The 144179-nt window shown below is 37.3% G+C and overlaps 2 protein-coding genes and 1 long non-coding RNA gene across 3 annotated transcripts; 1 reads left to right on the forward strand and 2 right to left on the reverse strand.

Annotated features, from left to right (window-relative positions):
- Nucleotides 1-16751: 16751 nt before the first annotated feature.
- On the reverse strand, nucleotides 16752-66259 carry LOC311590825 (vomeronasal type-2 receptor 116-like; the record flags this gene model as incomplete). The annotated part of the gene is made up of 9 exons (XM_084770091.1): nucleotides 16752-17650; nucleotides 20281-20404; nucleotides 36323-36550; nucleotides 39228-40040; nucleotides 40328-40610; nucleotides 48026-48122; nucleotides 53220-53341; nucleotides 63568-63740; nucleotides 66065-66259. The coding sequence occupies 9 exons, from the start codon at nucleotides 66257-66259 to the stop codon at nucleotides 16752-16754; spliced, it is 2934 nt and encodes a 977-aa protein (XP_084626217.1).
- Nucleotides 66260-101148: 34889 nt separating this feature from the next.
- On the forward strand, nucleotides 101149-118998 carry LOC311590826 (vomeronasal type-2 receptor 116-like; the record flags this gene model as incomplete). The annotated part of the gene is made up of 4 exons (XM_084770092.1): nucleotides 101149-101706; nucleotides 104071-104298; nucleotides 114358-114481; nucleotides 118103-118998. 4 exons carry the CDS (start codon nucleotides 101149-101151, stop codon nucleotides 118996-118998), a joined length of 1806 nt encoding a protein of 601 aa, XP_084626218.1.
- A 904-nt stretch (nucleotides 118999-119902) lies between these two features.
- LOC311591343 lies at nucleotides 119903-128943 on the reverse strand. The gene is made up of 3 exons (XR_014777071.1): nucleotides 128719-128943; nucleotides 121839-121881; nucleotides 119903-121556 (listed from the first exon to the last, which is right to left on the reverse strand). It is a non-coding gene; the product is annotated as an uncharacterized lncRNA (long non-coding RNA).
- Between the last annotated feature and the right edge of the window lie 15236 nt (nucleotides 128944-144179).

Here is a 144179-nt window from a genome sequence, read left to right on the forward strand (position 1 = left end):
TGTTTCTAGGCATTTATTTCTTTACGTTGGCCAATTTTCTTCTATGATTTTGTTGAAAATATCTTCTCCACCGTGGAGCTGGGAGTCTTCTCTTTCTTCTAATACTATCATTCTTATGTTTGGTCTTTTTTTAGTTTCCCAGATTTCTCGGCTGTTTTTTATCCTTAACTTTTTAGATTTAACATTTTCTTTTACTGATGTTTCAATCTCTTCAACTGTACATTCTATATCTGAGTTTTTTTCTTCCATGTCATGTGTTATGTTTGTGGTACATGTATCTGTTGTTCCTGTTCCCTTCCCTAGGTATTCCTTCTCCAGATTACCTTTGATTGTGTTTTCTTTATTGATTTTAGGTCCATTTCTAGGTATTGACCCTTTATATTTATTTCCTTCTCCCTTTTGATTTTATTTTCCTACATTTCTTTATGGGTTCATTCAGCTTCTTCATCTGTTTGAATGTATTTTTCTGTATTTCTTCTCCTCCTTTAAGTTCTTTTCATTTTCATAAGCTCAGATTTGTAGCCATTTTTTGCACTTCAGGTGTAACAGTATCTTCTGGGCTTGTTGTGGTAGGGAAGCTGGTTTCGTGTGGTGTCACGTCACCTTGGGTTTTGTTGGTTTTGTTATTATGCTGACCTCTAACCATCAGGGGATATGTGTACCAGAAACACTACTGATCCCAGCACATGCACTAGGAAACACACACTGATGAAAGGGGCATCAACTGACTCTATAGTCATTTACTGGAGAAAACTTGTTGAACTATACGGGATTGCTTTCAGTCATACATCACTGTGCATAGTACAATGGAAACTAAGATAAGAAGGCTTATATATGATGGATCATTGCAGAGGTAGCTTTTTTTCCTCAGCATCTATCTTTAAAGGAGTAAGCTAAAAGAAATAAAATCAGAACACTCCTGAAAATAATTAAAAGTGAAAAAAGCCACATGTCTCTAAAGAAGTAATGGTTCTCTCTTGGTATGCAGTCTGTGAGTACAGGACAGAAGAGTCAAAGGATTCCTCTGATCCTCATCAGATAACCATAAAGTATGTCAGGACTTTTACATGGAAAATTGAAAAAGCACTTACTCTATATTCAGATATTCATTCCAATACTCTCTGTCTATTGGCACATGAATTATTTGAAAATTGTAGATACAACTCGCCACCAAGACCCTTTCTTTATCTTCATTCAACTTCAGTCTACAAACGCACCTAGGATGAATGAAACTAGACAGGAGAAGAGGGATGTTCAGGATGAAGAGGAGGAAAATCACAGCACACATTTTTCTCCTACCTTAAGCCTGGGCAATGTGGAATCTGAACTGCCATCAGCACATCCAATGAGTACCTTTATTTTTTGACAAGTATTTATTTCTCTGGACGAGGTGACTCTAGCTGTATATTTTTGTCTTTGTTTTTCACATTGATCCTAACTCCTGGAGGAATTTTTAACACCCTCTGCCCTTGGGCTCTGAATCTGATGTCCACAGTCCATATGATAAGCATGTGTAGCTAAATACATATGTGGATAGTTCAGTCTCACATTCCATGAAATCACTCATGTATTAAAGTTGAAAGCTCTTGGGAGAAAACTATTTCATTCAGATTTTCTCTCTGAAATGTCTTAACAACATGATTATGGGGACTCAATTAGAAATGATCTCATTGTATTGTGTCAGATGATCAGCAGTGAGACATGCAGCAATGTTTAAGGAAGGACTCACAATACTCCAATTCATGGGGATACCTTGGAGATTGTCCATTTCAGAAAGATACTGTCCACATTTAAAGAGACTAAAAACCCATGAACAACGTGGATGATGCTATACTTCTCACATGTACAGAATGTCCAAACAAAGCCTTTGCTTCCATTGTCTTGAAAATCAAGAAAACAGCCAAATAAAGAAATATACTTGATCTTGCTGTACCCAAAATTATCTAGGTCATCACAGAACTAGAGTTTCTTTATAAATTCAAGGTTTATATTTAAAAAGTAAGATCTGGAGAGAATATGAGATCTTTGTGCCTTGTTTCACATACTACTAAATACCAATCAGTCCTTCTCCAAACCAGTCATTGTTAACCAGAAGGTAAGCTGCGTATTTGAGTTCTAAATCACTATCTCCCTCCTAAATCCTCCAATTTTCAAAATTGGTACCATGTGCTGACCCAGTTCTTCCACATTCTTTTGTGTATCTCAGAAGAAATAGTAACTATGAAGCAACACTGTGTTTAATGTCTAAACTCTTACACAATTTTCCAAGTCATTTACTTATGTTTGTGAGCTCATGAAGTTTTTGCAAGGGATGCGGAATGAAAGAAAAGCAGGAAAGATGCAGAAAATTTTTTGGTTTGCTTGCTGATATATATTATTAACATGTGAGATGAAAACACAAGGTTTGAATTTTTCTGTGTCTTGATGTACACTTAACACATATCATTTAATATATACATGACCTCCATATCTGTGACAGTCTCTCTTGGGTAGAAAGGAAAGTGACCACAGAGGGAAAAAATCTCCTAGGAAAGCAGAAATTTTTCATTTCTCAAGCTGCAAGTGAAATTTTCACTACTTAACATGGAACATGGTATCCACTTTATTGTGTAATAATTATTTATTTTAACATTTACACAGTTTAGTGGGTATCATTATAGAAGTCACATGCGTCATGTTCTTAGCTGGCATTTACCTCTCTGTCACCCACACCTGGTACAAATCTTACTAGTGATATCATTTCTCAATTCAACCAACCTCCTTTAGACTCTACGTCATTTGTGTGTTTCTGTTTGCTCAATTTCTGAAAGAACTGTGGCATTTTCTTCTGTGTTTTTCTACAAACTGACTTTACATGTCACCCCATCACAATTCCTTCAGACATTTTCAGTTCTCAAATAAAGTCTCATGCTTACTTTCTGCAATACTATATGCATACTTGTATACACACATACACGCACACACACATAACAAATACAGAGACACACTGTTACATTAAGACTCTTAATGAGACTTGATACCCTATGAGCATATTCAGGGGGAGGTAATCCCCCTAAGGAACAGTCATAGGGGAGGGGAATAAGGGGGAAATGAGAGGGAGGGAAAAATGGGAAGATACAAGGGATGGGATAACCATTGAGATGTAACAAGAATAAATTAATAAAGGAAAAAAAGACTCTTTGAAATGTTGGTATTTCCAGGTAAGTCTGTTTAGTTTGACTTTTTAACTTATTTATTTATTTATTTATTCACTCTACATCTCAATAATAGCCTCCTGCCTTCTCTCCTCCTGAACCAACCCTTTTAGCTCTTCTCACAGTGCCCACTCCCCTTCCCTTTCCAGAATGCTGTGACCATGAATTACTTGGACATTCCCTCACTTTCTGCTCTTTATCCCTTCATACCTTGCAGGCAGGTAAACTTTGGTTCATAGCATTTGTGGGTTTTGCCTTTTTTGCAGTTTCCCACTCACTACTAAGTGTCCTGTCTGGTAAGACAGTGGCCTCTTCAGTCTATGTGACCATACCATTCAGATGGGGGTAAAATGGAATCTCAGATTCCATTTGTTTTACAGTTCCCTGATGACTAAGGATACTGAACATTTCTCTAAGATCTTCCTGGCCATTTGAGATTCCTCTGTTGACAATTGTCTTTTCAGATTTGTATGTAATATTTATATGTATTTAGATAAATTAATTGTGCATTTTAAATCCCAGTCATAGCTCCCTACCTCTGCTCTGCCAAGGGCCACCTCCCTTATTGTTTTCCTCTCTCTCTGTCCCATACTTCTCAAAAAAGGATGCCATTGCTAGCCACACTCACAGTTTTGCAAGTTGCATTGTGACTGAGTGAATACTCTTCCCCTGTGGCCAGAAGTGATATAAACGCAGGCAACAGAGTCCATGTCAGAGTCAATCTCCATTCCCCTTAATGGAGGAGCTATATGAGGACAAATCTGTTCATCTCTTACATCTGAGCGCCAGTTCATGCCTGGTCTTTGGTTAGAGCTCCAGTCTTCACAGGCCCCACTGGACCCTGATTAATTGGCTTTGTTGGTCTTTGTGTGGAGCTCTTGTCCACTCTGAGTTTTCCTATCATTTCCCTAATTCTTCCAGAATTCCAACAGTGCTCCATCCAATATTTGGCTGGGGTTCTCTCATCTGTTTCAATCAACTGCAGGATGGACCCAACCAGAGGACTGCAATGCTAGATACCTGTCTGCTAGCATAGCAAAGTTCCACTAATAGTGTCAGGGTTGTCTGTCTCCCATGAAATGGGTCTTAGTTTGTGCCAGGCATTGTTTGGAAATGTCCTCAATCTCTGTTTTATTTTTGTCCCTGCACTTCTCGTAGGCAGGTAAGTTTTGAGTTGTAATTTTTCTGGGTGCATTGATGTTCCCCTCCTTCCACTAGGAGTTGTGCCTAGTTAGAGGACTCTTCAGCCTCCATGAGCCCTGCTACTATGAGTCTCAGCCAGAGCCACCCTCATATCCTCCCATGTCATGTCCCCTCCAATGGGGTCTGTGTGACAAATACTGCAAAACATGAGGCAACAATTCCTACCCAAGGAGACCCTCCTGGAATGGGGCAGATGTTCCTGCCAGGACTAATTGATTGCAGTCTTCTTTTTTGTTCATTGTGTTGGAATATTCTGTCTCTATTCTTTCTCCTAATTGGACTCCCATATCATGACTTTTCACACATGACAATGTTGCTATCAGATACTCTATCTTGGATTTGCAGCCAGGAACCACTCAGGCTTGGAGTTTATCACTATGTTCTGCTCCACTTATTAGAAGAAACATGGCTAAAAATTAATTATTAGTTAATAATTATGGCTTACAAAGAAAGAAAGTGTTTCAAAAACATCAAGATAATGGCGCTCAGATATAAGAAAGGAGAACTAAAAAAAAAGTCTTGGTATAGAGGTGTTATGCATAAGTACCATTTATGGGAGAATATTAACCTTTAACAAAGCGGACACATGCATACTGATACCAAGCTAATAACTTAAAAGTGATGATGACTTTTTTTACCTTGTTAATTTTTTTAAAATTTTTAATAAGTTATTCATATTACATGTCAATTGTTAGTCCTTCCCTTGTATCTTTCTATTCCTCCTCCCTCCCTCCCACTTCTCCCCTTCTCCCTTACCCTGTGTCTGTGATTGAGGGAGACCTCATCCCCCTATATATGCTCTTAGAGTATTGAGTCTCTTCTTGGTAACTTACTATCCTTACTCTGAGTGCTGCCAGGCCTCCCCATCCAGGGGATGTAGCCAGAAAAGGGACACCAGAGTCCATGTGAATGGTGGAGAATATCCTGTTTATCGGCTAGGTCTGGACAAAGGTTCGAATTTTACTCCCTATATTCTCCTTTGCTGGTGCCTTAGTTTGAGGAGGACCCCAGGACCCAGATCTGCCTGTCATAAAGTTTTTCTTGTATGTTTCCAGGACCCTGTGTATCCTTCTATTTCCCCATTCTTCCATGCTACTCTCTCCTAAAGTCTCAATAGGATGTCCTCTCCTCTGACCCACTTTCCTGGTAAGTAAAGTATTTCATGGGACGTATCCCTTGGATTAGTGTCTCGATATAAGTGAGTGTATATCGTTTGTCTCTTTTTGATTCTGGGTGAACTCACTCATTAGTGATGATGACTTTACTGGGTATTCTGTACCCTGCATTGTTTATTTAAGGTTGTAATTTGAAATATGATAACACTATTAATTTACATTCTGTACTTGTACAGTGTATACCTGATTGCTCACTGATTTCTATAAATCTCCTCTATGGAAAATGTAACCACAACCCCCCACCCATATTTTAAAATGTATGTATGAAAATTTAAACTACTTGCCTACAAAATATACTCAGATATAAACTCACCCCTGGGTTAGTCTGTTTGTCACTTTGCCTATCTTTGCCCACTGATGCTTTGAGAACTCTCATTCCCAAGGACCTATACTTGAGACAGTCCATGACACTCCCAGAAGCCTATTCTATTGTAGGTCTGCACCTTGTCACAGAGAAGCTCCTGCCCAAGTTGTCTCTTCTCTCTGCAAGCTTTCATTCCTCTTTGCCCCGACTCTCTCCAGTTCTGATATCAGACCTCATTTTTCTCTCTGATCTATCTCTTACTCTGTTCCCTCTCTTTAACAAATTCTGCTGTCCAGTCTATTGCTATTTCTGAATGAGAAGTAACCATCCTCCCCTGGGCCCTACTTGTTACCTAAATTCCTTGGGTCTGTGAATTATAGTATGATTAACCTGTATTATATGGTCAAAACTCACTTATAAACAGCTAAATAGCATGTCTCTTTTGGGGTCTAGGCTAATCCAGTCAGGATAATCTTTTCTAGTTCTAACCATGTTCCTTCAAATTGCATGCTTTTCTGGTTTTTCATAGTTGAGCAGTTATTTAGTTTTTTTGCTATCTAGTTTCTTGAGTTCTTTATATGCCTTGTCTAACCTGAACAGATGAAGATGGGCCTTGTCCTAATGCAACTTGTTCTGCCAAGCCTTCTTGATGTCCTTGTGGGGCGATTGCTCTTCTGAGGAGAAGGGATGGAAGAGTGGGGGCTGGGTAGGAGAAGGAATGATGTGGATGAGGTGAGAAGGAGGGACTGGGAAATGAAGAGGGAGGGGAAACTTTGATCTGGATATAAAGTAAATAAATAATTCTTAAAAGTAAGTTGGAAATTATGGGGCTAAAAATTTGATGGCATGAAATGAAAATTTCAGTCCTATTTATTTTTAGATATGGTGTGTATATGTGTATAATTAAGAAGGTACCTTGTGCCAAGAGCCGCCCTGTTGAGGGGGCTCACTAGGCATGTGGGCTGTCTAGGAGGTGATCTGGTGTTTGCAAGGTCTTATACCATGATGTACCCCAAAACTGCTTCCAGCCTCTGACATGCTGTCAGGAGCCATTGATTTGGGAAAGTCCAGGAGGCATGAGAGATCTCTGGAGGTGATCCGATATTTGCAAGGTCTGTATCGTGATGTGCCCCAGAATTGCTTCCAACCTCTGACTACCCTGTCAATTGTGCACTGCTACATCTCTCTGAAATCTGGCATTAGAGCCAGGCATGGTGGTGCATGCCTTTAATCCCAGCACCCAGGGAGGCAGAGGCAGGTGAATCACTGTGAGTCTAAAGCCAACTTGGTCTACAAAGTGAGTCCAGGACAGCCAGGACTACATTCATGACCAGCCCGGTCTACAAAGCGAGTCCAGGATAGCCAAGATTACACAGAGAAACCCTGTCTTGAAAAACCAAAAGTAAATACATCTGGCATTGGTGTGAATTGTTATTTTCTGGGTACTGTCCAGCTCTGATTGAGCAAACTTCCTAGAGGATCTTATTGAAGATGTACTTTTTGTTATCCAGATGAATTAATCCCTGATTATGGAATTCCTGATTTGACTCAAATAGTTTTAAAAGTTGAAGTTAGTTTATGGCTGCAATAAATACCTTTGTGGACCTCCAGACACCTCACTAGGATAGCCTACCAGTAGATTTGTGGCTTCAGATAAGCCTCCACTGCAGATGGCACCACGAATTCTGGTATTTCACCATAAATATAGCCAACTTTGTTTAAACTCCATGTGAACCTATGTGGAATGAAGTTACCTAGAGATGTCTGAATTTACTCTGTTTCTTAGAATGAAAGACAGACAAAATTATTGTCCTGAGCTCATAACGAACTAAGAGATAGCTGGACAATGTATAGTCAGGTCCATCCTAACGGATAAGTTGTATACTCTTGTAAGTTTCAGACCCTATTAACCTTAGACCCTGCCAACCTTCGTCATTTTGAACACACCATGAACTTATGTAATGGATACATAGATAAGAAATGTTTAGATTTAAAGCATGTAACCTGTTGTATTTTAGAATTCATCTGCTTTTGTGATTAATTGTACTCTTCTGGCTATGAGGTAATTCCCTTTTCTCAGAAGTATAAATATGGGCTACAATAAACGTGAGGGGGAGAACAGAGGAGAAAAAATGGAGCAGCTCAACTTCAGTTGAAGTTAAGATGCCCGACTTCATCCACCTTTTCTCCTGATCCTCTTCTCTTGAATGTATGTGTGTGAGTGGTTTATTTTCTATCTCTCTCTTACTTCTTATTTCTCTGTAGATTCGCATATAAGTTAGCGGACTCAGGGCCATCAGCCTTCTATAGGTAATAAGCCTACGTTTACACCAACTTATTGGAGATCTCCATAAAGAGGCCTATCTACAGATCAAAGAGCCTCCTTTTATGACCCCCATGCAGTTTCTAGCCAGAAGCCACTTTTACAGCCTCAGCCATAGGAAAAAAGGTGGTCAGTTTAAGTTCTCCTCAGCCACAGTACAGCCAGTCCCTAGGGAAGAAACCTTGGGCTCTTTTTCCCCTTTCCTTCCTTTTTCTTCTCTCAATTCTGATCGGTTGCCTGAGCCATCAGCTCTGGCCACCCAAGAGATAAAGTCAACAAGAAGGGCATCTGCAATCCAACCCCAGAGAGAATCTACCCTGGACCCTCTCCAGAGCACCAGCTGGGCATTAACACCTTGAGTGAGGGACTTGAATTTTTTCTCCCATATGGACTCTAAGAAACAAACTCAGGTTATGAAGTTTGGAAGCAAACACCTTTCTCTGCTGAGCTATCTGATGGGCCCCCTTTGATTTTTGCTTTGTTGACATAGCATCTCTCTACATACCTCCAGCTCTACAAAAACTCAATGTGTAGACCAAGTTGGCCTCTAATTCAGAGTGATCCATCTGTCTCTGCCTGTGGAGTGCTGGGATTAAATGCATGTTTCGCATTATCAGCCCCTTCTTAGCTTTTGAATTGTGAGTTCTTATAGACTAGGCTGGCCTCTCTATGTTGTGAGAGATGACTTTGAAATTCTGATTCTCCTGCTACACCTCTCAAGTTCTGTGATTATACATGTGCAACATTGTGTTTGACCTAAAATTTTGGTTTTCTGTAGTGCTAGGATTTTAACATAGGACCTCACAAATGCTAGTCAAATGCTCTAACATGGAACTATATACCCAACCATGCACTCACTTATTTTTTTGGGATTGAGGATTGAACCTAGGGTCTCATTCCCACTAGGCAGGTCCTCTTTCACTGAGCTTCATTCTGAGCCCTTCTCTTTTTAGATAGGGTCTCACTAAGTGACCCCCACTGACCTTGAACTCACTCTCAAACCCTGACTGGTTTTACACTTGTAGTCCTCGTGGATAATCTTTCCAAGTGCAGGAGTTCATAGTGATGAGTAACAGTTTTTAGCCATCTTCTTGTTTTTCTTACTCTAACCAGACTTGTGCAAACTCTCTGTGATTTATTTTGGCTGAATTAGTATGTGTAAGATTGATATTATTTATATTTGTTTATACAGTGTGTCTGTGGAAGCTGTGCACATATGTGTAAGTGTGTATGGAGGCCAGAAGTGGACATTGGTTTCCCTGGGGATGGAGCAAGAGACAACTGTGATATGAGTGTTGTGGGTGCTGTCAACTGAATTTGAGACTTCTGGAAGAGCAGCACGTGCCCTTAACCACTGAGCCATCATCTCTCCTGTATCCCCGCAACCCCATTGCTTTTGTGAGGGTTCTAGGGACTTAGCTCTAACCCTCATGCCTGCAAGCATATAATCCATTGAGGTACCACTACTGCTACCGGAGTGCATATAATTTAATTTAATATTTAGCATTTTAATAAATACACACACATATATATCCTTATTGAATATTCTATGTGTATGTAAAATTAATTTGTGCTGTTGTGTGTTATTGGGTGAGACAGCACAAAAATGGGCTTTTTTACATTGATGTGTAGATTTTATTTCCTTGTCCTTTGGATAATTAATCACACTGCTTTGTCATACCTAAATTTTTAATTTAATTTATTTATTCCAAAACACAGTACACTAATATTATAAGGAAAAAAACACAAACTATTTAAAGTTTATCTAAAATATCACAATGTTTGAATGGGAACAGAAATTTGAACATCGACTCAAAAGGGAAAAACTTGATAACTTTGTATTAAAAATAAAATTTTCCCTAACAAGCATTCATAATGCCACTCTTATGTTTTTGCAATACTTCTGTACCTTATGGGTACCAAGCTAGAAATTTGCAGTCATGGTTATGAGTACACAGCAATTTCCCATAGAAGCTTTCTTATTTAAAAGTTATTTTCTTTGTGAGGGGTTAGCTGGAAGCCTGAGGATGCTTGGATTTGTCACAGGACAGATACAGAGGACTTCTCCTTGATTATCAGGAAATTAATTTGAAGGGCAGAGAATGGGCAATATGAATTCATGTTTGAAATACTAAAAAATGTGAAGATATGGGAGTCTTAATTAAGGTCCTAAAAGGAAATTTTCTTCATAGATAGGTCAAGGAAAATCCCCATTCTGTGCAACCGATGGTTAATAATGAGTAGTATCAAGGGGTCAGTGCTGGCAACATAGAACTCTTCATTTCTCACAGCCACTGTTCAGAAACCAAGTTCATCTGACAGTTTAACCTGTTCTTGTTGATTAATGGTCTCTTTCCACATGCCTATATCTCATTCTTTGCTGATTCCCACCAGTACCTCACAGTAATGGTGGCCCAAATTGAACTTTGAGAAGCCAAGAAGACAGGGGGATCTATGGAATCTCTCTGCACATTCCTTTCTGTTTTGCTTCGTAGACTCATAGTAGACATTTCTCACATCATCAGAGATGATGAGCTGGTTGTGGGCTGTATCCATATCCTAGGGCATGTTTACTCTGTAGGAAGAAATCCAGTAGCTTAGCAAAGATTAGAAGCAAAAATGGACTCTGTCTTTCACACACCTCCTTTTTATTTAATTCTACTCATTTTTTAAAGAACACAGTTTGTGTAAAATTTCAAGACCTTTGAAACTGGTCATGTAATGCTTAATATTTAGAATGAAAGTGGTTGACATAAAATGTTTCTCTAAATGACAGTAGGAAATTTCTACACTGATGAGTATTTGAATTATGTGTATTTAGTGCAAATAAAATTTGAAGGGTATTTGATAAAATGATAGAGAAGGGAAATACTAATATTTTTGTAGTCATCTAATTAAACACGGTGAGTACATAATTATATTCTGTTTTAAAAATTACTTTATAGTCCAGTGTAATGGCACTTACCTTTGATCCCAGCACATAGGAGACTGGGCCACAGAGACCTCTGCGTTTGAGGTCAACCTGGTTCACAGAGTGAGTTCCAGGACAGCCATAACCACATGAAGGAACCTTGTCTCAAAAAAGCCAAAATTTGTCTTGTATTATTTATGTATGCATATGTGCACTATAATCATGTGTGTAGAAGTCAGAGGACAAATTGAGGGACTGGGATTTCTCTTTCCCCCATGTGGATCTTGAGACTTTAAAACAGGTTGTCAGGCTTGGCACAAGATCTGCTAAGCCACTTCATTAGCCCTAGTAATAGCATTCCACACATTTTTTCTTTTTTATAGTTATAAAACGTAAAGATGCACAAAAAGATAGGTCAAAGGATGAAGTACTGGCCGTGATAAGCTTGAGGACTTGAATTCAAGACCCAGAATCCATATAAAAATGTCAGGCATGGTGTTAGCTAGGGGGCCAAGTTGATCTCTGGGCTCACTTGCCAATTAATCTAGTCTTGACCTCCAAAACTAACAAACAACATAAAGAGAGGTGTATCTCAGGTGAGGTAGGAGACCCAGGGCTGTGCTCTGGCCTCCACATATACATTAATACATGCATATAGTTATTTCTCAGAGTCCAAAGTATAGGTAGCTTAATCTTGGAGAATTCCTGATACAGGAAGGAATTCCCATGGTCATGAATGTCCATGGTGAGGGCTGGTTTGGAACTCATTATTTAGACCTGGATAGCATTGAACACATAGATATCCACCTGACTGTCTCCCAAGTACTGGACTAAAGATAATTGATGTATGCATTTGTTTCATGGCAAGAGTTCAGACCAGAAGCTTCATGACATCATGGTTTAAATCTTGAGTTTATCCCATAAGGGAAACACGTGGAAACTTGGAAAGGAATGGACTTGGTGGCTTTCCAAATAACCCTTAAATACCAGCATCATGGAGAACTGCTGAGCACATTAAGGTGAGAGTGGAGCCAATATATAAGCTTCAGATCCTTTTTCTGAAACATTCATCTCTTTTCCTAGTTTCCATTAACTGCCAAATTGACATAACCTAGAATTACCTGAAAATTGTCTCAATTGAGATATTGTCCAGATCATGTTAGCCTGTGGGCATGGCTGTGGAAAAGCAGGACTCTTTCTTAATTGTTTAATTATGCAGGAATGCCTATATCAGGTGGTTCTGGAATACGCAAGATAGCTGGCTAAGCATGAGAAAGACCACCCAAGTGAGCAAGCGATGTTTCTCCATGATCGCTGCTTAAACTTCTTTAGTTCCTGCCTAGAAGTCCCCAAATGACATGCCCTGACCTGGAATAGTACCCAATTGAACCATTTATTTCCCCATGTTGATTTTAGCAGTGTTTTATCCTATCAATAGACTGTTACTAGAAGACCTTCTTTATTACCTGTCTCAGTGGGAGACATCTATCCTGGTTATTAATTGAAGAAGTAGTTACTGTAGACAAAGAATATTATGAAAAGCATTTCAGCATCTGAAATGTAAGTTTGCATGGAGCGAAAAATAGCAATTGAGGCTGGGTATGGTGGTGCATGCCTTTCATTCCAGCACTCTGAGGCAGAAGCTTGTGGATTTGTGTGAGTTTCATGGCAGCTAGTTTTACAGTGTCTCAACAGCAGTCCAAAACAAAGGAGATAAGTTGGAAGTAAACTCTCTTCTCCTAAACAGCTGATATTTTAGAGGTAGGTATGCACAAAAGCACATCCATTGTCTCTAAACTTCACTCAGCCACCAGGAAGAAATAGAATGAGAAAGGACTGTGCACATTCCAGTAAGTTTGTGGTTGGTGCTCAGTAATCCAGGTAAGTCTAGATAGACCTCTTCAATTCTGATCTTTGTACATATCACTGGGCAATGAGAATTCATTTTAATTACACACGTTTCTATAAGAAATCATAACAGGATGCAGAATAAATATGATAAAGGACATGATATGATAGCTGAGTGGGTAAAGGCCCACTCCTTGAAAGCCTGATGACCTGGGTTCCATTCACAGAACATACATACACAAATAAAGATGAAAGGAAATTTTGCCTGGATGCCACACAAAGTTATTTTCTGGAATTCTTTGATCTCCACGTGAGTGTGTGTGTGTAAGAACCTCATGATGTAGGCATTGGGTCCTGAGTCTGTATGTAGCCAGACCTAAATCTACTTGAACAATCATCAAATGAATTTCATCACTCAACACTGGGGCCTGAGTACCTACATGGTTTACTATATCTCAATGGTTCCTCTGCACTCTGTACATCTAGAACAGTTGTACCTTGAACAGTTGAGCACTAGTTATTCCACTCCTTGGAATATACCCAGAATATGTTTTACAACACAACAAGGACATATGCTCAACCATGTTCACAGCAGCTTTATTAATATTAGGCAAAACCTAGAATAAACCTAGATGTCCCTCAGCCAAAGAGTTGATAATGAAATTGTGGTACATTTAGACTATGGAATACTACACAGCCATTAAAAAGGAAATCCTGAAATTTGCAGACAAATGGATGGAACTAGAAATTATCTTACTGAGTGAGTTAACCCAGACTCAGAAAGACTCACATGGTATATAATCACTTATAATTGGACACTAGCCCAAAAAGGGATGTCCCATGAAAGTCTTCATTTACAAGGAGATTGGGACAGATGTGAGGACCTCCTATTAGGACTCTAGGTGAAAGAAGTATAGGAGAATGTGGAAATAGGACACAGATGGTCCTAGAAACCTACAAAAAGAACATCATTATGGGCAGATCTGGACCCAAGGGCCTTTACTTAAACTACTTCAACAACCAAGGACAATAATGCAGTAAGTGTTGAACTGCTATTTGGATCAGACCAATGGACAGGACATTCTGCACAGTTGTGTGAATGGGAAATGACTCTAACATAAATTCTGGTGGCCCATATTTGACCACTTCCCTTTGTCAGGGAGGCCTGGTGGCATTCAGAGAAAAGATAAGAAGGCTACTAAAACACACCTGATAGGCTGTGACCATAATAGTGGGGGTAGGAAGTTCCCTTTTGTCTCAGACAAAGGGGAGGAAAATAGGGTGAAAGAAGGAAGGATGGAGGGATGCTAGGATACAAGCTAAGGGGAAGCAATTGAGATGTAACATGAATTAATTAATAAAATATAAAAATGGGATATAGACCAAAACAGAGAATTTTCAATAAAGGAATATCTAATGCTTGAGAAACATGTAAAGATATGATGAACATCTCTAGTCATCAAGAAAATGCAAATAAAAATGACTCTGATATTCCATCTTACTCCTATCCTAATGGCTAAGATAAAAAATTCAAGCGACAGCACATCCTAGTGAGGATGTGGGGAAAGAGGAACACTCCTCTGTTATTGGCACATCTGAAAAATTATGCAACCACATTGGAAAACCATCCGGTGTTATCTCAGGAAATTTGGAATAATTCTACATCATGATCCAGCCATACCACTCATGGGAATATACCCAAAACATGATCTACCATACCACAAGCACATTTGCTCAACTATGTTCATAGCAGCCTTATTCATAACAGCCAGAATGTGAAAACAACCTAGATGTTCCTCAACTGAAGAATGAATAAAGAAACTTAATTATTCATCAATAATAAGCTTATACTTAATTAATTGGTACAGAATTTTGTATGTGTTTTTATATATATGCCAAATAAGTTTAAGTTAACTACATTGACATAGAACTCAAATTTAGGATTATTCTTCAATATTATGTATAATTACTACTCTAATATGAGGTATTGTGCACAACAACTCAAGTAGAATACTAGGATTATTCCAATACCTTGAAAGTGCTATTGAAGGTTGTTTAGGATAATTGATACAAACTGTTAGTTGATCAAATCATTGTCATGTCAATTATAAGTCTATTTTTATCACAAGTATACACATGCAAGATTAAACAGATAAATATTATTCTATAGATACATAATGTGAAATTATTAGATAAGGTCTTCAAAAGCCTCAGAGACCCACAGAATATGACATTTAAAGATATTTTTATTAGTTTAAAGATTCTTTGACAACAAGACAGGTTAAACAATGGCAACACCTAACCTACCTCAAAGAAGAGGATGAACACCAAAGAACCTCCTTATGGAGATGGATTCAAATGCAACAAACCAACCACTGGGAAAAGGTCCTCATTTCTACCACAGACAAAATTCCCCCCAAAAGCTGGTAAGTCTGGATGGAGGCATAGTTGATGGCAAAACTCTGCCAACACAGGGCAAGGACATGCTCAACATCCTGACTCACAAATATTTATGTCAGGGATATTGGGCCAGAAGGCTGATGATGATAATCCAATGGTGTAGAGCATTTTGGCTGACATTTCAAAAAGGAAATTGTCTCAGTCACTTTTTCATTTTGGGAGCTGCTAACCTATACTTCCAGTTTATGTAGGTAATTAAGTTTAATTCCTCTTCAAGTCTCTGTATGGGGTTGAGGCCAGATAGTTTGATCTTCCAATTAATCTTAGTTGTTTAGGGGTTAATATGTTTTTCAGTTTACATAGATGCTATAAGTTGGTAGAGAGGAGATATGAATGATATTAATTTGCATTCAGAATTTTAGATGCACCAATATAAGACAGATGATTTCTTCAAGATTGCCAAATACAAGTAGCCAAAAACTATATATGTAACATTTTTATAAGTCCTGATTGTTCTTTGGTACTCATTGCTGTATGTAGTTTATTAATGTATAATAATATAACTGTATATGTAAAAAGAAATGTAATTTTAAAAGTGAAAAACAAATCTTAGTCAAGTTTTTTGTAATGTATTACTACTTTAAAAATGATGGAATTTTAATTACGTGCATGTATGTACATGTGTGTGTTTAATTGTGTATCTTAGTATATTGTTGTGTACACCTATGAGTTCACATAACCATGCTTTCCAAAAGAGGGCATCAGTTTGATTTCATTTTTGGAGGTATTGTTACAGGTGTTTGAAATAATCATTTTCTCAAGACATGACTGGATATTGAATCAGGTCCTCTACAACAGGAAGGCATACTATTAACTAGTAAGTGATCAATCCATCTGTTGTACCTTTTTATTTGTTAATGAAGACATTACTCTCTCTTCCAGGTCATATTCCTTTAACTCATAAATTACTATTAGGGGCTTTTTACCTTCCCCTTTAAGGGGAACATTGTTTCAACTTCATCTGTAAACAACAGTTCACTCCCGAAAACCACCTTGTATTTTATTTTCACTATTGAACTGTAATGAAAGCCATTCATTCATCCGAGTATTAATGAAAACTTTTAGTTTATTGTTAATTTTTTATATTAGAGTAAAAAAGCGTATTTTCACAATGTACACAGGCCAAAAAGCTAAATCTAATGAAAAAAGTTTAGCCCATGATTATATGGAAAGGTAGATAACATTAGTAGATATGATACTGACTAGCATCACCATTAGAAAAAAAAGTGTGACAATCAATCTAAAAACAAGTAGATATTGGATTGATATGCTCTTTGGTGGTTGTGCAGAACCATTATTTGTCAGTTGTAGTTCATATTATATAAGTTTAGGGCTAGTATTTCTTCCTGACCTTTGGGATAAAATTTCTTTCTGGTCTTAACAAAATTATGTGGAACTTAGGAAGAAAGATGCATCCAAGCATCCCTGCAGTGGAAGCCAAAATGGAGAAGATCTCCACAGCAACCATGACCTTGCCCTTGGTGCTATGATATACAGGGATGAAGCTGACCCAGACACTGCAAAACACCAGCATGCTGAATGTCAGGAACTTGGCTTCATTGAAGGTGTCAGGCAGGTTTCTTGCCAGGAAAGCCACAGTGAGACTTCCCATTGCCATGCAGGCCAAGTATCCTAGGACACAGTAGAATGCAGTAACTGAGCCCTTGTTGCACACAATGATGATATGGCCATGCTCAGAGTGTGCATCAATATCAACAAATGGAGGAGAAGATCCTAGCCAAATTGCACACAGAATTACTTGAAATAGGGAACAAGTGGGAATGATGTAGTTAGGTGCCCCTGATATCAGGATATACTTCATCCTTCTTCTGGGTGCTGTGAGTTTGAAAGCCAGAACTACAGTGATTGTTTTGGCCAGAACTGTGGAAACAGCCATGGTGAATACAATTCCAAATGTGATCTGCTGCAGGATGCAGGTGGCTGTGTTTGGACGCCCAAGGAAGAGCAAAGAGCAGAGGAAACAGAACATGAGTGATATAAGTAAGAGGTAGCTGAGGGTTTTGTTATTGGCCTTTACAATAGGAGTGTCATGATGCTTCACAAAGACCCCAAGAACCACAGCAGTGAATGCAGTGAAGCACAAGGCTATTAAGGCAAGAGCCATACCTAATGGATCTTCATAGCTCAGAAAGACCACAGCTTTGTCTATACAGTGGTTCTGCTCTGGGTTGGCATACTGTTCCTCTGGACACATCATACATTGATCCACATCTGATGAAATAAGGAAGGTTTTATTAGTGCAGCTTCAGCATTTTATTGATAGGACATTACAGAAGAATGGCTGTATGCACATTGAAATACTGATTATGTAATTTAATGTCATTGTTGCACAGTAATGATTTTATTTGATCATACTCACTCTCTTTAAAGAAAAAGCAATCATTTCTGTGTTTATTAAATTTTGTTGATGATATCATTTATAATGTTGTCTGTAAGTACAATTTTCTTACATCCTTCATCATTTTATATTCAAATAACTTAGACTCTTGAAATCATAACTGGTAAATTCATTAATGATGGTGTGCCTGACTGTATTTTAAAATCACTAATTCTGTACATTCATTGTCTCCTGAGGTCATTGTCTGTTTTATCACTGCTGCCTCTGTGACAGAGGGAAACTCTGTCTTCTATTAGAACGAGACCTGTTGTAAATTTTTGAGTTGCAATTCACTATCCCAAACACTCTCACATAAATGGAATGAGCAGGCTATATGTGTGGTTTTTATTTGTGTGTGTGTGTGTGTATGTGTGTGTGTGTGTGTGTGTGTGTGTGTGTGTGTGTGAATGTAGAAGTAATAAGAACTCTCATGAGTCTGAAATTTCTTGTAGTGATAAAAAGGATGTAGTATGTGAGAGTGAGAGTTGAATGACATATTAATATAATGTTAATGATTGAAAACTGAAAAAAATATTAAATAACACTTTTCTCATTTGTATGCTTATCTGGCCATAGAGACTAGGACTCCTGATAACTGTAAATGGGAAGCACCAACATTAAAAGTGAAAGTAGAAAACTCTGAACTAACTAAGCACTAAAACCTTTCATCTTGATCCCATTTTGTCTGGATCATTCAGCCCATTCCTCTCTTCTTTTAATCACGGAGACTCACACTCTGTGAGTGGACTTAAGGGTGAAATACATATGAATAAACAACATGAGCAAGATAACACAAGGATTCCAATAGTGGTACCCAAGATTTTTTTATATTGTCCTATAATACTCCTCTCATAAGTTGCAAGGTCCAGAATAGCAACTATAATATATGTATGTGAAATTCCATCCAATCATTGGATAATTGAAAAGAGCCATGATGTGCTTCAAGCCATTTCATTAATTTTATCTATAGGAATGCATTTATGGATAGATATAATTAGTGAATGTTTTTATGTACCTTAGCTAGTTGGCTCAACTGTAAAGAGAATATAAATATTTCTCAGAAAACCAGAGTCCCAATTCCAGTACTTATGTCAGGTATTTCAAAACTGCATGTATCTCTAACTGCATGTGTTTTAGTTGCCTCTCACCTGCATCTGCACTTGTTACCTGCATCCACCATCCCCTAAAAACATAAACCTAATTAAAGTGATAAAAATAACCTTGAGTAAATTTTGTGATATTTGTTAATAAATATGTAAATAGACTCCACTATTACTTCTTTTTACATTTAAAATAATTTCACTACATGTAGGTTAATTTGTGAAAATGTTGTATGTTGGAATGCATGTATGTAAGAAGCCATCTTCTAGGAGTTAGTTACCTACTCCTTCTACATGGATCTTGGGCATGAATTCAGGTCATCAGCCTTAGTGTCAAGAAATTTATATTCTGGGTCATCTCAATTGCCACTTTGCCTCTGGCATTCAGGAGGCAGGTGCAGGTGGATGACTGTGTATTCGAAGTGAGCCTGGTCTACAAAGCAGGTCCAGGATGGCCAAGGTAACATAGAGAAACCCACTCTCAAAAAAAAACCCACAAAACAAAAAAAACTTTCATTTAATTATCTACGATAACAGGCAAAATATTGAAAAATTATCCATTGGCTATTTGCATTTAGTCAGCTCTAAAGAAATAATTATTTGACTAATAATTCTGTGTAGGTGGGAATAACATTTTAATTTTTGGAAATAACTTATTTCTGTATAAATTATTACTAGCTAAAACATTACTACATTATTAAGTGAAAACTGTATATAAAATATTGATTACAAGAATCTTCATATTTCCTACATCATGTCTGAAGACGCATTCCCCCCATACCTAGAATCATATAACATCAGACATTGAAAATCTCATTCTTAGATTCTCATAATTATAAGGGAACTATTTCTCTTTATATTAATATAACAGAGAACTTATACTCTGTACTCAGCAGTGACATGACAGGATCTAGTTTGTATGAGGCCCTGTTCGGTTCTGCATGGAATCCTGTACTTATGCAATGTGCACAAATCATGTAGGGACACACATATATAGGCAAAGAGTATAAATAAATATTTTTAAAGACCCATGATTAGAATCTATTCTACATAGAGTTTTAGAAGAGATGAATCATTAAGAAAATCTATAAAATGCATGCAAACTGAAGTTTGATTATCAAAATCTTTTTTTGAGAAAATGTGATCCTCTGTCAATTGAAAATGAATCACAGTGTCCATAAACACAAAAGGGTTTATTGTTTGCTTTTGTTCAGGAAATTGTTAATATTTGTATTTCTACAAAGACTTACTTAGGAAAGTTATATATATTATTTGTTCTCTTGGTTTTTTGACAAGTTAAGTATCTCAGAGTGGGTAGGAGGTGATGATAAATGTGAAGGTTTCTGCACAGCACCAACACTCACTTGTCTCATTAGAAATTTCCATTTCTGGGCATGGGCTGCATTCAAAACAGCAGGTGGCCATTCCCTCTTTCCAGAATTTTCTGAATCCAGGACCACAGTCAGCACTACACACAGAGGGCAATATCTAAGAAAAATTAGACACATGCTGATGTCAGAATGTTTATCTACTTCTTCCATATAAATTATATTACTTGGTTGAGAATGAATAACCTTATTCAATAAATTGAACCTTATTCAATTCTGTGAACTGATGGAAAACATGTCATTTAGTTAATAGTATAGTGTCAAGCATAGAAATATATGAAAAGAAATTGATGAAAAATTGAGTTGCATCCAAACTGCTAGAAATGTAGTAACCCGAATTGATGGTGTGCTGTATGCAAGCACTTATAGAGACTTCACTCGCATTTTTTCTAGTTAATGATTGTCAAGTTGACACCAAGCACAGTAAAAATACAGAGGAAAATTACTTGAGAAATTATGTCCAGCAGACTAGACATTGCCTATATTTGTGAGGCATTTCATTCAGTGGTAATTGATGCATGAGTGACCATCCCACTGTGGGAGGTGCTCTTGCTAGGCAGGAATCTATGAGAAATCTAACAGAATAAGCCAGTAGCAGAGCTTTTTCAGGGTCTAGATTTAGTTCCAAGTGCAGAGATTCCTGCCTTGTGTTCCCTTGACAGTAATTTCTGTGATCCAAATCAACTTTTTCCTTACTTTACTTAGGATCAGTATTTAATCACAGCAACAGATTAGGACTGTAAGACTAAAAAACTCATGCATCAGGGAAATTTGTCCTAGAATCTCAGATACCAAACATGACCTCCAATAAATTGACAGCGTAAACTTTGACAGCTGTGTGTAAATAGAAACAGAGGTGAGTGGGCAAATCCTGGTTTACTTGTGGTGTAAAGTACTGAATTTCTGTGTATTGAGCTGGAGGGTGGAGTATTTCCTAAGGTGAACAGGCTCGACAGGGGCTGGAAATACAAGAAACTGTTGAATAAAGATCGTTTAATTAAATTTGAATTTTTTTGTAGTTTTTTAAGACAAGGTTTCTCTGTGTAGCTTTGTCTCTCCTAAAATCACTTTGTAGACAAGGCTGGCATTGAATTCATAAAAAACGTTTCAGTTAAAATAAAATGTTGAACATGAAGATCATTTGTATGACAATGAATATTGAAATTGGGGACTGCATGGACAATTGATCCATTTCTGCCTTCCCAGTCTGAATCCTTTGTTTTTTGTTGTGGATAAAAATGTGATTCTATAATTGAGTTGAATTATGTGTTGGATCAACCCTAATTGATATATGTATCTTGAGCTATGCTTTCATTCCAGGAATGAAGTCATGTTATTCTAACATGAAAGAGTGATCTTTCTCTTTTGTTGCTGTGTTTTTAGTACAATTTACTACAAATTATTCCGTACATATCCAAACTATAGATTATTTTTCAGTATTTTCTATTATACTTCATTACAATGCATTTCCACTATACTTATAGAACAGCTCTCTTCATGTATGTGAATGAGTTTTTGACTTTCCTATGGAGGCAAGAACATAAGCAATTCTTACTGCCTTTGTGTTTCCAATAGAAAATGTGAAAACTACCATTCAGTTATTATTTATACTTGTTTTTATTTCCACATGTAGTTACTGCAGGATTGATTCCTTTCTAATCAATGTTTTTCTTTTTGTCTTTTTAGTGTTGTTTTTATGTAGCATTGGAAACTTGTTCATGTTACTTATAATTATGAAAAAATTCTTAAAGTATCATTTGTAGTGCTGTTTCAGTGCATATGAATTTCTGTAATTGTGTTCATTATTGAACTTTGTTCTGTTTCCTTCAATTATGAGATCAATATATTGTGTATCGTAACTAACCTTGCCAGTTATGTGTCTAATTTTTTATTAATTTATTCTTGTTACATCTCAATGGTTATCCCATCCCTTGCATCCTCCCATTCTTCCCTCCCTCCCATTTTCCCTTATTCCCCTCCTCTATGACTGTTCCTGAGAGGGATTTCCCCCCCCCCACCATGTATGCTCATAGGGTATCAGGTCTCTTTTTGGTAACCTGTTATCCTTCCTCTGAATGCCACCAGATCTCCCCCTCCAGGGGACATGGTCAAATATGAGGCACCAGAGTTCATGTGAAAGTCATACCCCACTTTGACACATATCATTGTTACTCTCCACCGTTAAGAGCCTCCATGGTAGAATCTGCAATTCTTCATGTGCTGCTATTTTATGAATGGGGCTTCTATTTAGCGGCATTCCATAGCTTCCTCTTGGTACAAAGCAAATTTAAGTAATATATATCAAGTCTTGGCTCATTTTTTTATGATGGTGTATGTCTTTAATCCTAACACTCTGGGAGACAGAACATGGCTATTGCTTGAATTTTGAGACAAGTCTAATCTACGAAATGAGCCCTGGAATGCCAAGGCTGCAGAGATAAACCCTATCTAGAAAATCAAAACAAAACAAAGAAACAAGCAAACAACAACTAAAAACATATTAGATAAATTCTGTTGTTGAGAGTTTAGTTAGTACTTACATAAATGCTCTTTCTGTAAAGCCACAGATGATGTTTTATTTAAGAAATTTATAGTTACATTTTATTGGATATAATGTAGATGGCTTTTGTCTGTCCTTTTTCTCATATTGTGCCCCTGGTTTGTAAATTTGTTCTGTTCATCATATGCCCTTTGTATCCTCTGTATTTCATTCTTCTTTATTGTTTAATCTTCATCATTCTTTGAGCATTCTTACTCATATGTCTTGTTTTAAAGTCTTTGCATCCATTCTTCAACTTGAAATATTCTCTTTTTGAGAATATTGATGTTTTTATTTGATTTATTTTGTTGTTCTCTTACATGTTTTAGTTTGATTATTTAACAATATTTTGATTCTTCGTTGCATTATTAATTCAACTCTTCACTCAGTGTCTCATTGTATCCAAATGTTCAAGATCTCATTGTATGCTCCCAGAGGTGATTTGTGTTCTTGATTATTTGGGAACTCTCTTAAAATTATTTTTTCCTTTACATAATTTAAAATTTATTTCATGATTATCTTAATAGGATTCAATATAGCATGTTATCTTGCCCAAATCAATTAAAAACAAACTGATGCCCAAGAAATTAAAGATTCAAAGACATATATCTCACCAGTGGTACAGATGTAGTTAAAATATATACATAAATGTAGGATGAAGCTCAGTTATAAGCACTCATACAATTAGGTGTTGTCTTTAATGCTGAGTTGCAAAATCATTAAATTTTTTTTCAAATTTGATATCATTTATTCAAATTACATCCTGAATGTTACTACTCACTTGTATCTTCATCTTCCCATGCAATTTAACCCACCACTTTAGTTTCCCTTGGACCTCTCACAACAAGGGTCTTCCTCCCCCACCACATGGCCAAAGCATACCAGGTCTCATCCTAATACTTTCCTCCCCTTTTCTGTGTGCCAAAGGACCTCCCACCAAGGAGAAGTGATCAAACATGGGGAAATATAGTTCATGTCAGAGGCAGAGTCTGCTGTACACAGAACTGTGGAGAATGAGCTGTCCAATCTCTCATTCTTCAATACCGCTCTCTGCACTCCTCCAGATGCCACCAGGTGGCAAGTGCCAGCATCTGTGCTAATCTACCGCTGGGGGAAGCCTGTCATAGGACATCAATTTTGAGCTGATATCTTCTTATAAGTGAATGTATACCATGCATGAATTTCTAGGTCTCCGTTACCTCAATTTGGATGAACATGTTTAGTTCCACACATTTGTCTGCAATTTTGAAGATTTCCTTGTTTTTAGAAGCTGAGTAGGATTCCAGTGTGTAAATGTACCTGAGTTTCTTTATACATTCTTTGGTTGAGAGGCATCTAGGTTGTTTCCAGTTTCTGGTTGTTTTGCAAATATCTGAGCAAATGTCTTTGTTGTATAGTTGAACAACTTTTCTGTATATTCCCAGGAGTGGCATATCAGCATCTTTAATTATCATTATTCTCAATTTTCTGAGAAAGCACTAGGCTTATTTCTTTAGTGGTTGTACAAGTTTACACTTCCCCAACTAACGGAAGAATGTTCCCTTTTCCCCAAATCCTTGACAGCATTTACTGTCACTTGAGTTTTTTTTATTTTAACCATGGTGATGAGTGTAAGATTAAATGAGAAATGTGGTTTCATTAACTCTCCATGATAACCAAGAACATTGAACATTTTTAAGTGTGTCACAGTGTTTCATGTGGAAAAACAAAAAAACCAGAATACCTAAACTAATCCTGTACAATAAAAGATCCTCCAAAGGAATATCCATACATGATCTCAAGCTGTACTACACAGCAACAGGAACTAAAACATCATGGTCATGGCATAGCAATAGGGTGGTTGATCAATGGACCCCAAAAAAGTCCACACACATATGGACACTTGATTTTTGACAAAGCCAAATTTATTCAATGGAAAAAAGATAGTATTTTCAACAAGTTGTTGTGGTCTAACTGGATATCTACATGTAGAAAAATACAGTAGACCCATATTTTCACCGTGCACAAAAATAAAGTCCAAGTGCATTAAAGACCTCAACATAAAACCAGAGTCACTAAATCTGTTAGAAGAAAAAGCATGTTGGACTCAGTGGCACAGGAGACAATTCCTGAACAGAACACCAACAACTCAGGCCTTAACATCAACAATTAATATATTGGACATCATGAGGCTGAGAAGCATCTTTAAGGCAAAAGACACTGTCATCAGAACAAAGTGATAGCATACAGACTAGGAAAAATCTTCACCCATCCTTCATCTGACAAAAATCCAATATCCAAAATACATAAATAGCTCAAGAAAATAAACACCACCAAACCAAATAACCCAATTAAGAAATGAGGCTCAGAATTAAACAGAGAATTCTCAACAGAGGAATATCGAATGGTTGAGAAACACTTAAGGAAATGCTCAACATCCATAGTCATCAGAGAAATTCAAATCAAAATTACCCTGAGATTCTATCTTACACCCATCTGAATAGACAAGTTCAAAAACTAAAGTGGCATCACATGCTGGGGAGAATGTGGAGAAAGGGGGACACTCCTTCATTGCTGGTGGGACTGCAAACTTGTACAAACACTTTGGAAATCAATCTGGGGCTTTCTCAGAAGACTTAGAATTGGCATATCTCAAGACCCAGCTATTCCACTCTTTAGAATACACACAGAATGTGTTCCTCCACACAACAAAGACATACTCTCAGCAATGTTCATAGCAGCCTTATTTGTAATAGCCAGAATCTTGAAACAACCTAAATGTACCTCAGTCAAAGAATGGATAAAGAAATTGTGGTAGATTTACACTATGGACTATTACTCAGCTCTTAAAAGAAAAGGAATCCTGGAATTTGTGGACAAATGGATGGAACTAGAAATCATCATATTGAGTTTGTTAATGCAGACTAAGAAAGACTCACATGGTATATACTCACATATAATTGGACACTACCCCTACAGGGATATCCCCTGAATGTCTTCACTTAACAAGAGATTTGCATAGATGTGAGACCTACTATTAGGACTCTAGGTCAGAGAAGTACAGGAGAATAAAGAAATAGAATTTTCCAGAGGGTCCTAGTAATCTACAAGAAGAACATCATGATGGGCAGATCAAGACCCAGGAGGTCTTTTCAAACTACTGCACCAACCAAAGACAACAGATACAGTAAATATTGAACCTCTACTCTGATCTAGCCAAGGTACATGACATTATCCACAGTCATATGGAGACCAGGGACTGACTCTGACATGAACTCTGATGCCCCATATTTGACCACTTCCCCTTGATGGGAAGGCCCTGTAGCACTCAGAGAAAGACTAGAAAGGCTACGAAGATGAGACCTGATAGGCTATGACCATATGGTGGTGGCGGAGTTCCCCTTCTGTCGCAGACATACGGGATGGGAATAAGGTAAAAGAGAGCAGAAGGGTGGAACAGGAGAGGACAAGGACATGGATAAATTTTTAGAAGTAATCTGAATGAATTAATAATAATAAAAAAGAAATAAATATTTTTATGACCACTAGATATTAGGTTCTTTTATTTTGATGATGTTTATGGTAGTGTGTTTATCTGGTTTTGTTTTTGCTAAAGTGATGTAATCTATTTCCTCTGCTTTCTTTGTTTTATTTAGGCTCTTTGGTTTGGAGTTTTCCTCTTACCATCTTCTGTAGGGCTGGATTTTTTGTTTTTTTTTCCTCCTTTATTAATTTATTCTTGTTACATCTCAATGGTTATCCCCTCCCTTGTATCCTCCCATTCTTCCCTCCCTCCCAATATCCCCTTATTCCCCTCCCCTATGACTGTTCCTGAGGGGGATTACCTCCCCCTCTATATGATCATAGGGTATCAAGTCTCTTCTTGGTATCCTGCTGTCCTTCCTCTGATTGTCACCAGATCTCCCCATCCAGGGGACATGGTCAAAGGTGAGGCACCAGAGTATGTGAGAAAGTAATATCCCACTCTCCACTCTACTGTGGAGAGTGTTCTGTCCATTGGCTAGATCTGGGTAGGGGCTTAAGGTTTACCGCCTGTATTGTCCTTGGCTGGTGCCTTAGTTTGAGTGGGACCCCTGTGCCCAAATCTGCCTATCCTAATGTTCTACTTGTGGGCTTCTAGGACCCTCTGGGTCCTTCTACTTTGCCTTTCTCCCATGATTCTCTCATCTAGAGTCCCACTAGAATGTCCTCTCCTCTGTCGCAGTTTCCTGGTAAGTGAAGGCTTTCGTGGGACATGCCCCTTGGGCTAATATGCAGATATAAGTGAGTATATACCATTTGAGTCTTTCTGCTTCTGGGTTAACTCACTCATTATGATCATTTCTAGCTCAATCCATTTATCCACAAATTTCAGGAAGTCCTTGTTTTTAATAGGTGAATAGTATTCCATAGTGTATATGTACCACAGTTTCTTTATCCATTCTTCTATTGAGGGACACTTAGGCTGTTTCCATGTTCTGGCTATTATGAATAAGGCTGCTATGAACATGGTTGAGCAAATTTTCTTGCTGTGTGCTGGAGCATCTTCTGGGTATATTCCAAGGAGTGGAATAGCTGGGTCTTGAGGAAGCCCTATTCCCATTTTTCTGAGATAGCACCAGATATATTTCCAAAGTGGTTGTACTAGTTTGCATTCCCACCAGCAATGAAGGAGTGTTCCTCTCTCCCCACATCCTCGCCAGCATATGGTGTCGCTTGAATTTTTGATCTTAGCCATCCTGATGGGTGTAAGATGGAATCTCAGCGTTGTTTTGATTTGCATTTCCCTGATGATTAAGGAGGTTGAGCATTTCTTTAAGTGTTTCTCAGCCATTTGATATTCCTCTGTTGAGAATTCTCTGTTTAGTTCCATGCCCCATTTCTCGATTGGGTTATTTGGTTTGGTGGTATTTAATTTCTTGAGTTCTTTATATATTTTGGATATTAGACCTTTGTCAGATGTGGGGTTGGTGAGGATCTTTTCCCAGTCTGTAGGCTGTCGCTTTGTTCTCTTTACCGTGTCACCTGCCTTACAGAAGCTTCTCAGCCTCGTGAGGTCCCATTTATTAATTGTTGACATTAATGCCTGGGCTGTTGGTGTTCTGTTCAGGAAGTTGTCTCCTGTGCCAATATGTTCCAGGCTCTTTCTCATTTTTTCTTCTAAGTGATTTAGTGTCTCTGGTTTTATGTTGAGGTCTTTAATCCACTTTGATTTGAGTTTTGTACAAGGTGACAAATATGGGTACAGTTGCATTTTTTTACACATAGACATCCAGTTAGACCAGCACCATTTGTTGAAGATGGTATCCTTTTTCCATCGAATGGATTTGGCTTCTTTGTCAAAAATCAAATGACCATATGTGTGTGGATTCATATCTGGGTCTTCGATTCGATTCCACTGATCAACCAGCCTGTTGCTGTGCCAGTACCATGCTGTTTTAATTACTATTGCTTTATAGTACAGTTTGAGATCAGGTATGGAGACTCCTCCAGAGTACCGTTTATTGTACAAGATTGTTTTAGCTATTCTGGGTTTTTTGTTTTTCCATATGAAGTTCAGAATTGAACTTTCAATGTCTTTAAAAAATTGTGTAGGTATTTTGATAGGGATTCCATTGAATCTGTAGATTGCTTTTGGTAGGATGACCATTTTTATTATGTTAATTCTCCCTATCCATGAGCAAGGTAGATCCTTCCATCTTCTAGTGTCATCTTCAATCTCTTTCTTTAGGGTTTTGAAATTTTTTTCAAACAGGTCCTTCACTTGCTTAGTTAGAGTAACTCCTAAGTACTTTATATTGCTTGTGGCTAATGTGAAGGGTGTAGTTTTCCTAATTTCTTCCTCTGCAAGCTTATCATTTGTGTATAGGAAGGCTACAGACTTTTTTGAGTTAATTTTGTATCCAGCCACTTTGCTGAAGGTGTTTATCAGCTGTAGGAGTTCTCTGGTGGAATTTTGAGGGTCACTTATGTAGACTATCATATCATCTGCAAATAGGGATAATTTGACTTCCTCCTTTCCCATTTGAATACCCTTGATCTCCTTATGTTGTCTTATTGCTCTGGCTAGAACTTCGAGTACTATATTGAAGAGATATGGAGAGAGTGGGCAGCCTTGCCTTGTTCCTAATTTTAGAGGAATTTCCTTAAGTATCTCACCATTTACTTTGATTTTGGCTATTGGCTTCCTATATATAGCCTTTATTATGTTGACGAAAGTGCCTTGTATTCCCGATCTCTCTAAAACTTTAAACATGAATGGGTGTTGGATTTTATCAAATGCTTTGTCTGCATCCAAAGAGATGATCATATGGTTTTTTATTTTCATTTTGTTTATGTGGTGGATTACATTGATGGATTTCCGTATATTAAACCATCCCTGCATGCCTGGAATGAAGCCTACTTGGTCATGATGAATTATATCTCTGATGTGCTCTTGTATTCGTTTTGCAAGTATTTTATTTAGTATTTTTGCATCAATGTTCATCAGAGAAATTGGTCTGAAATTCTCTTTCTTTGTTGAGTCTTTGTGAGGTTTAGGTATCAATGAGACTATGGCCTCATAGAATGAGTTTGGTAATGTTCCATCCCTTTCTATCTTTTGGAGTAGCTTGAAGAGTATCAGTATTAGCTCGCCCTTGAAGGTCTGGTAGAATTCTGCACTGAAGCCATCTGGCCCTGGGCTTTTTTTGGTTGGGAGACTATCAATGATTACCTCAATTTCTGTAGGGGAAATGGGACTATTTAGCTTGTTTATCTGTTCTTCACTCAACTTGGGCAAGTGAAATTGATCAAGAAAATCGTCCATTTCCCTTAGATTTTCAAATTTTGTGGCATATATGCCTTCAAAGTAGGATCTTATGATTCTTTGTATTTCTTCAGTGTCTGTTGTTATGTCTCCCTTTTCATTTCTGATTTTGTTGTTTTCAATACTGTCTCTCTGCCTTTTAGTTAGTTTGGCTAATGGTCTGTCTATCTTGTTGACTTTCTCATAGAACCAGCTCTTGGTTTTGTTGATTCTTTGGACTGTTTTCTTAGTTTCTAATTTGTTAATTTCACCCCTGAGTTTGATTATTTCCAGATGTCTACTCCTTTTGGGTGTTTCTGCTTCTTTTTTTTCTAGGGCTTCCAGTTGTGTCGTTAAGGTGTTTATGTGCGATGCTTCCAATTTCTTTTTAAAGGCACTTAGTGCTATGAATTTTCCTCTTAGCACTGCTTTCAATATATCCCACAAATTTGGGTATGTTGTTCCTTCATTTTCATTGAATTTCAGAAACTCCTTGATTTCTTTCTTTATTTCTCCCCTGACCCAGGTGTCATTTAGCAGAGAGTTGTTTAATTTCCACATACGTGTAGGCTTTTTGTTATTTCTGTTGTTGTTGAATTGCAGTCTAAGCCCATGATGATCTGATAGGATACAAGGTATTATTTCAATCCTCTTGTATCTGTTGAGGCTTTCTTTGTGTACTATTATGTGATCAATTTTGGAGAAGGTTCCATGGGGTGCAGAGAAGAAGGTATATTCTTTCTTGTTTGGGTGAAAGGTTCTATAGATATGTGTTAGATCCATTTGACCCATGACATTGGTTAATGATGTTATTTCTCAGCTTAGTTTCTGTTTCAATGACTTGTCCTTCAGTGAGAGCGGGGTGTTGAAGTCTCCCACTATTATTGTGTGGGGATCGATGTGTGGTTTAAGCCTTTTTAGCAGATCTTTTACAAATGTGGGTGCCCTTGTATTGGGAGCATAGATGTTCAGAATTGTGATGTCATCTTGGTTGACTTTACCTTTGATGAGTATGAAGTGTCCATCCTCATCCCTTTTGATTAATCTTGGTTGAAAGTCTATTTTGTTCAATATTAAAATGGCTACGCTTGCTTGCTTCTTGTGACCATTTGCTTGGAATATTTTTTTCCAACCTTTTATCCTGAGGTAATGCCTATCATTATGGGTGAGATGTGTTTCTTGAATGCAGAAGAATGTTGGATCCTGTTTATGCATCCATTCAGTTAGTCTGTGTCTTTTTATTGGAGAATTGAGACCATTGATGTTGAGAGATATTAATGACCAGTTACTATTAAGAGTCTTAATTTTGATGTTGGTTCCAGTTGAGCGTTTGTGTAGTTGTGTTTTTGCCATGGTATAGTTATCTATTTCCTGAGTAGTTTTGATTGTGGCTTGACCCTTTGGGATGTAGTTTTCCTTCCAGTACCTTCTGTAAAGCTGGATTTGTGGATAGGTACTGTTTGAATTTAGTTTTGTCATGGAATATTTTGTTTTCTCCATCAATGTTTATAGATAGTTTTGCTGGGTAAAGTAGTCTGGCCTGGCATCTGTGGTCTCTTAGGGTTTGCAGGATCTCTGTCCAGGCCCTTCTGGCTTTGATGGTCTCTGCTGAGAAGTCGAGTGTAATTCTGATAGGTTTGCCATTAAATGTTATTTCGCCCTTTTCCCTTGCAGCTTTTAATATTTTTTCTTTGTTCTGTATGTTTTGTGTTTTGATTATAATGTGATGGGCAGTTTTTCTTTTCTGGTCAATTCTATTTGGTGTTCTGTATGCCTCTTGTATGTTTATAGGCATCTCTTTTTTTAGATTGGGGAAATTTTCTTCTATGATTTTGCTGAGAAGAGTTTCTGGGCCTTGGAGTCTGATATCTTCTCTTTCTTCAATGCCTATTATCCTCAGATTTCTTCTTTTCATGGTGTCCTTAATTTCTTGGATGTTTTGTGTCAGGAGTTTTCCAGATTTGGCATTTTCTTTATTGGTTGCTTCAAGATCTGTTATTGTATCTTCTAGACTTGAGATTCGTTCTTCCATCTCTTGGATTCTGTTAGAAAAGCTCAGCACTGTGTCATTCGCCTTCTTCTCTGAGGCCTCATGTTCTCGTTTTTCTTCTGTCTGTGTGTTTATCATTGAATCCATTTTCCTTTTCATATCTTGAACAGATTTTTTAATTTCTTTCATCTGGTTGTTTATATTTTCCTGAAAATTTTCCAGTTCCACTCTATGTGCTTCTTTTATGTCTCGCACCTGCTTCGCTGCTTCTTCCTGCATCTGATTTCGAATTTTATTTGTTTCCTCCATTAACATCCTCATTACCAAGGATTTGAGGTCATTTTCTTGTGTTTCAGTTGTATGTGAGTTCTCCGGGTTGTTTTCTTTGGGATAGCTGGGAACTGGAGACGCCATGTTGTTTTGGGGTTTTTTGCGAATGCTTTTACGCTGTCCTTTAGACATCTTGCTGTCTCTGTTTTTGTTGGGTAACTTCCAGAGTTGAGTGGAGGGAGTCTGGTGATAGATTCACTTGTTTTCTCACGATTTCCGTAGGCTGGAAGCCCTGATACTTCACTGGTGTGGATGGCAGGAGGTTATCCCTGTAGTTTTGGGCTCTCACCGCCAGTGATCCTCAGCTCCCCTTTGCTGTGGGTCCTGCAATCGTTCTGGATCTCTGAATGATCGTTGGGTCAGGCCAAGGTATCCACAACCTTTTGGGTCCCCTGCCAAGTCCAGCCAGGGATACTGGGCCCGAGCCACTCGTCAAGCTCAGCTAGTTTCTCAGGGCCTGAACCGTCTGCCACAGCAGGAGAACTGCGACTGCACTGAGCATGCACCTGGTGGAAGTGAGCGCTCCGCCCAGCTTGTGTCACAGCAGGAAAACCAAGGCTGTGCCAGCAAGCACCCAGGGTATAACTGAGCGCTCCGCCCAGCCCATGTCACAGCAGGAAAACTGCGGCAGCGCTGAGCAAGCACCTAGGGTAGAAGTGAGCGCTTCGCCAGGCTTGTGTCACAGCAGGGAAACTGAGATCACGCTGAGCAAGCACCCAGGGTAGAAGCGAGCGCTCCGCTCAACTTGTGTCGCAGCAGGAAAACCAAGGCTGCGCTGGGCAAGCACCCAGAGTATAACTGAGCGCTCCGCCCCGCTCGCGTCACAGCAGGAAAACTGCGTCTGCGCTGAGTAAGCACCCAGAGTATAACTGAGCGCTCCGCCCTGCTCACGTCACAGCAAGAAAACTGCGTCTGTGCTGGGCAAGCACCCAGAGTATAACTGAGCGCTCCGCCCTGCTCGCGTCACAGCAGGAAAACTGCGTCTGTGCTGAGCAAGCACCCAGAGTATAACTGAGCGCTCCGCCCCGCTCGCGTCACAGCAGGAAAACTGCGTCTGCGCCGAGGCGGAGCCCAGGGTAGAAGCGGGCACTCCGCCTAGCCTGCGTCACAGCAGGGGAGCTGCGCCTCGGGCAGAATTGCCCGCTGAGCCAAGCCAGCCTCTCCACAGCACAGCTCACTGAGCAAACCCAGGACTCCGGGCCAAACCGTCCGCTGAGTCCAGCCTAGGTCTCAAGGCACCACGCAACCCAAATCCTGTCCAGAGTCCCCTCTCCCGCAGCAACTCCCACCGCCCACCACACTAATCACCTCCACTAGAAGGCTCTGAGCCGCAAACCTCAGCCACCGCAGCTGGCGCCGCTGATGGCACTGCTGTCCCCACTGCCGCCGCTCTGATCCGAGAAAGTCCGCGCTCCTCCCGTGTGCAGGGGCAGGCAGGTCCTCCACACCCTGGTCCCTCCAAACCGTGGAGCACTTCTGCTGCCGTGGTGTGGGGACCTTGGTGTTCCTGGCTCAGAAATCTGTGCAATTCCCTGAATTGTTCGCTGGAGCTTTCAGACACGGTCCACACTGCTTGCCGCCATCTTGCCAGAATTTTAGTTCAGCCATAGTAGCAGGAGCAAATATCAACCAGCAACAGCAGCAGCAGGAACAGCAGGGGAAACAGCAGCTGCCCTCAACTCGAAGAGTGGGCTCTCACAAGAGTCCTCAGAATCCCAAACATACAGTATCCTCAGCTGACAAATAATCATCTCCATGCCAGAACAAGGGGCAACTAAATCATAGTCAGCTGCTGTAGACCATCTGAAGCAGTCCCAAATCTCATACCAGGAGAGCGGAATCAAGGCGCTGGCCACAGTGCACATTAGCTGCTATCCTGTGAGAAATTCAGGCCTGGGTCGATCTCTGTCTGCCCACCTGAAGCATACTGTTCTGACACAGCGAAGACACAATGCAAACAGGCTGAGCAGAGCGGACTGGATTTTTTGATGGGTACTGTTTTAAATTATTTTTTCATGGAATATCTAATTTTCTTCATCGATGGTTACTTAACATTTTATTTGGTATAGTAATCTGGAGTGGTATCTATAGACTCTTAGCATTGCAAAACCTCTGCTAAGACCCCTCTGGCTTTCATGGCCTCTGCTGAAAACTCACATGTGATTCTGGTAAGTTTGCAATTGTAAGTTATCTGGCCTTTTTCTCTTGGTGCTTTTACTGTTTTTTTCTTTGTTCTGTGCATTTTGTGTTTTAATTATTATGTGGCAACAGGATTTTCTTTTATAGTCTATGCTACATGGTGCACCATAGGTCTCTTGTATGCTTATAAGCATCTCTTTCTTCAAATTGCAGAAGTTTTCTTCTATTATTTTGTTGGCAATATAATTCTGGGTTTGGTTCCGGGCTACTGCTCTTTCCTCAAATCCTATTATTCTTAGGTTTCATCTTTTAATGCTCTCCTTGACTCCTTGGATGTTTTATGTCAGGAATTTTCAAACATTTTTTTGATGGTTTCATCAAATTATTCCATTGTATCTTCTACACCTGAGATTCTTACTTCCCTGTCTTGTATTGTGTTGGGGCTGCTTCTCTCTACAGGTTCTGTTTTCCTCACTAAATTATCTTTCTAGGTCATATAACCCACAATATAGTTTGAGATTGTGTGGCTATGCACAGGGCTGGGTTGAGTGTGTGTGTGGCTTTGGAGACCAGGCCAGTGCATATCTGTGCCTGGGATATTTCTGTGGATTAGCCAGGGGATCTGAGATCAGATCTTCCTGTTCTCCAAAGCCTTAGGGAAACAGTGATGTCTTTGTGTACCAACTTATGCAGCCTAATGTCAGGCCCACCCACCATACTGTGGACCCTGCTAATGAAGGGTATTACAGCTCTTGTCCCTTGATTCAGTATCTCTGAACAGACAGAGTACATTATCTTTGCTGCCATCTTGGAGCCTCTTATAATTATTGTTCACTGGTTGTTTAATATGCCATTGAACATTCTTTCATTTAATTCTATAATATTGCAGTTATGTTCTTTCTTTCCACATCTTCATATTTATGTTTATTTTTCTGCATTGTGATATGTATATGGGGGATCAGAGCATTGTTTATATTGTTTTGACTTCTGTATACTCTTCTAGTCGTCACTTATGTAATATTCTACTTAGATGTGGTTATAACAAATATGAGTTTTCCTTTCTTACTACAGAATTGTTATGTATTTCAGTAGCTACACCTTGAGTTCACATTTTTCACTTTAGATAGTCTTTTCTCATCACACTGAAGAGAATAATTTACCATACGTTTTATATTTTCTGAGAAATATGACATATCACTTGATATCAGAATTAAAGACATTCCTGAAGTTAAATCTTTTAAAATTCAATGAACTTTGAATTAGGTAATCTGAAATAAATACCTTAGCACCACCCACATCAGAATTCATACCTATAATATACACAGCATATAGCATGTGAAATTTCTTTTGTTAAAGCCACATTTGTACTACTATCAATCAGCCTCATATACAGAATTAAAAATGAAATCCCTATATTGGTTATATCAATAACCATACCATAATTCAGGACATTAAACAAGATTATTCTTGTGAAAAATTTCTTCTCCAGTGTATCACTCAGGGCAGGGGAGATGGCATATTGTCAGTAATAATTATTGCTCATGATGCAAACCGAACTTAGACATTGAAAACACATTTTCTGTCAAAACTCCATCTTAAGTTTCTAGGAGTCTGAACCACTTCTTGGCATCCATATGCATTACATGTGCCAGTATTGCATAAACATATGTACAGATAAAACATTCATTAAAAAGTTAAAGAAAATTTAATTTAATAAAAACCAAGTTTATAAATCTTAGAAAATCTAATATAGTTCATGAAAATTTAAATTAATATACATAAAAATTTAGACTTTAGAAGATCAATGAAAAAATAATTAAACAGTATTACATAATAAAATGAATGGTTTATATACTTTTTTTTACTCCATCTTTACAATAATCTCAATATCTTTGACATCTGTGCCAGAGGTCCAAAAGATATGGAAAGATTACTGTGTTGTAATAAAACTGGAACAGAGAAACTATTGATCTCTTTAGAGCAAGTAATATTAAACAGTATTAATAGACAATGTTGTAGTCATATTAAAAAGCAGAAAGACCTCTGATATTATAAATGTAACTGTATGGAAATGGAATGTTCAAAGAACTAATAAATATATCACATCAAAAAGCAAAAATAAGAAACATAGTAATATAGGACAATTTTTGATTCCTTACATGACAATCTATTTTATATCACTAATTTAGAATGTGCACACATGACCCTGTTTACTGGTGAGTCAGGTAAATCAGTACAATAAGTCCAAACCTACCTTTGTACTTCCTGTGGCCCACTCCATCATTTCTGCAGATAAATGGAGCTGTTGACCATGTGGAAAATATGAGCTGAAACTTGCAATCCTCACTTTAAATTCAAGACCTTGATGCAAATTGGAAACATAGAAAATGTCACATTCCTCCTGAAGTTTTCCTCTTTGGTTCATATTTACTCTGTCACCAACTGGATTTGTGAAGTGGATATTCCGCAGAATGTCATAAAGCTGAAATAGAAATAGCATACTGTAGTGCATAATCCCTTTCTTGAACACAGACAGTGTAATCTGACTTTATCTTAAAGGCAAATTTAATCAATGTATCCAGGAGCAAAAATTCAAGTAAAGCAACTGGATAAATAAAATTAATATCTCTATGATAATCTGGAGACCTAAGACATGGAGGCCTTCTGGGAGGGTATGGGAGTGAGTCTAGGTGAGACTTCTAGTAGCAAGGGTCATGGAGACTATAGAGGAGTCTTTGCAGAGGCAAGGGAACACCAACCAACCCAACAAAAATTCAGCTCAAAATTTACCCTGCCTATGGGAAATGCAAGGATATAGATAGCGGTGAGATTGAGGAGATGTCCAAACAATGCCTGCATCAACAGGAGACCCACCCCATGGAAGAAAGCCAGACCCTGACACTATTAATGATATTCTGCTATTCTTGAACATGGGAGCATAGCAAACCTTTTCTCTGAGACCCTACACATAGAAGTAGATGAAAACAGATGCTGAGATTCACAGCCAAACACAGGGTGAAGTGCATGAAGTCAAGTGGAAAAGTTGGGAGGAAAGAAAGAAGTATCTGGGAGTAACAGAGATCCACAAGTGGGCCAAAATAGCTAGCTAACCAGAGCCCAGAGGGGCTAGTGGAATTTAAAAAAAACACTGAGGATCATGCATAGACTTGACTTAGAACCCCTACACATATAAAGCCAAAGGGCACCTCAGGCTTCATGTGTGCCCTATCATAAGAATCGATCAGGATATGTCAGATTAAGACACAGTTGCAATCTGTATGATCACTACAACCTGGTGGAGATTCCTCACCTGGCCACAGGGAAGAGGAAATGCTAAGTCCTGATTCACTTGATGAGCTTAGATGAGTGGGTAAGAGGGCTCCTCTTTTCTGAGGAGTAGGGTAGTGGGGATGGAAGTAAGGTGTGACTAGGGGGATCTGATAGAAGAGCCTACCCTCAGGATATAAGAGAATAAATTAATTAATTAAATTTAAAACTTGACATAATGTTCCTGGAATTTTATAGCTCTCAAGCGTATACTACCAAACACAGAGACATATTTTCAGAACCAAATGTGATATGCAATATGAACACACACACACTGACACTGACACACACATAGACACTAACACACACACATACACATGTTACTACACATAGAGAAGTTCCTTAATCATACAGAATATACACACATATAGAAACACAATTATTTACACACAAATACACACACATTGTCAAACTTATATGCATACAAGCACACCCAGGTAGAGACACATACAGATGTAGAAGAATAAAAAGCATATTCCCATACATAGCCAGACAAGTAGTCAGGAGAAAAACGGATGAAGACAACCACATAGAGTGACACTGACAGACAGATAATTGATGGTCACATCCAAAATTTACAAATAGGCAGGAATAAAGACAGACATACATAAAGTGAAACACACACACACACAAACACAGAGAGAGAGAGAGAGAGAGAGAGAGAGAGAGAGAGAGAGAGAGAGAGAGAGACACAGATGTACCTATATGCAAGCACATTGACCAAAACACAAAAAAATACAGACTCAGTCACCTCACAAGTTCAATGACAAAAACACACTGAAAGGTAATTCAGAACTCGTTAATTTCTTTCTTTATTTCTTCCCTGGTGGCACTCAGAGGAAGGACAGCAGGTTACCAAGAAGAGACTTGATACCCTATGAACATATACAGGGGGAGGTAATCCCCCTCAGGAACAGTCATAGGGGAGGGGAATAAGGGGAAAATGGGAGGGAGGGAAGAATGGGAGGATACAAGGGATGGGATAACCATTGAGATGTAACAAGAATAAATTAATAAAGGAGAAAAAACAAAAAAAACAAAAAAATAAAAGAAAGACTCTTATTTCTTAAAAAAAAAAAACACACTGAAATATAAAGACAAACACAAACACGCATACAGAAAGCCATTGCTAGATTCAAAAATGTATATTAATTTCAACAGATAATTGGAAAGATAGGCAGGTGGAATAGAAACATCTGTACACAGCAACAGCAAAACCAATATGCAAAGAGATGCACAGCAACAGAAAAAACATACACAAATACAAAGTGATAAGTATAATTTTTCACATATGAAAAAAAATCTATGCACAAAATTGAATTCCGGCACTATTTCCTACGTAGTTACTCTGACAAAGCACATAAGGATATTTGTACCAACAGTGGTTGCTGAATCAGTTTTAAAACCTTGGGAAAATCATCCAGACAGTTATTATAATATATTTGACAATTAATGAAAAAGGGCTTATCCTCTCCTCATGGAGAGGATTAATTTGCAAACACTTATTATACTTCCAGTTTTGAACCAGTGTGATGATATTAAGGATCTTTGTATCAAAGTCAATAGGCATCATAAACAAAATTCCCTACCACACTACTGCTTTTACATTTTGCTTTTTTACTTGTATTTCTTTTCTTTTTTCTTTAAATAATTTACTCAGATTATATCCCAACTGTTATATCCTCACTTAAATTTTCCCATTACCTCTTTCCCCCTCTTTCACCCAATCAAGATTTATATTTCATTTTTCTACACTGAGATGGTCCCTGTGAGAGCCTTATAAAAGTATGTCTTTGATGACATTAAATATTATCCAATAGAAGAAACAGTACCTTAAAGCACTGATGATAGTAGTTGTTCAATATGCCCATATCCTGATGAACTATGTATTGAAAGAACCACTCATGAAAGGCATGAGCAAAGGCATACACAGCATTGTATATGTTATAACTGCTACCACTAAAAGCCATGTCAAAAGCATTTTCCATTAGCCATTTCAATGTGGCATTGGATGAGCAGTTCTTCATTGTGTTACAGTTAGATGCCAAGGCTGCACAGTTAAAGTACATCCACTCCAGGCTTGCCAGATAATTGTCAGAGTATTTGATAGGGTTCAATGTCTGGACAAAATTTTTGAATCCTGAAATATCTGGACGATGGTGTTCAAAAGTAAGAGTCCCATGAAATGAGTCCAGTGTGTAGTCCCTTTTACTTATAGTGGCATCCCACTGCGAGGTTGTGATCCATATTCTCTTTATACCTAGAGATTCCCACCTTCTTACACTCAAAGCTAGTGTATACTCTATGTCACCATAAACGATGACAACATTTGTGGTAGATGTCATGATTTGGTTGTAATACACCTCTGCTCTTGACATGTATAACTCCATGTTGACTGGGATCATGTTCACAAAGGCAAAGCAGACTGTGTTTGTTTCCATCTCTCTCCTCAAATATGAGAGAAATTGTATGCTTTGATCATTGTCTGAGATGACTAGCCCAACCCAGTTCCATTTGAAATAAAGTATGAAGGATACTATGGCCAGGGCTAAAGATATGTCCTTAGAGGCCATCTGATATAGAAGAGGAAATTGTTCTTGGTCACTTAGGACAGGATGGAAAGGTCCAAATGTAAGAAGAAGGACCTAGGACACAGGTAGCAGCATGAGGCAGCATGAATATGTAAGCATTTGTAAACACATTTCTCTTCAGAGAGTTCTAGAGAAACCAATTAGCTCTTATGTCTTCCCTCATCTCTATTTCAAAGATGGACATGTGGGTAGAAGACCTATCATGTCTCCAAATATTAGGGCCCTTGAATAAATAGATTGATAGAATCATGAGGTCATTCTCCTCCTTAAACCTTTCTTTGAATCTCTAAATCATACCAAAAGAGACATAATAGGAAAAATCCTACTCCAAAAACTCTCACCTGGTAACCTAGTAGGAGGTTCATGAATGTCTGTATTGTTGCTGTTGTTTCCCAGCTTGTTCCTGTAAGTAACACACCACACATTGGCTTTCTTTTACAGTCATAATTAGGTAGAACATTGTTTATGATCATATGCATATGACTGGTGAACTGTGGCAGTGTCTTACAACCAAATCCAATGAAGCCAAGCAGAGACATATTTGGTAAAAGACCAGGGTTCCTGTTGACTTCATCCATAGAAAAACCCAACGCAAAAGCAAATCGCTGGCTTTTTGGTGTTGTGCTGTAAAAGGATACAATGTTTATTATGAACAGAGATATACAACTAATTATTTGTAATGAATACAAGAAATATCCTTTATTGAACAGTATTTCCTCCCACCTAGAAAGATTGAAACAGATGTCCTGTGTTGTGAGATTATAAAGACATAAGAAGCTGGAAATTATACAAGCTTTAAAAACTTGTGAGAGTGTGTCTCCCATATATAATATGTTATTTTGAAATCTTCCACAGAGACTGTTTCTATGTCTTGTTTTGGAATTCCATTTCAGAAGGTAAAGACATGAGCATAGGCTTGACCAAAGAGAAATTCTAAAGAAATCCTTAATTTGAAATTATTGAACAATATAAAAATATATGTGTTTGTGAGATGTCTCAGGTTTTTATCATGAAATTAATAGAATTAGCTGAGGCAGTTAAAGGAAGAATTAGGAGTGCACAGTAGACCTTATCAGGGGCTACTTTTGGCTCCTGTACTTAAATTTGTTTGTAATTAGTGGCAATGTATTAAACAAATCACCCAATATCCATATCCATCTCCTGTGTTTTTTCTCTTCCAATTTAACTACTAGAGAAATGAAACCTTTTTGTAAATTTTATTGTTAGGCAAATTTTATATCTAAAGAATAATTGATAAAAATATATGTATGCACATGCTTGTGTGGACAATACATATTTTAGGCCACAATATGATAATACACTCCATGCTTTTTAAAATTTATACATCGCTCTCAACTATTCTGACTCATATGCACTTGCATACACTTGCTTCTGGTACTGAGATCATAGAATAAGATCACAAGCCACCACCAAATTATGATCCACATATTTTTTGTTTACACACACATGTGACATATTCACACTGAGCATACCCTGGTAACACAATTTTTCTCTTAGAAGGCATCCTAAGCTAGATGTGATGGTACATGCCTTGTAATGTCAACACTCAGGGAGGCAGCTGCAGTCAGATTACTGTTAGATTGAAGACATCATTTTGTATGGAGTGAGTGCAGAACAGCCAAGACATTACCAAAAAGTCTCAAAAAACATTATTTTGGCCAACTCTCTGGTAACATTAACATAAGTGTAGCTCCCTACTGAAAACCAGGAACACTCAGAAATTGCAATGAGCTTTGCAAATGCCATAATTTATGTTTATAAAATAGAATACAAAAATGTGTGAGAATGTTAATTTTTGAATAAAAACAAGCAACACACCAATTGATGTAAAATCATAGCATATTGTAGTTTTATTTACGAGAAAAACATAATTCCTCTGTCTTCTGTGTCAAGTCCTATCTGACCAATATACATCAAACTTACTACACCATTCTGAATGATTCACTCAGAATTAAATACAGTCCATTTCCATTTAAAATTTGTATCTCTGTGGTGTTTTTACTTATAAAAATAGTCTCTATTAGAATATCCTTTACTTCTACAGTGAACATTTATCATTGAGAATTTCAGAAACAGAAAAAGGAATTAAAATTAGGGACCTGTGCTTTCAATCATTATATCCTACAACAAATGTTGGGAAACATCAATTCTTTAAGCTGTATGCCTAGCCTAGTTGTCCAATGTTCTGTGTTTGAAACAACTGAGAAATTCAGAAACTTTGTGTTAATCCCATATGTCTAAAATATTCAGCTATGCATAGCAAATTTACTGAAAGAGAAATGAAAGAGAGACATATGACTTAAGTCTCAGTAAATAGACAATTCATACATAAAGGAAGAAGATGTATGGCTGTTAAATAATGGCAAAACTGAATTAGTAAGGAGCTTCTCTTTCTGTTCTCAAGTGTTGCCACCTATCACATGACACAACTGCCACTCAGGCAAGCAAAAAAGGGATCTAAACTGGAAACAGTATGAGTGATAACCTCACATTTCAAGGAATCTAAATATATCATTTACAGTCCAAGAGTGTGAAGAACTCGCCTTGGTTATATATAACCATATATATAACATATATATGTAAACTATACAAATGAAGCATGGAGCAAAAGGAACATAGTTCCCAATAACCTGATCTCTTAATTCCATTCTCAATACACCTTCAGAAACCACAGTGTGACCACATGCAAGGAACTGGAGAGAGTGTCTTTGTATCTATGTGGAAGCTCTCAAGAGCTATGTGTAGCACAAACACTACTGACACAAATACTACAAACACTACATGCACTAGGAGATACATCAGATTACAGAGTCATTTATTGTAATGTACTTGGGATAAAACTTGTTGAATGAAATTCATGGGATTGCTTTGAGTCATACATCATTGGCTATGGTATAATGGAAACTATGATTAGGAGGACTATATATGTTGGGTCACTGTGAGAGATGTTTTTTGACTCCGCCTACAGCTTTAAATGAAGTGCCTAACAAAAATAAAACCACAAAACTCCTGAAAGAAATTAAAAGTAGAAAAAAATGAAAGTGTCTGTAAAGAAGTAATAGTTCACTCTTGGTATGCAGGCTGTGAGAACAGGACAGAAGAGTGAAAGTGTTGCTAAGATCCTCATCAAATATCTTATGAAATGTGTGTCAGGATATTTACATGGAAGATTTTAAAAGCACTTACAATTTAGTCAGATATTTGTTCCAATCCTCTCTGCCTATTGTCTCATAGGTTGCTTGAAGGAAGAAGACACAATTTGCCCCCAAGTCCAGGTCTTTATCTTCCTTCAACTTCATTCTCCAACAGCACCTAGGATGAATGAAACTGTCCAGGAGAAGGGGAATGTTCAGGAGCAAGAAATGGAAAATCCAAGCACACATATTTGTCCTGCCTTAAACCTGGGAAATGTGAAATCTGAACCGCCATCAGTACATGAAATGAGCACCTATATTTTTGACCTGCTTTTATTTATCTGGTCAAAGAGACTCTAGCTGTATGTTCTTCTTTCATTGTTTTTCACATTGATCCTCATTCCTCAAAAAATTGTCAACACCCTCTTTTCTGGGATTACGCATCTGATGTCCACAGACCATAGGCTAAGAATGGGTAGGTAAATAAATATGTGAACAGCTCAGTCCCAGGTTTCATGAAGTCACTCATTATTTTAAATTTAAAGCCCCTGGGAGAAAAGTCTTTTGCTCAAATTTGTTCCTTGGAATGTCCTAATATAATGATTATGTGGATAAGATTATAAATGATCTCAGTGTATTGCGTCAGATGATCAACAATGAGACATGCAGAAATAGTTGAGGAAGGACTCACAACACTCTAATTTATGGGGACACATTGGGAATTGTATTGTAAAATCCAATTCAGAAAGACTCTGTACACATTTAGAGCAGTTGAGACTCACAAAGCAAGCATATTGGGGACTATGCTATACTTTGCACTCTTTGCACTGGTCCAGATTATCCAAACAAAGCCTTTGCTTTCATTATCTTGAAAATCAGTAAACAGGAAAAATATAGAAATATACTCAGTATTGCTATAATCAAATTTATTTAGTTCATAACAGAACCAGAATTTTTTACAAATTAAAGGTTGATATTTAAAGGTTCTCCATTTTCAAATTCAATACTGTGTGCTGTCCCATGTCTTCCACATTATTTTTGATTCACTAAATTGCTTTTTCTCATTTTACATTTGAGTCATGGATGTGAAGAAGTATTGTCTTGAGTATGTCAGAAGCAAATCACAACTGGGAAGCAACACTGTGTTTAATCTGTAGACTCTTATGTAATTTTTTATTCATCTACTGATAATTTCATGCTCATGAGCTTCTTGAAATGCATATGGACTGCAAGAAAAGCAGGACAAGAGAAGAAAATTCTTGGGTTTGTGCTGATACAGCATATTTAGCATTTGAGATGCAAACACAAGTTTGTATTTTTCTCTGTGTCTTGTTGTATAATTAAGAAACATCATTTAACTTATACATCACCTGTGGTTCTGTCATGAGTTCTCTTGGAGTGCTAAGACATGGATAGAAAGGAAAATGTCTAGAGAAATATTTCCTAGGAAGACAGAAAATGAAATCAACTTTTAAGCTGGCAAGTGAAATGTCCACTATGTTTGGTGGAGCATGGAATTCAGTTCTAGTATGTAATAATTATTATTAATTTAAACTTTTATACAATTTACTGGGATTAATTATTGAACAATCAATCACACGTGTCAGATACCTAACTAGCATTGCTCTCTCTGTCATCCATATCTGGTATTAATCTTCCTGCTGATTTTATTCCTCAGTTCAGAAGCTTCCTTTTGATTCTATGTCATTTGTGTGTTTGCTCTTGCTCAATTTCTGAAATAACTGTGTTCTTTTCTTCTGTATTTTTCTAAATACTGGATTCAGCTGTCACCCACATCCCATTTCTTTCAGGCATTTTAGGCATAAGTACACTCCATACATGGCTGCTGCTTGATGTTTCAGTCTCATCAAGGCCCCTTTGGCACATATTCTTTGGCTTTGTTTGCCTTCTTGTCGAGCCAGTGTGCCCTCGAAAGCCTTTCCTTCCACTTTTCCACCCACTGTATGCTCTGCCATGTTTGGATGTTAGTCTCAACATTCATTTCAAATGATTTCATGATTTAGCCTCTTAAAGGACAGATATGTTAGGCTCCCGTCTGTGAGTGTAGCAGCGTATTGTTAATAGTGTCAGAGGTTGGCTCTCTTGCATGGTGTTGTTATGAATTACTTGGACATTTCCTCAATTTTGTTCACTCTTTATCCCTCACATCTTGAAGACAGGGTTAATTTTGGTTCAAAGTATTTTGGATTTGTTTTGCTCCACACTGACTACAAAGAATCCAGTCTAAATAGAGGTTAGCCTCTTCAGTATACATGATCCCTGCTGGTAGGTTGCCTTAGCTAACATCACCAAGATATCATTTTCCTCTGATTTGGTATTGAGCTAATAATTGAAGAAGAAATGTCCTAATTATACTCACCTCTCCTCTGTACTTGTCTGTGTCTCTAGACTGCAGCTTAATTCCAAGGTGCTAGCCATCTCCACTGGTGTTTATTGGTGATGCCCCTTCATATCTAAATCGCCCCTGTTTCTTCTGAATCTAATCTGATTTTTCTTAAAGATTTATTTTTTAATTATGTATACAGTGTTCTACTTACATGTATGCCTACGGACCAGGAGAGGGCACTAGATCTCATTGCAGATGGTTGCAAGCCACCATGTGTTTGCTTGCTGGGAATTAAACTTAGTACCTGTCGAAATCCAGGCTGTTCTCTTAACCTTTGTGACATCTTTCACATTAAAAGTGTGTATTAACTGAAATTTTTATACAACGAAATACATTTTTCTTCAAAATGTTCAGTTTTATTCACTCATTTTTAGGTGACTGATGGATGGTTAGAATTTGAGGATAAGAAAACAAAACTGGGAGATGGAGGTGACTATTGAGAGAGGAGGAAGAGGCTTAGGTTACATTCAGTGCTGAACACTTAAAAACAAATACAGCTATTTTACATAATACTTTACATTTATTTATTTAATGTGTATGCATGTGTACCAATTCATGGACTTGGTTAAATGGTCCTCTCTTTCTGCAGTGTTAGTCCAGGGATGGAAGTCAAGGAGTCAGGCTTGATTGAAGTCTTGGCTGTATTGCGAAGGGTGGCATCCATCATATTATTCTCTGTCATCAGCCTCCCCAGTGTTAGGATTTCAGATATTTCCAGCCAACCAGCTTGAAACACAAATTCCAAAAGTGCCTGCAATCTCTGATATAATAATACCCATTTTTCAGGACTGGGGACAAACTCCAGGTCATGTGTATGTGAGGGAAGTGTACTACCCCTGAACAACACCTGTGGATGTACAATGTCCTTTTGTCTGGGACTTGGCTGCTAGTTATTAGGCTCTTGGAATCTTCAGGATAGAGGATGTTCATGTGGAGAGCAATAAAATGTTTATAATAAACCAACAAATGTGGTTATTTCCCAAAGTTATATTGAGTTACAAAGATTGCTCAACCTTAGGAAGAGAGTTTTAGCATAGCTGATAAAACCTTCAACATAGGATGTGCGTTTGCAGTGGGGGCAGGCAGATCTAGCCTGTTTGATGTATTCAGGCTTGGGGGCTCAATCTTTAAACCGGGAATGATGTTTACTACGGTAAACAGAAACAATGTTTTTTTTTAATTCAGGTAATTTCCTTCCCACCTCAATTCTTTTGTGGAGTTGTATAAGGCTCTATTGTTCCATCCTCCACACAGTCATTACAGGTCTTACCTAGAGCTACTTACCTGAACCTTAATAGTTGGAAACTTATTTCAGCATAGATCACAAACGGGATTGATGTGTGAGTGTTTTCATGAGAGATTAGGGTGAAGAGACACAGATAACCCTTCTCATGGGTCTCCCATAGTCAGTGAATTCTTAGAGTTAAAGACAGAAACATTTACCCCCATTTCAGGTACATGGGTTTCTCAAGATAGGCTGAGCAGATGGACAGCTGTGATATGCTGATTCCTTGTCTGCGTAACAGATTTCAGAAGATAAACCAAGTCCTGAGATGGATGAAAATGTGAAACTTCAATTTATACAGAATAATTACATCCTAGCTGTCCCCAGAACAAGATATTAAGAACATAAGAACAAAACATACAATTGGGTGGGACTGCTATGAACCATTGTACCCTGAATACTATTAGGGTTGGATGAGAGTATTGGTCAGGGGAACACCCATAGACGTATTTGATCAATAGTAGCAGATAGTCTAGGCCTAGTATGTGGTTCCTTAATACAAGATTGTCTATGGAGATTTGAAATGAACAGAAGTTTCAACCTGTTGTGCCTCCCAGATCCTCCATATTTTAAAGAAAGGCTTCAGTATGTTTCTTGGCCTGATAATGGATATCTGAAGTCAAGGCAGCCTTTACTTCAGCTTGGTGAGGTAAGACAATCAAACACTATTGTACCCTGTTTAGAGTTAGGCTTTGATTGAAGAGTGCAATGGAGCCTCCCATGGAGTTATTTCATTTATGTTAGCTGATTTAGCCTGGGTTTCATATGGATTTCTTATATTACTCAACTTATAAAATGGGTTGGAAGATAGGACCATGTTCCTTTTACATTTGTGTGTCTTTTAGCTATCATCAGGAGTAGTCAGTAATCAGAATCACAGGCTCACTGCATGTTCAAGATAAAAGGTTTTCAAAAACATCAGAGGTGAAAAATCACAGGACTTCCCCCTCCTAGCCTGATCACTTTACCCCTGCCTCCAATAGGCCTGGTCAAGCTCATCTGGGAAGCAAATGTGTATCCCAACTGTTCTTTCTTCCTTTTTTATCTTTCATTTACACGTTTCAATTTAGGGTCAGAGGAAACACCCACACACACACAAAATCTTTGACACAATATGTTCCCTGTCTACAAAATATGCAGGTATAAAGTTAAAGAGAAATTTGAAGGATGTCCAAAGAATACCTGGCCCAACCTGAGACTCTCATCATGGGAGAAAACTATGTTAACACTGCTAATGATGTTTTCCCTGCTATGGTGCCTTCGCACAGCTGTCCTCTGAGAGGATCCACCTAGGATCAGATTGAAAGAGGTGCTGAAATTTATTTCCAAATATTGGGTGTACAACACGGAGCCTTATAGTAGAGTGGGAGAGAAAGAACAGAAGGACCCAGAGGGTGTAGGTGCTCTACAAAAAGACCATGATTGACGGAAACTTACAGAGACTGAAATACTAACCAAGGGCCATGCATGAATTAGACATAGGCCCCCTACACATATATACCCAATGAGCAGCTTTGTCTTCATGTGGGTGCCACAATAAGGAGAATGGGGGTGTCTCTTCAATTGACTCTGTTGTCTGATATTTCATCACTTACACCTGAAGGGATTGCCTTGACAGCCCACCATGGAAGAGCATCTGCTCAGTCCTGATGCAACTAGATGTGCCAGAGTCCGTTGTTGTGTGGGGACTCCCCTTTTCTGAGGGGTATAAGAGGAAGGATTGGGAAAGAGAGAGGAGGTATGGGAATTGTAGGAGAGAGGGGTCTCCTATTGTGATGTAAGGTGAATAAATAAATTCAGAAACTTATAGATTTAAACATAGGTTATGTTCTTTAATCAGAGCAATTAAGAGATGAAGACAGGCAGATGTATGAGTTTGAAGATGTTTGTCCAAAAAAGCTTGTACTATAATACCCAGGGCAACAAAAGTAAACCCTGTGTAAAACAAACAAAACAGTCTGAAGACAACCTCTAACAAGGAGATAAACACAGTTACAAACAAGAAAGGATCATGTTGATTATACAAGTTAATGTCAAATCTTACTTGCAAAGCTTTGAATCTTGATTTGTTCCATAAACAAAATAATGTGTAAAAATGGGCAAGCTTTAGTGCAGGCAGAGTCAATGGAAAAATTTCCCAATAAAGTTAAGCCAGTCTTCATTAGACTTGGGTCACAAATATGTCTGTCACATATATTGGGCCAGGATGATACTCCAATGTTGTAGAGAATTTTGGGTGACTGTTCAGCAACAAACAGTCTTTTTAATTTTTTTTTCATTTTGGGAGATGCTAATCTGCACTTCCAGTTTACTCAGGTAATTAAGTTTTATTCCTACTCAAGACTCTGAAGGGATTGAAGAAAAGACACTTCAGTCTTATCATTAAGCTTTATTGTTTAGAGGTTAAGATGTTTTAGTGCTAGATAGATGAATTAGGTTGATAGAGATGAGATATGATAAATACTGGATTACATTCAGAAATTTAGACTCAACAAGATAGGAAAGATGTTTACTTCAAGATTGCCAAATACATATAGCCAAAAGCATTATGAATATAACATTTATACAATTTCTGATTGTTCTGTGATTCTTCTCATATGTACTTTATTTTATTTACGTGTAATAATATAAATATATATATATGTAAAAACTAAAAGTAATAAAAATTAAAATATGAAAAACAACTCCTAGTGAAGACTTTTTGTAATATTTTTCTATCTTTAAAAATGTAATTTCATTAGTGTGCATGAGTATATGTGTGCATCTTTGCATATTGTGCACATATGAGTTCATGTAACCTTACACCCCAAACGAGAGCATCAGTTTGGGCTTTTTGGACCTATTGTTACAGGTCCAATACAGAAAATTATTTTCTCAGTACTGGACTGAATGTCAGATACTTGATTTCATTGAAGGTGTCAGGCAGGTTTCTTGTCAGGAAAGCCACAGTGAAGCTTCCATGGCCATGCAGGACAAATATCCAAGGACACAGTAGAATGCAGTAACTGAGCCCTTGTTGCACACAATGATGATATGGCCATGCTCAGAGTGTGCATCAGTATCAACAAATGGAGATGATCCTAGCCAAATTGCACACAGGATTCCTTGGAATACGGAGCACATGGAAATGATGTAGTTAGGTAACCCTGATTTTATAATATGATTCATCGTTCTTCTGCTGCTTGTGACTTTGAAAGGCAGAATTACAGTGATTGTTTTTGCCAGAACTGTGGAAACAGCCACAGTGAATACAATTCCAAATGTGATCTGCTGCAGGATGCAGGTGGCTGTGTTTGGACGCCCAAGGAAGAGCAAGGAGCAGAGGAAACAGAACATGAGTGATATAAGTAAGAGGTGGCTGAGAGTTTTGTTATTGGCCTTTGCAATAAGAGTGTCACGGTGCTTCATGAAGACCCCAAGAACTACAGCAGTGAATGCAGTGAAGCACAGGGCTTTTAAGGCAAGAGCCATACCTAATGGATCTTCATAGCTCAGAAAGACCACAGCTTTATCTATACAGTGGTTCTGCTCTGGGTTGGCATATTGTTCCTCTGGACACCACACATTGATCTACATCTGATGGAGAAAAGGAGGCTTTATTAATGGTGCTTCAGCATTTTATTGATAGGATATTAGAGAAGCATTGCAATATGCACATTTTAATACTGTTTATGTAACTCAAGGACAGTGTTGCACAACAATGTTTTTACTTGATCATACTCACTCTCTTTAAAGAAAAAGCAATCATTTCTATGTTTATTGAATTTTGGTGATGATATAATTTATAACGTCTTCTGTAAGTACAGTTTTCTACATTGTTCTTCATGTTATACTGAAATGACTTGGACTCTTGTGTTCAGGAAAGGTAAATTCTTTAGTGACAGTGTGCTTGAGTGCATTTAAGATAATAAATTCTGTATATTCATTGTCTCCTGAGGTTGTTCACTGTTTTGTCACTGTTGCCTCTATGACAGAAGGAGACTCTGCCTTCTTTTGGGACAAGACCTGTCATAAATTTTTGAGTTTCTATTCACTAGCCCAAACACACTAACATAAATGGAATGAGTGTCTTCTATGTGTGGTTTATATTTGTGTGTGTGTGTGTGTGTGTGTGTATGTGTGTGAATGTAGAAGTAATAAGAAATCTTTTGAATCTGAGTTTTATTGGAGTTATAAAGAGCATGTAGTAGGGTGAGAGTGAGAGGTGAATGACATATGAATGTAAAGTTAATGATTTAAAACTGAAAATTTTTAAATAACACTTTTCTCAGTTGTATGCTTATCTGGTCGTAGGAACCAGGACTCCTGATACTTGTTAACAATGAAGGTAGAAAACTCTGTACTTTCTGAGCACTAAAACCTTTGATCTTGATTTCATTTTTTTTGAAATCATTCAGCCCATTCCTCCTCTCTTCTTTTAAACTTTATGGGACCCAGTCTCTGTGAGTTAACTCAAGGGTGAAATACACATGGAAAAACAACATGAGCAAGGTAACACAAGGATTTCAATAGTTGTAACCAATATTTTTTTATTTTCCTATAGTACTTCATTCATAAGTTGCAAGGTCCAGATTGCAACTGAGATATATGTGTGTGAAATTCTACCCAGGCATTGGATAATTGCAGAGAGTGATGATGTGCTTCAAGCTATTTCATTATTTTTATCGAGAGGAATGTATTTATGGATAGATAAAAAATCGTTAATGTTTTTGAACACCTTAGCTAGTTGGTTCAACTGTAAAGAGAATATAAACATTTCTCAGAAAATCAGAATTCAAATTCCAGTACTTATGTCAGGTGTCTCAAAACTGCATGTAACTCTATCTACATGCGTTTTTGTAGGCTCGCACCTGCATCTGCACTCATTACATCCATCCACCTTCCTCCAAAACATAAACCTAGTTAAAGTGATAAGAATGATTTTTTTCTTTCATCTGGTTGTTTACATTTTCCTGCCGCCATCCTGACGGCGAGCGCTCTCTAAGATAAACAAGTCCTTATATGACAAAAGGCTGTGCAAGGGTAACTGGTGATCTGATGATGAGCAGTCCTGCTCTGATGCGGACATATGAAGAGGTGGCACCTGGCATGAGCTGATTGGCCCTTGAGTTGTACTTAAGCTTGGCCCTTCCCTTCTTCGGGGCCATTCCCACTGAGCTTAATCCTGAGTAAAGATCTCGAGAAGAAGTCTGGTTGTTGGTGTCTTATTTCTGCTGGATGGTGCGGTGCCAACAGCACAGGAGACAACTTCCTGAACAGAACACCAACAGCCCAGGCCTTAAGGTCAACAATTAATAAATGGGACCTCCTGAGGCTTAGAAGCTTCTGTAAGGCAGGAGACACTGTCAAGAGAACAAAGCAATAGCCTATAGACTGGGAAAAGATCTTCACCAACGCTACGTCTGACAAAGGTTTAATTTCCAAAATATATAAAGAACTCAAGAAATTAAACACCACCAAACCAAATAACCCAATTGAGAAACAGGACGCAGAACTAAACAGAGAATTCTCAACTGAGGAGTATTGAATGGCTGAGAAACACTTAAAGAAATGCTCAACATTCTTAGTCATCAGGGAAATGCAAATCAAAACAACTCTGAGAGTCCATCTTACACATATCAGAATGGCTAAGATAAAAAATTCAAGTGACACCACATGCTGGCAAGGATGTGAAGAGAGAGGAACACTTCTTCATTGCTGGTGGGAATGCAAACTAGTACAACCACTTTGGAAATCTATTTGGCACTATATCAGAAAACTGGGAATAGAGCTTCCTCAAAACTCAGCTATTTCACTTCTTGGAATATACCCAGAAGATGCTCCAGCACACAACAAGGAAATTTGCCCAACCATGTTCATAGGAGCCTTATTCATAATAGTCAGAACATGGAAACAGCCTAAGTGTCCCTCAGCAGAAGAATGGATAAAGAAACTGTGGTGCATTTACACTATGGAATACTATTCAGCTATTAAAAACAAGGAATTTCCAAAATCTGTGGACAAATGGATTGAACTAGAAATGATCATAATGAGGGGGTTAACCCAGAAGCAGAAAGAGTCAAATGGTATATACATAGAGTTTTGGAAGAGATAAATCATTAAGAAAATCTATAAAATTCATGCCACTGAAGTTTGATTATAAAATCTTTCTTTGAGAAAATGTGATCCTCTGTCAAATGATAATGAGTCACAGCGTCCATAAACACATAAGGGTTTATTGTTTACTGTTGTTCAGGAAATTGTTAATATTTGTATTTCTACAAAGACCTACTTAGGAAAGTTATATATATTATTTGTCTCTTGTTTTTTTTTCACAAGTTAAGTATCTCAAAGTGGGTAGAAGATGATGATAAACATGAAGGTTTCTGTACAGCACCAACACTCACTTGTTTCATTAGAAACACTTGTTTCATTAGAAATTTCATTTTCTAGGCATGGGCTGCATTCAAAACAGCAGGTGGCCATTCCCTCTTTCCAGAATTTTCTGAATCCAGGACCACAGTCAGAACTACAAACAGAGGGCAATATCTGAGAAAAATTAGACACATGCTGATATCAGATTTTTAATTGCTTCTTCCATATATATTATATTAGCTTGTTGAGTTATGAATGACCTTATTCTATAAACAAGAACTGATGGAGCACATGTCACTTAGTACATTGTATAGTGTCAAGCACATAAATATATGGAAACAAAATTGATGAAAAATTGAATTGCTTCCCAATTCCTAGAGAAGTAGTAACAAGATTGATGGTGTGCTGTATACCAACACTACGGAATTTCAGCCAGATTTTTCCAGCAAATTATTGTTAACTTGACAACATGTACAGTAAAAAAAAACAGAGGAAAATTATCTAAGAAATTATGTCCAGCAGACTAGACTGTACCTATATTTGTGAGGCATTTCGTTCCATGGTAATTATGTATCAGTGACCATCCCACTGTGGGAAGTGCTCTTGGTAGGGAGGGATCTTTGAGAAATCTAGCAGAACAAGTCAGTATGCAGAGTATTTTCAGGGTCTAGATTTAGTTCCAATACATAGATGCCTGCCTTGTCTTCCCTTGACAGTCATGGGTGAGACAAATCAACTTTTTCTTCCCTTTGCTTAGGGTCAGTATTTAATCACAGCAACAGATTAGGAGTGTAAGACTAATAGACTTATACATCCAGGAAAATTTGTCCTAGAATCTCAGAAACCAAACATGACCTTTAATAATCTGACCGTGTAAACTTTGACAAGCATAGTGTAAAGAGAAAAAGAGGTGAGTGGGCAAATCCTGGTTTATTTGTGGTGAGAAAGTACTGAATTTCTGTGTATTCAGTTGTCGGGTGAAGTGTTTCCTGAGGTCAACAGGCTCCACAGAACCTGGAAATATGGGAACCTTGAATAAAGATTGTTTATTTTAATTTGATAAAATTTAAGTTAAAATAAAATATTGAACTTGAAGGCCATTTGCATGATGATGAACATGGAAATTTGGGACTGCATGGATAATTGGTCCGTTTCTTCCTTCCCAGTTTGAATACGTGTCTACTTATTGTGGATAAAAATGTAATTCTATAATTGAGTTGAATTATGTAATGGATCAGCTCTAATTGATATATGAATGTTGAGCAATGCTTTCTTTCCAGGAATGAAGTCATGTTCTGCTAAGAGAGTGATCTTTATCTTTTGTTCCTGAGTTATTTTGGTAGGTGTTTAGACAAGACTTGTTCCATACATAGCCAATGTAGAGATTATTTTCTAAGAGTTTCTATTACACTTTAAAGCAATGCATTTCCACTACTCTTATAGTACAGTTCTCTTCATGTATCTGAATGAATTTCTGATTTCCCCATGGAGGCAACAAACCTGTCTTTGTCATAAGCAATGCTTATTGCCTTTGTCTTTCAATTAGAGAATGTGACAACTACAATTCAGTTGTTTATTATAATTCTTTGTTAATTACTTCTGCATGTTGTTACTGATATGATTCCTTTCTAATAGATCTTTTTCTTTCTGCCCTTCTAGTGTTGTGTTCATGTAGCATTGACAACTTTTGTTCATCTTACTTATAATTATGAATTAGTTCTTTAAATATCATTTACAGTGCTGTTTCAGGGCGCATGAATTCTGTATTTGTGCTCATTATTGAACTTTGGTCTATTTCCTTCTATTATGAGATATCAATATACTGTGTATAGTAAATATTCTTGAGAGTTATGTGTCTAAACTTTTGACACATATCACTCTTACTCTCCTCTTTTAAGAGCTTCCAGAGTGGAATCGGCAATTCTTCATGTGCTGCCATTCTATGAATGGGGCTTTATATAGAAGCATTCCATATTCTCTTCTTGGTTCAAAACAAATTTAAATAATATATATCAAGTTCTGGCTCAGTTTTTGCAGTGATGTATACCTTTAATCCTAGCACTCAGGGAGGCAGATGCAGGGCAATTGCTATGACTCTGAGGCCAGTCTGCTCTACTAAGTGAGCCCTGGAATACCAAGACTACACAGAGAAACCCTATCTAGAAAAACCGAACTAAACAAAGAAACAACAACCAAAAACAAAGTTGGATCATTTCTGATGTTGAGAGTTTAGTACTTACCAAGTGCTCTCTCCGTATAGCCACAGATCATGTTTTATTTAAGAAATTTAAAGCTGCATTTTACTGGATATAATGTAGATGCCTTTGTCTGTCCTTTTTCTCTTATTGGGCCGATGGTTTGTAAAATTGATCTGTTCATCCTATGCCCTTTGTATGCTCTGTACTTCATTCTTCTTTATTGTTTTATCACCATCCTACTTTGAGCATTCTAATTCATATGTCTTGTCTTCAAGTCTTCACATCCAGTCGTCAACTTGAAATATTCTCTTAATAAGAATACTGATGTTTTTATTTGATTTATTATGTTGTTCCCTTACATATTTCAGTTTGATTATTTAAAAAATATTTTGTATCTTCCCTGCCTTCTTGTTTCAACTCTTTACTCAGTGTCTTATTGTATTGAAGTTTTCAAGATCTCATTGAATGCAGCCAGATGTGATGTGTGTTCTTGGTTCTTTGGTAAATATCTTACAACTTTTATTTTTCCATTACATAATTAAAATTTTATTTCATGGCTATCTTAAAAGGGTTCAAAGTAGCATGTTATCATGACCAAAAGCCAATTAAAAATAAACTGATGCCAAAGAAATTAATGATTCAAAGACATACATCTTGCAAATGATACAGATGTAGTTAAAATATCTATCTCAATGTAAGATGAAGCTCAGTTATTAGGACCCATGAAATTAGATATTGTCTTTGTGCCCAGCAAAAAAAATTATTTTTTCCTAATTTTACATCCTGAATATTACTACTCCCTTGTATCTTCAGGTTCCCATGCTCTTACTTCCCCCTATTTCTCTCCCCAAGACCTCTGACAACAGGGGACTTCTTCCCCCACCATATAGCTACAACATATAAGGTCTCATCCTGGTACCTTCTTCTCCTCCTTCTGTTTTCCAAAGGGCCTCCCACCAAGGGGAAGGGATCAATTATGGGGAAATATAGTTTACATCAAAGGCAGTGTCTACTGTACACCCACTGAGAGAGAAGGAGCAGTCCAATCTCCAATTCTTCCATACAACTCTCTGTGCTCCATTTGGTGACCAGCAGCAAGGCCCAGCATCTCTGCTCAACCACCACTGGGTGGGGACACTCATAGGACATCAAATTTGAGTTGATATTCTCTTATAAGTGAATATACATCCTGGCTGAATTTCTGGGTCTCTGTTACCTCACATTGGATGATCATTTTTAGTTCCACACATTTGCTTGGAAATTTCAAGATTTCCTTGTTTTTAAAAGCTGAGTAGGATTCCAGTGTGTTAATGTACCTCACTTTCTTTATACAATTTTTGTTTGAGGGGCATGTAGGTTGTTTCTGGATTATGGTTGTTTTAAACATAGTTGAGCAAATGGATTTGTTGTATAATTGAGCATTTTCCTTATATTCGCAGGAGTGGTATAGCAGGGTCTTTAAGTATCACTATTCTCAATTATCTGAGAAAGTGCCAGATTGATTTCTGTAGTGGTTGTGCAAGTTTACACTTCCACCAGCAATGGAAGGGTGTTCCCCTTTCCCCACATTCTAGATAGCAGTTGCTGCCATTTGAGTTTTTTATTTTATCCACAGTGGTGTGTATAAGAGGGAATGTCAGAAGTGATTTCATTTACCTCTCACTGATGACTAAGAATATTGAGCATGTTGAAGTGTATCTCAGTGTTTCATGTGGAAAAAACAAAAAAAATCCAGAATACCTACAACAATCTTGTACAAGATCCTCCAGAGGAATCTCCATACCTGATCTCAAGCTGCACTATAGAGCAATAATAATTAAAACAGCATGGTACCGGCATCGCAATATGAGGGTTGATCAATGGTATTGAATTGAAGACCCAGAAATAAATCCAAACACATATGGACATTTGATTTTTGACACGGAAGTCAAATCTATTCAATGGTAAAAGACAGGATCTTCAACAATTGTTTCTGTCCAAGTGGATGTTTACTGTAGAAAAATGCAAGGACACCCATATTTATCACCATACACAAAACTCAAATCCAAGTGGATTAAAGACTTCAACTTGAAACCAGAGACAATAAATCTGTTAGAAGAAAAAGTAGGAAAGAGCCTGGAACTCATTGGCCCAGGAGACAAATTCCTGAACAGAAATCCAACAGCCCAGGCCATAAAGTCAACAATTAAAAAACATGACGTCATGAGGCTTTAAAGCTTCTGTATGGCAGAAGATACTGTCAACAGAACAAAGCGACAGCCAACAAATGGGAAAAGATCTTTACCAACTCTACTTATGACAAGGGACTAATATCCAAAATATATAATAGTTCAAGAAATGAACACCACCAAACCAAATAATCTAATCAAGAAGTGGATCTCAGAACTACATGGAGAATTCTCAAAAGATAAATATTGAATGGCTGAGAAATGCTTAACTTCCTTAGTCAAGTCAACAGAGAAATGTTAGTCAAAACTATGTTGAGATTCCAACTTACACCCATCACAATGGGCAAGATCAAAAACTCAATTGACAGAATATGTAGGCAAGTATGTGGAGAAAGGGAATACTCCAACATTGCTGGTGGAAGTGCATATTTGTACAACCATTTTGGAGATCAATCTGGTACTTTTTCAGAATACTGGGAATAGGGCTCCCTTAAGACCCAGCTATACCACTCCTTGGAATACACCCAGAACTTGTTGTACCACACAAAAGGACGTATACTCAACCATGTTCATAGCAGCCTTATTTGTAATAGCCAGAACCTGAAAACAACCTAAATGTCGCTCAATCAAAGAATAGATAAAGAAACTGTGGTACATTTACAGTATTGAATAATACTCACCTATTAAAAACAAGAATATCCTGAAAATTGTGGGCAAATAGATGGAACTAGAAATGATTATATTGAGTGAGTTAACACAGACTCAGAAAGACTCACATGGTATATACACACATATAATTGAACACTAGCCCAAGGATGTTCCCTGAAAGTCTTCCCTTACCATGAGATTGGGATAGATGCAGGACATCCTATTGGGATTCTAGGTGAGCAAAGTAAGTGAGGATAGGAAAGTAGAAGGATCCAGAGGGTCCTAGGAACCTACAAGAAGCACATCATTATCGGCAGATCTTGACCCAGGGTGTCTGCTTAAGCTACTGTAGCAACCAAAGACAACATATATAGTAAAATTTGAACCCCTAATCAGATATAGGCAAGGGACAGGTCATTATCCTCAGTATGTGGGAGTGAGGACTGACTCTGATAAGAACTCTGGAGCCCCATATTTAACCATTTCCCTTTTGGTGAGGAAGCCTGGTAGTACTCAGAGAAAGAATAGGAAGGCTCCCAAGATGAAACTTGATAGCCTGTGACCATATGATGGGGAAGGAGGTCCCCTTCTGCCTGTGAAAGTGGAGGGAGGGAGGAATGGGAGGAGAGAAGCAAGGCAATAATATTGAGATATTATTTGAATAATTTAATAATAATTTAAATAAAATAAAGATTTTTATGACCAGTGATTATATTAAGTTCTTTATTTTGATGTTGTTTGTGGTAGTGTGTTTGTCTGGTTTTGAATTGCTAAATTGAAGTTATCTATTTCCTGTATTTTCCTTAGTTTAGTTAGCCTCTGGTTTGGAGTTTTCCTCTTATCTTCTTCATTAGCCATGGATTTATGGACAGATATCATTTACATTTTTTTCATGGATTATCTAATTTTCTTCATCCATTGTCAAGAAAATGTTGCTGTGCATAGTCATCTGGACTGGCATGTCTAGACTATTAGTGTTTGCAAGACCTCTGTCCAGGCCCTTATGGCTTTTATGGCCTCTGCTGAAAACTCAGATGCGATTCTGGTAGGTTTGCAATTGTAAGTTACTTAGCCTTTTCCTCTTGGTGCTTTTAACATTTTTCTTTTTCTCTGCACTTTGCATTTTGATTCCTATGTGGCAACAGGATTTTCTTTTATAGTCTACCCTCTATCGTGCACTGCAGGCCTCTTGTATGCTTATAAGCATCTCATTCTTCAAAATGCCAACATTTTCTTCTATTATTTTGTTGAAAATATTATCCTGGGCTTTTATCCTTGCATCTTATCTTTCCTCAAATCCACTTCTTCTTAGTTTTCATGTTTTCATGCTCTACTTGATTCCTTGGGTGTTTTATGTCAGGAAAATATTCTTTAATGCTGCCATCAAGTTATTTTATTGTATCTTCTACACCTGAAATTCTTATTTCCTTGTATTGTGTGTGGCTGTTTGCCTCTGCAGGTTCTCTTTTACTCTCTAAATTCTGTTTCCAAGATTTCTTCACGTTGTGTTTTTATTATTGTTTCCATTTTCAGCTTCAGGTCCTGAAATGTTTTATTGATTTCCTTCAACTGAATGTTTGCAATTTCTTGAATTTCTTCCAGTAATTTCTTCCTATCTACTGGCCTCTATCTGGGCCTCTCTAAGTTCATCAAATTGTTTGGCTCTATCATCCTGTATTTTTTCATTAATTTTATATCTTTCCTGCATTATTATCTTCATTATGAAGAATTAGAGGTCATTTTCTTTGCTCCAGTTGTCTGAAAGTTTTCAGATCTGATTGCATTTATATAACTTTGTTTTGGAGGTGCCATATTATTTTGGCTTTTATCATTTGTTTGTCCCACTGGCCTTTAGTTATCTTGCTGTCTCTGATGTGTGGTTTTGGTTTCCATTGTTCTTTATTGACTGTTGATTTTGTTGATTTGAATAATGCCTCTCCATCTTAAAGTTACTTTTCTGTTTTGTTAATGTTCTTGAAGAACTAACTCTTGTATTTGTTTGTTTATTTTATGAATTGTTCTCTTTGTTTCTAACTTATTGATTTCATCCACAATTTTGATTGTTTCAGGCCATCTACTCCTTTTGGGTATTTCTCATTCATTTTTTTCCTAACACTTCCAGATGTCTCTTTAAGTTGCTTGTATAAGATGGTTCCAATCTCTTTATGAAGGCACTTACTTTCTGCTTAGCAATGCTTTCAATGTATCCCATGAATTGAGTATGTTGTACCTTCCTTTTCATTGAATTTTTTGAAATCCATTATTTCTTTCTTTATTGCTTCCCTGACCCAGTTGTCATTCCGTAGAGAGTTTTTCAGTTTCCATATGTATGTAAGCATTTTGTTATTTCTGTTGTGGTCTGGCCCAGCTTTATTTGATGGTGTTTGACAATATTCAATGTATTATTTCAATCTTCTTGTATTTGTTGAGGCTTGCTTTGTGACCTACTATTTGACCAATTATAAAGAAGGTTCCATGAAGTACTGAGAGGAAGGTATAATCTTTTGTGTTTGGATGGACATTCTCTAGATATCTGTTAGGTCCATTTGATACATGACATCTGTTAGTATAATTATTTCTCATTTTAGTTTGTGTTTCATTTACTTATCCATTGGTTAATGGGTAGGGAGTGTTTATGTCCCAACTATTAGTTTGTGTCAAAGATGTGTGGTTTAAGCTTTATTATTGGTTCATTTACAAATGTAGGTGCACTTGTATTTGAGGCATAGATGATCAGAATTGTAACTTCATCTTGGTTGAGTTTTCCTTTGATGAGTATGAGGTGTGCTTCTTCATCTATTTTTACTAATTTTGTTTGAAAGTCTATTTTATTAGGTATTAGAATAGTTACTTCAACTCGTTTCTTCTGTTTGTTTGCTTAGAAGAACAGTTTACAACCTTTTACCATGAGGTAATTTCTATCTTTGTGGCTGAGCTGCATTTCTGGAATGCAGAAGAACATTGAGTCTGCTTTATTCATGAATTCTCTTAGTCTATTTTTTTTTTTTAGAATATCGACCTTTGAATTTTAAAGATTTTTATAACCAGTGAATGTTAGGTCCTATACTTTGGTTTAGGTTATGAAAGATAGTGTGTCTGTCTGGCTTTGTTTTTGCTAAAGTGAAGTTATCTATTTCCTGTGTTTTCCTTGGTTTAGTTAGCATCCTTGGTATGGAGTTTTCCTCTTACCATCTTCTGTAGGGCTGGATTTTTGGATAGGTACTGTTTAAGTTTATTTTTGTCATGGAATATTGAATTTTCTTCATCCATGGATATTGAAAACTTTGCTGGCTATATTAATCTAATTAATCTCTAGAGTATTAGGGGTTGAAAGACCTCTTACCAGGCCTTTTTGGCTTTTATGGCCTCTGCTGAAAACTCAGATTTGTTTACTCTCAGACACAGAGTCTGAGATATAATGTATAGATGCAGCTCTCAGGCAGACATCCAGTCTCTGGGACCTGAGAACACGCCCACAGGGAAACAGTACTGTCTTTGTGGACTAGTTTATGTGGCCTGAGGCCAAGCCCACCATATTCCATACAGTGTGGACCCATCTCACCCAGGATATTCCAGTTTTGATGTTCTGAATCTCTCAACCCAGTCCCTTATCTCAGGCTCTCTGGTCAGAGAACATGATCTGTTCTGCCATCTTGGATTTTCTTATAATTATTATTAATTTCTTGCTTAGTATGTCATTGAACATTCTTTCATTTAAGTCTATAGCATTAGAATTCTTTCACTCCTTTCCATATGTTCATATTTTTGTTTATTGTTTCTACATTGGGATATGTATATGGGTAGCAGAGCATTGTTTATATTGTTTTGATTTCTGTATGCTCTTCCCGTGATTCCTTATATAACATCCTACTAAGATGTGCTTATAACAGAAATGAGTTTTCATTTAATTTCATTTCTTCTTATACCATAAGTTCATATGTTCTTTTCCCTTAATAGACTTTTCTAATCACACTGAAGAGAATAATTTACTATAAGTTTTATATTTTCTGAACAATAGGACATATTATTTGATATCAAAGTTGAAGACATTCCTAAAATTAAATCTTTTAAAATTCAATGACCTTTGAAATTGGGTTATTTCCAGTAAATACCTTAATATCACCCACATCACAATTCATAGCTTTAATATATACATCACATATCATGTAAAATTTCTTTTGTTAAAGCCACATTTTTATTCCTATCAATCTACCCTATATAGACAATTAAAAATGAAATCCTATTATTGATTAGAATGAAATATACCATAATTCAGGGGGCTTAAACAAGATTCTTTTGGTGAAAACTTTCTTCTCTAGTGTATCACTCAGGGCTGGAGATATGACACATTGTCAGTAATAATTATTGCTCAAGAAGAGGACCAAAGTTTGACTTTGAAAACCCATTTTTTGTCAGCAATCCATCGTAAGTTCCCAGGAACCTGAATCATTTTTTAGAATCCATATGCATTACATGTGTCAGTATTGCATAGACATATAAACAGATACACCACTAATAAAAATGTTAGGGAAAAAATTAGTTGGATAAAAACCAAGGTTATAAATATTAGAAAGTCTAACATGGTTCATGAAAATTTAAGTGCATATATAGAAGCACATAGAATTTAGAAGCTCAATCTAAAAATGATTGAACAGTATTATATAATAAAACGAATTATTTTTTTCTTTGCTCCATCCTTACAATAACATCAATATCTTGAAATCTGTGCCAGAGGTCCAACAGAAGTAGAAGAATCACTGTGTTGTAATAAGACTGGAACCAACAAACACTTGATCACTTTAGAGCAAGTAATATAAAACAGTAGTAAAACACAGTGTTATAGTTATATTAAAAACCAGAAAGAGAGGCTGAGTGGAGGTAGCACACACCTTTAATCCCAGCACTCAGGAGGCAGAGGTAGGTAGATCGCTGTGAGTTCAAGGCCACCCTAGTCTACAAAGTGAGTCTAAGACAGGCAAGGCTACACAGAGAAACCCTGTTTTGAAAAACCAAAACAAACCCACAAACAAACAAACAAGAAACCAAAAAAACCAGAAACAGACCTAATATGATAAATGTAACTGTATGGAAATGGAATGTTCAACGAACTAATGAATATACTACATCAAAAGAAAAATATAAGAAACAAAGTATAAGAGGACAACTTTTGATCCCTTATCTGACAACCTATTTTATTTACTAATTTAGAATGTGCACACATGACACTGTTTACTGGTGAGTCAGGTAAATCAGTACACTCCATTCAAACCTACCTTTGTATTTCCGGTAGCCCACTCCATCATCTCTGCAGATAAATGGTGCTGTTGACCATGTGGAAAATATGGGCTGAAACTTCTAATCTTCACCTTGATTCCAAGACCTTGTTACAAATTGGAAATATAGAAAATGTCACATTCCTCCTGCAGTTTTTTCTTTGGTTCATATTCACTCTGTCACCAACGGGATTTGTGAAGTGGATATTCCTCAGAATGTCATAAAGATGAAATAGAAATAGCATACTGTAGTGCATAATCCCTTTCTTGAAGACAGACAGTGTAATCTGACATTATCTTAAAGGTAAATTCAATGAATATATCCAGGAGTAAAATCTCAGTGACAGCACTTGAATAAATAAAATTAATATCTCTGTGACAATCTGGAGACCTAAGACATGGAGGCCTTCTGAGATCATATGGGAGTGAGTCTAGGTAAGAGTTCTAGTAGCAAGGATCATGGAGACTAGACATAACTCTTTGTGGAGGCAGGGGAACACCAACCAACCCAGCAAAACTTCAGCCCAAAATTTACCCTGCCTATGGAAAATGCAAGGATAAAAATAGCAGTGAAATTGAGGGATGTCCAAAACATGCTGGACCAATGGGAGACACACCCCATTGGAGAAAACCAGACCCTTATACTATTAATGACATTCTGCCATGCTTGCCCATGGGAGTCTATAAAAGCTGTTTTCTGAGACCATACACCCAGAAGTGGATGGAAACAGATGCTGAGATTCACAGCTAAACACAGGGGGAAATGTATGAAGTCTAGTGGAAAAGTTGGGAGAAAAAAAGAAAGATCTGGAAGTAGCAGAGCTTCACAAGTAGGCCAAAATAGATAGCTAACCAGGGCCCAGAGCAGTTTGTGGAGATTGAAACACACACTAAGGATCATGCATAGGCTGGGCCTAGGTCCCCTACACAGATAAAGCCAATGGGCATCTTAGGCTTATATGTGCCCCATAATAAAGAGAGAGCAGAGTGTCTCAGATTACGACTCAGTTGGATCTCTATGATCACTTCAACCTAGTGGAGTTGCCTTACCGGCCACAGGGAAGAGGAAATGCTCAGCCATGATGCAACTTGATGAGCTTGAGTGAGTGGGTAAAAGGGATCCTCTTTTCTGAGGAGGAGTGTAGTGGGGGTGTATATAAAGTGTGACTAGGAGGATCTGAGAGAAAAGCCTACCATTAAGATACAGAGAATAAAGAAATGAATTAAAATTTAAAATTACCAATAAGTTACTAGAGTTTTATAGCTCAGAAGAGGATATGAAAAAACACAGAGACATATTTGCAGAACCAAACGAGATATGTAGTATGAACACACACACACACATACACACTGACACACAGATAGACACTGACACACACACACACACATACACACACTCCTACTCAGAAAGGTTTCTTAATCATACAGAATATACACACAGTGCAGGAACAGAATTATTTATACACAAATACATATACATGCCTCCAAACTTATAAACAGACAAGTACACACAGGTAGAGAAATATACAGATGTAGAAGAATACAAAACACATTCATAGATAATCACATACATACCCTGACAGGTACTCGGGAGACAAACAGATAAATACACCCACATGGGTGACACTGGCAGACAGATAAATTTACGGTCGCATACAACATACACAGACAGGAAGATAAATCCAGACATACATAAAGTCACACACACACACACACACACACACACACACACACACACACACACACACACAAAGCAACACAGATTACCTTCATGCAAGCACATTGACAGACACACAAAAACCCAGTCACCTCACAACACATTCACTGACAAATACACAAAGAAGATAAAGACAGATACAAACATGTATACAGCAAGATACTGCGACATTAAAAAAATTTATATTCACTTCCACAGATAATTGGAAAGATAGGCATGTGAAATAAAAACATGTATACAGAGCAAAAGCAACACAAATGTGCAAAGTGATGCACAGCAACAGGAAAAACATACACATATACAAAGTGATAAGTATAATTTTTCACATATGAACAAACATGTATGTACTCAATTAAATTCCAGCACTGTTTCCTTGGTTGTTACTCTCACAAACCCAAGTAAGGATACTAGTACATACAGTGGTTGCTGAATCGGTTTAAAAACCTTGGGAAAACCATGTGTACAGCTATTATAACATATTCGACAATTAATGAAGAAGGGATTATCCTCTCATCATGGAGAGGGTTAATTTGCAAACACGGATTATACTTCCAGTTTTGAACCGGTTTGATGATATTAAGGATCTTTGTATCCAAGTCAATAGGCATCATAAACAAAATTCCATACCACACTACTGCTTTTACATTTTGCAATTTTACTTGTATTTCTTGTCTTTTTTCTTTAAATAATTTATTCAGATGATATCGCAATTGTTATCTCCTCACTTGTATCTTCCCATTACCCCTTTCTCCCTCTTTCACCCTACATAGCTTTATACTTCATTTCTACTGCACTCGCATGGTGCCTCTGAGTGTGTCTTATAAAAGTGTGTCTTTGATGGCATCAAATATTATACAACAGAAGAAACAGTACCTTAAAGCACTGATGATTGTAGTTGTTCCATGCACTTATTTCACGATGAACTGTGTACTGAAATAACAACTCATGACTGGTATGGGCAAAGGCATACACAGCATTGTATATGTCATAACTGCTACCACTAAAGGCCATGTCAAAAGTGTGTTCCATTAGCCCCTGCAATGTGGCATTGGATGAGCAGTTCCTCATTGTGTTACAGTTAGATGCCAAGGCTTAACAGTTAAAGTCCATCTACTCCAGGCTTGCCAGATATTTGTCAGAGTATTTGATAGGGTTCAATGTCTGGACAAAATTTTTGAAACCTGAAATGTCCGGACAATGGTGTTCAAAACTAAGAGTTCCATGAAATGAGTCCAGTGTGTAGTCCCTCTTATTTATAATGGCATCCCACTGGGACATTGTGATCCATATTCTCTTTATACATAGAAATTCCAACCTTCTTACACTCAAAGCTAGTGTATACTCTATGTCACCATAAATGATGACAACATTTGTGGAAGATGTCATGATTTGGTTGTAATGCACTTCTGCTCTTGACATGTATGACTCCATGTTGACTGGGATCATGTTCACAAAGGCAAAGCAGACTGTGTTTATTTCCATCTCTCTCCTCAAATAAGAGAGAAATTGTATGCCTTGATCATTGTCTGAGATGACTAGCCCAACCTAGTTCCATTTGAAATAAAGTATAAAGGATACTATGGCCAGGGCTAAAGATATGTCCTTAGAGGCCATCTGATATAGAAGAGGAAATTGTTCTTGGTCACTTAGGACAGCATGGAAAGGTCCAAATGTAAGAAGAAAGACCTAGGACACAGGTAGCAGCATGAGGCAGCATGAATATGTAAGAACTTGTAAACACATTTCACTTTAGAGAGTTCTAGAGAAACCAATTAGCTCTTATGTCTTCCCTCATCTCTATTTCAAAGAAGGACATGTGAGTGGAAGACCTATCATGTCTCTGAATAATAGGGCCCTTGAACAAATAGATTGACGGAATCATGAGGTCATTCTCCTCCTTAAACTCTTCCTGAATCTCTAAATCATACCAAAAGAGACATGATATCAACAGTCGCACTCCAAAAACTCTCACCTGGTAACCTAGTAAGAGGTTCATGAATGTCTGTATCGTTGCCGCTGTTTCCCAGCTTGTTCCTGTAAGTAACACTGTACACGCTGTCTTTCTTGTACAGTCATAATTAGGTAGAACATTGTTTATGACCATACGCATATGACTGGTGAATTGTGGCAGTGTCTTACAACCAAATCAAATGTTGCCAAGCAGAGACATATGTGGTAAAAGTCCAGGGTTGCTGTTGACTTCGTCCATGGAAAAAGCCAACACAAAAGCAAATCGCTGGCTTTTTCTTGTTTTGCTGCAAAAGGAAACACTGTTTATTATGGACAGAGATATAAAGCTAATTATTTGTGATGAATACAAGAAATATCCTTTATTGAACAATATTTCCTCCTACTTCCAAAGAATGAAACAGATGTCCTGTGTGGTGAGATTATAATGACATTAGAAGCTGGAAAGTTTACATGCTTTAAACACTTCTGAAAATGTGTCTCTCATATAGAATATGTGCTTTTAACATCTTCTACAGAGACTATTTGTATGTCTTGTTTTTGGGTGCTGTCTCAGAAGGTAAAGACACGAGCATAGGTTTGACCAAACAGAAGTTCTCAAGAAATCTTAATTTGAAATTATTGAGCAATATAAAAAATATATTTGATGGTGAGATGTCTTAGGTTTTTATCATGAAATTAATGAAATTAGCTAAGGCAGTTAAAGGAATAATGAGGAGTGCACAGTAGACCTTATCAGGGGCTACTTTTGCCTCCTGTACTTAAATTTATGTATAATTAGTGGTAATATATTTAACAAATCACCTCATTTCTATCTCCATCTCCTGTGTTTTTTCTTCCATTATGTCTACTAGAGAGTAAAATTCTTTTGTAACTTTTATTGTTATGCAAATTTTTATATATAAAGAATACTTGATAAAAATATATGTATGCACATGTTTGCATGGACAATAAATATTTTAGGCCACAATATGTTAATACAATCCATGGTTTTTGAAATTTATACATTGCTGTAGACTATTCTGACTCCAAGGCACTTGCATACACTTGCTTCTGGTACAGAGATCAGAGAATAAGATCACAAGCATATTGTAGTTTTGTTTATGAGGAAAAAATAATTCCTGTGTCTTCTGTGTCAAGTTCGATCTGACCAATATTCTTTAAACTTACTACATCTTTCTGAATGGTTCACTCAGAATTAAATACAGTCAGTTTCCATGTAAAATTTGTATTTCTGTGGTGTTTTTATTTATAAAAATAGTCTCTATTAGAATATTCTTTACTTATACAGAGAACATTTATCATTGAGAATTTCAGTAACAGAAAAGGAATTCAGATTCAGGACCGGTGCTTTCAATCACTATATCCTACGACAAATCTTGGGAAACATCAATTATTTAAGCTGTATGCCTATCCTAGTTGTCCAATGTTCTGTGTTTGAAACAATTGAGAAATTCAGAAACTTTGGATGAATCCTATATTTCGAAAACATTCAGCTATGCATAGCAAAATTATTGAAAGAGAAATGCAAGAGGTAAATATGACTTAAGTCTCAGTAAATAGACAATTCATATATAAAGGGAAAAGATGTATGGCTATTAAATAATGGCAAAATTGAATTAGTAAGTAGCTCCTCTGTCTATTCTCAAATGTTGCCACGTCTCACATGACACAACTGCCACTCAGGCAAGCAAAAATGGGATCTAAACTGTAAACAGTATGAGTGATACCTCCCTTTTCAAAGAATCCAAATATATCCTTTAGAGTGCAAGACTGTGAAGAACTCACCTTGGTTATATATAAAAGCTAGTCTTTGTACAACTATACAAGTAAGTATGGAGCAACAGGAACATAGTTCCCAGTAACCTAATCTCTTACTTCCATTCTCAATCCAGCTTCAGAAACCGTAGTGTGACCATATGCAAGGAATTGGAGAGAGTGTCTTTGTATCTATGTGGAAGCTCTCAAGAGCTATGTGTAGCACAAACATTACTAACACAAACACTACAAACACTACATGCACTAGGAGATACAGCAGAATGTATAGTCATTTAGTGTAATGTATTTAGGATAAAACTTGTTGAAATATCTGGGATTGCTTTCAGGCATACATCACTGAGTATGGTATAATGGAAACTATGATTAGGAGGACTATATATTTTGGGTCACTATGAGAGATGTTTTTCCAGTCAGCCTACAGCTTTAAATGAGGTTCCTAACAGAAACAAAATCAGAAAACTCCTGAAAAGTATTAAAAGTAAAAAAAAAAAAATCAAAGTGTCAGTAAAGAAGTAATAGTTCACTATTAATATGCAGGCTGTGAGAACAGGACAGAAGACTCAAAGTGTTGCTACGATCCTCATCAAATATCTTATGAAATGTGTGTCAGGATATTTACATGGAAGATTTTAAAAGCACTTAAAATTTATTCAGATATTTGTTCCAATGCTCTCTGCCTATTGTCTCAGTGGTTGCTTGAAGGAAGAAGACACAATTTGCCCCTAAGTCCAGGTCCTTATCTTTCTTCAACTTCATTCTCCAACAGCACCTAGGATGAATGAAACTGGTCAGGAGAAGAAGGCTATTCTATAGCAAGAAATAGAAAATCCAAGCACACATATTTGTCCTGCCTTAAACCTGGGTAATGTGGAATCTGAACTGCCATCAGCATATCAAATGAGCATCTGCTCATTTGTGTTTTGACCTGCTTTTATTTCTCTGGTCAAAGAGACTCTAGCTGTATGTTCTTGTTTCCTTGTTTTCCACATTGACCCTGATTCCAGGAGGAATTTTTAACACCCGCTTCCCTGAGGTTATGCACCTGATGTTCATAGTCCATAGGATAAGCATGGGTAGGTAAATACGTATGTGAATATTTCAGTCCAAAGTTACATAATATCACTCATATTTAAAATTTAAAGCCCCTTGAAATAAGGATTTTGTTCAAATTTATTCTTTGATATGTCCTAACAAAATAATTATGTGAGTAAAATTATAAATGTTATCAGTGTATTGTGTGAGAGGATCAACAATGAGACATGCAGAAATTGTTACGGAAAGACTCACAACACTCCAATTCATGTGGACACACTGGGAATTGTATTGTAAAATCCAATTCAGAGAGAGGCTGCACACATTTAGAGCAATTGAGACTCAAAAAGCAAGCATATTGGGGACTATGCTACACTTTGCACTGGTATAGATCATCCAAACAAAGCCTTTGCTTCCATTCCCTCAAAATCAATAAACAGGTCCAACAGAAATCTGTTCAGTATTGCTATATCAAATATTATCTATCTCGTTTACAAATTAAGGGTTGATAATTAAAGGTTCAGCAAGATCTAGAGAGAACATCAGATCTGTGTACCTTTTTTCAAATCCTAATAAATACCAAGCAGTCCTACACCCAACCAATTATTGTTCATGAGAATGTAAGCTGAATATTTGAGTTCTAATTCACTATGTCCCTCCCAGATTCTCCATTTTCAAATTCAATGCTGCGTGCTGACCCACTTCTTCCACATTATTTTTGATTTACCTAATTGCTTTTTCTCATTTTACATTACAGTCATGGATGTGAAAAAGTATTGTCTTGAGTATCTAAGAAGCAAATAACAGCTGGGCAGGAATACTGTGTTTAATCTGTAAATTTTTGTAATTTTTCTGTTCATCTACTGATGATTTCATGCTCATGAGCATCTTGAAATGCATGTGGAGTTCAAGAAAAGCAGGACAAGTGCAGATAATTGTCAGGTTTTGTGCTGATATAGCATATTTAGCATTTGAGATGAGAACACAAGGTGTGTATATTTTGCTGTGTCTTGTTATATAGTTAAGTAAGATCATTTAACTTATACAAGACCTGTCGTGTTGTGATGAGCTCTCCTGGAGTGCTAAGACATGGATAGAAAGGAAAGTCACCAGAGAAGGCTTTCTTAGGAAGACAGAAAAAAATCATGTTTTCCGCTGGCAAGTGAAATTTCCACTATGTGATAAGGAGCAGGGTATCCAGTTTTAGTGTGTAATTATAATTATTTATTTATTTAAAATTCATACACTTTAGTGGGATACCTTATGGAACATTCACTCACACGTTTCAGGTACCTAACAAGCATTTTTCTCTCTGTCATCCATATCAAATATTAATCTTACTACTGATTTCATTCCTCAGATTAAAATCCTCCTTTTGATTCTATGTCATTTGAGAGTTTGTGCTTGCTCAATTTCTTCAATAACTGTCATATTTTCTTCTGTATTTTTCTAAATACTGCTTTCACCTGTCACACACATCCCAATACCTTCTGGCATTTTCAGGCATAAGCACAGTCCATACATGGCCTCTGGTTGATGTTTCACTATCATCAAGCCCCCTTTGGCACATATTCTTTGGCTCTGTTGATCTTCTTGTGGAGCTAGTGTTCCCTCCATGGCCTTCTTTCCAATTTTCCACAAACTGTGTGCTATCCCAGATATTCCAATGTCACTCTCAGCATTTATTTCAATTGATTTCTTGGTTGAGCCTCTTAAAGGACAGCTATGGTAGGCCCCTCTCTGTGAGTATATCAGAGTATTGATAATAGTGTCAGAGGTTGGCTCTCATGCATGGTGTTGGTATGAATTACTTGGACCTTCAATTAACTTTTTGCTCACTGTTTATCATGTCACATCTTGCAGACAGGGAAAACTTTGGTTGAAATTATTTTTTGGATTTGTTTCCGTTTGCCACTCACTAGGAAGAATACAGTCTAAATAGATATTGGCCTCTTCAATCTACATGTGGCCTGCTGGTAGGTTGTCTTTGCTTCAGTCACCCAGATATCATTTTCCTCAACTTGGTATTGAGCTGATGAATGAATAATAAACTTCCTAATCATGCTCACCTCTCCATTGCACTACTCTGTATCTTCTGTAATCCAGCTGATTTCCAGAGTGATAGCCATCTCCACAGGAATCTATTGATGATGCCCCTTCATATCTAAATCCCCACCTTTATCTTATGATTCTAATAATTTTTCTTAAAGATTTATTGATTTATTTATTTATTTATTTATTTATTATGTACACAATGTTCGGCCTACATGTATACCTGCAGACCAGAGAAAGGCCCCAGGTCTTATTGCAGATGGTTGTACACCACCATGAGATTTCTGGTAATGGAACTCAGGACCTCTAGAAATACAACCTTGACCTCTGTGACATCTCTTCATCCCAATATAACCATGTTCATATTTAAAATGTTGGTTAAGTAAAATTTTTATATGATGAAACACATTTTTCTTCAATAAGTTCAGTATTATTTTCTCATTGTTGTATGACTGATGGGTGATTAGAATTTGAGGATAAGAAACAAAACTAGGAAATAGAGGTGAATAATGAGAGAGGTGTAAGAGGCTTAGATTGCATTCAGTTGTTCATTTATCATCTTTACAATAATCCCTTGCTTATTTGTACTGAACACTTAAAAACAAATACAAATTTTACACATAATACTTTGCATCTATTTATTTATGCAATGTGTATGCATGTGCACCACTTCATGGACTTGGTTAAGTGGTTTTCTCTTTCTGAAGTGTGAGTCCTGGAATGTAAGTCAGAGAAGCAGGCTTGATGGCAGTCTTGGCTGTATTGTCAAAGCTGGCACCCATCTTAAGTTTCTCTGCCAACAGACACCCCAGTGATGTGATTTCAGATATTTCCCACCAACCCAGCTTGAAGCACAAATTCTACAAATCCCTGGAAACTCTAATGTAATAACGTCCATTTTCTCAGGACTAGAGACAAACTCCAGGTCATATGAATGGGAGGTAAATATACTATCCCTGAACCAAAAGCTCTATTATAACAGGTGGAGAAGGCAAACCAATAGGAAGGATAGAGTCCAAAGAGCAGGCAAATGAGCCAGAGAAACATATTCTCCTAATGTTAGGGGTCTCACAAAACACCAAGTGAGCAGCCATAGCATGTGTACCTAGAGGACCTGGTGAAGATCCAAACTGGCCTTTTCTTGCTGCTTCAGTCTCTCTGAGCCCATGTGAGTGAAACATGCTTAGGTGATTCAGTGTGCTGTGCTCTTCTTGTATCCTCCATTCCCTCTGTCTGCAGTCTTTCCTCCCCCTTTTCAGCTATGCTCCCTGATCTCCAAAGCGGTGAAACAGATTTTGACCAACTGTACATAATTTCTGGCTGTGGGTCAGTGGACTGGATCTTATCTGCTGCCAGAAGAAGCCTCTCTTAAGTTGGCTGGAGAAAGGCCTATTAGCATAGCAGAATATTATTTGGAATAATTTTATTGATTTTACCTTTCTTGTTTTCTTTTTGCCAGTCATGTTTTATTTTACCTTAGGTCTCTGAACTACTCAGTCTCTGGTTCCTGGACATTCAGATAGTGGAGGGCATGGGTTCCATCTCTTGGTGTGAGCTTCAGGGTAACCCTGACATTGGGAGGCTTCTCTTCACCCTTCCATCTCACTTGATCCAACATTCCCACAAAATGGATTCTATTTCCCTTACTAACATATCTCCTTAGAGTCTTCCTCTGTATCAAGCCTCTCTGGGGCTATAGTTTATAGCTTGATTATCATTCAATTCACAGTTAATATCAATCTACAAGTGAATACATACCATATTTATCCCTTTCATGTAGGTTATCTCACTCATAATGATGTTTTCTGGTTGCATCCATTTGAAAATATCATAATATAAAGTTCCATCAACATTTCATATGCCCAAGAATGATATAGGTGGACCCTGAGAGATACCTACTCCCAACATTTTGACAAGTTGCAATATAGATTCCCACAGTGAGTGTACTAATTTTCATTCTGACCAGCAACGTCAGAGTCTGTCTTCCCTTTATTTTTCACCCTTATATCATGTGCTGTCACTTGTGTTTTTTTCTTTCATCTTACTCATACTGACAGGAGTAAGATTCTATCTTTAAGTTGTTTGAATATTAAGTTCTCTGCTGGCTAAGGAGATTGAACATTCTTTAACTGTTTCTCCACCATTTGAGATTCCTTTATGGAAAAGTATTTGTTTAGATCTGTAATTTATTTTTATAATGTTTTATTTGGATTTTTAATATCTTGTTTCTTGATTTCTTTATATATTTGGATATTAGACCTCAATCAGATGTGGAGTTCGTAAAACTTGTTCCACATTCTGTAGGCTGCGTCTTTGTGCAATTGATAGTTTTGTTTAACTTGCAAACACTTTTCAGTTTCATAAAGTCCAACTTACTAATTTTTTATCTTAGTCCCTGAGCTTTTGTTGTTCTGTTCAGAAAGTTGTTTCCTGTGCCGATTAGTTCCAGGCTCATCCCCTTTTCGTTTTAAATTGTGTTAATTTGAATATTATATCTTTGCCTTTTAATTAATTGACTGAGTGTTGGCTATCTTGAAGATTTTCTCAAAGAAACTCCATTTTGTTGCATTTATTCTTTCTGTCTTTTAAAAAAATTAAATATATGTTATTACTTTATTCATATTACATCACAATGGTTATCCCTTCCCTTGAATCCTCCCATTCGCCCCTCACTCTCATTTTCCCCTTACTCCTCTCCCCTATGACTGTGACTGAAAGGGACTTTCTCCCACTGTATATGCTCATGGGTATAAAGTCTCTTCTTGGTAGCCTGCTATCCTTTCTCTGAGTGCCACTAGGCCTCCCAATCCAGGGGACGTGGTCAAATATGGCATTATCTTTTTTAATTTTATTTTTTTACAGTTACTCAATTTACATGCTCATTGATAACCCCCATCTCATCCTGGTCCCACTCTCCCCAAAAATTCAAATTTTTTTAATTGATTTTGTATTTAGCCACTTTGTCGAAGGTGTTTTTCACCTAATAGATTTTCTTGGTATAATGTTTTGGGTCACTTATGCTTATTATCATATCATGTACAGATAGTGGTACTTCGACTACTCCCTTTACAACATGTAATATTTTCTTCTCCTTTTTTTGACTTATTGTGCCAGCTAAGAATTCAAATACTATATTCAAGAAATACAAAGAGTAGACAGCCTTTCCTTGTCCCTGATTTCTGTGTAGTTGATTTAACTTTCTCTCCAGTCAGTTTGATGTTGGCTGTGGGCTTGCTGTATATTGTCTTTACTATGTCTAGATATGTGTTTTATTCCTGAACTTTCTAAGATTTTAGCATGAATGGGTGCTGAATTTTTAAAAATTATTTTCTGGCATCTAAGGAGATGTTCATGTTCTTCTTTTTTATAAAGTTTGCTTATATGATGGATTACATTGGTGTATTTCTGTATGTTGACCCCAACCTTCATGCCTGGGATGAAGGCTACTTGGTCATAGTGAATCATATTTTTGATACAGTCTTGTATTCAGTTTGCAAGTATTTTGCTTAGTATTTTTGAATCAATGTTAAGAGAAATTAGACTGAGATTCTTTTTCTTTGTTGCATCTCTGTGTGGCTTAATTATTCAGGTGACTGTGGCTTCATGGAGTGTGTTTGGTAGTTTTTCTTCTGTTTCCATTTGGTGGAATAGTTTGAGGAGTATTGGTATAGGTCTTATTTCAAGGTCTGGTAGAGTTTTGTGATAAATCCATCTAGCCCTGGGCTTTTTTGAATGGGAGACATTTCATGAATTCTCTATTTCCTTAGGAGATATAGGACAATTTAATTGTATGACTTATGTCGGTTAAATTTTGCTAACTAGTAGTTATCAGGAAAATTGTCTATTTCATTTAGACTTTCAAATTTTGTTGCAGGTAGGCTTTTGAAGTAAGACCTATTATTCTTTGAATTTCCAGTTTCCGTCTTTATGTCTCCCTTTCAGTTCTAATTTTGTTGATTTGAATATAATCCCTCTGACTTTTTTAGTTTGGCTAAAATTTTGTAGATCTCATTGATTGTTTTAAAGAACCAGCTTTTTGTTTTCTTGCTTCCTTGAATTGTTCTCTTTGTTTCCAATTTATTGTTTTAAGCACCGAGTTTGATGATATCCAGCCTTCTACTGCTCTTGGATGTGTTTTCTTCTTTTGTTCTAGATATGTCTAGTGTTCTTTAAGTTTCTAGTATGAGATCTCACCAATTTCTCTTTGCAGGCCATTAGTGCTATGAACTTCCCGTTTAGCACTTCCTTCGTGTGTCCTATAAGGTGTGTTACATTGTACCTTCGTTTTCATTTAATTCTCTGAAGTCTCTTATTTCTTTTCTTATTTTGTCCCTGATGCAGAAGTCCTTACGTAGTGACTTTGTTCAGTTACCATCAATTTGTAGGCTTTCTTTTTTGTTGAGCTACAGTTTTAATCCATTTTAGTCTAGTAAGATGAAAAGGTTTATTTTGATCTTATTATATATGTTGAGTTTTTACTTTGTGACTAAGTATATGGTCAATTTCCAGGAGGTGCTGAAAAAAATGTATATATTTATATGCTTGGGTGAAAAGTTCTGTAGATATCTGTTAGGCCCATTTGATTTCCTTGATTTTAATAGCTGAGTAGTATTCCATAGTGTAAATACACCACAGTTTCTTCATCTATTCTTCCACTGAGAGACATCTAGGTTGTTTTCAGATCTTGGTAATTACAAGTAAGGCTTCTATGAACATGGTTGAGCATACGTCCTTGTTGTGTGGTGGAGCATCTTTTGTGTGTATTCCAAGGAGTGGAAAAGCAAGGTCTTGAAGTAGCTCTATTATCAGTTTTCTGAGAAAGCACCAGAATGATTTCCAAAATGGTTGTACAACTTTGTACTCCCACTAGCAATGAAGGAGTGATCCCCTTTTCCACATGCTCACCAGCATGTGCTGTCACTTGAATTTTTGATCTTAGCCATTCTTACAGGTGTAAGATGAAAATTCAGAGTCATTTTGATTTACATTTCTCTGATGAATAAAGATGTTGAACATTTCTTTAAGTGTTTCTCCCATTCAGATGGGTGTAAAATGGAATCTCAGGGTGATTTTGTTTTGCATTTCCCTGATGATTATGGATACTGAACAATTTTTAAGTGTTTCTTGGCCCTTTGACATTCTCCTGTTGAGAATTCTCTATGCAGATTTGTATCTAATTTTTGGAATAAACTATTATGAAATTTTTTTTATTTTTTACATGTACACTTATGTTATAATACATACATATAATAAATTACTACAGCTAGAAGAGCATGAAAAATCAGGACTTATTTGCTATTTACTTATTACTATTTAAATAGGAAAAGAAAGGCAGTTTTTCCAACTTCTCTCTACCAGTAGATAGGGAAGGGCTTCCCTATTTTCACTGTCTTTCTTTCTTTTCTGCTTTTGTTTTTTTATATATACATTTATTTTATTACACATGCATAAAACAAAGCACATAAAGCAAGGAGAACCATGTGACAGTCGTGCGTTGTATAAATGGTTCACTCACAGTGATTTGGCTATTTGTATTTGTCAAACATGAAGTAAACATTTTTCCTGTCTGATGGGTCTAAATTTCTGAATGAAATTCAATATCTTTTCTATCTTATTTTTATTAACTTATCATTTATCTTGATCTAAAAATATCTTTTCCACTGCCATGTAAACTTTATTTTGCAACTAAACAAAGTGATATCTCTTGACAGTGTCTCCTGCCTTACAGAAGCTTCTCAGCCCCATGAGGTCCCATTTACTAATTGTTGACATTAATGCCTGGGCTGTTGGTGTTCTGTTCAGGAAGTTGTCTCCTGTGCCAATATGTTCCAGGCTCTTCCCCACTTTTTCTTCTAAGTGACTTAGTGTCTCTGGTTTTATGTTGAGGTCTTTAATCCACTTGGATTTGAGTTTTGTACAAGGTGACAAATATGGGTCCAGTTGCATTTTTTTACACATAGACATCCAGTTAGACCAGCACCATTTGTTGAAGATGCAATCCCTTTTCCATCGAATGGATTTGGCTTCTTTGTCAAAAATCAAGTGACCATATGAGTGTGGATTCATATCTGGGTCTTCGATTCGATTCCACTGATCAACCAGCCTGTTGCTGTGCCAGTACCATGCTGTCTTATTTTGTTTGGGGTTTTTTTTTTTTTGGTTTTTTGAGACAGGGTTTCTCTGTGTAGCCTTGGCTGTCCTAGACTCGGTCTGTAGACCAGGCTGGCCTCGAACTCACAGCGATCCACCTGCCTCTGCCTCCCGAGTGCTGGGATTAAAAGTGTGCACCACCACGCCCGGTTACCATGCTGTTTTAATTACTATTGCTTTATAGTACAGTTTGAGATCAGGTATGGAGACTCCTCAGGAGCACCTTTTATTGTACAAGATTGTTTTAGCTATTCTGGGTTTTTAGTTTTTCCATACAAAGTTCAGAATTGAACTTTCAATGTCTTTAAAAATTTGTGTAGGTATTTTGATAGGGATTGCATTGAATCTGTAGATTGCTTTTAGTAGGATGGCCATTTTTATTATGTTAATTCTCCCGATCCATGAACAAGGAAGATCATTCCATCTTCTCATGTCATCTTCAATCTCTTTCTTTAGAGTTTTGAAATTTTTTTCAAACAAGTCCTTCACTTGCTTAGTTAGAGTAACTCCTAAGTACTTTATATTGCTTGTGGCTAATGTGAAGGGTGTAGTTTTCCTAATTTCTTCCTCTGCAAGCTTGTCATTTGTGTATAGGAAGGCTACAGACTTTTTTGAATAATGTTGTATCCAGCCAATCTGCTGAAGGTGTTAATCAGCTGCTGGAGTTTTCTGGTGGAATTTTGAGGGTCACTTATGTAGACTATCATATCTTCTGCAAATAGGGATAATTTGACTTCCTCCTTTCCCATTTGAATACCCTTGATCTCCTTTTGTTGTCTTATTGCTCTGGCTAGAACTTCGAGTACTATATTGAAGAGATATGGAGAGAGTGGGCAGCCTTGCCTTGTTCCTGATTTTAGAGGAATTTCCCTGAGTATCTCACCATTTACTTTGATTTTGGCTATTGGCTTCCTATATATAGCCTTTATTATGTTGAGGAAAGTGCCTTGTATTCCCGATCTCTCTAAAACTTTAAACATGAATGGGTGTTGGATTTTATCAAATGCTTTCTCTGCATCTAAAGAGATGATCATGTGTTTTTTTATTTTCAGTTTGTTTATGTGGTGGATTACATTGATGGATTTCCGTATATTAAACCTCCCTGCATGCCTGGAATGAAGCCTACTTGGTCATGATGAATGATATCTTTGATGTGCTCTTGTATTCATTTTGCAAGTATTTTATTTAGTATTTTTGCATCGATGTTCATAAGAGAAATTGGTCTGAAATTCTCTTTCTTTGTTGAGTCTTTGTGAGGTTTAGGTATCAATGAGACTATGGCCTCATAGAATGAATTTGGTAATGTTCCATCCCTTTCTATCTTTTGGAGTAGCTTGAAGAGTATCAGTATTAGCTCGCCCTTGAAAGTCTGGTAGAATTCTGCACTGAAGCCATCTGGCCCTGGGCTTTTTTAAGTTGGGAGACGATCAATGATTACTTTAATTTCTGTAGGGGAAATGGGACTATTTAGCTTGTTTATCTGTTCTTCACTCAACTTTGGCAAGTGAAATTGATCAAGAAAATCGTCCATTTCCCTTAGATTTTCAAATTTTGTGGCATATATGCCTTCAAAGTAGGATCTTATGATTCTTTGTATTTCTTCAGGGTCTGTTGTTATGTCTCCCTTTTCATTTCTGATTTTGTTGATTTCAATACTGTCTCTCTGCCTTTTAGTTAGTTTGGCTAATGGTCTGTCTATCTTGTTGACTTTCTCAAAGAACCAGCTCTTGGTTTTGTTGATTCTTTGGACTGTTTTCTTAGTTTCTAATTTGTTAATTTCACCCCTGAGTTTGATTATTTCCAGACGTCTACTCCTTTTGGGTGTTTCTGCTTCTTTTTTTCTAGGGCTTCCAGTTGTGTCATTAAGGTGCTTATGTGCGATGCTTCCAATTTCTTTTTAAAGGCACTTGGTGCTATGAATTTTCCTCTTAGCACTGCTTTCAATGTATCCCACAAATTTGGTATGTTGTTCCTTCATTTTCATTGAATTTCAGAAACTCCTTGATTTCTTTATTTCTTTCTTCCCTGACCAAGGTGTCATTTAGCAGAGAGTTGTTTAGTTTCCACATACTTGTAGGCTTTTTGTTATTTCTGTTGTTGTTGAATTGCAGCCTAAGCCCATGATGATCTGATAGGATACAAGGTATTATTTCAATCCTCTTGTATCTGTTGAGGCTTTCTTTCTGAACTACGATGTGATCAATTTTGGAGAAGGTTCCATGGGGTGCAGAGAAGAAGGTATATTCTTTCTTGTTTGGGTGAAAGGTTCTATAGATATCTGTTAGATCCATTTGACCCATGGCATTGGTTAATGATGTTATTTCTCGGCTTAGTTTCTGTTTCAATGACTTGTCCTTTGGTGAGAGTGGGGTGTTGAAGTCATCCACTATTATCGTGTGGGGATCGATGTGTGGTTTAAGCCTTTTTAGCAGATCTTTTACAAATGTGGGTGCCCTTGTATTGGGAGCATAGATGTTCAGAATTGTGATGTCATCTTGGTTGACTTTACCTTTGATGAGTATGAAGTGTCCGTCCTCATCCCTTTTGATTAATCTTAGTTGAAAGTCTATTTTGTTCGATATTAAAATGGCTACGCCTGCTTGCTTCTTGTGACCATTTGCTTGGAATACTTTTTTTCTAACCTTTTATCCTGAGATAATGCCTATCATTATGGGTGAGATGTGTTTCTTGAATGCAGAAGAATGTTGGATTCTGTTTATGCACCCATTCAGTTAGTCTATGTCTTTTTATTGGAGAATTGAGACCATTGATGTTGAGAGATATTGATGACCAGTTACTATTAAGAGTCTTAATTTTGATGTTGGTTCCAGTCGAGCGTTTGTGTAGTTGTGTTTTTGCCATGGTATAGTTATCTATTTCCTGAGTAGTTTTCGTTGTACCTTGACCCTTTGGGATGTAGTTTTCCTTCTAGTACCTTCTGTAAAGCTGGATTTGTGGATAGGTACTGTTTGAATTTGTTTTTGTCATGGAATATTTTGTTTTCTCCATCAATGGTTATTGATAGTTTTGCTGGGTAAAGTAGTCTGGCCTGGCATCTGTGGTTTCTTAGGCTTTGCAGGATCTCTGTCCAGGCCCTTCCAGTTTGATGGTCTCTGCTGAGAAGTCGGGTGTAATTCTTTTTTTTTTCATTTTTTTCTCCTTTATTAATTTATTCTTGTTACATCTCAATGGTTATCCCATCCTTTGTATCCTCCCATTCTTCCCTCCCTCCCATTTTCCCCTTATTCCCCTCCCCTATGACTGTTCCTGAGGGGGATTACCTCCCCCTGTATATGCTCATAGGGTATCAAGTCTCTTCTTGGTAACCTGCTGTCCTTGTCGGGTGTAATTCTGAAAGGTTTGCCATTAAATGTTATTTGGCCCTTTTCCCTTGCAGCTTTTAATATTTTTTCTTTGTTCTGTATGTTTTGTGTTTTGATTATTATGTGACGGGCAGTTTTTCTTTTCTGGTCAATTCTATTTGGTGTTCTGTATGCCTCTTGTATGTTTATAGGCATCTCTTTCTTTAGATTGGGGAAATTTTCTTCTATGATTTTGCTGAGAAGAGTTTCTGGGCCTTGGAGTCTGATATCTTCTCTTTCTTCAATGCCTATTATCCTCAGATTTCTTCTTTTCATGGTGTCCTTAATTTCTTGGATGTTTTGTGTCAGGAGTTTTCCAGATTTGGCATTTTCTTTAATGGTTGCTTCAAGATCTGTGATTGTATCTTCTAGATTTGGGATTCGTTCTTCCATCTCTTGGATTCTGTTAGAAAAGCTCAGCACTGTGTCATTCGCCTTCTTCTCTGAGGCCTCACGTTCTCGTTTTTCTTCTGTCTGTGTGTTTATCATTGAATCCATTTTCATCTTCATATCTTGAACAGATTTTTTTATTTCTTTCATCTGGTTGTTTACATTTTCCTGAAAATTTTCCAGTTCCACTCTATGTGCTTCTTTTATGTCTCGCACCTGCTTGGCTGCGTCTTCCTGCATCTGATTTCTAATTTTATTTGTTTCCTCCATTATCATCCTCATTACCAAGGTTTTGAGGTCATTTTCTTGTGTTTCTGTTGTATTTGAGTTCTCCGGGTTGTTTTCTTTAGGATAGCTGGGAACTGGAGATGCCATGTTGTTTGGGGGTTTTTTGCGTATGCTTTTACGCTGTCCTTTAGACATCTTGCCGTCTCTGTTTTTGTTGAGTAACTTCCAGATTTGGGTGGAGGGAGTCTGATGATAGATTCACTTGTTTTCTCACGATTTCCGTAGGCTGGAAGCCCTGATACTTCACTGGTGTGGATGGCAGGAGGTTAGCCCTGTCGTTTTGGGCTCTCACAGCCAGTGATCCTCAGCTCCCCTTTGCTGTGGGTCCTGCAATCGTTCTGGGTCTCTGAATGAGTGTTGGATCAGGCCAAGGTATCCACAGCCTTTTGGGTTTCCTGCCAAGTCCAGCCAGGGATACTGGGCCAGAACCATGCATCGAGCTCAGCTAGTTTCTCCGGGCCTGAACCATCTGCCACAGCAGGAGAACTGCGGCTGTGCTGAGCAAGCGCCTAGGGTGGAACTGAGCGCTCTGCCCAGCTTGCATCACAGCAGGGAAACTGCGGCTGCGCTGAGCAAGCACCTAGGGTGGAACTGAGTGCTCTGCCCAGCTTGTGTCACAGCAGGAAAACTGCATCTGCACTGAGCAAGTGCCTAGGGTGGAAGTGAGCGCTCCGCCCAGCTTGTGTCTCAGCAGGAAAACTGTGACTGCGCTGAGCAAGTGCCTAGGGTGGAACTGAGTGCTCCGCCCAGCTTGCATCACAGCAGGAAAACTGCAGCTGTGCTGAGCAAGTGCCTAGGGTGGAAGTGAGTGCTCCGCCCAGCTTGCGTCACAGCAGCAAAACTGCGGCTGTGCTGAGCTGGAGTCTATGGTTGAAGTGAGCACTCGGCCCAGCCTGTGTCACAGCAGGGGAGCTGTGCCTTGGGCAGAATTGCTTGCTGAGCTGAGCCAGCTTCTCCATGGCACAGCTCACTGAGCAAACCCAGGACTCTGGGGCTTAACTGTCTGCTGAGTCCAGTCTGGGTCTCAAGGCACCACACGACCCAAATCCTGTCCAGAGTCCCCTCTCCTGCAGCAACTCCCATCGTCCACCACACCAATCGCCTCCACTGGAAGGCTCTGAGCTGCAAACCTCAGCCACCGCCGCTGATGCCGCTGGAGCCGCTGGTGCCACTGGTGGCACTGCTGTCTCTGCTGCTGCTGCTCTGATCTGAGAAAGTCTGCGCTCCTCCCGTGTGCAGGGGCAAGCAGGTCCTCCGCACCCTGGTCCCTCTGAACCGTGGAGCACTTCTGCTGCCGTGGTGTGGGGACTTTGGTGTTCCTGGCTCAGAAATCTGTGCAATTCCCTGAATTGTTCACTGGAGCTTTCAAACATGGTCCACACTGCTCGCCGCCGTCTTGGATCTCCCCTAAAATGTATTTTAAAACTGCCAGCACTTCGCTGGGAAGAGTCTGACCTGATTCTAATCTACTCATAAACTAAACAAATTACTCTAAGCCTTATAACATACATATATTCCAAAAACTTGCCACTATGACCCCTGAGCCGGTCCCACTGTCCTCCTCCAATGGTCCAAAAAGCCAAGAAATATACACTTTCAATGAAATTCCCATCAAAATACAAACACAATTCTTTTTAGAATTTGAATGAACAATTCTCAAACTCATTTGGAAACACCCAAATATCAAAAAACAATCATAGACAATTAAAGATCTTCTGAAGGTAACTCCATCCCTGATCTCAGGCTGTACTATGGAACAACACTAATAAAAACTGCATGTGCCAGTTGACCAGTGGAACCAAATAAAAGGCTATGAAATAAATGAACACACCTATGACCATTTGATATTTGACAAAGAAACCAAAGCCATACAATGGAAAAAAGACATCATCTTCAACACATCATGTTCATCTAAGTGGATGTCTACATGTATAAAATTGGAAATAGATCCATATTTATCACACTGTAAAAAACTAAAGTGCAAGTGTGTACAATCAATTTCTTAACAAATATATTTTATTACAAATTTATTAACTGAGAGTACCTTACTTATAATTCGACTAATGTAAACAATAGGAAAAGGAGAATAAAGGATACAATAATGAAATGGTAAAGATATCAGTTCCGATGAACAATTCTCCTAACATAAATAGCAGGATTTCTTCTGCTGTATCCTGGAGCCACCAGAACTCAGAACCCAGAGCCTTAAGCCCCGAAGCCTTCCCACAGGTGGTTCTCTCTAGGACCATTTTGAAGTTGAATGATGAACAGCCAAAACTATCCCAAGTCTCTAAAGGACTCTCCTTTTGTTTTGGGCTCATTTTTATACCTCCTCTCTGAATTTGTTCAAGGATGTTTTCCAGGTGGTTAATAACCAATCTCCCCCACGTGGTAGTTCAACTTCTAAGGGGATAAACATCACCTGCACTCTCACAAGTCTTTTCTCATCCCCCACTTGTGATCTAAAGAAAAAACATCTTTATCTCCCCTTCACATGTGGATTCAAGACTTCAACATAAAACCAGACACTCTAAATATTTTAGAAAAAATTGGGGAAGAGTCTTGAACTAATTGGCACAGGAGATAAATTCCTGAATAGAATGTCAATAGAATGCTGTAAGTTCAGCAATTGATAAATGGGGCATCATGTCACTGACAACTTTTGTAAGACAAAGGACACTTTTAATTGAGAAAAATGACAGTATACAGATGAAAAAAAAGATTTTCACAAAACCTACATATGATCAAGGGCTAATTTCCAAAATATATAGTAAATCAATAAGTCAACTGCCACCAAAACAAAAAACTAGACAAAAATGAGGTACTGACCTAAATAGAGAATTCTCAACAGAGGAATATTGAATAGCTGAGAAATACTTAAACAAATCCATAAAGTTCCTAGTTATCAGGAAAATTCAAATCAGAACCACTTTGAAATTCAATCTTACACTCTCAGAATGCCTAAGATAAAAATATCGAGTGATAGCACCTGCTGGAAAGGATGAGGAGAAAGAGGAACACTCCTAAATTGCTGGCAAGAATGCAAACCTGTACAAGCACTTTGGAAATAAATCTGGTGATTTCTCAGAAAACTGGGAATATAGCTACCTCATGTCCCAGCTATACACTCCTGGATGTATACCTGAAAGATGCTCCACCATACAACAATACATTTTGCTCAAGTATGTTCACAGTAGTTTTTATTTGTGATAGCCAGAATCTTGAAACAACCTACCTTTCCCTCAACTGAAGAATGGATAGAGAAACTATTCTATAATTAAGTCAGATTTTAAAAACAATTAAGACTTGACATTTGCAGGCAAATGGATAAAACTAGAAACAATCATCATTAGTAATGTAACCCAGACTCAGAAAGATACATGTGGCATATACTCACTTATAAGTGGATATTAGCCAATTAATAGATTATAACCACACAACAATGCACATACCTAAAGAAACTAAATGACAAGAAGGGCCCTAGGAAGAATGTTTAACTCTCATTCAAAAGGACAAATAGCATAGATACATGAAGCAGGTGAAGAAAAGGAAAAGTATCCTAACAGACAGGTCCTCTGAATGACTACAACAAGTAGATCTAAGCAGAAGCTTAGGCACACAACCAAATATTTTGTTGAAGCACAGAGAATCTTATAGAAGAGTTATGGAATACAGGGACCAGGAGGGGTCAGGAACTCCAGGAGGAGCCCAATAAGCACACAAATCTGAGTGAAGGAAAGGGTGCTGAAGGACTGATTTATCAACCAAAGACCATAACGGTGAGGACTAAGACAGTCTTCTAAGATGTAGTAGATAGGCAGCACAGTCTCCTTGTGGGTTTCATAATTTGAAGGTGGGGACTGCTAGTGACATGGCCTGTGGCCACACATGTTGATCACTTCCTCCTGGCTTAATGTCATTGCCTGGAATAGGATACTGGTAGGCCAGGTGAGACATCATTACCTGAGAGCAGATGTTGGGGGACCAGTGCTGCCTTTTCTGAGGATTAGGAAGGAAGGAAGGGAGAAAGGGGGAAAGTATAAAGGAGGAGGACTACAATCAGGATGTAAAGTGAACATTTAAAAAAAAGAAAGTCTTTTTTTGCATCAAGTTTGTGCTACATATTGACTCTAAGCCAACCAGGGCTCATGTGGATACACTGCATTAAAGAAATAAACATGGATTGGAAAACATTGTGCATTTACTACACTCTTCTTCAAAATAGATCTTAGATTCTCACCAAATTTAAAAATAAAAATTTAAAAGCATTATATCAAAAATAAGGGTAAAAGTGCCCTAGTATAAATTAAAAATTTAAGACTACCTACACTATCCTGTGTAACATGTGCCAAAAACAAAAACAAGAAATGATAGGTTATGGAAGTGTATTAGTGGAGATTGTTGGTCGAGCCCATACATAAGAGATTGAATGAAGAAAAAAAGAATTCAAAACATGCAGGCAAATATGGATCAAATTTTCAATTCAGTCCCCACTTTCCATCTTCATTGTCATGCAAAGACCCCTCCAGTTCCATATTTTATTTTACCTTAATAATTTGTTTTTAACATTAAACAATCTTTTCTTCAAGTATCCCCTGTATTCCAACCACTGTGAAGCCTTTTTACTTCAGAAAACACTCCACTTTCAGCTCAATATACACCAATCCAGTACTTTCTCACCAGAAAATAAACCAAGATTTCTCTATTAACTCTTTTTCTCTTTTCAAGAAGGTTGTCAAAATTTAGAATGTCAACATTTTGGAGGACACATTGGATATCTGAGATTTGGGGAAAAATTTAACTTGTTGCATAAGTCTTTAAGTCTTATACTGCTAATCTGTTGCTGTGATTAAATTGCATATTGACACTATGTAAAGTGAGAAAAACAGTTGATTTACCTCAGCAATTATAGGCAAGGGATGAAAAGGCAGGAATCTGTGGATTGGAAGTAAACCCTAAAAAACCTCTGTTTACTGACTTGCTCTGCTTGAATTCCCAAAGAAACCTGCCTAGGAAGAGCACCATGCACAGTGGGATGGGCACTCACACATAAAATGCCAATGAATAAAATGCCTCACAGGTATAAGAACAGTCTACTGTGAAGGATATAATTCTTGAATCAAAATTTCCAGTGTCTTTTTACGGTTCTTGTTGTCGAGTTGACAATCATTAACTCAAAATATCTGGCAAAAGTCTCTGTAGTGTTTGCAAACAGCACACCATCATTTCTTTATCTTACATTTCTAGGAGTTGGGAAGCAACTCACTATTTCAATTTGTTCCCATACATTTATATGCTTGATATTATAGAGTGTACTAGGTTCTTGTACAGAGAATAAGCTTATTCATAACTGAACAAGCTAATATAAATATATGGAAGAAGTAGGTAAAAATTCTGAAATAAACATGTGTCTAATTTTTCTCAGATATTGCCCTTTGTGTGTAGTGCTGACTGTGGTCCTGGATTCAGAAAATTCTGGAAAGAAGGAACAGTCATCTGTTGTTTTAAATGCAGTCCATTCTCGGAGAATGAAATTTTTAATGAGAAAAATTAGTATTTATTGTTGTGCAGAAACCTTCACAATTGTGATCATATCCCATCCACTTTGATATATACTTAAGTTTCCTAAAAACCAATGGCACAAATACTACATACAACTCTCCTAACCAGGTGTTTGTAGAAATATAAATATTAACAATTTCTTGAAAAACAACTCCAAAAACCAATCAATAATGTATAATGTAGTATGTTAATTTGTATGGAAATAATATAGTAACCAAAATTAAAATATTATTGGCACCTACACAAAACATATTATCCAAATGATTATTTATTTAAAGGTGACTACTATAAATGGCCAATGGATACTTTTTCATGTCTTTGCCTGTCATCCTATATAATTAAATGAAAGTTTCTAAAGGACGGTAGAGGCAATTGAGATGACTCAGATGTTAAATCTCTTGCCACTAAGGCTGATGACCTGAATTCAGCTCAGGGAGTAGGTAACCAACTCCTAGTGGATGGCTTCTTACATATACACATTGCAACATACATCATTCTCTCAAATAAACTAAGAGTAATGAAGTGTTTTAAGTGTAAAAACAAGTAATAATCGAGGCTATTTACATTAATGAATACCAAAAAAGTTACACAAAATTATTTTTATGATGGTAATTAGGTTTATGTTTTGGGTAAGAGGACACATGTCACATCTGCAGATACAGGTGAGAGGCTACTAAAGGACAGGTAGATAGAGTTACATGCACTTTTGAGACATCTGACATAAGTGCCAGAATTTGAACACAGGTTTTCTGCAAAAGCAGTATATTCTTTTCAAATTTGAGGCAACTACTTAAGGCTTATAACCAAAATTAACTGGTTATGTCTATCTAAAATGCATTGCTCTAACTAAAAGTATTAATATACATGGAGGCATGTCATCACTCTTTGTAATTATCCAATGATTGAATACAATTGCAATCACATTTATTACAGTTGTCATTTTTGGCATTCCAACTTATGAATAGAGAACTATTGAGTAACATAAATAATCTTGCTTACCACTAATTGGAACCCTTGTGTTAGCTTGCTCATTGTGTTTATCAATGTGTACTTCAGCCTTGAGTACCTTCACAAGGTCTTGTTCTCATAGAAGTTAAAAGTAAGAAATGAGAAAGGGGTAGAATGTTCCAAAACAAAATGAAATCAAGATGAAAGGCTTTTTATTGCTCAGTGTGTATAAGTTTTTCAACTTTCATGTTCATGTTGTTGCTTCTCATTAACAAGTTCAGGAGTCCTGATCCCTATGGCCAGATAACCGTACAACTGAGAGTATCATTATTTAATATTTTCACAGTTTTTAATCATTATCATTGTATTCATATTTCTTTCAACTATCACTCTCACCCTCCTACACCCCCTTTATAATTCCATAAACTTCAGATTCATGAGCTTTCTTGTTACTTTTACAACCCAATGATTCCATTTAAGTTACTTGTATATTACTTTGTTTGGCATTGTGAATTGAAACAAGAAACAAGGTCTCCTCCCAGTAGAAGACAGTGTCTCTATATGTCATAGAGATAGCAGTGGTAAAACACTCAAAGACTTCAAGAGACAATGAATGTACAGAATTGGTGATTTTAAAATACACTCAGGTACACTGTTAATGAGTTTATCTTTTATGAATCTAAGAGTCTAAGTCATTTCAATATAGCACCAAGAATGATATAAAAATACTGTACTTCCAGTATTTATAAATGATATCATCAACGAAATTCAGAAAAGATTGCTTTATCTTTCCTTTAAAAATGTGAGAATTATAAAAAAAAGAGTGATGTGCAACAATGTAATTCAATTACATAGTCAATATTAAAATATTCATATTGCAATGATTCTCCAATATCCTATCAATAAAATGCTGAAGCAGCACTGAGAGAACCTCCCTTTCTCCATCAGATGTGGATCAATGTGTGATGTCCAGAGGAGCAGTATGCCAACCCAGAGCAGAACCACTGTATAGACAAAGCTGTGGTCTTTCTGAGCTATGAAGATCCATTAGGTATGGCTCTTGCCTTAATAACCCTGTGCCTCACTGCATTCACTGCTTTGGTTCTTGGGGTCTTCATGAAGCACCATGACACTCCTATTGTTAAGGCCAATAAGAAAACCCTCATCTAGCCTAAGGTTGAGAAAAATCTCCAGAAGTAGAAGCTGAATCACTGGCCTGGTCCAGGGAAATACTCCCTGTTCCCCACAGGTAAGGGCAACCTACCTATAATCAGACATCAACTATCCACTCCCAAACAGGGAAGGTCACTACAAACCACCTCCCAACACTAGAGTCAACAAAATGACAAGGGGACAACGAAAGAATGCTAACAAAAACCAAAACAGGATGGCATCTCCAGATCCCAGCAATCTTAATGAAAACAACCTGGAGAAACCAACAACAATTGATATACATGAAAACCACCTCAAATCCTTAGTAAGTAAGATGATAATGGAAGAAACAAATAAAATCTGTAAACAAATGCAGGAAGAAGCAAACAAGAGGGCTGATGACTTAAAAGAGTCATATAAAGAGGCATTTGAAGAATTTCAGAAAAACACAAATAACCAGATGAAGGAAATTATTAAAACAGTTCAAGACCTGAAGATACAAATGGAAGCTATCATAAAAGAACACACGGAAGAAAAACGTGATCGAGAAGCATCAGAAAAGAAAGCAAACATCTCAGAGGTGGCCTTATCTAACAGATTGCAAGAAATGGAAGAACAAATATCAGGACTTGAAGATACAATCGCACAATTGGAAACAACCATCCAGGATAATGCTAAATCTGAAAAGTTCCTGACACAAAGCATTCATGAAATAAAAGACAACATGAAAAGACGAAACTTGAGAATAATAGGGATAGAGGAAAGAGAAGGCAACCGACTCCACAGCCCAGAAAATATCTTTAATAGAATAATAGAAGAAAATTTCCCCAATTTGAAGAAGGAGATGCATAGGAGCATACCAGAGGCCTAGAGAACACCAAATAGAATAGACCCAAAAAAAATCTTCCCGCCACATAATAATAACAACACAAAATATACAGAACAAGGAAAAAATATTAAAAGCGGCAAGAGAAAAAGGACGAGTAACATATGAAGGCAAACCTATCAGAATTATTCCTGACTTCTCAGCACAGACCATGAAAGCCAGAAGGGCCTGGACAGAGGTTCTGCAAACCCTAAGAGAACACAGATACCAGTCAAGACTACTATATCCAACAATATTATCAATAACCATTGGCGGAGAAGACAAGATATTCCATGACAAAAACAAATTCACACAGTACCTAGCCACAAATCCGGCTTTACAGAAGTTACTAGAAGGAATACTCCACCCCAACAGGTCAAACTACAACCAAAATTACATAAGAAATAAGTAACTACACCATTGCAAAATCACAACTTCACGAAAACTTGATTGTTACAAATACCAAAAATGAAGGGACTTACCAATAACTGGTCATTAATATCCCTCAACGTCAATGGTCTCAACTCTCCAATAAAAAGACACAGACTAACAGAGTGGATGTATAAACACGACGCAACATTCTTCTGCATCCAAGAAACACATCTCAACCACAAGGACAGACATTGCCTCAGAGTAAAAGGTTGGGGAAAAATATTCCAAGCAAATGGTCAGAAGAAACAAGCTGGGGTAGCTATTCTAATATCTAATAAAATTGACTTTCAACCAAAATTAGTCAAAAGAGACAAGGATGGACACTTCGTACTCATCAAAGGTAAAGTCAACCAAGAAGACATCACGATTTTGAACATCTATGCTCCGAATACAAGGGCTCCCACATTTGTAAAAGAGTTATTAACAAAGCTTGCCCCATCATCGATACCCACACATTAATAGTGGGAGACTTCAACACCCCACTTTCACTCAAGGATAGGTCTTTGATTTCAAAACTAAGCTGGGAAATAACCTCATTAACGAATGTCATGAATCAAATGGATCTAACAGATATCTACAGAACTTTCCACCCAAACGCAAAGGAGTATACCTTTTTCTCAGCACTCCATGGAACGTTCTCTAAAATTGATCACATAGTTGGTCACGAAGCAAACCTCAACAGATACAAGAAGATTGAAATAATACCTTGTATCTTATCAGATCACCATGGTCTAAGGCTGGACTTCAAAAACAATAGAAATAACAAAAAGCATACCAACACATGGAAACTAAACAACTTTCTACTTAATGACACATGGGTCATGGAAGAAATAAGGGAAGAAATAAAAGACTTCCTGAAATTCAAGGAAAATGATGGAACAACATACCCAAATTTGTAGGACACATTGAAAACAGTGCTAAGAGGAAAATTCATAGCACTAAGTGCCTTTACAAAGAAAATGGAGCCGGGTGTGGTGGTGCACGCCTTTAATCCCAGCACTCGGGAGGCAGAGGCTGGCGGATCGCTATGAGTTCAAGGCCAGCCTGGTCTACAAAGTGAGTCCAGGACAGCCAAGGCCACACAGAGAAACCCTGTCTCGAAAAAAAAAAAAAAGAAAATGGAATCATCCCACATAAACAACTTAACAACACATCTGGAAGCCCTAGGAAAAAAAAGAAGCAGAAACACCCAAGAGGAGTAGACACCTAGAAATAATCAAACTCAGGGCTGAAATCAATAAATTAGAAACAAAGAGAACAATCCAAAGAATCAACAAAACCAAGAACTGGTTCTTTGAGAAAATTAACAAGATAACAAACCGTTAGCCAATCTAACTAAAAGACAAAGAAACACTATCCAAATTAACAAAATCAGAAAAGAAAAGAGAGGCATAACAACAGACACCGAAGAAATACAAAGAATCATAAGAACCTACTTCAAAGACATTTATGCCACAAAATTTGAAATTTTAAGGGAAATGGACAAATTTCTCTACTGATTCCATTTACCAAAATTGAACCAAGACCAGATAAACAAATTAAATAGCCCTATTTTGCCTATAGAAATAGAAGCAACCATTGATAGTCTTCCAACCAAAAAAAGCCCAGGGCCAGATGGTTTCAGTGTAGAATTCTAACAGTTCTTCAAAGAGGAGCTAATACTGATACTATTCAAGCTATTCCGAAAGATAGAAATGGACGGAATATTACCAAACTCCTTCTATGAGGCCACAGTCACATTGATACTTAAACCCCACAAAGACCCAACAAAAAAAGAGAATTTCAGACCAATTTCTCTTATGAACATTGATGCAAAAATACTCAACAAAATACTCGCAAAGTGAATACAACAGCATATCAAAGACATCATTCACCATGACCACGTAGGCTTCATTCCAGGAATGCAGGGATGGTTTAACATACGGAAATCCATCAATGTAATCCACCATATAAACAAACTGAAAGAGAAAAACCACATGATCATCTCTTTAGATGCAGAAAAAGCATTTGACAAAATCCAACACCCATTTATGTATAAAGTTCTGAAGAGATTGGGAATACAAGGCACTTTTCTAAACATAATAAAAGCTATATACAGCAAACCGATAGCCAACATTAAATTAAATGGAGAGATACTCAAGGAAATCCCTCTAAAATTGGGGACCAGACAAGGCTGCCCACTTTCCCCATATCTCTTTAATATAGTTCTTGAAGTTCTAGCCAGAGCAATAAGACATGAAAAGGAGATCAAGGGGATCCAAATGGGAAAGGAAGAAGTAAAATTATCCCTATTTGCAGATGATATTATAGTGCATATAAGTGACCCCCAAAATGCCACCAGAGAACTCCTACAGCTGATAAACACCTTCAGCAAACTGGCAGGAAACAAAATAAACTCAAAAAAGTCAGTAGCTTTCCTATATACAAATGACAAACAGGCAGAGGAAGAAATTAGAAAAATTACTCCCTTCACGATAGCCACAAGCAATATAAAATATCTAGGAATAACCCTAACCAAGCAAGTGAAGGATTTATTTGAAAAAAACTTTAAACCTCTGAAGAAAGAGATTGAAAATGACATCAGAAGATGGTGGGATCTACCTTGTTCATGGATCAAAAGAATCAACATAGTAAAAATGGTCATCTTACCAAAAGCAATTTACAGATTCAATGCAATCTCTATCAGAATACCTACAAAATATTTTGAAGATATTGAAAGAACAATTCTCAACTTCATATGGAGAAACAAAAAGCCCAGAATAGCAAAAACAATCCTATACAAAAAAAGATCTTCTAGAGGAATCTCCATACCTGATCTCAAGTTGTACTATAGAGCAATAGTAATTAAAACAGCATGGTACTGGCACAGCAATACGCTAGTGGATCAATGGAATCGAATTAAAGACCCAGAGATAAATCCACACACATTTGCTCACTTGATTTTCGACAAAGAAGCCAAATCCATTCAATGGAAAAACGACAGCATCTTCAACAAATGGTGCTGGTCTAACTGGATGTCTACATGTACAAAAATGCAATTAGACCCCTATTTGTCACCATGCACAAAACTCAAGTCCAAGTGGATTAAAGACCTCAACCTAAAACCAGAGACATTAACCCAGTTAGAGGAAAAAGTGGGGAAGAGTCTGGAACTCATAGGCACAGGAGACAACTTCCTGAACAGAACACCAACAGCCCAGGCCTTAACATCAACAATTAATAAATGGGACCTCATGAGGCTGAGAAGCTTCTGTAAGGCAGGAGACACTGTCAAGAGAACAAAGCGACAGCCTACAGACTGGGAAAAGATCTTTACCAACTCTTCATCTGACAAAGGTCTAATATCCAAAATATATAAAAGAACTCAAAAAATTAAACACCACCAAACCAAATAACCCAATTGAGAAATGGGGCTTGGAACTAAACAGAGAATTCTCAACAGAGGAATATCAAATGGCTGAGAAACACTTAAAGAAATGCTCAACCTTCTTAGTCATCAGAGAAATGCAAATCAAAACAACACTGAGATTCTATCTTACACCCATCAGAATGGCTAAGATCAATAACTCAACTGACACCTCATGCTGGCGAGGGTGTGGAGAAAGAGGAACACTCCTGCATTGCTGGTGGGAATGCAAACTAGTACAACCACTTTGGAAAGCTATCTGGTGCTTTCTCAGAAAAATGGGAATAGGGCTTCCTCAAGACCCAGCTATTCCACTCCTTGGAATATACCCAGAGGATGCACTACCACACAACAGGGGCATATGCTCAACCATGTTCATAGCTGCCTTATTCATAATAGCCAGAACTTGGAAACAACCTACGTGTCCCTCAATAGAAGAATGGATAAAGAAACTGTAGTACATTTGCACTATGGAATACTACTCAGCTATTAAAAACAAGGAATTTCCAAAATTTGTGGACAAATGGATTGAACTAAAAATTGTCATGAGTGAGTTAACACAGAAGCAAAAAGAGCTAAATGGTATATACTCACTTATATCGAGACACTATTCCAAGGTGTACGTCCCCATGAAAAACTGTACCTACCAGGATAGTGGGTAAGAGGGGAGGACATCCTATTGAGACTTTAGGTGTGAGAAGCCTGGGAGAAAGAGGAAATAGAAGGATCCAGCGGGTCCTGGAAAACTACAGGTGAGTCTGGGCCCTGGGGTCCCCTGCAAACTATGGCAATAGCCAAGGAAAAAATAGGCAGTAAACCTCGAACCCCTACCCAGACTAGCCGATGGACAGGATATTCTCCACTGGTGAGTGGAGAAGGAGATCTAACTTTCACATAAACTCTGGTGCCCCATATTTGAACATGTCCTTTGGATGGAGATGCCTGGTGGCACTCAGAGGAAAGATAATAGGTCACCAAGGAGAGACTTGATACCCTATGAGCATATACAGGGGGAGGAGGTCCCCCTCAGACACAGACATAGGGGAGGGGAGGGGAGTAGGGGGGAAGTGGGAGGAAGGGAGGAATGGGAGGATACATGGGATGGGCTAACAACTGAGATATAATATGAATAAATTAATTTTAAAAAGTAAAAATCAATTTAAAAAAAAGAATTGAGAGGGAAGAAAATCACCTGAATTAAAAAATAGGTTGTTTCCATTCACCATAGGAAACATCTTTCCTGATTTAAGGAGTGAGCCCCCAAGCCTGAATACATTAAACAGGCTCGACCTGCCTACCCCCATTGCAAATGCACATCCTGTGTTGAAAGTTTTCTCAGCTATGCTAAAACTCTCCTCCTAAGGTTGAGCAAACTTTGTAACTCATATAACTTTGAGAAATAACCACATTTCTTGGTTTATTATAAACACTTTATTGCTTTCCACATGAACAGCCCCTATCCTGAAGATTCCAACAGCCTAATAACCACCAGCCAAGTCTCAGACAAAAGGACATTGTACAGCTACAGATGTTGTCAGGGGTAGTACACTTCCCTCACATACACATGACCTGGAGTTAGTCCCCAGTCCTGAAAAATGGGCATTATTATATCAGAGATTCCAGGCGTTTTTGAATTTGTGCTTCAAGCTGGGTTGGTTGGAAATATCTGAAATCCCAACACTGGAAAGGCTGATGACAGAGAATAATAAGACAGATGCCACCCTCGGCAATACAGCCAAGACTGCAATCAAGCCGGACTCCCTGACTTCCAACAAACAAAGAATATGTGCCAAAGGGGCCTTGATGAGACTGAAACATCAAACAGCAGCCATGTATGGACTGTACTTATGCCTAAAATGCCTGAAAGAAATGGGATGTGGGTGACAGCTGAATCCAGTATTTAGAAAAATACAGAAGAAAAGAACACAGTTATTTCAGAAATTGAGCAAGAGCAAACACACAAATGACATAGAATCAAAAGGAAGCTTCTGAACTGAGGAATGAAATCAGCAGGAAGATTAATACCAGATATGGATGACAGAGAGATCAATGCTAGTTAGGTACCTGACACGTGTGATTGATTGTTCAATAATTAATCCCAGTAAATTGTATAAAAGTTTAAATTAATAATAATTATTACATACTAGAACTGGATTCCATGCTCCACCAAACATAGTGGGCATTTCACTTGCCAGCTTAAAAGTTGATTTCATTTTCTGTCTTCCTAGGAAATATTTCTCTAGATATTTTCCTTTCTATCCATGTCTTAGCACTCCAAGAGAACTCATTACAGAACCACAGGTGATATATAAGTTAAATGATGTTTCTTAATTATACAACAAGACACAGAGAAAAATACAAACTTGTGTTTGCATCTCAAATGCTAAATATGCTGTATCAGCACAAACTCAAGAATTTTCTTCTCTTGTCCTGCTTTTCTTGCAGTCCATATGCATTTCAAGAAGCTCATGAGCATGCACTTATCAATAGATGAATAGAAAAATTACATAAGAGTCTACAAATTAAACACAGTGTTGCTTCCCAGTTGTGATTTGCTTCTGACATACTCAAGACAATACTTCTTCACAACCATGACTCAAATGTAAAATGAGAAAAAGCAATTTAGTGAATCAAAAATAATGTGGAAGACATGGATCAGCACACAGTACTGAATTTGAAAATGGAGAACCTTTAAGTATCAACCTTTAATTTGTAAACAAACTCTGGTTCTGTTGTGAACTAAATAAATTTGAATATAGCAATAATGAATATATTTTTATACTTTTCCTGTTTACTGATTTTCAAGATAATGAAAGCAAAGGCTTTGTTTAGATAATCTGTACCAGTGCAAAGTATAGCATAGTCCCCAATATGCTTACTTTTTGTGTCTCAATTGCTCTAAATGTGTACAGAGTCTTTCTGAATTGGATTTTACAGTACAATTCCCAATGTGTCCCCATAAATTAGAGTGTTGTGAGTCCTTCCTCAACTATTTCTGCACGTCTCATTGTTGATCATCTGACGCAATACACTGAGATCATTTATAATCTTATTCACATAATCATTATGTTAGGACATTCCAAGGAACAAATTTGAGCAAAAGACTTTTCTCCCAGGGGCTTTAAATTTAAAACAATGAGTGACTTCATGAAACCTGGGACTGAGCTGTTCACATATTTATTTACCTACCCATTCTTAGCCTATGGTCTGTGGACATCAGGTGCATAACCCAAGGGAAGATGGTGTTGAAAATTCCTCAAGGAATGAGGATCAATGTGAAAAACAAGGAAAGAAGAACATACAGCTAGAGTCTCTTTGACCAGAGAAATAAAAACAGGTAAAAAAATATAGGTGTTCATTTCATGTACTTATGGTGGTTCAGATTCCACATTGCCCAGGTTTAAGGCAGGACAAGTATGTGTGTTTTGATTTTCCATTTCTTGCTCCTGAACATTCTCCTTCTCCTGGCCAGTTTCATTCATCCTAGGTGCTATTGGAGAATGAAGTTGAAGGAAGATAAAGACCTGGACTTGGGGGCAAATTGTGTCTTCTTCCTTCAAGCAACCTCTGAGACAATAGGCAGAGAGGATTGGAACAAATATCTGACTAAATTGTAAGTGCTTTTAAAATCATCAGCACACAGTATTTGTGCTGGTACTTGAGGTATTTGATGAGGATCTTAGCAATATTTTCAGTCTTCTGTCCTGTTCTCACAGCCTGCATACCAAGAGTGAACTATGACTTCTTTACAGACACTTTCATTTTTTTTTTTTACTTTTAATTTCTTTCAGGAATTTTCTGATTATGTTTCTGTTAGGAACCTCATTTAAAGCTGTAAGCTGGCTGGAAAAATATCCCTCACAGTGACCCAACATATATAGTCCTCCTAATCATAATTTCTATTATACCATAGCCAGTGATGTATGCCTAAAAGCAATCCCAGATATTTCAACAAGTTTTATCCTAAACACATTACACTAAATGACTATACATTCTGCTGTATCTCCTAGTGCATGTAGTGTTTGTAGTATTTGTGTCAGTAGTGTTTGTGCTACACATAGCTCTTGAGAGCTTCCACATAGATACAAAGACACTCTCTCGAATTCCTTGCATGTGGTCACACTGTGGTTTCTGAAGCTGGATTGAGAATGGAAGTAAGAGATCAGGTTACTGGGAACTATGTTCCTGTTGCTCCATACTTCCTTGTATAGTTGTACAAACACTAGCTTTTATATATAACCAAGGTGAGCTCTTCACAGTCTTGCACTCTAAAGGATATATTTAGATTCTTTGAAAAGGGAGGTATCACTCATACTGTTTACAATTTAGATCCCATTTTTGCTTGCCTGAGTGGCAGTTGTGTCATGTGAGTGGTGGCAACACTTGAGAATAGACAGAGGAGCTACTTACTAATTCAATTTTGCCATTATTTAATAGCCATACATCTGCTCCCTTTATGTATGAATTGTCTATTTACTGAGACTTAAGTCATATTTACTTCTTGCATTTCTCTTTCAGTAATTTTCCTATGCATAGCTGAATGTTTTAGAAATATAGGATTCATCCAAAGTTTCTGAATTTCTCAGTTGTTTCAAACACAGAACATTGGACAACTAGGCTAGGCATACAGCTTAAATAATTGATGTTTCCCAAGATTTGTTGTAGGATATAGTGATTGAAAGCACAGGTCCTGAATCTGAATTCCTTTTCTGTTACTGAAATTCTCAATGATAAATGTTCTCTGTATAAGTAAAAAATATTCTAATAGAGACTATTTTTATAGATAAAAATACCACAGAGATACAAATCTTAAATGGAAACTGACTGTATTTAATTCTGAGTGAATCATTCAGAAAGATGTAGTAAGTTTGATGTATATTGGTCAGATAGGACTTGACACAAAAGACACAGGAATCATTTTTCCCTCATAAACAAAACTACAATATGCTTGTGATCTTATTCTCTGATCTCTGTACTGGAAGGAAGTGTATGCATGTGCCTTTGAGTCAGAATAGTCTACAGCAATGTATAAATTTCAAAAACCATGGATTGTATTAACATATTGTGGCCATAAGTATTTGTGTCCATGTAAACATGTGCATACATATATTTTTATCAATTATTCTTTATATATAAGAATTTGCATGACAATAAAATTTACAAAAAGATTTTACTCTCTAGTAGTCATACTGGCAAAAAAACCCCACAGGAGATGGAGATAGAAATGAGGTGGTTTTTTAAATATATTGCCACTAATTATACATAAATTTAAGTACAGGAGTCAAAAGTAGCCCCTGATAAGGTCTACTGTGCACTGCTAATTCTTCCTGTAACTGCCTTAGCTAATTTCATTAATTTCATGATAAAAAACGTAAGACATCTCACAATCAAATATATTTTTCATATTGCTCAATAATTTCAAATTAAGATTTCTTGAGAACTTCTGTTTGGTCAAACCTATGCTGGTGTCTTTACTTTCTGAGACAGCACCCAAAAACAAGACATACAAAGAGTCTCAGTAGAAGATGTCAAAAGCACATATTATATATGAGGGACACATTCTGAGAAGTGTTTAAAGCATGTAAACTTTCCAGCTTCTTATGTCATTATAATCTCACCACACAGGACATCTTTTTCAGTCTTTGGAGATGGGAGGAAATACTGTTCAATAAAGGATATTTCTTTTATTCATCACAAATAATTAGCTTTATATCTCTGTCCATAATAAACAGTGTTTCCTTTTGCAGCAAAACAAGAAAAAGCCAGCGATTTGCTTTTGTGTTGGCTTTTTCCATGGATGAAGTCAACAGGAACCCTGGTCTTTTACCAAATATGTCTCTGCTTGACTACATTGGATTTGGTTGTAGGACACTGCCACAATTCACCAGTCATATGCGTATGGCCATAAAAAATGTTCTACCTAATTATGACTGTACAAGAAACACAGCGTGTGCAGTGTTACTTACAGGAACAAGCTGGGAAACAGCGGCAACAATACAGACATTCATGAACCTCTTACTAGGTTACCAGGTGAGAGTTTTTGGAGTGGGATTTTGATATCATGTCTCTTTTGGTATGATTCAGAGATTCTAAGAAGAGTTTAAGGAAGAGAATGACCTCATGATTATATCAATCTAGCTGTTCAAGGTCCTTAGTAGTTAAAGACATGATAGGTCTTCCACTCACATGTCCTTCTTTGAAATAGAGATGAGGGAAGACATAAGAGCTAATTGGTTTCTCTAGAACTCTCTGAAGAGAAATGTGTTTACAAGTTCTTACATATTCATGCTGCCTCATGCTGCTACCTGTGTCCTAGGTCTTTCTTCTTACATTTGGACCTTTCCATCCTGTCCTAAGTGACCAAGAACAATTTCCTCTTCTATATCAGATGACCTCTAAGGACATATCTTTAGCCCTGGCCATAGTATCCTTCATACTTCATTTCAAATGGAACTGGGTTGGGCTAGTCATCTCAGACAATGATCAAAGCATACAATTTCTCTCATATTTGAGGAGAGAGATGGAAACAAACACAGTCTGCTTTGCCTTTGTGAACATGATCCCAGTCAACATGGAGTTATACATGTCAAGAGCAGAAGTGTATTACAACCAAATCATGACATCTACCACAAATGTTGTCATCGTTTATGGTGACATAGAGTATACACTGGCTTTGAGTGTAAGAAGGTGGGAATCTCTAGGTATAAAGAGAATATGGATTACCACCTCTCAGTGGGATGCCATTATGAGTAAGAGGGACTACACACTGGACTCTTTTCATGGGACTCTTAGTTTTGAACACCATCATCCGGACATTTCAGGTTTCAAAAATTTTGTCCAGACACTGAACCCTATCAAATACTCTGACAAATACCTGGCAAGACTAGAGTGGATGGACTTTTACTGTGAAGCCTTGGCATCTAACTGTAACATAACAAAGAACTGCTCATCCAATGCCACATTGCAGTGGCTAATGGAACACACTTTTGACATGGCCTTTAGTGGTAGCAGTTATGACATATACAATGCTGTGTATGCCTTTGCCCATACCAGTCATGAGTGGTTATTTCAGTACACAGTTCATCGTGAAATAAGTGCATGGAACAACTACAATCATCAGTGTTTTAAGGTACTGTTTCTTCTGTTGTATAATATTTGATGCCATCAAAGACATACTTTTATAAGACACACTCAGAGGTGCCATGTGAGTGCAGTAGAAATTAAATATAAAGCTATGTAGGGTGAAAGAGGGAGAAAGGGGTAATGGGAAGATACAAGTGAGGAGATAACAATTGCGATATCATCTGAATAAATTATTTAAAGAAAAAAGACAAGAAATACAAGTAAAATTGCAAAATGTAAAAGTAGTAGTGTGGTATGGAATTTTGTCTATGATGCCTATTGACTTTGATACAAAGATCCTTAATATCATCACACTGGTTCAAAACTGGAAGTATAATCCGTGTTTGCAAATTAACCCTCTCCATGATGAGAGGATAATCCCTTCTTCATTAATTGTCGAATATGTTATAATAGCTGTACACATGGTTTTCCCAAGGTTTTTAAAACTGATTCAGCAACCACTGTATGTACTAGTATCTTTATTTGGGTTTGTGAGAGTAACAACCAAGGAAACAGTGCTGGAATTTAATTGAATACATACATGTTTGTTCACATGTGAAAAATTATACTTATCACTTTGTATATGTGTATGTTTTTTCTGTTGCTGTGCATCACTTTGCACATTTGTGTTGCTATTGCTGTGTATACATGTTTTTATTTCACATGCCTATCTTTCCAATTATCTGTGGAAGTGAATATAAATTTTTTAATGTAGCAGTATCTTACTGTATGTGTGTTTGTGTCTGTCTTTATCTTTCTGTGTGTATTTGTCAGTAAATGTGTTGTGAGGTGACTGGGTTTTTGTGTGTCTGTCAATGTGCTTGCATGAAGGTAATCTGTGTTGCTTTGTGTGTGTGTGTGTGTGTGTGTGTGTGTGTGTGTGTGTGTGTGTGTGTGTGTGACTTTATGTATATCTGGATTTATCTTCCTGTCTGTGTATGTTGTATGCGATGGTAAATTTATCTGTCTGTCAATGTAACTCATGTGGGTGTATTTATCTGTTTGTCTCCCGAGTCCCTGTCAGGAAATATATGGGATTATCTATGAATGTGCTTTGTATTCTTCTCCTTCTGTATATTTCTCCTTGTCTGTGCTTGTCTTTTTTATAAGTTTGGGGGCATGTATGTGTATTTGTGCATAAATAATTCTGTTCCTGCACTGTGTGTATATTCTTTATGATTAAGAAACATCTCTGTGTAGGAGTGTGTGTGTGTGTGTGTGTGTGTGTGTGTGTGTGTCTGTGTGTCTGTGTGTCAGTGTGTATGTGTGTGTGTGTGGTCATACTACATAACTTGTTTGGTTCTGCAAGTATGTCTCTGTGTTTTGTAGTATGCTCTTGAGAGCTATAAAACTCTAGTAACATATTGATAATTTTTAAATTTGTTTCTTTATTCTCTATATCCTGAGGATAGGCTTTTCTCTCAGATCCTCCTAGTCACACTTTATATCCATCCCCACTACCTACTCCTCAGAAAAGAGGATCTATCTTACCCACTTACTCAAGTTCATCAAGTTGCATCAGGGCTGAGCATTTCCTCTTCCCTGTGGCCAGGTAAGGCAACTCCACTAGCTTCTAGTGATCATAGAGATAAAACTGAGTCCTAATCTGAGACATCTTGCTCTCTCTTTATCATGGGGCACATATAAATCTAAGGTGCCCATTGGCTTTATCTGTGTGGAGGACCTAGGCCCAGCCTATACATGATCCTTAGTGTGTGTTTCAATCTCCACAGCCACTCTGGGCCCTGGTTAGCTATCTATTTTGGCCTACTTGTGGAGCTCTGGTACTCCCAGATACTTCTTTCTTTCCTCCCAAATTTTCCACTAGACATCATACATTTCGCCCTGTGTTTGGCTGTGAATCTCAGCATCTGTTTCCATCCACTTCTGGGTGTAGGGGCTCAGAAAACAGCTTTGGTAGGCTCCCATGGGCAAGCATGGCAGAATGTCATTAATAGTATAAGGGTCTGGCTTTCTCCAATGGGGTGTGTCTCCCATTGGTCCAGCATGTTTTGGACATCCCTCAATCTCACTGCTATTTTTATCCTTGCATTTCACATAGACAGGGTAAATTTTGGGCTGAAGTTTTTGGTTTGGTTAGTGTTCCTCTCCCTCCACAGAGTTCTGTGTAGTCTCCATGACCCTTGCTACTAGGACTCTCACTTAGACTCACTCCCATATGCTCCCAGAAGGCCTCCATGTCTTAGGTCTCCAGATTGTCACAGAGATGGTAATTTTATTCATCCAGTTGCTGTCACTGAGATTTTGTTCCTGGATATGTTCATTGAAATTACCTTTAAGATAATGTCAGATTACACTGTCTGTCTTCAATAAAGGGATTATGCACTACAGTATGCTATTTCTATTTCAGCTGTATGACATTCTGAGAAATATCCACTTCACAAATCCAGTTGGTGGCAGAGTATATATGAACCAAAGAGAAAAACTGCAGGAGGAATGTGACATTTTCTATATTTTCAATTTCCAACAAGGTCTTGGGATCAAGGTGAAGATTGGAAGTTTCAGCCCATATTTTCCACATGGTCAACAGCTCCACTTATCGGCAGAGATGATGGAGTGGGCTACAGGAAGTACAAAGGTAAGTTTAAACTGATTGTACTGATTTACCTGGCTCACCAGTAAACAGTGTCATGTGTGCACATTCTAAATTAATGTCAGATAACGGATCAAAAGTTGTCCTCTTATACTTTGTTTCTTATATTTTTCTTTTGATGTAGTACATTTATTATTTTGTTGAACATTCCATTACCATACAGGTACACTTATCAAATTAGATCTGTTTCTGATTTTTTGTTTGTTTGTTTGTTTGTTGTTTGGTTGGTTGGTTTGTTTTGGTTTTTCAAGACTGACTTCTCTGTGTAGCCTTGCCTGTCTTAGACTAGCTTTGTAGATCAGGCTGGCCTTGAACTCACAGCGATCCACCTGCCTTTGCCCCCTGAGTGCTGGGATTAAAGGTGTGTGCTACCTCTGCCCAGTCTCTTTTTCTGCTTTTTAATATAACTATAACACTGTGTTTTACTACTGTTTTATATTACTTGCTCTAAAGTGAGGAAGTGTTTGTTGGTTCTAGTCTTATTACAACACAGTGATTTTTCTACTTCTATTGGACCTCTGGCACAGATTTCAAAGATATTGATGTTATTGTAAAGATGGAGTAAAGAAAAAATCATTCATTTTATTATGTGATACTGTTCAAACGTTTTTAGATTGAGTTTCTAAATTCTAAGTGCTTCTATATATGAACTTAAATTTTCATAAACCATGTTAGATTTTCTAATATTTATAACCTTGGTTTTTATTCAACTAATTTTTTTCTTTAACGTGTTTATGAATGGTGCATCTGTATATATATCTATGCAATACTGGCACATGTACTGCATATGACTTCTAAGAAGTGATTCAGGTTCCTGGGAACTTAAAATGGATTTCTGACAAAAAATTGGATTTTCAAAGTCAAGCTTGGGTATTCTTCTTGAGCAATAATTATTACTGACAATGTGCCATCTCTCCAGCCCTGAGTGATACACTAGAGAAGAAAGTTTTCACCAAAAGAATCTTGTATAACCACCTGAATTATGGTATATTTCATTCTAATCAATAATGGGATTTCATTTTTAATTCTCTATATGGGGTAGATAGATAGGAATACAAATGTGGCTTTAACAAAAGAATTTTCACAGGATATGTGAAGTGTATATTACAGCTACGAATTGTGATGTGGGTGATGTTAACTTATTTACTGGAAATTACCCAAGTTCAAAAGTCATTGAATTTTAAAAGATTTAATTTCAGGAATGTCTTCAATTTTGTTATCAAATGATATGTCATATTATTCAGAAAATATAAAACTTATAGTAAATTATTCTCTTCAGTGTGATTAGAAAAGTCTATTAAGTGAAAAGAACATATGAGCTGAAGGTGTAACTACTGAAATACAAATCAATTCTGTAAGAAGAAATGAAAACTCATGTTTGTTATAACCACATCTTAGTAGAATATTACATAAGGAACCACGGGAAGAGCACACAGAAATCAAAACAATATAAACAATGCTCTGCTACCCATATACATATCCCAATGTAGAAAAATAAACAAAAATATGAAGATATGGAAAGGAATAACATAACTCTAATGTTATAGACTTAAATGAAAGAATGTTCAATGTCATATTAAGCAACAAATTAATAATTATAAGAGGATCCAAGATGGCAGCACAGATCATGTTCTCTGATCAGAGAGACTGAGCCAAGGGACTGGGTTGAGAGATTCAGAACATCAAAGATGGAGTATCCTGGGTGAGATGGGTCCACACTGTCTGGAACATGGTGGGTCTGGCCTCAGGCCACATAAACTAGTCCACAAAGACATTGCTGTTTCCCTGTGCGGGTGTTCTCAGGCCCCAGAGACTGGATGTCTGCCTGAGTCCTCAATCTATACATTATATCTCAGACTCTGTGTCTGGGAGTAAACACATCTGACTTTTCAGCAGAGGCCTTAAAAGCCAAAAAGGCCTGGTAAGAGGTCTAGCAAACCCTAATACTCTAGAGATTAGTTAGATTAATATTGCCAGCAAAATTATTAATAACCATGGATGAAGAAAATTAAATATTTCATGACAAAAATAGACTTAAACAGTACCTATCCAAAAATCCAGCCCTACAGAAGATGATAAGACGAAAACTCCAAACCAAGGAGGCTAACTAAACCAAGGAAAACATAGGCAATAGATAACTTCACTTCAGAAAAAACAAAACCAGACAGTCACACCACCTATCACAACCTAAACCAAAATATAGAACCTAACATTCACTAGTCATAAAAATATTTAAATGTCAATGGTCGATATTCTTCAATAAAAAAAAATAGACTAACAGAATTGATGAATAAAGCAGACCCAACATTCTTCTGCATTCAAGAAATGCAACTCAGACACAAATATAGCAATTATCTTATGGTAAAAGGTTGTAAAATGTTCTTCTAAGCAAAAAAACAGAAGAAACAAGTTGAAGTAACTATTCTAATATCTAATAAAATAGACTTTCAAACAAAATTAGTAAAAAGAGATGAAGAAGCACACCTCATACTCATCAAAGGAAAATTCAACCAAGATGAAGTTACAATTCTGATCATCTATGCCCCAAATACAAGTGCACCTACATTAGTAAATGAAACAATAATAAAGCTTAAACCACAAACTAATAGTGGGGACTTAAACACTCCCCACCCATTAACCAATGGATAAGTAAATGAAACACAAGCTAAACTGAGAAATAATTATACTAACAGATGTCATGTATCAAATGGACCTAACAGATATCTAGAGAATGTCCATCCAAACACAAATGATTATACCTTCTTCCAGCACCTCGTGGAACCTTCTTCGTAAGTGGTCAAATAATAGGTCACAAAGCAAGCCTCAACCAATACAAGAAGATTGAAATAATACATTTAATACTATCAGAATATCATCAAATAAAGCTGCACCAGAACCACAACAGAGATTACAAAATGCCTACATGCACATGGAAACTGAAAAACTCTCTACGGAATGACAACTGGGTCAGGGAAGCAATAAAGAAAGAAATTATGGATTTCAAAAATTCAATGAAAATGAAGGTACAACATACTCAAATTCATGGGACACATTGAAAGCATTGCTAAGCAGAAAGTAAGTGCCTTCATAAAGAGATTGGAAACAGCTCATACAAGCAACTTAAAGAGACATCTGGAAGTGCTAGGAAAAAATGAATGAGAAATACCCAAAAGGAGTAGATGGCTGGAAACAATCAAACTTGTGGATGAAATTAATAAATTAGAAACAAAGAGAACAATTCATAGAATAAAAAAAAGAGTTAGTTCTTCACGAAAATTAACAAAACAGAAAAGTAACTATAAGGTGGAAAGGCATTATTCAAATCAAGAAAATCAACAGTCAAAAAAGGACAACAGAAACCACAACCACACATCAGAGACAGCAAGATAACTAAAGGCCAGCAGGACAAAACAAATGATAAACGCCAAAATAAAATGGCACCTCCAAAACAAAGTTATATAAAAACCATCAGATCTGGAAACTCTCCAACAACTGGAGCAAAGAAAATGTCCTCTAATCCTTCATAATGAAGATAATAATGGAGGAAAAATATATAATTAATGAGAAAAATACAGGATGATAGAGCCAAACAATTTGAGGAAGTTAGAGAGGCCCAGATAGAGGCCAGTAGAGAGGAAATTAAGAAATCATTGGAAGAAATGCAAGAAAACGCAAACATTCAGTTGAAGGAAATCAATAAAACAGTTCAGGACTTGAAGATGAAAATGGAAACAATAATAAAAGCACAATCTGAAGAAATCTTGGAAAGAGAAGTTAGAGAGGAAAACAGAACCTGCAGAGGCAAGCAGCCACACACAATACAAGACAGGGAAGTAAGAATCTCAGGTGTAGAAGATATAATAGAATAAATTGATGGAACCATTAGAGAAAATGTTCCTGACATAAAACAGTCAAGGAATCAAGTAGAGCATAAAAACTAAGAAGAAGAGGAATTGAGGAAAGATAAGATGCAAAGATCAAGGCCCAGGATAATATTTTCAACAAAATAACAGAAGAAAACTTTGGCAATTTGAAGAAGGAGATGCTTATAAGCATACAAGAGGCTTACAGTACACCTTAGATGGTAGACTATAAAAAAAAAATTCTGTTGCCACATAATAATCAAAACACAAAATGCACAGAAAAACATTAAAAGCACCAAGGGAATAAGCATAAGTAACCTATAATTTCAAACCTACCAGAATCAAATCTGAGTTTTCAGCAGAGGCCATAAAAGCCAGAAGGGCCTGGACAGAGATCTTGAAAACACTAATAGTCTAGACATGTCAGTCCAGATGACTATGCACAGCAAAATTTTCTGAACAATGGATGAAGAAAATTAGGTAATTCATGAAAAAATAAACTTAAATGATACCTATCAAAAATCCATGCCTAATGAAGATGCTAAGAGGAAAACTCCAACCCAGAGGCTAACTAAACTAAGCAAAACAGAGGAAATAGATAACTTCACTTTAGCAAAACAAATCCAGACAAACACATTACCACAATCAACATCAAAATAAAGAACCTAATAATCCCTGGTCATAAAAATCTTTATTTCATTTTTATTATTATTAAATTATTCAGATTATATCACAATATTATCTCATTGCTTCTCTCCTCCCATTCCTCCATCCCTCCCTCTTTCACAGACAGAAGGAGACCTCCTCCCCCATCATACGGTCACAGCCTATCAAGTCTTTTATTGGTAGCCTACTATTCTTTCTCTGAGTACTACAGGCCTCCTCACCAATGAGAAATGGTCAAATATGGGGTTCCAGAGTTCATATCAGAGTCAGTCCTCACTCCCACATGACTGAGGATAATGACCTGTCCCTTGCCTATATCTGATTTTACTATATATGTTGTCTTTGCTTGGTGCAGTAGTTTAAGAAGACAGCCTGGGTCTAGATTGGATAATCATGATGTGCTTCTTGTAGATTCTTAGAACTCTGTGGATCTTTCTATTTCCCTATTCTCATGTACTTCTCTCACCTAGAATCCCAATAAGTTGTCCCCGCATCTATCCCAGTCTCATGGTAAGTTAAGACTTTCAGAGGACATCCTTGTTGGGCTGGTGTCCAATTATATGTGTGTATATACCATGTGAGTCTTTCTGAGTCTGTGTTAACTCACTCAATATGATCATTTCTATTTCCATCCATTTGGCCACAATTTTCAGGATTTTCTTGTTTTTACTAGCAGAGTATTATTCAATAGTGTAAATGTACCACAGTTTCTTTATCTTTTCTTTGATTGAACAACATTTAGGTTGTTTCCAGGTTCTGGCTATTACAAATAAAGCTGCTATCAACATGGTTGAATATATGTCCTTATTGTGTGGTGCAATAACTTCTGGGTATATTTCAAGGAGTGGTATAGCTGGGTCTTAAGGGAGTCCTATTCCCAGTATTCTGAAAAAGCGCCAGATTGATCTCCAAAATGGTTGTACAAGTTTGCACTTTTGCCAGCAATTATGGAGTGCCCCCTTTCTCCACATACTTGCCTACATGTGCTGTCAATTGGGTTTTTGATCTTGTCCATTCTAATGGGTGTAAGATGGAATCTCAACATAGTTTTGATTAGCATTTCTCTGTTGACTAAGGATGTTAAGCATTTCTCAGCCATTCAATATTCATCTTTTGAGAATTCTCCGTTTAGTTCTGAGATCCATTTCTTAATTGGATTATTTGTTTTGGTGGTGTTCATTTCTTGAACTATTTATATATTGTGGATATTAGTCCTTTGTCAGAAGTAGAGTTGGTGAAGATCTTTTCTCATTTGTATGCTGTCACTTTGTTCTGTTGACAGTATCTTCTGCCATACAGAAGCTTCTCAGCCTCATGAAGTCCCATTTATTAATTGTTGACTTTATGGCCTGGGCTGTTGGATTTCTGTTCAGGAAGTTGTCTCCTGGGCCAACGAGTTCCAGGCTCTTTCCTATTTTTGTTCTAACAGATTTATTGTCTCTGGTTTTATGGTGAACTCTAATCCACTTGGATTTGGGTTTTGTGCATGGTGATACATATGGGTGTGCTTGCATTTTCTCCATGTAAATATCCTGTTAGACCAGAAACACTTGTTGAAGATACTATCTTTCTCCATTGAATAGATTAGACTTCTGTGTCAAAAATCAAATGTCCATATGTGTGTGGATTTATTTCTGGATCTTCAATTCAATACCATTGATCAACCATCATATTGCGATGCCAGTAACATGCTGTTTTAATTATTGTTGCTCTATAGTACTACTTGAGATCAGGTATGGAGTTTCCTCTGGAGGATCTTTTATTGTACAGGATTGTCTTAGGTATTCTATATTTTTCCACATGAAACACTGAGAAACACTTCAAAATGCTCAGTGTTCTTAGTCCTCAGTGAGAAGTAAATTAAATCACTTCTGACATTCCCTCTTACACCCACCACCATGGCTAAAATAAAAGACTCAAATGGCAGCAATTGCTGTCTAGAATGTGTGGAAAGGGATACACTCTTCCATTGCTGGTGGAAGTGTAAACTTGCACAACCACTGTAGAAATCAATCTGGGACTTTCTCAGATAATTGAGAATAGTGATACTTAAAGACTGCTATCCCACTCCTGGGCATATATTGAAAATGCTCAATTATACAACAAAGACATTTGCTCAACTATGTTTAAAACAACCAGAATCTGGAAACAACCTAGATGCCCCTCAAACAAAGATTGTATAAAGAAACTGAGGTACATTTACACACTGGAATCCTACTCAGCTTCTAAAAACAAGGAAATCTTGAAATTTCCAGGAAAATGTATGGAACTAAAAATGATCTTCCAATGTTTGGTAACAGAGATACAGAAATTCAGGCAGGGTGTATATTCACTTATAGGATGATGTCAACTCAAATTTAATGTCCTATGATAGGATCCACCCAGTGATGGTTGAGCACAGATGCTGGGCCTTGCTGCTGGACACTGGGTAGAGCACAGAGAGTGGTATGGAAGAATTGGAAATTGGACTGCTCATTCTCTCACAGTGTGTGTACAGTAGACACTGCCTCTGATGTAAACTGTATTTCCCCATAATTGATCACTTCCCCTTGATGGGAGGTCCTTTGGAAAACAGAAGAAGGAGAAGAAGGTACCAGGATAAGACCTTAATGCTGTAGCCATATGGTGAGGAAGGAAGTCCCCTGTTGTCAGAGGTCTAGGGGAGTGAAATAGGGGAAAGAAAGAGCATGAAAACATGAAGATACAAGTGAGTAGCAACATTCAGAATCTAATTTGAATAAATGATATTGAATTTGAAAAAACAATATTTAATGTTTTTGTAACTCGGCATTAAAGAAAACACCTAATTGTATGAGTGCTCATAACTGAGCTTCATCCTACATGGATGTATATATTTCAACTACATCTGTACCACTGGTGAAATATATGTCTTTGAATCATTAATTCCTTGGGCATCAGTTTATTTTTAATTAGATTTGGGCAAGATAACATGCTATATTGAATCCTTTTAAGATACCCATGAGGCAAATTTTAAAGTATATAATGGAAAATATAATAATTTTAAGAGAGTTCCCAAATAATCAAGAACACAAATCACATCTGGGAGCATGCAATGACATCTTGAAAACTTGGATACAAAAACCACTGAGTGAAGAGTTGAAACAAGAAGGCAGGGAAGATACAAAAAGTTGTTAAATAATCAAACTAAAATATGTAAGGGAACAACATAATAAATCATATAAAAACATCAGTATTCTCACCAAGAGAATACTGGATGCAAAGACTTGAAGACAAGACATATGAATTAGAATTCTCAAAGTATGATGACGATAAAACAATAAAGAAGAATGAAATACAGAGGATACAAAGGGCATACAATGAACAGGTCAATTTTACAAAACATCGGCACAATAAGAGAAAAAGGACAGACTAAAGGCATCTACATTATATCCAGTAAAATGTAGCTTTAAATTTCTTAAATAAAACATGATCTGTGGCTATACAGAGAGAGCACTTGTTAAGTACTAAACTCTCAACATCAGAAATGATCCAACTTTGTTTTTGGTTGTTGTTTCTTTGTTTCCTTGTTTAGTTTTGTTTTTCTTGATAGGGTTTCTCTGTGTAGCCTTGGCATTCCAGGGCTCACTTAATAGAGCAGACTGGTCTCAGAGTCACAGCAATTGCCCTGCATCTGCCTCCCTGAGTGCTAGGATTAAAGGTATACATCACTGCAAAAACTGAGCCAGAACTTGATATATATTATTTAAATTTGCTTTGAACCAAGAAGAGAATATGGAATTCTTCTACATAATGCTCCATTCATAGAATAGCAGCACATGAAGAATTGCAGATACCACTAGAGAGGCTCTAAAAGGTAGAGAGTAACTGTTATGTGTGTCAAAATTTAGAAATGTAACTGTCAAGGCTAACTACTATACACAGTATATTGATATCTCAGAAGGAAATAGACCAAAGTTCAATAGTGAACACAATTACAGAAATTCATGTGCCCTGAAACAGAACTGTAAATGATACTTTAAGAACTAATTCATAATTATAAGTAAGATGAACATAAGTTGTCAATGTTACATGAAGACAACACTAGAAGGACAGAAAGAAAAACATCATTAAAAGGGAATCAATATCGCAGTAACAACATGTAGAAATAATTAACAAATAATTATAACAAATAACAGAATTGTAGTAGTCACATTATTTAATGGAAACACAAAGGCAATAAAAATTGCTTATGAGAAAGACAGGTTTGTGGCCTCCATGGGGAAATCAGAAACTCATTCACATACATGAAGAGAACAGTTCCATAAGAGTAGTGGAAATGCATTGCTGTGAAGTGTAATAGAAACTATTAGAAAATAATCTCTACATTGGTTATGTATGGAATAATTCTTGACTAAACACCTACCAAAAGAACTCAGCAACAAAAGAGAAAGATCACTCTCTTAGCAGAACATGACTTCATTCCTGGAATAAAAGCATGACTCAACATACATATATCAATAGGGTTGATCCATCACAAAATTCAACTCAACTATAGAGCAAAGTAACCAAACTGGGAATGAAGAAACGGACCAATTATCCATGCAGTCCCCAATTTCCATGTTCATTGCCATGCAAATGACCTTCAAGTTGAATATTTTATTTTAACTTAAATTTCTTCAAATTAAATTAAACAATCTTTATTCAAGTGTTCCCATATTCACAGGCCCTGTGGAGCCTGTTGACCTCAGGAAACACTCCACCCTACAGCTCAATACACAAAAATTCAGCACTTTCTCACCACAAATAAACAAGGATTTGCCCACTCATCTCTTTTTCTCTTTACACTCAGTTTATCAAAGTTTACATTGTCAGATTATTGGAGGTCATGTTTGGTTTCTGAGATTCTAGGACAAATTTTCCTGGGTGCATGAGTCTCTTAGTCTTACACTCCTAATCTGTTGATGTGATTAAATACTGACCCTAAGCAAAGGGAAGAAAAAGTTGATTTGTCTCACCCATGATTGTCAAGGGAAGACAAGGCAGGCATCTGTGGATTGGAACTAAATCTAGACCCTGAAAAAGCTCTGCATACTGACTTGTTCTGCTAGATTTCTCATTGAACACTGTCTAGCAAGAACACTTCCCACAGTGGGATGGTCACGCATATGTAATCACCATAGAATGAAATGCCACACAAATATAGGTAGTCTAGTCTGCTGGACATAATTTCTCAGTAAATTTTTCTCTGTCTTTTTACTGGTGTCAGGTTGACAATCATTAGCTAGAAAAATCTGGTTGAAGTTCTGTAGTGTTGGTATACAGCACACCATCAATTCTTGTTACTACTTTTCTAGAAATTGGTTAGCAATTCAATTTTTGATCAATTTTGTTTCCATATATTTATGTGCTTGACACTATACAATGTGCTAAGTGACATGTGCTCCATCAGTTCTTGTTTATAGAATAAGATCATTTATAACTCAACAAGCTAATATAATATATATGGAAGAATTAGGTTAAAAATCTGATATAAGCATGTGTCTATTTTTCTCAGATATTGCCCTCTGTGTGTAGTTCTGACTGTGGTCCTGGATTCAGAAAATTATGGAAAGAGGGAATAGCCACCTGCTGTTTTGAATGCAGCCCATGCCCAGAAAATGAAATTTCTAATGAAACAAGTGAGTGTTGGTGCTGTGCAGAAACCTTCACGTTTATCATCATCTTCTACCCACTTTGAGATACTTAACTTGTGAAAAAAAAGATACAAATAATATATACAACTTTCTTAAGTAGGTCTTTATAGAAATACAAATATTAACAATTTCCTGAACAACAGCAAATAATAAAACCTTATGTGTTTATGGACACTGTGACCCATTTTCAATTGACAGAGGATCACATTTTCTCAAAGAAAGATTTTGATAATCAAACTTCAGTTGCATGAATTTTATAGATTTTCTTAATGATTTATCTCTTCTAAAACTCTATGTATATACCATTTGACTCTTTCTGCTTCTGGGTTAACTCACTCATTATGATCATTTCTAGTTCAATCCATTTGTCCACAAATTTCGGGAATTCCTTGTTTTTAATAGCTGAGTAGTTTTCCATAGTGTAAACGCTCCACAATTTCTTTATCCATTCTTCTGCTGAGGGACACTTAGGCTGTTTCCATCACCTGGATATTAAGAATAAGTCTGCTATGAGCATGGGTGAACAAATTTTAATTTTGTGTGCGAGAGCAGCTTCTGGGTATATTCCAAGGTGTGAAATAGCTGGGTCTTGAGGAAGCCCTATTCCCAATTATCTGGTATAGCATGAGATAGATTTCCAAAGTGGCTGGACAAGTTTGCATTCCCACCAGCAATGAAGGAGTGTTCCTCTCTCTCCACATCATTGCCAGCATGTGGTGTCACTTGAATTTTTGATCTTAGCCATTCTGATGGTTGTAAGATGGAATCTCAGAGTTGTTTTGATTTGCATTTCCCTGATGATTAAGGAGGTTGAGCATTTCTTTAAGTGTTTCTCAGCCATTCAATACTCCTCCATTGAGAATTCTCTGTTTAGTTCTGAGCCCCATTTCTCAATTGGGTTATTTGGTTTGGTTGTGTTTAATTTCATGAGTTCTTTATATATTTTGGAAATTAAACCTTTGTCAGATGTAGGGTTGGTGAAGATCTTTTCCCAGTCTGTAGGCTGTTGACAGTGTCTCCTGCCTTACAGAAGCTTCTCAGTCTCATGAGGTTCCATTTATTAATTGTTGACCTTAAGGCCTGGGCCGTTGGTTTTCTGTTCATGAAGTTGTCTCCTGTGCCAATGTGTTCAGGATCCTCCTCACTTTTTCTTCTAAGTGACTTAGTGTCTCTGGTTTTATGTTGAGGTCTTTGATCCACTTGGATTGGGTGGAGAGTGGGGTCTGACTTTCACATGCACTCTGGTGCCCCATATTTGACCACGTCCCCTGCATGAGGAAGCCAGGTGGCACTCAAAGGAAGGGTAGCAGGCTACCAAGAAGAGACTTGATACCGTATGAGCATATACAGGGGGAAGAGGTCCCCCTCTGTCACAGTCATAGGGGAGGAGAATTGGGGGAAAATGGGAGGTGTGGGAGGAATGGAAGGATACAGGGATAGGATAACAATTGAGACATAATATGAATAAATTAATAAAATAGCTTTAAAAAGTAAAATTCTATGTAGATTAGATTCTAATCACAGATTTTTTTAAATGTTTATTTATTCTCTTTGCATGTGTGTATGTGCCCCTACATGATTTGTGCACACCACATACATACAAGATTGCTAGATCCTTTCATGTCACTGTTGTGTACCAAATACAAGTTCTCTGTTATATTAATAGAGGGAAAATATTTCTCTTATAATTATGAGAATCTAAGAATGAGTTGGATGATATTTTGTAATATCCAAAGACTAATTTTCAAATGTCTGATGTCAAGTAATTCTAAGTATCTGGGGGAGGGAATGATTCTTCAGACATAATGTAGGAAATATGAGGATTCTTGTAATCAATAGTTTATATGCTGCATCCAATTAATGTAATAATGTTATAGCTTAAAATAATTTATACATAAAGAATTTAGTTCAAAATATTATTACCACCTACACACAACGTGTTAGTCAAATTATTATTCATTTAGAGATGACAAAATGCAAATAGCCAATGGATAATTTTTCAAGTATTTTGCCTGTCATCATATATAATTAAATGAAAGTTCTTAAAAGGAACTAGTGGAAGGTGAGATGACCTAGAATCTAAATCTCTTGAAACTGAGGCTGACGAACTGAATTCATGCCCAGGATCCATGTAGAAGGAGTAGGTAACTAACTCCTAGCAGATGGCTTCTTACATACATGCATTCCAACATACAACATTCTCTAAAATAAACTACATGTGATGAAATTGTTTTAAATGTAAAAACAAGCAATAGTAGAGGTGATTTACATTAACAAATACCACAAAATTATAAAAAAATTATTCTTATCACATTAACTAGGTTTATGTTTTGGAGGAAGGTGGATGCATGTCACAAGTGCAGACGCAGGTGAGAGGCTATGAAAACACATGTAGATAGAGTTACATGCAGTTTTGAGACACCTGACAAAAGTACTGGAATTTGAATTCTGGTTTCCTGAGAAATATTTATATTCTCTTTACAGTTGAACCAACTAGATAAGGTATTTAAAAACATTTAATAATTATATCTATCCCTAAATACATTCCTCTAGATAAAAATAATGAAATGGCTTGAAGCACATTATTACTCTTTGCAATTATCCAATGACTGGGTGGAATTTCACACACATGTATTTCAGTTGCCATTCTGGATCGATCTTGCAACTTATGAAGTACTATAGGAAAATAAAAAAAATGTTGGTTACAACTATTGAAATCCTTGTGTTACCTTGCTCATGTTGTTTTTCCATGTGCATTTCACCCTTGAGTCCACTCACAGAGACTGGTTCCCAAAGAGTTTAAAAGAAGGGAGGAGGAAAGGGTTGAATGATTCCAAACAAAATGGAATCAAGATGAAAGTTTTAGTGCTCAGTAAGTACAGAGTTTTCTACTTTCATTGTTAACAAATATCAGGAGTCCTGGTCCCTATGACCAGATAAGTATACACTGAGAAGAATGTTATTTAATATTTTGCAGTTTTCAATCATTAACTTTATATTCATATGTCATTCAACTCTCACTCCTACATGCTCTTTATAACTTCAAGGAAACTCAGATTCATAAGATTTCTTATTCTACATTCACACACACAAAAATAAACCACACATACAACCTGCTCATTCCATTTATGTTAGTGTGTTTGGGCTTGTGAATTGAAACTCAAAAATTAATGACAGGTCTTGTCCCAATAGAAGGCAGAGTCTCCTTCTGTCATAGAGGCAACAGTGATGAAACAATCAACAACCTCAGGAGACAATGAATATGCAGAATTTATTATTTTAAATGCACTCAAGTACACTGTCACTAATGAATTTACCTTTCCTGAACTCAAGAGTCTAAGTCATTTCAGTATAACATGAAGAACAATGTAGAAAATTGTACTTACAGAAAACATTATAAATTATATCATCACCAAAATTCAATAAACATAGAAATGATTGCTTTTTCTTTAAAGAGAGTGAGTGTGATCAAATAAAAACATTGCTGTGCAACACTGTTCTTGAATTACATAAACAGTATTAAAATGTGCATATTGCAATGCTTCTCTAATGTCCTATCAGTAAAATGCTGAAGCACCACTAATAAAGCCTCCTTTTCTCCTTCAGACGTGGATCAATGTGTGATGTGTCCAGAGGAGCAGTATGCCAACCTAGAGCAGAACCACTGTATAGACAAAGCTGTGGTCTTTCTGAGCTATGAAGATTCGTTAGGTATGGCTCTTGCCTTAGTAGCCTTGTGCTTCACGGCATTCACTGCTGTGGTTCTTGGGGTCTTCATGAAGCACCATAACACTCCTATAGTAAAGGCCAATAACAAAACCCTCAGCTACCTCTTACTTGTATCACTCATGTCCTGTTTCCTCTGCTCCTTGCTCTTCCTTGGGCGTCCAAACACTGTTACCTGCATCCTACAGCAGATCACATTTGGAATTGTGTTCACTGTGGCTATTTCCACAGTTCTGGCCAAAACAATCACTGTAGTTCTGGCTTTCAATCTCACAGGCACCAGAAGAAGGATGAAGTATATCCTAATATCAGGGGTACCTAACTATATCATTCCCACTTGCTCCCTATTTCAAGTAATTCTCTGTGCAATTTGGCTAGGATCTTCTCCTCCATTTGTTGATATTGATGCACACTCTGAGCATGGCCATATCATCACTGTGTGCAACAAGGGCTCAGTTACTGCATTCTACTCTGTCCTGGGATACCTGGCCTGCCTGGCGATGGGAAGCCTTACTGTGGCTTTTCTGGCAAGAAACCTGCCTGACACCTTCAATGAAGCCAAGTACCTGACATTCAGCATGCTGGTGTTCTGCAGTGTCTGGGTCAGCTTCATCCCTGTATATCATTGCACCAAGGGCAAGGTCATGGTTGCTATGGAGATCTTCTCCATTTTGGCTTCCACTGCAGGGATGCTTGGATGCATCTTTCTTCCAAAGTTCTACATAATTTTGTTAAGACCAGAAAGAAATTCTATCCAAAAGGTCAGAGAGAAATAATATTCCTTAACTCATATTTCATGAACTACAACTGAGAAATAATGCTTCTGAATAAAAACCAAATATACAGTTGCAGTGTGATATCTATTTGTTTAAGAATGACTCTCACTGTTTCTACTAATGGTGATGCTAGTCAGGATCATATCTACTAATGTTTTCTTCCTTTCCCGTATAAACATGTGTTAAACCTCTTTTTTCAGAAGACTTAGATTTTTGGCATGTTCATAGTGTGGAAATGCTCTTTTCTGCAATAATATACAAATTGTTCAAACTAAATTCAAACGTCTTTCTTTATTACTTGGATGAATGAATGACTTTTGTGTCAATTCAATAGTGAGAATCAAATATAAGGAGATTGTAGAAAGTGACCTGTTGTTTGCAAATTATTTGAAACTATGTTCTTATTACAGGGGCAATGTAAATATCACTAATACTATTATATAAATTAAAGGAATAGAACCTGGAAGAAAGAGTAATGTCTTGATAAGCAGATAGAAATATGTTAGCAAAGCTGGATTGACAACTTAGTAGCTAGTAGTATGCTTTGCTATTGTAGAGGATCTGATTCAATATCCAGTTCAGTCTTGACAAAATGATTTTCCTAACAACCTCTTACAATATCTACAAAAAGAAAACCTAATCTTCTTTTGGGCTGCATGGTTACATACACTCATAGGTGCAGACAAAAATATACCAAGACAGACACACTAAACACACACATGCACACAACTCAAATTCTTTCATTTTTAAAAAATAGAAAAATATTATAAAAAATCTTCACTAGAATTAGTTTTTCCTTTTTTAAATATTTTTATTTTATTTCTTTTTTACATATAAAGTTATATTATTACACATAAAGAAAATAAACTACATACAACAAGAAGAACAATAGAATAATCAGGACTTACAAAAATGTTACATTCATAGTGTTTTGGCTATTTGTATTTGGCAGTCTTGAAGAAATCATCTTTCCTAACTTGGTGCATCTAAAATACTGAATGTAAAAACAATATTATCATATTACCTCTGTACCAACTTAAAGCATCTATCTAGACCTAAAAACATCTTAACTCCTAAACAACTAAGCTTAATTGTAAGACTAAACTATCTTGTCTTCAACCCCACCAGAGACTTGAGGAGGAATAAAACTTAATTATTTAAGTAAATCAGAAGTACCACTTAGCAGTTTCCAAAATGAAAACATGATTGAGACAGTTTGCTTCTGAAACAGTCACCCAAAACTCTCCATAATTTTGGAGTATCATCTTCAGCCTTCTGGCCCAACATATCTGACAGACATATTTGTGGGGCAATAGTTATTGAGGACTTGCTTAATGTGTTTTGTCAGAGGTTTGCAGTCAACTCTGCCTGCATCCAGCCTTGCCTATTTTTCAGCATAATTATGTCTGTGGCAGAAATGTAAACTGTTTGTCCAGTGGATGGTTTGAAGCATTTGAAGCCCTCCCCATAAGGAGATTCTCTGATGCTCATCATCTTCTTTGAGGAAGGCTTGGTGTTGCAAGGATTTAACGTGTCTTCTTGACAAGGAATAATAAATAATTTAAAATAATAAAAGCATCTTTAAATGTCATATTCTGTAGGTCTCTGATTCTTTTGCAGACTTTAACTATTTTACCTTATATATCTATAGAATCATTTCTATCTGTTAAATCTAGGATATATATTTTGTGACAAATATAGACTAGTAACTGGCATGGCCATGATTTGATCAACTAACTAATACATTGTATTACTTAGCCTAAACAACTTGCAATAGCACTTTTCAAGGTAATGAAAGTAAACCTTGTATTCTATTTGAGTTGTATAGGTGTAATATCTCATATTATGTATAAATATATAAAATGTGTGTGGTGAATAATCTTAAAATTGAGTTCTCTACCAGTGTGTCAAACTTAAACTTATTTTTCATCTATATGCAAAATTCTATAACAAGTTATTAAAAATAACATTATTTATGATTAACAATTAGGCCTTAATTTAGGAGTAGATTCAATAATGTACTTTTGTCCTATTTTCCCTATATATTTCTGTATCTCCCATCTTTCTTTTCTATCCCTATCTCCACATCCCTGAGTTCAATATCCTTTTCTGTCTGAATGATACCAAAAATAACTTATAATAACTAACTCCCACTGAAAATAGCCTAAGAAAACAAAAAACCTACCCAACCCCCCTCAGGAGAAATGGGGCTTCATTCTCTTAAGGTTCCTATCAGTTGATTTGGCCCTAATATAATTGGAATATGGTTAAAGAAGCCAGGAATAACATTTGTGACCCAGTTTCTAAATGCTGAGGCATTCCATGGTTAATATGAGTCCCCTGTGGGAGTGTTAGAAGTGCTGTAATAATTGGGATTGGAGTTTTCTTTGAAGCTGTCTTGTGAGGCGTCCTGTTCTAATAAGCAACAGCAACTGAAGCAATTGCAGCTGGAACATGAAGGATGCAGGATGTGAGTGTCCAGCGTGCTGAGAGAAATGAATCCTGCCAGGTCTGATCAAGTGTCAGTGTCCAGTTCTTTTGTTCTGTTCTGTTCTGTTCTGTTCTGTTACAGTAGGACAAAGTGGTGGTGAGCACTGGGGACCCAAGAAAACACAGTACACAGATAATCTCGCATCAGCAAAACCAAAACAACCCCCCACACATAGTCACTAACAACTCCACAATAAGAGGATTCAATAACCACTAGTCACTAATATCTCTCAACATCAATTGCCTCAAATCCCCAATAAAAAGACAAGGGCTAATAAAATAGATACAAAAACAAGATCCACCATTCATCTGCATTCAGAAACACATCTAAGCAAGAATATAGACATTACCTGAGAGTAAATGGCTGCAAAAAGATTTTCCAAACAAATAGACCTAGAAAGCAAGCAGAAGTAGTCATTCTAACACATGATAAAGTAGAATTCTTTGAAAATTGATATACGAAGGTGGAGAATGACACTTTGTTCTCATCAAAGAAAAACCAACCAAGAGGACATTACTAACCTTAATATCTATGCCCTAAATGCTAGGGCAACTGAATTTGTAAAAGAAACACTTTTAAAGTTTAAATCACTCATCGACCCCAACAAAATAACAGTGGGAGATCTCAACACCCACTCTAACTAATGGGCAGATCCTCAAGGCAGACACTAAATAGAGAAATAATCAAGCTAACAGAAACCATGAGTCAAACGGACCTAACAGACATCCATGGAACTTTTTACTCAAACAGGAAAAAGGATACCTTCTTCTCTACTCTACATAAAACCTTATCCAAAGTTGACCATATAATTGATCACAAAACAAACCTCAATAGATACAAAAAATTGAAAGAATCTCCTGCATCTTATCAGACCACCATGGCCTAAAGTTGAACATCAACGACAGTAGAATTAATAAAATGCCTATAAACACATGGCCACTGAACAATGCTGTACTCAATGACAACTGGGTCAGGGATGAAATAAAGAAATTAAAGACTTCCTAGAATTCAATGAAAATGAAAGGACAACATATGCAAACCATTGGGACACAATGCTAAGAGGAAAGTTCATAGCACTAAGTGGCTTCATAAAGAGACTGGAGATACTGCATACAAGCAACCTAATGTAACACCTGAAAACAAACAAACAAAAGAAAAAGCAGACACACCCAAGGGGAGAAGATGGCTAGAAATAATAAAATCGGGGCTGAAGTCAATAAATTAGAAACAAAGACAACAATTCAAAGAATGAACAAAACCAAGAGCTAGTTCTTTGAGAAAATCAGCAAGATAGACAAACCTTTAGGCAAACTAACTAAAATACAAAGATGGCATACCCAAATTAACAAAATCAGAAATAAAAAGGGAGACGTATCAATGGATAGTGAGGAAATCCAAAGACTCATTAGGTCTTTCACCAAAAGCCTATATGACACCAAATTTAAAATGTAAATGGTGTGGACAATTATCAAAGTTGAATCAATATCAGGCAAATTAAAATATCCTATATCCACTAAGGAAATAGAAGCAGTCATCAAAAGTCTACAAAAAACATAGTCCAAAGGCATTCAGCACAGTATTCTATTGGACCTTCCAAGAAGAACTGAAAGAGGACCCTTTATTCAGTCTAAGTGATAGTGTGACCAAAACCCTGTAGAAATAAGTTTATAGAATTCTCAAAAGGCTAAAACTGAAACTGCTACAGGATCTAGCATGTGCCCAAATAACTCTGTATGCTATGACAGACACCAACACATCCCTGTTATATTATCTAAGAAGTTAACGTGGTGTCAATGTGTCTCACTGTTGAATGGATAGATGGATAATGAAAATGCACCATATACAAACACAAAGGAAATCTGTACAATACTAATAAAAACTAATTTTTGTAAAATTGAATTGATCTGGAAGTATTTATATGGGAAAGTTAACTCACACCCAGATAAGCTAAAGTTCAAATGTTTTAACTAAGTTTTGCAACATAGATGAATAATGTTGATCCAAGAAGCCATAAGTTTCTAAGGAAAAAAAAAACAAACCCAGTGGAAGGTTTAGTAAAATGTAATAAAAAACAGACATCTAAGTAAAAACCACAATGTCAACCTTAATTTGACTTGATAGACAGGGAACCCTCAGAACCTTCCAAAAGAAAGTATATTACCATTGTTCTTAGTCTCCTATTAGAAACATATGATGAGCCCCTATGGCTGAAGTCCTCATGAATAAAGACACAGAAATTAAAGTGGAACTGATCTGGAAGATTCCTCCATACTGGTTTATGTTTATAGTGCAGGAAAGCTGATGGAGAAGAAAGGTCATCCATCTAGTTACCCAGATATAGGTATAGCACTGACATGAAAGGGAAGAAGTGGAATGGATGTTTGGGTGGCAATCAACCATCTCTGATAATATTTTATGCCTCCTCCATGAAAGTACATACACACATGTTATATAAACCTGGTCAAAACATGTATGGCTTGTGAGGTCACAAGCTCAAGGGAAGAATTTCCACTAATCTACTGACAAATGGACAGGCAGTCGTTCAGCCTTCTGCATGTTTATTCTTATGTCCATTGACACCTATTTCAAACTTGATTTATTTTTGGTATTTACTGCCTCTACCTCCCTTTTCCACTTCAAACGCTTCTGACACACCAAAAATACATACTAGAGGAAGAAGTTTATTGGAGAAATGTGTATAAACCTGTTTGCTTCTCCTCGCGGGGTTTAGAGTTGATGGAAGAACCTTTCTTTCTCTCTGGGAGCACCATCCTCCAAGGACTCCTCTTGCTCTCTGTCAGCTCCAAGATGCCACCATTTCTCCATTGGTCGATTTTCTTTAAACCACCACACATTCCACATTCTCTCTCTCTCTCTCTCTCTCTCTCTCTCTCTCTCTCTCTCTCTCTCTCTCTCTCTCCTATTTATACTTTTCACAGTCCTCAGAATTATACTAACTGTACCTGGCAAAGACCATGTCCTACACAAGGCAATTATCACCTGTGGACAAACTGAAGCCCATACTAAGACCTTAAACTTGAGATTAAAACAAATACACCTTTACATAACTTACCTGGTCTACAAATTTCTGACAAACAGTGGGACTATTTTTCATTCCCTGTGGCAAAACTTTCCCCTGATATCTTTGATAAGGTCTCTGAAAGTTAACTGAAAGTATCCTAAATGAAAATTTATGAGAATCTTCAGGGTGCAATTTAATAGTGAGAAGACAATGTTTTAGATTTATAACAATAATATAATAAAAGTCTTTGGAAACAGCAACAGGAGAAGGAAATGAGGTTGAAGTGCCCCCATATGAGGCATAGTCTTATTTACAGTTCTTCAATCTTGTAAAAATCTCCATCTTCCTGATCTGTCTGCTCCAGTGTCTAGTATTCCTTAAACATCTTTCCCTTCTACCTTCATGGTTTTTAGAGGTCTCTATTTAGTTATTTCTTGAGACCAAGCTATTGCGTCCATGAAACCAAATCCCTCTTTGCCTCTATCCTGCTTTAAAATTGGATTAGGCAGCTGAACAAAAGGAAAGCAACAGAAGCTGAGCTACCCACTGATTCTTGTGCAATTGTACAGTCTCCTTTAAAGACCCAATCATAATCTTTATTTCTCCCTGGAAGTCAGAGTCAATTACTTCTGGGAGCACTTCAAATATTTCTTATAATTTGAACTTCATGCAATTATAAGGCCAAAGCTACCTCAAGCTAATGGCTCATTAAATCTTGTCCCTATCAACTACGTTCCCTCATAAAGAGAAAACAGATAATCCTTATCTACTGCAATATCTAATCCTGCACTTCCTGATGTTGCTCTTTGCAGGTCTAAGATGTTCAATTCAGGGGCCAGAGGATCCAAGCTACTTTGTTCCTCCTCTGTGTGCCCTGTTTCTATTAGGGGCTGAGGGCTGGCCCTTTATCTCATTTTTTGTCTCCCCATCTGTAGGTGGGGTTTCATCTTAGTGAAACTTTGATTTACACTCATATTTCCAATTTTCCTTCCTTACACCAAGGACATAGCCCCGGAGACTTGTTCATCTTTTGAAGGTCTGCTTTTCATTGTAGCAGTCACCAGTAATGTGACCCTGCTGACCACAAGAAAAAAAATGAAATTTTCTAGTTGTTACCTCCTTGTAGGTTTTGACAGCACAAAAAATGTCTTCCTTATAAACCTACGCTGTAGGCTATCCCCTGGACCTAGCGCTGGCTGAGGCATTCACACTCCCTCTTTTTCTAATTAGTTCCTGGCAAAGAGTATAGATATTTTTCATGAAAGCTGTTTTAAGAATATGTCTGATCTCTCAGAGGGAGGAACAACCCTTTGTAGCATATTTTCTGGTCTGGCTCTTAATGGAGCAGCCTCCTCCTCAGAGGGTGCTTACTCTACAAAGAACTCCATTTCAGGTTTGTCTGATAACAGATCTCTAACATTTACCCACAAGGAAAATGTCTGTGCTGGTCTCTGACTTGGACCATGAGCCTCATAGTATCTCCTCATTTCTTTTCCTACTCTTTTCCAGTTCTCTAAAGACAGGCTTCCTTCCCTCGGGAACCAGGGACTCACTTTTAACAAAAAGTCACAAAAGTATGCCAACTTCTTTTTTGAGGTTTTTATTCCTCTACCTTCAGACATATGACTTAAAGCTGCCAAGAACACAACTCTATCCTTGGACTGAGATTGCCCTCTTGCCTCAGCCTGTCCTTTGCTGAGGAGTCTGCAGTACTCTATAGCGAGGTCTTTATCACTGTTTGAAAAAGTATGTAAAAAAAAAAGGAGAGATAACCTTCCTCCAAGCCCTTCGGTTCAGGAACCACCTGCCATGGACAGGCTCAGTCAGGGATAGGTCCCTGGGAACTGAGGTTCTAGAAGTGTTGGTGAACAGAGATTAGGTGTTACGTCTTCTGATATCTGAGTGCCACTTCCTGAATTTTTTTTTAAAAAAACTCCATTTCTTTGTAGACCATAGCATAACTTATTATCTAATGATTAATTTCTAGTCATGTTTCTTTTAATAAGTATAAGCAGAGCAGGACTACTCTGGACCTGGACAGTCTCTGGATGCAGTCCCAAGTAAGGGTCGTCTCTTAGCGACCATGGTTATGTCTGAGATTCCTACTTTGGGAGTGAAATACAGTTAAAAATAAAGAACAAAGAATATATCCAAACACAATGTGAGAAATTTAACTGCAGTTTTTCTCCCAGCAGGAACATCAACCCCAGTCCAGGAGATTCTCTTCTTTTTGGGGGTCTTAGCATCAGGCCTGTGTAGTATTTCTCACACAGATTCCACTGGAGGGGTGACAAAGCCTGACTCCCTGAATTCCATCCCAGGACTCACACTGCACAAAGAGAGAACCATTTAACCAAGTCCGTGAAGAAGCACACATGCATACACATTACATAAATAAATAAATAAATATACTACATAAAATAATTGTATTTGTTTTGAAGTATTCAGCACACAGAAGCAAGTGATTATTGTAAAGATGATTAAATGAACAACTGAACATAATCTAAGCCTCTTCCACCTTTCTCATTAGTCACCTCCATCTCTTAGTTTTGTTTTCTTATCCACAAATTCCAATCATCCATCAGTCATCTAAAAATGAGAGAATAAACCTGAACAATTTGAAAAACAATGTATTTCATTGTATAAATACTTTACTTAACCCAGATTTTAAATATAAATATGGTTAGATGGGGATGAGGCAATGGTACACTGGATAAGAGCACTGGGAGGACTTCTGTAGGTCCTGAGTTCAATTCCTAGCAAGTGCATGGTGGCTTACAACCATCTGCAATGAGATCCTGCCGGCATGCATGTAGGCAGAGCATTGTATACATAATAAATAAATAAATCTTTAAACAAATCTGATTAGATTTAGAAGACACAGGTAGGAATTTAGATAGGAAGGGGCATCACCAATAAATACCTGTGGAGATGGCTATCACTCTGGATTTCAACTGGAGTCCAGAAGACACAGAGTACAGAGGACAGGTGAGTAGAATTAGGAAATTTCTTCTTCAATTATTGCTCAGTGCCAAGTCAGAGGAAAATGATATCATGGTGACCCAAACTAAGGCAACCTACCAACAGGACACACGTAGACTGAAGAGAAAAACCTCTATATAGACTAGATTCCTAATAGTGAGTGGGGAACAGAAACAAACCCCAAAATACTTTGAACCAAAATTTACCCTGCCTTCAAGATGTGAGGTGTTACAGAGTGAGCAGAAATTGAGGGACTGTCCAAGTAATTCATATCAACACCGTGCAAGAGAGTCAACCTCTGACACTATTAACAATACTCTGTTGTACTCACAGACAGGAACCTACAATAGCTGTCTGTTAAGAGGCTCAACCAAGAAATCAATTGAAATGAATGCTGAGAATACATTGAAACATGGCAGAGCACAGGTTGTGGAGAAGTGGGAGCAAAGAAGGCCTTGGAGGGAACACTAGCTTTACAAGAAGACCAAAAGCACCAATAATATGTGCCAAAGGGGGATTGATGAAACTGAAACATCAACCAGGGGCCATGTATAGACTGTACTTATGCCTTAAAATGCCTGAAGGTATTGGGATATGGTTGACAGGTCGGTTGAGGTGGAACAAGCCTTTAATCCCAGCACTTTGGAGGCAGAGCCATGTAGACTCAATGAGTTCGAGGCCAGCCTGGTCTACAGAGTGATTCCAGGACAGCAAGGGATACAGACAGATAAATTCTGTCTCAAAAAAACTTTTAAGAGGCCACTATTTAGAATAATACAGAAGAAAATACCACAGTTATTTCACAAATTGAGCAAGCAAAAGCTCACAAATGACAGAGAATCAAAAGGGGGATTTTGAACTGAGGAATGAAATCAGTAGTAAGTTAATACTAGATACGGATGACAGAGAAAAATGCTTGTTAGGTACCTGACATGTGTGAGTGACTGTCCCATAAGGTATCCCACTAAATTGTATGAATTTTTAAATAAATAGTAGTTATTAAACACTAAAACTGGATACCATGTTCCACATCACATAGTGGAGATTTCACTTGCCAGCTTAAAAGATGAATTTTTTTCTGTATACCTTGGAAAGCCTTCTCTGGTGACTTTCCTTTCTATCCATGTCTTAGCACTCCAGGGGAGCTCATCACAGAACCACAGGTCATGTATAAGTTAAATGATGTTTCTTCACTACATAACAAGACACAGAAAAAAATACAAACCTTGTCTCATCTCGCATGCTACATATTATATATCAGCACACAAACCCGACAATTTTCTGCACTAGTCCTGCTCTTCTTGCAGTCCATATGCATTTGAAGAAGCTCATGAGCATGAATGCATCAGTAGATGAATAGAAAAATTACAGAAGAGTTTACAGATTAAACAAAGTGTTGCTTCCCAGTTGTTATTTGCTTCTGAGATACTCAAGACAATACTTCTTCACTGCCATGACTGGAATGGAAAATGAGAAAAAGCAATTTAGTGAATCAAAAAAAGTAGAAGAAATGGGTCAGCACACATTATTGAATTAGAAAATGGAGAATCTGGGAGGGAGATAATAATTTAGAATTTAAAAATTCAGCTTACATTCTCATGAACAATGTTTGGTTGGGTGTAGGACTGCTTGGTATTTATTAAGATTTGAAACAAGGTAACAGACCTGATGTTCTCTCTAGATCTTGCTGAACCTTTAAATATCAACCTTTAATTTGTAAACAAGGTAGATAATTTTGGATATAGCAATACTGAGTAGATATCTGTAATGGACCTGTTTATTGATTTTGAAGGCAATGGAAACAAAGGCTTTGTTTGGATAATCTATATCAGTGAAAAGTGTAGCATGGTCCCCATATGCTTGATTTTTGAGTCTCATTTGCTGTAAATGTGTACAATCTCTCTCTGACTTGGATTTTACAATGCAATTCCCAATGCGTCCCCGTTAATTGGAGTGTTGTGAGGACTTCCTTAACCATTTCTTCATGTTTCAATGTTGATCATCTGATAGAATGCACTGAGGTCATTTTTATTTCCCTCACGTAATCATTTTGTTTGGACATTCAAAGGAACAAATTTGAACAAAAGACTTTTCTCTCAGGTTCTTTAAATTTTAAAACGTGTGATGTCATTGAACCTTGTACTGAACTATTCACATATTTATTTACCTACCCTTGCTTTTCCTAAGGACTGTGAACATCAGTTGCACCCCAGGGAAGAGATTGTTAAAAACTCCTCCAGCAATCAGGATCAATGTGAAAAACAAGGAAACAAGAGCATACAGTTAGAGTCTCTTGGTCCAGAGAAATAAAACCAGGTCAAAAAACATAGGTTCTCACTTGATGTGCTGATTGCAGTTCAGATTCCACATTGCCCAGGTTTAAGGAAGGACAAATATGTGTGTTTGGATTTTCCGTTTCTTGCTATGGAACATCCCCCTTCTCCTGGCCAGTTTAATTCATCCTAGGTGCTTTTGGAAAATGAAGATGAAAGAAGATAAAGAACAGGACTTGGAGACAAATTGTGTCTTCTTCCTTTCAAGCAACCTCTGAGACAATAGACAGAGAGGACTGGAGCAAATATCTGAATCTATAGTAAGTGCTTTTAAAATCTTCCATGTGAATATCCTGACACATATTTCATGAGGTATCTGATGAGGATCATAGCAATACTTTCCGTCTTCTGTCCTGTTCTCACAGCCTGCATACCAAGAGTGAACCATTACTTCTTTAGAGACACCTTGCCTTTTTTCTACTTTTAATTCTTTTCAGGAGTGTTCTGATTTTATTTTTATTTGGGCACCTCATTTAAAGCTGTGGGCTGACTGAGAAAACATCTCTCACGTTGACTCAAAATATATACTCCTCCTAGTCAGAGTTTACATTGTACCATAGCCAGTGATATATGACCAAAAGCAATCCAATATATTTCAACAAGTTTTATCCTAAGTACATTAAAGTAAATCGCTATAGAGTCTGATGTATCTCCTAGTGCATGTAGTGTTTGTAGTGCTTGTGTTAGTAGTGTTTGTGCTACACGTGGCTCTTGAGAGATTCCACATAGATACAAAGGCACTTTCTCCAATTCCTTGCATGTGGTCACACTACGGTTTTTGAAGTTCAATTGAGAATGGAAGTAAGAGATCAGGTTACTGAGAACTATGTTCCTATTGCTCCATATTTCATTTGTGTAGTTGTACAAACACTAGCCTTTATGTATAACCAAGTCGAGTTCTTCACACTCTTGGACTGTAAAGGATATTTGGATTCCTTGAAAAGCGAGGCTATCACTTATCCTGGTGACAGCTTACATCCCTTTTTGCTTTCCTGAGTGACAGTTGTGCCTGGTGTTAGGTGGCAACACTTGAGGTCAGACAGAGAAGCTACCTACTAATTCAATTTTACCATTATTTAATATCCATACATCCTCTCTTTTTGTGTCTGAAAAGTTTATTTACTGAGACTTAAGTCATATTTATCTCTTTCATTTCCGTTTCAGTAATTTTGCTATGCATAGCTCAATTTTTAGAAACATGGGATTCATATGATGTTTTTGAGTTTCTCGGAGATGTTTTCAAACACAGAACATTGGACAACTAGGCAACTCATACAGCTTAAATAATTGATATTTCCCACATTTGTTGTAGGATATAGTGATTGAAAGCACAAGTCCTGAATACAAAATCTTTTTTCTGTTACTGAAATTCTCAATGAAAAATGTTCTGTGTATAGGTAAAGAATATTCTAAAAAGCCTCTGTTTTTATAAATAAAAACATCACAGAGATACAATTTCTAAATGGAAACTTATTGTATTTGATTCTGAATGAATCATCCAGAATGATGTGTATTGGTCAGATAGGACTTGACATGGAAGAGACAGAAATTCTTTTTCTCATAAACATAAACATAATATGCTATTATTTTATACCAACTGATGTGTTGCCTGTTTTTATTTAAAAATTAACATTTTCGTATTCTATTTTATAAGCAAGAATTATGACACTTACAAAGCTCACTGCAATTTCTGAATGTTCCTTGTTATCAGCAGGGAGCTAGAGTTATGTTAGCTTTACCAGAGAGTTGGTCAAAATAGTGTTTGTAGAGACAGTTTTTGCTAATGTTTTGGTTGTTCTGGACTCATTTCATAGAAAATGCTGTCTTTAATCTAACAGTAATCTTACTGCTTCTGCCTCACTGAGTGTTGGCATTACAAGGCACGTACCACCACATCTAGCTAAGGATGTATTCTAGGAGAAAAATTATGTTACCAGGATATGATTATATCCTGTGATTATATCACGTGTGTGTAAAGAAAAAATAGGTGAATCATAGTGGGGTGGTGGTTTCTAATCTTAATCTCTGATCTCAGTACTTGAAGCAAATATGTGCATGTGCATTTAGATAAAATAGTCTAAAGCAATGTATAATTTTTAAAAAACCATGGTTAGTATTTTGTTATTATGGCCTAATAAATGCATTGCTCCTGTTCACACAAAAATGTGCATACGTACATATTTTTATCAATTATTCATTAGCTATATGATTTTGCATAACAGTAAAATTTACAAAAGGATTTTATTTCTCTAGTAGTCAAACTGGAAGAAAAAACACAGGAGATGCAGACGGATATAACATGATTTGCTAAATATATTGACACTAATTATAAATAAATTTAAGTATAGGGGTGAAATGTAGCCCCTGAGAAGGGCTACTGTGCACTCATTATTCTTCCTTTCACTTCCTTAGCTAATTCCATTAATTTCATGATAAAAACCTAAGGCATCTCACAGTCACATATATTTTTATATTGCTCAATAATTTCAAATTAAAATTTCTTGAGACTTTCTCATTGGTAAAACCTATGCTCATGCCTTTACCTTCTGAGACAGCATCCAAAAACAAGACATAGAAACAGTCTCTGTGGAAGACATCAATATCATGTATTATATATGGGAGATACACTCTCAGGAGTGTTTAAAGTTTTTGTAACTTCCAGCTTCTTATGTCATTATAATCTCACAACACAGCACGTCTGTTCAATCTTTGGAGGTGGGAGGAAATAGTGTTCAATAAAGGATGTTGCTTGTACTCATTGCAAATGATTAGCTGTATTTCTCTGTCCATAATAAATGCTGTTTCCTTTTATAGCACCACAGCAAAAAGCCAGCGATTTGCTTTTGCATTGGCTTTTTTCATGGATGAAGTCAACAGGAACCCTGGTCTTTTACCAAATATCTCTCTGTTTGAGTATATGGTATTTGGTTGTAATTCACTGTCACAATTTACCAGTTATATGCATATGAACATAAACAATGTTCATCCTCATTATGACTGTACAAGAGAGCCAATGTGTGCAGTGTCACTTACAGGACCAAACTGGGAAACAACTGCAACAATGCAGATATTAATGGAATTCTTCATGGCTCATAAGGTGAGAGTTTCTGGAGTGGGAATTTTGATATTATGACTCTTTGGTACAATTCAGATATTCTAAGTAGAGTTTAAGAAGGATAATACCTCATGACCATATTAATGTATTTGTTCAAGGGCCTTAATATTTAGAGACATGATGGGTCTTCCACTTGTCCTTCTTTGAAATAGAGATGATGGAAGGCATAACAGCTAATTGGTTTCTCTAGAACTCTCTGAAGAGAAATGTGTTTACAAGTTCTTACATATGCATGCTACCTCATGCTGCTACCTGTGTCCTAAGTCCTTCAGCTTTCATTTGGACCTTTCCATCCTGTCCTTAGTGATCATGAACAATTTCCCCATCTATATAAGATGGCCCCCAAGGACATATCTTCAGCTCTGGCCATGATCTCCTTCATACTTTATTTCAGATGGAATTGGGTTGGGCTAGTCATCTCAGACAATGATCAAGGCATACAATTTCTTTCTTATTTGAGGAGGGAGATGGAAAAAAGCACAGTCTGCTTTGCCTTTGTGAACATGATCCCAGTCAACATGGAGTTATACATGTCAAGAGAAGAAGTGTATTACAATCAAATCATGACATCTTCCATAAATGCTGTCATCATTTATGGTGACATAGATTATACATTTGCTTTGAGTTTAAGAATGTGGGAATCCCCAGTTACAAAGAGAATATGGATCACAACGTCCCAGTGGGATGATGCTATTAGTAAGAGCAACCACACATTTGATTCATTTCATTGGACTCTTTCTCTTGCTCACTATCATCCAGATATTTCAGGTTTCAAAAATTTTGCCAAGACAGTGAACCTTATCAAATACTCTGACAAATACCTGGCAAGCCAAGAGAGGATGTACTTTAACTGTGAAGCCTTGGCATCTAACAGTAACAGAATGAAGAACTGCTCATCCAGTGCCACATTGGAATGGCTAATGGAACAGACTTTTGACATGGCCTTTAGTAGTAGCAGTTATGACATATACAATGCCGTGTACGCCTCAGCCCATGCCAGTCATGAGTGGTTATTTCAATATCTAGTTCATCAGAAAATAAGCACATTGAACAACTCCAATCATGTGCGCCTTAAGGTACTGTTTCTTCTGTTGTATAATATTTGATGTCTTCAAAGACATACTTTTATAAGCCTCTCACAGGCACAATCTGAGTGTAGTAGAAATGAAATATAAAGTTTGATATGGTGAAAGAGGGAGGGAGGGAAGAATTGGAAGATACAAGTGAGAGGATAACAATTGGGATGTAATCTGAATAAATTATTTAAAGAAAAAAGAAAAGAAATACAAGCAAAATGCAAAATGTAAAGACACTACTTTGGTAGGTGGTATTGTTTATGATGCCTATTGAATTGAATGCAAAGAACCTTAATATCATCACATTGATTCAATACTGGAAGTATAATCAGTGTTTGCAAATTAATCCTCTCCATGATGAGAGGATAAGCCCTTGCTTATTAATTGTCAAATATTTTGTAATAACTGTACAGATGGTTTTTCCAAGGTTTTTAAACTGATTAACACCGACTGTATGTAGTAGGATCCTTACTTGGGCTTGTGAGATTAGCTATATAGGAAATAGCTCTGGAATTCAATTCAGTGTGGACATGTTTATTCACGTGTGACAAATTGTGCTTACCACTTTGTATATGTGTATGTTTTTCCTGTTGCTGTGCATCTCTTTGCATATTTGTGTTGCTGTTGCTGCGTATAGATGTTTCCATTCTACCTGCCTATCTTCCCAATTATCTGTGGAAGTGAACATGAATTTTTGTATGTAGCAATCAATGTCTTTCCGTATGTGTTTGTGTCTGTCTTTATCTTTCTATGTGTATTTGTCATTGAACTTGTTGTGAGGTGATTGAGTGTGTATTTTTTGTGTTTTGCTCAATGTGCTTGCATATAGGTATATCTGTGTTGTTGTTGGTGGCGTGTGTGTGTGTGTGTGTGTGTGTGTGTGTGTGTGTGTGTGTGACTTTATGTATGCCTGGCTTTATTCCTGACTTTCTGTGTATATTGGGTGTGACCATCAATTTGTCTGTCAGTGTCATTCCATGTGGTTGTTTTTATCTATTTTTCTCCTGAGTACTTGTCAGGATATGTGTGTGTGAGTGCTTATGAATATGCTTTTTATTCTTCTACATCTGTATGCTTTTCTACCTGTGTGTGCTTGTCTGCGTATAAGTTTGGCAACATGTATGTGCATTTGTGTGTAAATAATTGTGTCCCTGTATTGTGTGTATATTCTGTATGACTAAGGAACCTCTCTATGTGTTGTAACATGTGGATGTGTGTGTGTGTGTGTGTGTTAGTGTCTATGTGTGTGTCAGTGTATGTGTGTGTGTTCATATTCCATATCTCATTTGGTTCTGCAAGTGTGTCTCTGTGTTTGGTAGTATACTCTTGAAAGCTATAAAATTCCAGGAACATTATGGTAATTTTTAAATTTAATTAATTTATTTATTCTCTTATATCCTGATAGTAGGCTCTTCTATCAGATCCTCCTAGTCACACTTTACATCCATCCCCACTACTCTACTCCTCAGAAAAGAGGAGCCCTCTTACCCACTCATCCAAGCTCATCAAGTGAATCAGGACTTAGCATTTCCTCTTCCCTGTGGCCAGGTGAGGAATCTCCATCAGGTTTTAGTGATCATACAGATTGCAACTGTGTCTTAATCGGACACATCCTGATCGATCCTTATTATAGGGCACACATGAAGCCTAAGGTGCCCTTTGGCTTTATATGTCTAGGAGTCCTAGGTCCCGTCTCTGCATGATCCTCAGTGTTTGTTTCAAACATACAAGCTGCTCTGGGCCCTGGTTAGCTAGCTATTTTGGCCCACTTGTGAATCTCTGTTACTCCCAGATACTTCTTTCTTTCCTCCCAACTTTTTCTCTAGACTTCATACATTTTACCCTGTGTTTGGCTATGAATCTCAGCATCTGCTTCCATCTACTTCTGTGTGTAGGGTCTCAGAGAACAGCTTTGCTAGATCCCCATATGCAAACATAGCAGAATGTCATTAATAATGTCAGAGTCTGTCTTTCTCCTAAGGGGTGGGTTTCTTGTTGGTCCAGGCATGGTTTGGACATCCCCTCAATCTCACTGCTCTTTATCCTCGCATTCCCCATCCCCATAGGGAGGACCAAGTTTGGGCTGAAGTTTTCTTGGGTTTGTTGGTGTTCCTCTCCCTTCACAAAGTGTCCTGTGCAGTCTCCATGACCCTTGCTACTAGGAGTCTCACCTAGACCCACTCCCATATCCTTCCAGAACCCCACCATGACTTAGGTCTCCAGATTATCACAGAGATGTTAATTTTATTTATCCAGTTGCTTTAATTGAATTTTAGCTCCTGGATTGTTCCTTAAATTTGCCTTTAAGATAAAGTCAGATTACACAGTCTGGTTTCAATAGAGGGATTATGCACTATAGTATGCTATTACTATTTCAGCTTCATGACACTCTGAGAAATATACACTTCACAAATCCAGTTGGTGACAGAGTGAATATAAACCAAAGAGAAAAACTGCAGGAGGAAAGTGACATTTTCTATATTTCCAATTTGCAACAAGGTCTTGGAATCAAGGTGAAGATTGGAAGTTTCAGACCCTATTGTCCACATGGTCAACAGCTCCATTTATCTGCAGAGATGATGGAGTGGGCCACAGGAAATATAAAGGTAGGTTTGAACTTATTGTCCTGAATTATCTGACTCACCAGTAAACAGGGTCATGTGTGCACATTCTAATTAGTATTATAAAATAGATTGTCAGGTAAGGGATCAAAAGTTGTCCTCTTAACACTCCTGCATTGCTGGTGGGAATGCAAACTAGTACAACCACTTTGGAAAGCTATCTGGTGCTTTCTCAGAAAAATGGGAATAGGGCTTCCTCAAGACCCAGCTATTCCACTCCTTGGAATATACCCAGAGAATGCACTACCACACAACAGGGACATATGCTCAACCATGTTCATAGCTGCCTTATTCATAATAGCCAGAACTTGGAAACAGCCTACATGTCCGTCAATAGAAGAACGGATAAAGAAACTGTGGTACACTATGGAATACTACTCAGCTATTAAAAACAAGGAATTTCCAAAATTTGTGGACAAATGGATTGAACTAGAAATTGTCATAATGAGTGAGTTCACACAGAAGCAAAAAGAGCTAAATGGTATATACTCACTTATATCGAGACACTAGTCCAAGGTGTACGTCCCCATGAAAAACTGTATCTACCAGGATAGTGGGTAAGAGGGGAGGACATCCTATTGAGACTTTAAGTGTGAGAAGCCTGGGAGAAAGAGGAAATAGAAGGATCCAACGGGTCCTGGAAAACTACAGGCGAGTCTGGGCCCTGGGGTCCTCTGCAAACTATGGCAACAGCCAAGGAAAAAATAGGCAGTAAACCTCGAACCCCTACCCAGATTAGCCAATGGACAGGACAGTCTCCACTGTTGAGTGGAGAAGGAGATCTAACTTTCACACAAACTCTGGTGCCCCATATTTGAACATGTCCCTTGGATGGAGATGCCTGGTGGCACTCAGAGGAAAGATAATAGGTCACCAAAGAGAGACTTGATACCCTATGAGCATATACAGGGGGAGGAGGTCCCCCTCAGACACAGACATAGGGGAGGGGAGTAGGGGGGAAGTGGGAGGAAGGGAGGAATGGGAGGATACATGGGATGGGCTAACAACTGAGATGTAATATGAATAAATTAATTAAAAAAATAAAAATTTAAAAAAAGAAAAAAATAATATACCTATAAGAACTAATACTATTAAATATTTGTAAACAAAAAAGTTGTCCTCTTATACTGTTTCTTATTTTTGCTTTTCAATGTGATATATTTATTAGTCCTTTGAATATCTTATAATTCTGTACCATTACATTTATCATATGAGAGGTCTTTCTGATTTTTAATATGACTATAACATTGTCTATTACTACTGTTTAATATTAGTTGCTCTAAAGTGATCAATAGTTTCTTGGTTCCAGTTTTATTACAACAAAGTGAGTTTCCTATTTCTGTTGGACCTCTGGCACAGATGTCAAAGATATTGAGGTTATTGTAAGGGTCAAGTAAGGAAAACTATATAAATCATTCATTTTATTATGTAATACTGTTTAATTATTTTTACATTGAGCTTCTAAAGTCTAAATGTTTATATATATATATATTAAATTAAATTTTCATGAACCATATTAGATTTTCTAAGATTTGTAAACTTGATTTTTATTAAATTAATTTTTCTTTAACTGTTTTATGAATGGTTTATCTGTACATATGTCTATGCAATACTGGCATATGTAACACATATGGATGCCAAGAAGTGGTTCAGACTTCTGGAAACTTAAGACAGATTTTTCAACATCTAAGTTCAGTTTGCTTCATGAGCAATAGTTATTACTGACAATATGCCATCTCCCCAGCCTTGAATAATACCCTGGAGAAGAAATTTTTCACGAGAATAATCTTATTTAATGCCCTGAATTATGGTATGGTTATTGATATAACCAATAATGGGATTTCATTTTTAATTCTGTATATGAGGCCAATTGATAGTAATACAAATGTGGTTTTAACAAAAAAAACTTTCACATGCTATATGCTGTGTATATTATAGGAATGAGTTCTGATGTGGGTGGTGTTAAAGTATTTACTTCAAATTACCCAATTCAAAATTCAGTGAGTTTTAAAGATTTAACTTCAGGAGTGTCTTTAACTTTGATATCAAGTGATATGTCATATTTCTCAGAAAATATAAAACGTATAGTAAATTATTCTCTTCAGTGTGATGAAAAAAGACTATCTAAAGGAAAAACATGTGAACTCAAGGTGTAGCTACTGAAATACATATCAATTCTGTAGTAAGAAATGAAAATTCATATTTGTTATAACCACATCTAAGTAGAATATTATATAAGCAACCACTGGAAGAGTATACAGAAGTCAAAACAATATAAATAATTCTCTGATCCCCCATATACCTATCATAATGCAGAAAAATAAACATAAATATGAAGATATGGAAGAAAGAACATAACTCCAATATTATAGAGTTAAATGAAAGAATGTTCAATGACATATTAAATAACCAGTTAATAATAGTTATAAAAGGATCCAAGATGGCAGCAAAGAAAATATATTATCTCTGCTCAGAGAGACTGAATCAAAGGACTGGGTTGAAAGATTCATAACAAGAGCTGGAATGCCCTGTGTTAGAGGGGTCCACACTGTCTGAAAGATGGGTGGGTCTGACCTCAGGCCACATAAAATGGTCTACAAAGACATCACTGTTTCCTGTGGGCATATGCCCAGGCCTCAGAGATTGGATGTCTGTATGAGAGCTGGATGTACAGTTTACATCTCAGACTCTGTGTATGGGAGTAAACAGTGAGCTGCAGGGCACTAGAGTCTGGTTCTTCAGACTCAACTGAAATTCCAAGCTTTGGAGCACAGGAAGATCTGATCTCAGATCCCCTGGCTAATCCACAGAAATATCCCAGGCATTGGTATGCACTGGCCTGATCTCCAAAGCCACACACACACTCAACCCAGCCCTGTGCATAGCCACACAATCTCAAACTGAATTGTGGGTTATAGGACCTGGAAAGAGAGTTTAGAGGGGAAAACAGAACCTGTAAAGAGAATCAGCCCCAACACAATACAAGACAGGGAAGTAAGAATCTCAGGTGTAGAAGATACAATGGAATAATTTGATGAAACCATCAAAGAAAATGTTTAAAAATTCCTGACATAAAACATCCAAGGAATGAAGGACAGTACTAAAAGATGAAACTTGGAGTCTTGAAGGAGATTCCAAGGTGGCGTCATCCAGTATGCACTGTATCTGATCTACTCCAAGGAGACCAGGGACGTGAATGGAGCCACAGACTGCTGGATCTTGAGAACTATAGGTGAGTGGGGCCCCAAACTCCGCAGACCACCAGTGGGCCTACTCCTGGGACAAGCAACATCCCAGAGGTGCTAAACGCACTCCCCAAACTCTGGAACAGAATCCACATGAGAAATGCAGCCGGCATATAAAGCACAGACTAGTTGTTTGGGGAGGGGATTTTCCGGAGCCCCCAGTCAGAGAAGTCTCAGTGAATAGGGTGAATCTGCCCTTGGATCCTTTCATCCACACCACCTCAAACTGCGGAGGTCACCCACCCAGGCGGAGTGAAAACACAGGCCACGGGACTCACCAGAGACAGCTAAAGTGGGCCTGCAGCTCGTGGACCATCTTGGGCCCAACCTAATGCTGGACACAATGGACTGAGCCTGTAAACAGGGGCAGTTAGAAATCAGCTTGGACTGCTTCCACAAGCCTATCGGGAGATGTGGGTCGTGCTTGCAGTGTCTAATTGCTGCCCTAGAACGTAGGCAGAGCCTCACAGCCCTGCGGGAAGAGCAGGGACCTCAGCAACTGCCAGCTCTCTGAAACCCTATTGTCTCCAGCCGCCAGGCCACAAGGCGCTGACCCTTCACTCCCCAAAGGAGAGATCCTAGCGGGGTGCACTGACCCACTCAAGGCAGGAACTCTCACGTTATCGGGAGACGAGACGTGGGTCATGCTTGCAGTGTCTAATTGCTGACCTAGAGTGATCTCAGACCCTCCAGGCTTATCATTCTGGGAGAGGCTGGACACTTCTACAGGGTATAGAGACAGAGCTGAAAGACAGCTACAGCCCAGAAGATATGATCTACCTGGCGTCTTGGCTACAAAGCGACAGGAAGGACAGGCAGCTGGGATCAACCTACACAACCAGAACGTTTGTGTGCTGACCTTATTCTAGGTGCCAAAACTGCTGATCTGAATTACAGCAGTAAAGTGAAAGGGTCCAAACAGAATCCTACTTTGGCTGACTCAGCCTGGAGCCTACGGTGCAGAGAATATTCTCCAGGAGTGGAAACCAGATTACCTGCCTGTTCCAGGGAAATACTCCCTGATCCCCACAGGCAAGAGCACCCGACCTATAATCAGTCATCATTATCCACTCTCAACCAGCAAAGGTCACTACAAACTGCCTTCCAACATCGAGTCACCAAAATGACAGGAGGACAGCGAAAGAACACTTACAAAAACCAAAACAGTGTGCCATCTCCAGATCCCAGGAATCCCAATGAAAACAACCTGGAGAACCTAATGGCAATTGATAGTCAAGAAAATGATCTCAAGTCCTTAGTAAAGAAGATGATAATGGAAGAAACAAATAAAATCTGTAAACAAATGCAGGAGGAGGGAAAAAAGAGGGCTGAAGAGTTAAAAGAGTCATATAAAGAGGCACTTGAAGAATTTCAGAAAAATATAAATAACCAGATGAAGAAAATCATTAAAACAGTTCAAAACCTGAAGATAAAAATGGAAGCTATGATACAGGAACACACAGAAGAAAAACATGATCAAGAGGCATCAGAGATGAAAGCAGGCATCTCAGAGGTGGCCTTATCTAACAGATTGCAAGAAATGGAAGAACAAATATCGGGACTTGAAGATACAATCGCACAACTGAAAACAACCATCGAAGGAAATACTAAATCTGAAAAGTTCCTGACACTGAACATTCAAGAAATCAAAGACAACATGAAAAGATGAACCTTGGGAATAATAGGTATTGAGGAATGAGAAGACAACCGACTCCACAACCCAGAAAATATCTTTAATAGAATAATAGAAGAAAATTTCCCCAATTTGAAGAAGGAGATGCATATGAGCATACAAGAGGCCTACAGAACACCGAATAGAATAGATCTGGAATAAAAATCTTTCCGCCACATAATAATAAAAATGCAAAATATACAGAACAAAGAAAAAATATTAAAAGCGGCAAGAGAAAAAGGCCGAGTAACTTATGATGATAAACCTATCAGAATTACTCCTGACTTCTCAGCAGAGACCATGAAAGACAGACGGGCCTGGACAGAGGTTTTGCAAACCCTAAGAGAACACAGATGCCAGGCAAGATTACTATATCCAGCGAAACTATCAATAACCATTGATAGAGAAAACAAAAAAAATCCATCACAAAAACAAATTCAGACAGTACCTAGCCACCAATCAGACTTTACAGAAGTTACTAGAAGGAAAACTCCACCCCAAAGGGCCAAACTAAAACCAATACTACATAGGAAATAGATAATAACTACACCATGGCATAATCACTACCTCACAAAATCTATACTGTTACAAATACCAAAAACGAAGGGACTTAGCAATCACTGGTCATTAATATCTCTCAATATCAATGGTCTCAATTCTCCAATAAAAAGACACAGACTAACTGTGTGAGTGCATATACATGACCCAACATTCTACATTCAAGAAACACATCTCAACCACAAGGACAGACATTGCCTCAGAGTAAAAGGTTGGGGAAATATATTCGAAGCAAATGGTCACAAGGAACAAGCTGGGGTAGCCATTCTAATATCTAATAAAATAGACTTTCAACCAAAATGAATCAAAAAGGATGAGGAGAGACACTTTGTACTCGTCAAAGGTAAAGTCAACCAAGAAGACATCACGATTTTGAACATCTATGCTCCTAACACAAGGGCGCACACATTTGTAAAAGAGCTATTAACAAAACTTGAAGCACTCATTGATACCCACACATTAATAGTGGGAGACTTCAACACCCCACTTTCACTCAAGGATAGGTCTTTGAATCAAAAACTAAGCTGGGAAATAACTTCTTTAACCAATGTCATGAATCAAATGGATCTAACAGATATCTACAGAACTCTCCACCCAAACGCAAAGGATTATACCTTTTTCTCAGCACCCCATGGAACATTTTCTAAAATTGATCACATAGTCGGTCACAAAGCAAACCTCAACAGATACAAGAAGATTGAAATAATACCTTGTATCTTATCAGATCACCATGATCTAAGGCTGGACTTCAACAACAAGAGAAATAACAAAAAGCATACTAACACGTGGAAACTAAACAACTTTCTACTTAATGACACATGGGTCACGGAAGAAATAAGGGAAGAAATAAAAGACTTCCTGAAATTCAATGAAAATGATGGAACAACATACCCAAATTTGTGGGGCACACTGAAAGCAGTGCTAAGAGGAAAATTCATAGCACTAAGTGCCTTTAAAAAGAAATTGGAAACACCCCACATAAACAACTTAACAACACATCTGGAAGCTTTAGGAAAAAAAGAAGCAGAAACACCCAAGAGGAGTAGATGCCTAGAAATAATCAAACTCAGGGCTGAAATCAATGAATTAGACACAAAGAGAACAATCCAAAGAATCAACGAAATCAAGAGCTGATTCTTTGAGAAAATTAACAAGATGGACAAACCGTTAGCCAATCTAACTAAAAGACAGAGAAACACTATCCAAATAAACAAAATCAGAAATGAAAAGGGAGACATAACAACAGACACCAAAGAAATACAAAGAATCATAAGAACCTACTTTAAAGGCATTTATGCCACAAAATTTTAAAAATCTAAGGGAAATAGACAATTTTCTCGACCAATTCCATTTGCGAAAATTGAATCAAGACCAGATAAACAAATTAAATGGCCCTATTTCGCCTATAGAAATAGAAGCAACCATTGATAGTCTCCCAACCAAAAAAAGCCCAGGGCCAGATGGTTTCAGCGCAGAATTCTACCAGTCCTTCAAAGAGGAGCTAATACCGATACTATTCAAGCTATTCTGAAAGATAGAAATGGACGGAACATTACCAATTTCCTTCTATGAGGCCACAATCACATTGATACCTAAACCTCACAAAGACCCAACAAAAAAGGAGAATTTCAGACCAATTTCTCTTATGAACATTGGTGCAAAATTACTCAACAAAATGCTCGCAAAGTGAATACAACAGCATATCAAAGACATCATTCACCATGACCATGTAGGCTTCATTCCAGGCATGCAGGGATGGTTTAACATATGGAAATCCATCAATGTAATCCACCATATAAACAAACTGAAAGAGAAAAACCACATGATCATCTCTTTAGATGCAGAAAAAGCATTTGACAAAATCCAACACCCATTTATGTTTAAAGTTCTGGAGAGATTGGGAATACAAGGCACTTATCTAAACATAATAGAGGCTATATACAGCAAACCAATAGCCAACCTTAAATTAAATGGAGAGATACTCAAGGAAATCCCTCTAAAATCGGGAACCAGACAAAGCTGCCCACTTTCCCCATATCTCTTCAATATAGTTCTTGAAGTTCTAC

This window comes from Acomys minous, assembly GCF_964271855.1.
Source record: "Acomys minous genome assembly, chromosome: 20".
NCBI classification, from domain to species: domain Eukaryota; kingdom Metazoa; phylum Chordata; class Mammalia; order Rodentia; family Muridae; genus Acomys; species Acomys minous.